We start from the raw sequence: 144179 nt of genomic DNA, 5'->3' as shown, positions 1-144179 counted from the left end.
AATACCAGAGAAAATTATCATCATTATCAATTGCCACTGTTGTTTAGCTTTGGCTATGTGATTAGGGTCATTGTCTTCCTGGAAGGTGAGCCTTTGCCCCAGTGTCTGGTCTTTTGCAGACTGAAGCAGGTTCTAGCATTGTCCTGGATTTGGCTCCATCTGTCTTGCCCTCAGTTTTCCTGTCCCTACTGATGAAATGCATCCCCATACCATGATGCCACCACTACCATTCTTTAATGAAGTGTTGTTCTCATGATGATGTTGGCCCTTCTATTATACCAGCCACATGTAACATTTAGCGATAAGGTCAAAACCAGCTACAATTGCCTCTTGGTTAATTCTCTGCAGCAGGCCTTCCTCACTAGTTACTACAATTCGGAGCCTTCTGTAGTCAGAGTTGCAGAGTATATCCCTGATATATTTTTTGTTTTAAGTTTGTTTAGGTATGTTCTCTAACAAACTCTGCTGTATTCCAGAAGCTGGTATAGAGTGTTTATTCTAAAAGACAGTTTATCAGTACTCAGGCGACCCCTATTCAACTAATCATGGGATGTCTGAAGGCATTTCACAAAGGGGACGAGTACTGCAAGTCTTATCTGTAAATAATTTTGAACACTATGTAGATCTGTATGACTTTATGAAGATCAGTGACATAAAATCCTAAAGAAATGCAATTTAATTCCAGATTGTAACATAAAAATTGAAAAGAATACTTGTTCAAGGCACTGTAAGTTCAAACTTTAGAATATTTATAACTATGACCTGTGTTCCTGAGTCCTCCTTGTCTGGCTTGTGGGTTTTTTGCATTTTCCATAAAATTGTCTGAAGACTTAAACCATGTGTTTCTGACTTTATCCACTGATTCTTTCCACTGTACAGCTCAAAGCCACATGCTCTCAGAACAGACATTGGTTTCCATCAGTTTGCTACAGAAAAGTATTTCCTTTAAAACTAGGGGGAATCTATTTGAGGTTGTCACACAAAATGCCATTTTCAGTATGTCTGTGGTGGCCCAGCTTGAAAAAAGCCCACACATGGCCTGAAACGTTGCAGTATGCACCTAAAAATATTTGCAATAAAGGCATTTTAATTAAAAATACAAGAGGTGCTGTTCCAGCTTGTTTGTACCTGGATGTGCTGATGGAAAGTGGCCATTGGGAAACCTGCACTACAGTACTACAGACTAGAAACAAGGTGTTGTGCTGACTACTATCTTCAAAAACATAATGGCCCAGCAATCCCAACTGATTTTCACATACTATGAATACTGGTCAGTTTTTTTTAATTGGGCAAATTTGATAATTTGCCAACAAACAAATAAGGAAGGAAAGAAGAGCTGCTATTCCTTTTCATTTCCTACTGTTCTGATAATTTGGCCTGTTGGGAACAAAAGGAAGCCATAACCTGTACGGTCCCTCATATACAGTAGTATCCGTACTTTCTGCCTATTATATTACATATATTATGCCCAGTAATGATGAACCCTGACTAAAGGTTTTATACAATTTTACATGGGTTATTATAGTATCAAAGTGTCAATATTTTGAGTACTTTGATGCGGGTTTTAAAGGAACAGTAACACCAAAAAAAGAAAGTGTATAAAAGTAACTAAAATGTAATGTGCTGCTGCCCTGCACTGGTAAAAGTTGTGTGTTTACTTCAGAAAGTCTACTATAATTTATATAAATAAGCTGCTATGTAGCCATGGAGGCAGCCATTCAAAGAAGAAAAGGAACAGGCACATAGCAGATAACACACTATTGTATTCTACAGAGCTTATCTGTTATCTGCAATGTAACCTGTGCCTTTTCTCCTTTTTTCCAGCTTGAATGGCTGCCCCCGTGGCTACACAGCAGCTTATTATATAATTTATAGTAGTGTTAGGGCTCTGGCAAACGGGGAGATTAGTCGCCCGCGGCAAAACTCCCTGTTCGCGGGCGACTAATCTCCCCGAGTTGCCTACCCCTGCCATCCCACCGGCGAACATGTAAGTTGCCGGCGGGATGGCAGACGCGGCGGGGCGATTTCAGGAAATCGGCGAAAAAGACTCACAAGTCTTTTTCGGCGATTTGCGCGAAATCGCGCTGCCGTGTCTGCCATCCTGCCGGCAACTTACATGTTCACCAGTTTTACCAGTGCAGGCAGCTGTAGGCAATATTGTTACTTAAAATGCACTTGTTTATCAGTTTGACTACTTACCCCTCTATACCTCAACCCACCACCCCATTTTTAATCCTTCTCCATGGTACAGGACCACTGAGAGGTGATGCACGAACAGAGCGTAGCGATACTTTTGTTCCTGCTTGGCATCACATCTGAACAGGTGATATATTGGTGCCGGCAAAGCCTTTGAAGCTGGCAATACCACTATACTTACCTTACATTCTCTTGGTCTCTGCACCATCATTTGAGACTTGGTAGTTAAAACCTTAACACGCTTGACACAATACCTGTACAGGTGAGACATGACTGCCTTTAATATCTGTACAGTAGACACCCCTGTAATATTCTCCTTATATTGTCACAATTATACCAATATGTGATTCTACACGCACCCTTACTCACCCTATTGTGGCGTATTTTACTAACCTCGCCACCCAATCCCTCTTCTAGTAGTAGTTACTTTACTGAGTTTCAGCACAAGTGAGTTGCAGTTCAGCACATGTTGACACCGGCTGTATCCTTCTTCCTTACTATTATGTGTCGTTTCTTGGCATAAGCAGGATTAACCCTTTCACTGCCAGCCGTTTTAGTCAAAGTGGAACTTCTACTGCCAGACAGTTTTTGAACATTTTGCACTGTTTCACTTTGGGGGCCTTTCCTCGGGGGGACTTTTAGTTTACCCAGGAAAACGATCTTTTTTTTTTTCAGGACAACCTAAGCTTTCAAAATATGGTAGAATTTTTGTGTAATTCCAATTCTGTAACAAGACATAGGCTTCTAAATGTCTAAAAAAATATATATATATTTTCCATAATATAAACATACACCAGAAACAAAAATTATTTTATCCATGAAAATACAACTTATTTGAAAATCCCATGTCTCCTGAACATGCCAATGCCAATACATACATACATACATATATATATATATATATATATATATATTAGTTTTATGGAGATTCCGCACGTGTATAGGTCAAAAACTCCCAGCAGTACCCTACCAAATTTCCAAAGCACTGCTCCAGAAAGCTGCATACTAAAAAAAAATACATTTTTAGAAAGAACAGATTCTTGGGAATCCAGAATAGGTAGAACTGTCTGTCTACTCAAAGCTACCAAGTTGCAATGCTTTCCTAAAGTTATTGGTTTTTATCAAAATTTGTGAATTTTTTTTTAAAATCTGTTCAAAGCTTCCAGCTCTCCTACAGGTCATAAAGTAACCAGATAAAAATATGTATAGGTTTACCTAAAGGTGGCCATACACGGACCGATTTTTTACTTACAAACGACCGATTCCCGAACGATCCGATGCTATCGTTAAGTTATCGTATAGTTGGTGGTGTACGAACGATCGTCGGCCCACTAAACGAGCCGACATTATCGTCCCCAAAATCGATCGGCCAGGTTTAAAAATTTTGGTCGTTTAACGATAAAATCTGCCAGTTGGTGTGAGTGTCAGACATTTGTCTTTCAACGATTGTTCTCTGCGCATGTCACGATTGCCAGCAGCGGAAGTCAACGACATTCGATCGTACGTATGTTACGATAATGATGCAACGAAATCTTTCCCGAATTATCGTTGCCCGTGGATGGCATATCGTATGGGAACTCGATCGCCATACGATCATTTGTCGATATAATCGTTCATCGCACAACGAGCGAAATCGCCTCGTGTATGGCCACCTTAAGTATGTGGCATGTAGGGGCCCCAATGTGAACATACCCCATATGATCTAACATTTCTGTTATTTCAGCTTCTGCAAAATCAACACATTTACATCATTTTATGTGGGATAAAGCTAGTAAAAACTACACTCACCCCAGAAAGTCATATTTTTGGAAAGTACAATTCCCCCAGAATCTAAAATGGGTACCCGTGTCTTTCTACTCCAAAGTACCAAGCTGCAAAGCCTCCCTAAGTTTGCCGATTTTTATGACATTTCCAAAAATCGCCTCAAAACTTTCAATATGCACCATCTTATTTTCTACAGGTCATTAGGTAGCTATATAAAACTCCCTATATATGAACTCCAGAGATCTACTGAACAGTTTGTACATAGGTTTATCAAACTACATGGCACTTAGTGTGCACAAGGTATTTTGGGGTCTCTAATTTCATGGCTTACCTTTATATAAACACATTGCAGTTTTATGTGGGATAGAAGCTGCAGAAATGTAGGGTGACCCCTGAAAACCATATAGTTTTGTAAAGTACACATTCCAACATAGGTAAAGAGTCCTTTCTACACCATAGTACCAATCAGCAAAGCTTTCCTAAAGTTAGTAGTTTTCATGACTTCTGAAAAACGTGTAAAATTGTTGCAATTTCCCACATTTATCTTACATTTTTTACATACAATGACAATGCCAGACGTCTACTGAACAGTTTGATGCCCTATATGCAAAGATTTCCCAAAGCTTGTGTTGTACAGAGGAACCCAAATGAAAATAGTGCATATGAATTTTCTCGGCTGCCAACTTAGTTTATGCAAAAAAAAAAAGCCCAATGACTGTGTATTATGTGCCGTAACGCCCCCTAACTATACAGAGGCCCCCAGAAAACCATATATTTCTGGAAATAACACATTCTGACAAATCAAAAATGGGTAAAGAGCCCTTTCTACACCAAAGTGCCAATCTGCAAAGCTTTCCTAAAGTTTGTGGTTTCTAGGACATTTCAGAAAATCCTAAAAATGTTGCAATTTGCTGCTTTTATCTCAGAGTTTCTTGCGTACAAAGGCAAACCACCCCAAATAGGAACACCTAAGGTCTACTGAGCAGTTTGATGCCCAATATGCATAGATATACCAAAGTCTGTGGAATGTACAGACCCCAAAATGAAAATAGCGCATATGGATTTCTCGCCTGCCAGCTCAGCTTTTGCACACAGAGCCCTCTAAAAGCTTATGTGCCTTAATACCCCCTAACTATACAGAGACCCCAAGGAATGCATACATTTTTGGAAACTACACATCCTGATGAATTCAAAATAGTTATTTTCTACACCAAAGTTCACATGACAAAACTATGCTAAACACATTAGGAATAGGTGTTTGTGTATACATGCGTGTACATATCTAAAAGTTGTGTGACAGTGTGTGCTTAAGTGTGCAAAATGGAAAAAAAACTGTGCTAAATTGTGTCAATGTGTGTATTAGGGAAATAAAGAGTAGTTACCAGTAGAAGGTCTCAGGGATTGCAGGCATGGTCCTCTCTGCAGAGCCCTTGCAGCACAGGAAGTGCATGGGGGGGGGGGGGGAGGGAGGAGCAGGGGAAGCAGCAGTTGCCGAGGGGGTTAGGGGCACAACTGACTGCACCGGCAACTTGAGAATCACATTAGTACCAATAACATAGATACTTCGTTGTTGGCACATAGCTGCTTTTTTTTTTTTTTTTTTTTTAAAAACCAATGTAGTACATGTTGGCAGGGAAAGGGTTAAGGGATACCATTGCTGAAGCAGTTTAGGATTCAATTCATCTCCTATTGCCTGGCAGATAGTTGATTCTATAGGTCTCTGTGAGCCAGTTCAGCTCTGGAATGCAGAATTAGGTTGAGTGACTTACACTGGACAGAAATGTGGAGCAGTAAAGTGAGCATATCAGCTAGATACAAAAGTACACTATATATGACACTCTTAGCAGAAAGCTTAAATAAAACAACTTATTATTTGAGCTAAACAAGCACTTAGGAACACTTGAAAGCAGATTTATCAAAATTCGAGTTTATGTAGTTTTAGAAGTTTTTCTTCCACAACTAAACTCACAAATGAGCAAAGCATGAATGTTTCCTTATATTATAAAAACTACAACACAAAGTGGACAACAAAATTGAGTTTTTTTTAAATAACTTCCATAATTTGTTATTAATGTTTAGTTAACTTTTTTGTAAAAAAAAAATGTCAGGTTTGATCAGTTGAGTACCATGGAGTCCTATGGAGGCTTAGAATAGTAGAGGAATAGAATAGTCAGCGACACATTTTTAGAGAGTTAATCCCTCATTTTCAGTTTCACCCAGTTTGAAGGGGAAGTTCTCATTGTTTTTGGTTTCATCTAGTTTCAAGGGGAAGTTAATTCCATCATTTTTTTCTTTTTCGCCCAGTTTGAAGTAAACACAATGTTTTCAAAAAGTGAGTGCCCATGGCTACTGGAGCAATTCCTGTTTGTGAAAGATAGAGGATTCACGGAAACTAACGCCCGTTTAAACTTGAATTTTTTAAGTTTTAACAATACTTTTTGGCTCTAAAAATTAAGGATTTTCAAATGTGAACTCCAAATTTTCACACAAACGATTCAAACATTATCGTGATATTTAATAAATACAACAATCAAGTTTAATGTACACCATGTTGAATTTATACAACTTTCAAGGCCAGAAAAAAAAAAAAAAAAAACTTTACCATTTAGGGGCTGATTTACTAAAAGTATGTATAAAGCTTCTTTTGAAATGTAGCTCTCATTAACCTCTCTGCCCACCATCACAGCAGTGGATGCATTCAAGGAGGTGCCTAATTTGCTATGTGAGACTACACCTCAAATATTCATCATCCCATCTACCAGTACCCTTTTTTTTCTTGCAGTGCAGGGTTACACTCAAAGTAAAGTAAGGATGTAAGAGCAAATCAAATTATCACTGAAATGTGTTGGAAGTCAGACCATTAGGACAGAATAGAGTGGTATAGGAACCAAGGAAAAGCATGATCAGGATAACTTTAGGTAGTTCCAGGAAGTAATGAATTAAGTGATGTAATTAAGGGATGTTACACAATTAAATATTTAAAAATATATTTATAAGGATAGCATTAGGTTTAATTGGGGATTAGGCAGTGTTCAGCCTACCTTCCAACATATCCTGCAGGATACAGGGTGTTAAAAAAATGTTTGTGTTTAGATAGCACTTCTAACTCCACTTCTGCAGTCAGTTCTTTGTAATCCACCAAATTATTTCAACTGGCTGCCGTTTAGAATACCCTCAATAGAGGCCTCACATTTGGGCATGTTGTAACCTGAAAATTAAGTTACATTGTGCGATATGAAAATAGCTTTTGCTAGAAAAGGCATCTGCTATAAAGGAAGCAATTCCTGCCTTTAGTGCAAAACACAAAAAAAAAAACAAGATCAAAGACTGAACTATATAAAATTTTAATGAACAGCTTTAACATGACACACAATTGTCTCTGAAAAGACACTGACAAACGGTTTTGTTTTTTTGTCACCCATGGGAAAATCGCCTTTTCTTTGGGCCACAAAGTGCAAAAAAAAAAAAAAAAAATTGTTAACTTATCAAAACACGACTTCTGTATAATTACATGGGGGACAGCGGTTAGTGCGCATGGGAGAGTCCTATCAACCAGTCTGTTGACTACGTCATTTTACATATTAATAGAATTAAAAAAAAAAGTTAAGGAAGGCACAACTTATGTTGATCCTAACAGACATGGTAAATCAGGATTTTTTTTCTGTGCGCTTACAGAAAGAATATTGGGTGTTAAAAGGAGAACTAAACTAGAAAAAAAAAAAAAAGTCTAGAAGTGCCATATTTTATACACAACTTACTGCAACATCCTAAAGATTCAGCATCTCTGTAGCAGTAATGATCCAGACCTTTACAGCTGTTCAAGGAGCACCCCATCTTGGATTCTGATAAAAATGTCTGCAACACTCACATGCTCAGGGTGCTAGGCAGCTGTTGTGAAGCCAAGTTTAGGGAGTTGTTGCAAATGTAATAACCTGATGCTACAGGGCAGATTATTAAATTCTTATGCCAATTGCACTGGTTTCAGAGCGGCCATGTAATGTGAATCAGAACAAATTATTAAATAGCCTTATAGCAGGATATTTAGATTCTATATATACACACACAGTATATTGTGAGTGGGTACCTAAGCTCGGCTGTGTGACATCAGCACAGATCATATGCAAGGAATCAGAAGAAAACACAGGAAGCTATCTTTGGAGGCACAGATCTTTGGAGGCACTGCTAAAGAGCTGTGGTTGCCTTGGGCTTCTACAAAAGCCTAAAACATGGTTAAAAATGTTTCACTCCAAAACTCCCAAGTGTCATACTTAAATCACCTAGTGTATTCAATAAAGAGGCTAAACACATTGCTAGGTTTATAAATCCAGGCCTCTTTCATATGAAGCTCTATACCAAGAGCATCGTTAACATGATTACTGCAATGTTTAAACCATGAGACTGCCTCCTGCAACTTATGGAGAATATAAAACTATTTATTGAACACTGCTCACCAGTATTTACATTGAAGTAAACAATATACAGTAAGGTAACATTCCATTTACTACAAAGTTATTCCCAGGCCTCTTCCACCAAAGGACTGGTGCTAATGAAACTAGCATACAGACAGGTTAGAAGCATTAACATGCACAATGACCGAAGACTACAAAACACTTGCAAAATTTGCATAATACAGAAACTTCCAATAATTTGAAATGTATAAAAAGCCCAGAGAAAGTAATTTTTCATATCAAAGGCTCCTTATGCCATGCCAATGTCATGGGGCCATAACCAAAAGTTTGGCTTATTCTGCAAATACTAAAACAAAAATCTTGAAGGTTCCTGAAGTGGCTGATCACTTAAAAAAAACAAACATGAAAAAAAAAGTTTATTGTGCTTCATCCTCTGGACAAGAATGCCAAGTTAATCTTTCTTCATAAAATGCAATAACGACCTGAGGACACTTTACATTTGCTTCTTTAGCAGGCACCAGATCTGCTTCATCTGAATCTTTCCTATAAAGAAATAATGAAATCAGTTAAGTTACCTTCAGCTTTTACCACATTTGCTTATTTCTGAAAGGGAATTATAAGGGGATAAGTGCATTATCATTGTGCTTGTATATTTTAGAGCCTATAGGTTTGTTATTGCCTGCCCAGGACCTCTAGTGCTCACTGCCTTCTGGTTACCTAGAATGACTCACCAAGATTTTCTCCTATAGTCTTCCTGTATTGTGATAACCCTTAGGGCAATGATACATGTGTTCTCAGAAGGTGGATTAGTCTCAATTGTGACACCAAGGGCAACAATTCTCAGCAAATAAAGTTTGTTCCGAGGCTACAACTATTTACATAACACCAGTGTTGCAACAAAACTAAACTCTGAAGCAGCCTAACAGCTACTGATTACTGGTACAGGTATGGGAATCAGTTATCCAGAAAGCTCCGAATTACAGAAAGCCCGTCTCTCCATTTTAATCAAATAATTCAGGTTTAAAATGTATTTCCTTTTTTCTCTTTAAAATGAACAGTGCTGTGTATTTGATCCCAACTAAAGATATAATTAATCCTTACTGGATGCAAAATAACCCTATTGGGTTTAATTAATGTTTTATTGATTTTTTAGTAGACTTAAGGTATGAAGATCCAAATTACAGAAAAACCCCTTATCCGGAATACCCTTGGTCCCGAGCATTTTGGATAATAGGTCCTATACCTGTACAATCGCCACTGACACCATTAGAAATTAAGCAGAAAAGTCTGCTATAAAAAGGAAACTCCAACCGTCATATAGAGCGTGGCTAAGCAGCATTCCAATACAGTATGGCCCTAGTGCTGCAGAACACATTTATAAACTTGTTGTGATAAATGCTGCTTCCCTTTTAAATACAACTACCAACCAGATCAAAAGATGCCCGATCAATATATCTGGGATGGAATTTTTAGTAAAATCTAGTGGCCACACTGTGTTAGAACAAAAGATTAAGGGTGACTGTTGTGACTTACTCTGGCCAAACTCAAATACAGCTATAATTATGATGAGGTGGAGTCTACAGTGCTGCCCTATGGACAAGATCCTCTGTCTTCATTAAGAAAACATTTTTTTCCCTGCAATCCTATGGTCAACCACTGCTTACTGTCCTCCTATACAATTATAAGGATATTAAGAATGGACATCGAATGCATCAAAATTCAGGATTTGGCAAAAAACTGAAAAGTCTTGCATAACTAAAGGAGAGATACAATCATTTGGGGGGGAGCTAATACCCCATATGCTGGTGCTAATTGCCACAATCTTCTTTGGCTTCTTCCATCCTCTCTTTGTTCTGGCTGTGCATACGCAGGATAATAAAAAGCCAAACATTGAAGCAAAAATCCAGAACAAAGAGGATGAAAGAAGCCTAAGAAGATTGTGGGCAAGGGCCAAAGATCATCACAACAACTTAAATAGTACAGTGCAATGGAAGTACCTGCCTGGAGTATCAGGTAAACTATTGCCCAACATTTTAACTAAGGGTATGGTTCGGATGAAAAACTGGTTTATGAATAGGAGAGGGCCTGAATAGAAAAGAAAGTTACAAAAAGTAACAATAACACAATTTTTTGGGCTACCAGGGCCAGTGACCCCCATTTGAAAGCTACAAATGAGTTTGAAGAAGGCAGCAAATTAATTAAACTGAGAAATAGTGAAGACCATATGAAAAGTAGCTTATAAATTGTTCATTAGATAACGGAAAAAAAATTAAAAAGTGAACCCCCCCTTAAATTACATAGAGTGAGCCTTGTGGTATTGTTAAAGGTGGCCATACACAGGCTGATTCTAGCAGCCAATATTGGCCCCTTAGCTCACCATGCAAGCTGATCTTATCGTGTATGACCACCTTTACTCTTTATGTTGGTACCAGACTATATTTCTTACCATTTCATAAGAAACATTAATTCACCACTGCTGTCTGTAGCTCCAATTATTCTCTCTGGATCCAGACCTCTTGCAAAGCCCCGTGGTTTATCAACCTAGAAAAACCAACAAGATTAGTTCACCTAAAAATTACAATACAACTAGCAATGTGTATTTAGTTAGAAGATGTGTAGAAAAAAAATGTTAATTGTTACTACAAATTGCAATATTATTGAACTCCTAAATTTACAAGTACTAGGTAGAACATTACATTAACATTTATTTATAAAGCGCCAACATATTCCGCAGCGCTGTACAATAAGTGGGTTACATACATTGGACATACAGAGTAACATATAAAACAATCAATAACCGATACAAGAGGTGAAGAGGGCCCTGCCCAAAAGAGCTTACAATCTACAAAATTATAATTTAAAACTACCTCCAGGATATTAGATTTATGACACCTCCACACAAAGATTTTTAGAATGAGGTTATTAAAAAGCAACAAAGTCTAGATATAGTAAGTTCAACTAAGAACTCACATTTTGTGAAGTTGGATTTAGATTTGTAGCCTGAATGCGCAAAGTGTAATCATTTATTACACAGTACATTGAAATATGTTGGAGCTATAAATATACATGATAATTTTAGTACATTTTGTATGATCAATTTCAACATTACAAGCTACTACTGCACAACACAAAAGCACAATTTGTTTCCCACTCCTCAAAGAAAACTACCACGGACCCATGCTTAAAATGCAAACAAACCACTAAAATGTGTATCCATTCACACATGTATCTAAAGCTGGTTATGTCAGCAGACAGTCAAATACAGTGTTACTGTCATTCTGACAAACACAAATTCTAAAATGACACAAGTAGATCTGGCTCAACCCCACCTACATTATGGAAAGCAATTAGTAAACGGTTTCCCCATCTGATGTTTAGTTCAGGAGAATTCAAAAAGGCCTACATTGGTTAAATGCTTATGTTCCTTGGCACAACCCCTCTTGCTAAATGATATGCAAAAAGTACTAACTAAATCAGTGTGGAAAACATTTGGAAACTTTAATGCATAGTTACAAATTTTTCACAAACTTAAAAAACATAAAAACAAAAAGTTAGTTGTGGCATATGCAAACATCTGAACACGCTAGTTAAGTTAGAACTTTGTCCTAAATGGGTTTACAACTGAAATGCACCCAAGAGTGTTTCACTTCTTGTGGAAGAGATTTTACCACTATCCCTTGCAGATCACCTTTAAAGGTTTTCTTGCTCTACCAGGTCTTGCCTTGACTTCCACAGTTCCCCGTAACTGCCATTTCTCTATAACATTACTGTTACTAGAAACAGAACTGGAAATGTTTGCTTGCTTCACAGCTATTTTCTTTGTTTCTAATATTTTAATGTTTGATAAAGTAACTGTGCATTCATTCATTTTTTTTTTGCATGTATAATAATTCTTATAAGCTTCTGCATTGAACTGTAAGTTACATTAGATGCAGTCTACAAATTTCTTCAAAGTGACCAACAATGGCGAATCTTAGCAGTGATCTGCATTACTTAGTGGGTTTTCTAGAATAAATGTTAACTTACAGTTTCCCTTTTTTTCTTTGATTTACTATCTTCAGATTCACTATCTGACACAGATTTTCTTTTGTTGCTGTCTGGTTTTTCTTTTCCTGCTTTCTGAGAATTAAGAAAGGCTTCAATCAACTCTGGACAGTCTAAGTTTTCTTCAGGTTCCCATGTGTTGTCTGAACTGGAAGGAAAACATGTTTATAAGTTCCAAAACCAAAAACAATTCTAGCAGGAGCTAACAGATTACCATCTCTAAATAATTTAAACCTTAGAGGATTTCCCTTAGTGTGAAGTTACATTGCCATGCAAAACACTTTACTCCGGTTTGCAGTGTGTAATGTAGAGTAGCTATTTTCATGCAATTACGGGGTCCCCCGCAAATAAAGGATCTCCTGACATGTGACAAAGTGCCCTATGTTTTATAGCTCTTAAAAACCAAAGTAACCCATTAAAAACATAACTTTTTAAAAAGTTAAAACACAGGTAGATTACATTACTATGACAAGTTCTATTTTGTCCCTCAAGAGCTTAAAAACCCTACAGCGATGTATATACATTTGAAAAAAGGACATTACACTTCTGTGGCCTGCATAAAGTTAAATATAGCTGTCACCTCAGCCATCAAGTGTTGCAGTAATTTAATCAGTGAACAGCCTCTTTGAAATCTTTCAATACCTGCCACACTGGTTTTCCAGTGGTTAATAGTAAGGCTGCAGTGTCCCCTTTATCATTTAAATTTCTTCCCCTCCTGCAACTCACTCGGCCCCCTCCCTTGAGAATTTGCTTTGGCTGTTGGTTTGTGGACATGCTCAGTTGTTCTAAGCTCAGATTACTAAACACGCCCCCCAGTCTAGCAGCCAGTGAAGAGATGGCATTGCTGGTCCCCATAGAAACTCAGCTCTAGCTGCCTGCTTCAATTTTTTTCTCCTGAGCTCAGCTTTACCATTACACTGCTTAAACAAAGCAGAACTTTTTATCAGAGACAGTTCTGCCTTTGTGAGCCTGTATTATTGATGAAATGTATGCTGAATAATGGTCTGTGTGTGTGTAGGCTGTTTGCAGATTTAAATGAATCGGATTATGTATCAGAGGAAAAATGGCCACCGGGTGAAAGTTGCTATTTACTTTAGGAAAATGTGATAGTGCTGGCAAGAGGAGGTGATATATGCAGTACAAATGATGCCATTTGGGTGGGGGAGACGTGCCCAACTGATATACATTGTAGGTAAATGTAGGCTTTACATGTCCTTTAACTTTCAGCTATAAGGGTGGCAATAACACAGGCGAGTGTGCCTACTAACCCTTGCTTGTAGGAACACTCCAGTTACTTACAACATGCAAAGAAAACTTAAAGGAAAAGGAAAGGCTAAGTCACTTGGGGGTGCCAAAATGTTAGGCACCCCCAAGTGACTTTAACTGCTTACCTTTTACCCCGGGCTGGTGCCCCTGTTAGGAGAGAACCGAACCTGCGAGCATCTCCTCTTCCTGGTTCGCACGCTTGCGCAGTAGAGTGAAAAGCTGGACAAAGAAGTCTGCTTTTCACTCTACTGTGCATGCACCGGCCCAGGGATTTTCCCGGCAGAAGGAAAAAGGAAGCGCTCACTGCAGGTACCCAGGGCTGGTGCGGTAAAAGGTAAACGATTAAAGTCACTTGGGGGTGCCTAACATTTTGGCACCTTTGGAAGTAGTAGTCAGCACAACACCTTGTATTTAGTTTGTAACAGTGCAGGTTTCCCAATGGCCACATTCCATCGGCATATCCAGGTACAAACGATCCGGAACAGCACCTCTTACATTTTAAATTAAAATGCCTTTATTGAAAGTTTCAGGGGCAAACAGCAGCAACGTTAACATTTTGGCTTCCCCAAGTGACTTAGCCTTTCCTTCTCCTTTAAAAAACATCTCTAATACTAAAAAATGTTTTCATCAAATTTCTAAATACTGTTCAATATCAATAAAATGCTGTGGTAGAAGTTGAATGTTAACACTACATACTCTGTGAAACCTTTCCATTTGAGATAATATTCAACCTTTCCATTTACTACACGTCTGTCCAGAACTTTTTCTACAACAAATTCTTCAGGCTCTGCTTCCTCCACTTTCTTGCCCTTGCCATTCTGTTTCTTTCCCATGGTCTGTGGAAAAAGAAATATATATTGGTTAAGTATACATATCTATTTTGTAAGAAGGAAACTCAAAAGGTACATTTAAAAAAAAAAAAAAAAAAATTTAGTACATCTTAATAGTTCGACCAATGGCTTAAAGGGCAAATATACCCATCTTTGTTCCATTGTGAAGTGATTCTGCGAAAATCCCACAGCTTCCCAGAGAATGTGCACCACCCGCTACGGAAAGCAGAGGGACTTCAATTTGCAGAATTAATCACCTCCTAATGAAAGGTGATGTCTGTAAATATAAATATATTATTTTATTACAATTTGAAAGTTCAGATACTACTTATTCTACATGTCAAGAATAAGGTATATTTTCCCTTTAACATAGAAAGCATTAGAGCACTAAAGTTAAGGGACACTTAAGAACTTATTTAAAAGGTGAAACCAGATAATTGCTTGACAATAATGTATGTATGTCAAACTAAAGTGCACACGTAATATTGTTTATGCCCTCAAAGAGAGGGATGCTCCCCCCCCCCTCAAAACAATACTGCCTGTCTTACAACATAAGTCCTTCACATATGCTATATAATATACTAGAAATAGAAGCTAGAAATCAGATTGTTACCATGTTAATTTCTAATTGTGGAAGTCCTCCACTCTTCATCTTTACTTCTGACTTCCAAAATACTGCCTGGCTGCTAGGATTATTAGCCCAGCAAAAATAAACAAACCTATAAATCAAAAACAGTTTCTACAAATGAATGTTCACAAGTACAAATGGTGGTTAACACTCACATCTGCTACATCAACAGCAAAGTTACATATTTTAGCATGCAATGCATCTTTAAGGTCTAGCCATTATCAGGTCCTGACAGCATGTAGAAATTTTTAACCACACATCAGTTTATAACTAAAACAATTTTAAAAAGAAGCTGTTTGCCTTCCAAACAGATTTCAGTTCAAGCGTTTTCACATAGTACACCAGAAAAAAACTAAGCTCGAGTGTGTTTGGAAAGTAAACAGCCCCTTTAAGATAAACATGCACAAAATGCATGCTTAATGAATTACATATAGGTCCCATTGCAGTTGCAGCCTTTCTATAAAAGGCATACACTAAGTTGAATAAATTCCTTGTGGCCTAAAGCCAGACAGACTATATCTGGTCTGACTCACTGCAGCTAGCCTGTGGCAGAATAAGTAACTTAAGGGCAAAGACATGCAGGGCAATTAGTTGGTACAATTGAGATTTCTTGCACAAAACAAAAGCAGATATTTTCATTTGGGTTCCCTTTCATTCAAAGTTCCCGTCCCTACAATCAAGGTCAAAACAAATCAGTTGCCCACTAAGATTCCTTGCCCAGCTGCAGCCTGTAAGACAGAGATAAGGAACAGCAGTAGAACGCAGATCTGTTTTGACCTTAATTATACAGCCAGGAAGTAGAATGCAACTTTGTTTTAGATTGTGCCAGTTTACTACAAGAAATCACAAGAATGTTTTTCTTAAATAAGATAGAAGTGCATTTGGCACAAGCCCTATTCACTGGGGTGCACTACCCCTTTAAGAGACATTTAGATATCAGAAACATATGTTACAAGACATGCATTATTAATACAGTAGTTATCAATATAAACCAATAATTGTATATGCAATTAGTACTCTCCATTTCAAACTTTCCTGTTAACATTAGTGTAAAATGGCACTTCAGACTGTTGGTCACATGAGAGAATTTCCAGCCTCCTGCTCCCTGATTACATACAGTACAAGTTCTTAGCACAGTACACACCGTGCCAGCACTGCCCACTGATAGCTGCTATGCTTGATCCTACCTAACCTAATAGAAACACTCCTCTTCTGTAAAGGAACAGCCCCTAATACTGTGAGCACCATTCCAAAGACAATATGCACCACTTTTTCACAGCCTTATCAAAATTATCCCAACACAAACTGTATTATGCTTACAATTAGGTGCTAGCTCCCTGCTATGTAGTAAGTTATAATGTTAAAGCACAAGGGTGCCAATAAGTTAGAAAATTATTTCTTTGGCCAACTATTCTCACAAAAAGTGCCAGACTTTACCCAAGGATTCCTAGCACAAACTTGCACATGTCCAGTTTAATAAAAATTTTCCAATGGTAGTATACCGTGCTTGTGCTAGTCTGTTTACACTAGGAATTCCAGGGAAAAGTGCAGTATTGTGGTATCACTGCTACTTAAAGAGCTCTAGGCTGGCACATTTTTATTCCAGAGATAAAAATAAAAACCTAACCTCTGTCAATTAGGTTTTCTTGAGATTTAATTTCACTGGAAACTATGGGGTATTATCCCAAACCTTAAGAGACTGGTTTTTCATTTGATTATTAGAACAGGTTCAGCACTCAAAAGGCAATTCATTGCTCCAGAAAAAGGACTAATCTAAACACCTCTAAGTGACTACCTGAAGATTCTGGCCTGTTTAGTGCAAAGAAGAATAAAACAATATAAATAATTAACACAGGGAAAAATGAAGTTCAATGAGACATTGGATAAGTGGAAAAACCCCTAATTTTGTAGGCACTTATGAATACTATATGGTGCTGGTGTCACTTCGGGCTAAAAATTAATCCTATCTGTAAAAAGGTCTCCTTTACTGGAGCTCCATGTAGATCCTATCAGTCTTCTGTGCTTCAAATGAAGGGCGGGAGTATCCTAACAGTTGAATTCACAAGCAAAGACATACTTCAGTTCCCTATTGGGTCCGCCTAGCGTAGGTTCCTATCCTACAGTGCAGTGTGCCAAGAGCCAGTGGTTCCCCTGCACATCCAGAGATTTCAGCCTGCAGGAAGTGGAACAGATGGGCGGGACTAGAGGGGTCTGTGTATAATGTTTCAATAAATCAGTCTGAAACAACTATTTTAAAGCACAATCCTTCTATATTTAAAGTATAATTCACTAGTACATTCTTAATTTGTTATGATAAGTCTCCTTTCAGCACACGCCCTTATCACTAAGCCAATCCTATAAACACGGGATACACTGTCCCTTGAAATGAGAAAGCGGTCTGCCGTGAGGCGAAATTCTGCCATACCAGAAACAAAGGCAGGAATTTTCTGCTGTGACTGCCGTGCGAGACTCCATAACCCCCCCGCCCCCCCATACAACATTAGCGTGAAAGCAGCTCTGCGCAACGTGCATCCAGATAAAGTTTTACGCCGCTTCACCTCCCAAGCCGGAAAGCAAAAGCATCCCCCACCCCCTCCAACACGCATGCGTACATGTGAATGAGCCGCAACATGATTGATTAACCGAATGTATTCCGGAGGGAGATGAGGAACACACATTCACGGAAACTAGAGATTAGACTGTCGCAGGGGAAACTGCATGGCACAGTTGGAAACCATTATAACCAGCGGCACCGAGCTTTCCCTATGATTGTCCAGCCCGGGTAGCCATTGCCCTGTATACCCTTTACTTTCCCTACTAACCACCTAGAGGCCACGAACCTTCGCGCCTGCGCACCCCCCGTACCGAACAGCATTAGCTTCATTGTAAAGAAACCCAGTGATACAGAGAAACTCAGGGGGTATCCATCCTAGCACTATGTGAGAGTTACTGTGCGCTGCACCGGGCATGGGAATACTGGCGGAATACCACTAACACTGCTAGCGTCATATAAGTGCTAGGGGGCCGCTCTTCATTCGGCAAGATATATACGTGAAATAGAAAGTTGTGACTTTTTCTGCCGTTGAACTACAGCTCCCAACAAGCCCAGGTAGCGGTGAGCAGCAATTGAAGACAAGGCAGTATGTTTGCAGAACGGCCTCCCCGCCCTTACACAATGCCTCCCACCCATTGGTCTGTGCTGCTACTCTGCAGCAGGCCTCCGCTTCTCTCCCAAACTAGCAGCAATTTTCCCGCCTCCCCAACCCTGCCGGGCCGTGCTTCTCCCATGCTGCTCCTCTCCCTCCTCATGCCCCCGGGTACAACATTCCTCTCTCTCATCCCCGTACCTCACTCTCTTTGGATAACCAGCACCCGGTGACTCCTGCTCCGTCCCCCTCACACCGAGAAACGCTCTCCAAGCCGCGGCTGCCTGCAGCTCCGATGTGCGCAGGAGTGGGAGGGCCCGAGTGACGCGCAGAACAATGGGCCCTACCAACACACTGGCGGGGAATTTACTGGCGCGAACAGTAACTCTTTCAATACCATGGGTCTAAGGGAAGCGGCACCCTGACAAAATAGGACAGCCTGCCTTGAGGGCAGTTAATGTCAATTCCGGTACAATCTACACGGGTGTAGTTGAAGAGCCCATGAAGTCAGGGTCTTAATGATAAAAGAAAACCCGAATTATATATTTAATAGTAGTGAGTCACGTGTTGAAAGGTAGGTCCCAGGCTCCGCCCGCCTCTGTCGCTCCTCGTGTAGGTGTCTGACTGATACATGTCGTTTTGTTTGCAAATAATAAAAAAAAAAAAAAAATGCTTGAAATATGTGGCATTGACACATATTTCACTTCACTAGGCCGCCATTTTCGTGTATTTTACGAAGGCACTCCCCTGTCTGTCCAGTGTATGCGTTTCATCATCTGGACGTTCTAGGTATACACTGGCAGCTGAGCAGTCACATCACCTACACAGAAAATATTTATGCTTACAAGTGCAGGGCAGTCTGCCAAGTGCAATTTCAGGCAAACTTTGCTGTAAATTAGATGCAATTGCGCTAAAAAAAATTCTGTCCATTTAATATGAGAGTGTCAGGAACCTATTCTCTAGATGCAAGTGCACTGCACCTATCCAGGGGTGTTTCTTGCCCCTGAGCCACCTGAGGAGGTTCCTACCATGCCTTTACAGCACGGGAGGGGGTCCAGGCATGCCACATCGCTAGTGTAGAGAGTGCCATGGCAATCTCTGCTATAGTGCAGCAAAATTTCCCTTTTAAAAACCAGAAATTTGGCTCCTAAAGTTGTCAGGAGCGGCTATTTGCCTCCCCTGGTAACTTCGGGGGTGCTGCTGCCTGAGGCGAGTTTTTAAACTCGCTTCACAGTAACTGTGCCCCTGCACCTATCGCCTCAGACGGCAGAGCCTGGCAAGTTACCAGGGGCAGCAAAAGTCACTCCTGGTAACTTAAAGGAGAAGGAAAGGCAAAGTCACTTGGGGGTGCCAAAATGTTGGGCACCCCCAAGTTACTTAAATCGCCTACCTTTTATCCCTGACTGGTGCCACTGTTCGGAGAGAACAGCACCAGCCCGAGGTAGATGCAGCGCTTCCTCCTTACATCTTCGCATGCGCAGTAGAGTGAAAAGCCGAACTTTAACAGAGAAGTCGCTTTTTCACTCTACTGAGCATGCGCCTGTCATGTAGTACTTGCAAAACGAAACCGGAAGGAGGAAACGCTCACTACAGGTACCCTTGGCCGTTGCTCTTTTCTACTAACAGGGCCACCAGCCTGGGGTACAAGGTAAGCGATTAAAGTCACTTGGGGGTGCCTAACATTTTGGCACCCCCAAGTGACTTAGCCTTTCCTTGTCCTTTAAGGAGCTGAATTTCTGTTTTTTAAATCAGAATTTCGGCTGTCCGCACTAGCAATGCAGCCCCCCACTGACGCAACAAAGCTAAGCGCAAGGGGGCGGCATTAACATGGATGCCTGAGGCGGCACAGAGTGCTAAAGGGAACTCTGAAGCTACCACCTGGTCCGTACATGGCAGCACCAGGGTTCCTCTGCATCAATATTACATTTGCGTTCAGTATGGAACAGGAAGGCCTGAGTGGTGCAAAGTGCAACTATACAGAAATGCAAAGAGAGCCCTTTGAAGCAAAGACTTTGCATGCAACTGAGGCCAGAGAATTTTGCGCAATTTATCAAACTCTTCTTGCATAGCGGTCGCTCCAGCAGAATAAAAAGTTCAATGCAAATGTCACCTAGATGACTCTTAACTGAATAAACCATGCAACTTTTCTGTAAAGCAATGGTGTATATAACTAATGCACTTTTTCTTTTAACACTGTTGTTGGCAACAAGCTTGTTCTCCTTTATGTAAACCATTTACATTTTGTGCAATTGCACTGCAGAATTTTGCTGTAAAACCGTGGCAAACCACCAATTAAGCTTCCTAGCAAACTGATGGAAGGCGCCAATAACACCAAATTCATACATTCTGTGTCTGCTAATGTCATTAAAGGACAAGGAAAGCCACAAAATAAGATTTATCCCATCTCACAGGTGCTTTAAAATAATGCAGCAGGTTTTTAATTTTAACGGGAAGTTAAGACAAACAAAAAGACATCACTTTATCAAAAACAGTTTCTGAGGCTTGGTACATGCACACATCTGTTGTTCTAGCCCAATGCATGCGCATAATTAACTAGAAGATTTCCATGGTGCTGATAATGCAGAAAGCCATGTGCAATCCTCAGCACCAATAATGACCTTGGACTGCCAACCACCTTTCATCGTTGGTCCAGTAAGATTAAGGGCCTCTACATTATGGGGGAGATTTACAAAGACCCGAATGCTTGGAACGTTCATGCAAATGCTCCGAGCGTATTCTCGCCGTTTTTTCGCGCTTGCGCGACTTTTTGCGTGTCCGCGTGAAAAATTCGGAAAGGCCCTGCCGCTGTTTGCAATGGTTTGGTATGAAAATTCCGTGATTTTCAGATCGCCAATACGATATTATCGTGACTAATATGATTTTTTCGAAAGCAATTTCGTGATATTTGCGATCTTCAGAAATTTTCATTTCCAATCCGAATTTTTCCCATTCGGGATTCGAACTTGTGTTTTGATAAATCTGCCCCTAAGATTGTGACATAAACAAAGTTAGTGATTGGTGCTAAAGGTGCAGTACAGAATTCACTAAGCAGCATATTAAAAGATGGCAACCCCGCTCCTGGACTGTCTCATTGTATAGTAACATACCACTGAGGCTTTATCTCTATCTGCAGGAAATCATTTTATATTACTACAGTATATTGGAGTTACCCATGTAATATTGCATGTATATCAGACAATTGGACCCTACATTATTTCAAATCTATAGCTCCAAACACTGTTCCCTCTAAGCTGTGCGCGTGTGCGCGCGCACACGACTTTCCGAACCCGCGCACACAAATTAAAATAGCGCGCACAAAAATTAAATTTTTGCCTAAAATGATTTTTGCCTTTGGAAATAACTCAGACGTCTCCTCGGTCTCCCGCCCTCGTTACCCCGGCAACAGGTACTTCTGGCTCCTGTCCGGTGCTGAACGTGCTCCTTGCGCGCACCCCCCCCAGACGTAAGTGTGTGGGCAAGTATGCGCGCAGGTACGCACGGACACTCTACACATTGCACCGGACAGGAGCCAGAAGTACCTGTTGCCGGGGTAACGAGGGCGGGAGACCTGAGAGCATTGCGCTGTGGGAAGTGCTGGATGGCACGTCATGAGGACCAGGTAGGTGTATACAAGTATGTACAGCACAGTTACACTGCCATCCCAGCTAACATGGAGATTCTGCTTTGGTAGTGCTGGCTCAGCAGCAAACAAATCAATGGGGGATTAATAACTTTGGCATCAGGCTTCATTTTTACCAGCCAGGGGGCAACGGTAGTTGGAGATGTGGCATAGGCACACAATGTATAGTGAAGGTCCTTCACTGAAGGAATGCTAGGTGAGGGTAAGGTTGGGGGAAAGACAAAGTCCTGTCCTGATTTCTAAATGTGTAAATCCTTATAGGCAGTTTTCGCACCAGCAGCTCAGTTTTCATAAGGCCGGGCAGGTTTCAATCCTAGACACAACAGACAGGTCCTGGGCAGAGAGAGGTGAGAAAAGGTAAAACTGGGACTAATTGAGAGCTTAAATTGGTCATTCAGGGGCTAAGTTTAAGGGTATTACAGCCAATATACCAGCCAATGCTGGAGCCAGTATTACTTATACCACAGTTAAATACAACAATGTGCCTTGCCCTTCACCCAGGGAAAAAAAAAATCACAACTCTTTCTTCATTAAATTATGACGTAAATCAGTTTTTCATGGACACTCACCCCACTGATCCATTCCAAATTCAATTTGTACTAAGTCCAGCATCAAGAATTATTTTGCCCTAGTAACTACTATTGTAGTACTGTGGTGGGACTTGGTGGTGAGGAATGGTCTGCTTTTGACTGTACAGCAATAGCACAATGTGACTTTGACTTTGGAATTGAACATATCCGATCTCTTTGTTTAAAGTACAAACAATTTCTTCAGGAGGAAAGTGTCATTATTCAACAATACAATGACTTTAAATTCCTTGTTGCAGAAAAAATCAAAAGCAATCTGATAAACAGCTTTCCAGATATGACGAAATTTTCATTTCAGAATGATCAATTTGCAGAATTAGCAAAATTGATGGACATTGGTGCCACATTCTTAGCTTCGAGTGCAGATTGTGAGCTTGGTTTTAGTTTAATGAACAATCTGAAAACGAAGCAAAGGAACCGTTTACAGTTAGAACATTTGGAAATGCTGATGCGTATTAAGAGTAACCTTCAAAATGGAGGCATGATAGATCTTGACAGAATTTATTCAGACTGGATAAATATGAAAGATCACAGAGAAAAACTGTGAAAACTAAATTACTCTTAGTTTCGAAATGCTACCTATAAAATATAATTACACGTTATTAATAGGTATAGCATTTAACAATGAAACTTGTTTGAATAAACAGTGTTATTGATAACTGAAATAACATCGTGTTTTTGTAACTTGATTTAGACAAACTGAAAGACCTGCGCAAAAATGCCCATAACTGAACTCCAACAAACATTCTGTAGCGCACAAAAATTTAATCTTGCTTTAAAATGCGCTCGGATGATATTTTTTGCGCACACAGCCTATAAAAAATTAGAGGGAACGTTGGCTCCAAATATGGGAATTTTAGGCTGGACTACATGTTTATAACAAATATAACACATTCAGTTTATCAGATTTGTTTCTCTGTGTATAACTCAACATTGGCATCTAATTGTTTTAGATTATATTGTACAGTTGAAATCAGCATACTAATGTGTCACTATAATGGAATATTGCTTACTCTAAATATAATTGTATTAAAGTGTCTAATACAGTTTACAGTTGCACATACCCTAAATAGATGTTGTGGTGCGCAGTCTCCTGAAGGCCCGTGAGCGTGATGTGGGCCTCCAAAGGATTTTTATGGCCCCCAGTTTGCTCAGAGGCTCCATAGACTTCACTGCATGACCTCATAATTTTAACAGAATCCAGCCCTCCAACATGCTGTATGAGAAATAATTGGCCCACTACATGCAATAAGTTGGTCAGTTCTGTCTTAGATGTATGGCGATGTCCCAGGTAACTTGCAGAATAGAAAAAAGAGACCGCACTCACTGTGAAAATATTTCCACACAAATCAACACTTTAACATCAAATTATCACGATGCTGGAATTCTGGGAATAAACACACTTGGCACAACACTATAGGGTTGATTCACGATTAACGCACGATTCACTAAAAGGATATTTGCGTTAATTTAGATGCAATGCTTTTTGCGTTATTTAAGTCGCAAAGACTATTTCCGTGCGGTATTTGACACAACGCACGCTAATTAACACAGCGTGCTACTTGTTGCGCACGATAATTAACACATGTGCACTACTTATCGCGCACGCCATATTAGCCATACACACCATTATGTTTTTAAAACTACTTTTTTTGAAAATGACCATTTCCCTACAAACTGGAGGCTGCATCACTCTAGGGCCAACACAGACTTGAATAAATCACACTGCAAATATTGTGTTGCCAAAAGCTCATGAACTGAACTTTTCTATAATTACCGCCTGCCCCAAGTAGGTGTTAATTTTCGCATAGACTAATGCGATATTTAGCGCGTCTAAGGGGCACATTTACTAATCCTTGAATCCGAATCCCGAATGGAAAAAAAACGGATTGGAAATGAAAATTTTGCGATTTTTTTCGTTGCCGTTGTGATTGTTTCTTATTTGTCGCGACTTTTTCACAATTTTTTCGTATTACGCTATAGTAAACGGCAGAAAAACCAAACCGAATTTTTCGCAATGAAAAAGTTGCGGAAAATATACGATAAAGTCGTAGCGCAAAATAAGAAACAATCGCGACGGCGACGAAAAAAATCGCAAAAATACCGATCATTACGAAAAAAACACATTCGGACGCTTTCGGAGGTTCGTGGATTAGTAAATGTGCCCCTAAGTGTTTGTGATTCATGCGTTAGTATTATTTCTGTGCAATGTGGTAAAATTAACACATGCGGTTGCGCGCTATTTAACACACGCGATATGCGACTTAATGCATGCGAATCGCACGTTTTTTTTGCGTCAATTATAGCTCAAAAAAGCATGCGATAAGCGTTATCGCACCTTAGTGAATGCAGGAAAGCTAATTCATAAAGGCATAGGCACTTGTAGATTGTAAGCTCTTTTGGGCAGGGCCCTCTTCACCTCTTGTATCGTTTATTGATTGCTTTATATGTTACTCTGTATGTTCAATGTATGAAACCCACTTATTGTACAGCGCTGCGGAATATGTTGGCGCTTTATAAATAAATGTTAATAATAATAGGCCATAGGGGCACATTCATTAATGTACGATTGAGTCCGAATACAATGCGTTTTTTTTTTTTTCGTTAATTTGCGTGACTTTTTCGTACTTTGCAACAATTTGTGCGACAAAAGCGTATTTGTCGCAATGAGTACGAAAGTTTTGGATTCATTCAAGTTTTGGTGTCGTGACTTTCCTTTATCCAGGTTGAAGCTGCAGAGTGCCATTGAGTGCTATGGGAGGCTTCCAAAAACGATGCACAGAAGTTTCAAAGTCAGAAACTTTTTTGCGCCGTTTATGATCGTTTGGATATGAAAATTCCGTAACTTTCGGATCGGACCATGATATTTTCATACAGGCATGACACAATTTTTCACAAAATTAACACAGAAATCAGAAATTTTCGTACTACGAGACTGTGATAAAGGCCTGTGTGGATCTGATTAGCCATACCTACACCTCACTCAGACCTGCTGAACCACATTTAGTTGAGCAGATTTTGCTTAAGACATTCCATTGCGTCCACACAATCACTATTCCAACTGCTTTGCCCCACGGTGCTCAGGTCAGGGAGCATCTTCCACTGTTTGTCCACCATCATAGAATTAAAAAACATAAATTAACTCTGATAAAAAAAAGAATGGTATATTTATTCCAGAGGTAGCTAAGGACACTGGGCAGCATGCTCTTAAAGGAGAACTAAAGCTTAATTAAACAAGTAGGGCAGAAATGTACATAATGTTTTGGGTTTCTGTACCAGCCCAAGGCAACCACAGCTCTTTAGCAGGGAAGATACTGTATGTGCTTCTAAAGATGCTGTCATTAACCTGAGCTTATTGTCCAATGCACAATATACTTTATATACAAAATATAAATGTTACAATATAAGGCTGATAGTTATTCATACATATATATATATATAATACATGGCAGCTCTAAACCAGTGCAACTAGCACATTTAATAATCAACCCTGTAGCATCAGCTTATATGATAGACAAACCTCCTTTTCTGCTTGATAATTTGCTGGCCAGAGCACACTAAGCATGTGCAGTGTCATATTCAAGATGGGGAGCTCCTGTGCACAACTTTGAAGGCCTGGATCATTACTGTTAGGGCTGTGACAGATGAGGAGATTGGTCGCTGCGCAACAAATGTCCCCGAAATGCCATCCCACCGGCTAGAATGTAAATCGCCAGTGGGATGGCATGTACGGCTATTTGCCATAATTTCCGAAGTTGCCTTGAGAGGAAATTTCGGCACCGCGTATGCCATCTCACTGGTAATTTAAATTCTAGCCGGTGGGATGGCATTTCGGTGAGATTAGTTGCCCGCAACAAGGTAGATTTGTCACACGGCGAATAATCTCCCCGTCTGTCACAGCCCTTAAAGAGATGATGAACCATTAGGCTGGTGCAGTGAGTTCAGTATATAAAATATTGGATAATTAACCATCATTTTTTGGGGTTAGTTCTTCTTTAATCAAAGTCTCATATCAGTAGTGGTAGCTTTTATGACTTTGGAAGCGCCTACAGCCTGGATTTCACTCTGATTGGTTTAACATTTGAGAGCTATCAAGTGATCATTCAGTGATTGCTTTCCTACTGATACCTCCCTGCAGATTTAAGGTGTTTTAATTTGTATTGCTAAAAATGTCTGAATTCTAAAGATGTAAAGAAAATTGTTATAGTATTTCCAGATGGGAACCCAATCCAAAGTGAATGAGCAAGTCCAGTGTGAATTAGCACTAAGGGAAGTCATTTTGTACCCTTTATTGCCTCTGCACTTGTGGCAGGGACAGAAGTAAATGATCCCTATGGGCACATGATTACACAGAACACACACTGCCATTGCAGATAAAGACAGTGGCCGCATCTGCCACGGTATGCAGATCTACCCTACTAGAATATTAAGACTATGATGCCTGATTTAAAATTTCAGAAAACAGACTTATGTTGTTTCAAATGGCACACTGGGTTTCTTTTCCATCTTTGTTTTTGAGCCAATGAAGAAGCGCCCAAATATGGCCAGACAGAAATCAGTCTGTACAACCACATTTGGGTTCTTTTCCAAGCTTTTTCAGTGACATGGTCATAAAGCTTACTAGGTATGAACTTAAAGGCCCTGCAGTTTGCTTGCATGCAATTAGGTGACCCACACCCAAATCAGTTGTGTACTTTGATACAACAGGTGCAGGCCTGGGCTGGCAATTTGTGGATTCAGGAAAATGCCAGAGGGGCTGCAGTAAGATGCCATAGACAGTCACTATTTATTTTGGCCTGTGGGGGGCTGTTCGGGCCTCTGTGTATTTTACATACCGTGGTCTATTTTGAATCTCAGTCTAGACCCAAAGCAGATTAAATGATTAAACATAATATAAAAACATGAAATAAACATGGCTTGATTTGCTTCAGTATCTGAGTAGGTGGAAACAGTGGTAGCCTAGCTGCCAACATAAAGCTTCAGAGTGACATTTTTGGATAAACAGGGAGGGTGCAGCTGTCCTCTCCTTCATAACTGGATGTCGAGATTTTTTTATACCAGCATAGTTTTGAAGGCAATCTCACCTACCTTTTGTGCTGTTACAGAACCCCATTGCCTGGAGCCAATTTCTTAGTATTAGAAATGAACAAAAGTATTCTGAATTTGTTGGACATATCAGCACATGGCAAAAATAAAAGTAAGAGTACATCTATATTTATGGTTATAGCTAACTTCATCCTGTTTATCATGCACATGAAAATGACAGTTAGGGAGGAGTAGTGTAAAATGCAGGTAGTTATTTTGCTGATCGTTCTCACTGATTCAACCCAAGGTTATATGCATTTTGTTTTAGGCTTATTGTCTGTAGCAGTCACATATGTGGATTAGACTGGAGTAGAGTAATGATGGATTGGTGGGGAATCTTCAACCCGCGCACCTGACCTAAATTGTCAGCTCAGTCCCTGGTATCACTAGAATGCAACTTTTTAAAGGGGAGACTAGTCGCCCCATGACAAATCTTCGTTAACGCGGGCAACTAATCTCCCTGCATTGCCATCTCACTGGAAAGAATGTAAATCGTTGGTGGGATGGCATACGTGTCGCTTCGTTTTCCTAAAGTCGCCTGAATATTTCTTGAGGGGTGACTTCGGGAAAACGAATTGACGCATATGCCATCCAACCGTAATGAGGTTAGACTGTCATGGTTGGGGACATGATTATAGATTGTTGGGTGAAGTTTTTTCCCACCAGAGGCCACCCATTTAGATTAGAGGAACGGAACTTTCATTTGAAGCAGCGTAGGTGGTTTTTTCACGATGAGGGCAGTGAGGTTGGGGAATGCCCGTCCGATGTTGTGATGGCCAAACAATCGAATTAGCCTACACGCTCCCTGATATGGCAATCTTGCCAAGCAAGCGAATCTTAACGTATATTGGGTACCTTTAGGTAGGATATCCGAATTACTGAAAGACCCCAGGTCCCGAGCATTCTGGATAACGGGTCCCATACCTGTACTACAATCTACAGTTAGTATTGATGTTGGTATATACTGTTTATGTATGTGAGTGTATAGATAGGTTAGTATGGGTTTATGTGTGTGCTGGGTTTACTTGGAAGGGTTGAACTTGATGTACTTTGGTCTTTATTCAACCTATCTTAACTAAATGTTTTTTTACTAAGAATGCATTTTTTCCCCCGCAATTCTAACGTTATTGCATCTACCAGAATATTTGTTGCAATTGTGTGGGAATTGTGTGGGAATCATTTCGAATGCTTGGAAAATTGGAATTACTGTCACCTTGGGTGGCACTGGTGCCAGTGTTCTCCTGCATCATTAGGCATGCTTACCGGCGTTCAATAAAAATAGACTTGGTCGGCATAATGGTGCTTGGCACAGATACATGCAAGTGCATGGAGCAAGTTACGGCAAGTGCCTTTAATGAATAGTGTCAATGCGTGCAAGGATTGTGTCCATTTCCATGTGAGTGCAGTTGTAAATGAGCCCTTTGAGTTCCTTTTTTTGCAAGCACAAAAATTTGTGCCTATAGACAGTACATGCAGATCTCTGGGGAACAAGATTCAAAGAACATGGGTTATTTTTGGTACTACAATTATATATAGGAATTTGTTGTAAAAATGGCATACAATTATTTTATTTTTATGACTACATCAAATATTTAGGGACATATGGAGCTATATGGCACTACACATGCATTTCTTGGTTGGCCCAAGTAGCTTTAGTAGAGTGCCTGCTGCACCTCCTTAGTTCAGCTTTATTGTTTTTCTCTGTAGAGCACTGTAGGAGGTAATCACTCATCCTGAGAAAAGTATTTGCATAAAGAAAGTCTAGATTTTTCCTTCCTGTCCCACAGCAGTTTAAGCATTTAAATACTCAGCATGGGTTTGTTTGTTCTCAGGAGTGACGATAATTACATTAACCTTTCAGTACACCATACTTAGTATAAGTCTAAGGGCTCTGGTACACGGGGAGATTAGTCGCCCGCGGCAAAACTCCCTGCTCGCGGGCGACTAATCTCCCCGAGTTGCCTTCCCTCTGCCATCCCACCGGCGAACATGTAAGTCGCCGGCGGGATGGCAGACGCGGCGGCGCGATTTCGCGCAAATCGCCGAAAAAGACTCGCGAGTCTTTTTCGGTGATTTCCCGAAATCGCGCCGCCGCGTCTGCCATCCCGCCGGCGACTTACATGTTCGCCGGTGGGATGGCAGAGGGAAGGCAACTCGGGGAGATTAGTCGCCCGCGAGCAGGGAGTTTTGCCGCGGGCGACTAATCTCCCCGTGTACCAGAGCCCTAAGGGCTCTGGCACACGGGGAGATTAGTTGCCCGTGACAAATCTCCCTTGTCACGGGCGACTAATCTCCCCGAACTACCATCCCACCGGCGAAAATGTAAGTCGCCGGTGGGATGGCACACGCTGCACAGGCGATTTGGGCAAATCGCCGAAGTTGCCAAACGAGGCATTTTCGGCTATTTGCCGTAGTCGCCTGCGCAGCATGTGCCATCCCACCGGCAACTTACATTTTCGCAGGTGGGATCGTAGTTTGGGGAGATTAGTCGCCCGTGACAATGGAGATTTGTTGCGGGCGACTAATCTCCCCGTGTGCCAGAGCCCTAAAGGGGGCATTTACTAACTCTCGATTTTTTTCACGATTCATATTTTTTGTTTCCAAAATACGATTTTGACACAGAAAAAAACATGATTTTTTTTTTTTGCAATTTATTATGTAACAAAACCGCAACAAATCCTAAATAACCAAAAATACGTCATCTAAAACCTGTTGAGATCATGTAGAAGTAATTGGCAGATGTCCCTTTTACATCTGGAAGATCTTTCTTTGCTTTATGGTTTTATAGGTTTTCTTAAGTTTTTTTAATGCTATCATTTGTGCAACAATACGAAAAAGTTCCTGTTTTCACATTTTTCTACGTATTTTTTCAGTTCATCCATGTTGATATATGGGCCTTCCCATGTGGCTATATAGGGACCGCCAAAAAACTGCCAACTCAGTCCCTCCAGACTAAGCAAATTGTTGGCCTGTATATTGGGCCAGCTGCAAAGCCTGCCAACCCATATCTGCCCAGATATCAATTGTGCACATTAAAATCCTGTCACATGAGGAACCCATCATTTTGTTAATGGGACCCTTGTCTGTCGGTTCTCCATATGCCCAAAATACAATGAGAAAGCTTGAGAAAGGACCAGGAGGTCTGAAATGTTGCTGTGTCTGTGCCATATGTGAAATAAAGGTGATTTTATGAATAAGAAATGGGAATGCTGCAATTTTGATATATTGGGTCTCCATATGCCCCACTGGATTACTCGATCATTGGCCTCAGAGCCAAAAATTGGAGCAGCCTGATTTGGCCAGCATGTGATTTGCAATAAGGAGTGCTCAACCTGGTTAAATTCTCGGTGAGAGTACCAGGTGCTGAACTGCTAGACCCAAACTGCCTTAGGTCATATACACAGACTATATAGTAAAGAAATCAGCAGCACACTAAATAAGTGATTATCAACGCCACAAAAGTACTTTATATGCAAAGCTGAATGTGTATGGTCACCATAAAGCTGGCTATACAGAGAAAGAGAATAGGATCACCAAACAAGCTTAATCTTCACCCAATTTAGCTACACAGGCGCCATATGATTGAATTACATAGTGGCCCCATGCAAACACACCAGAAGAGGGCTGCAACTATAGCCAATTGTGTTCCTTGCCTGGCAGGATTTTCTAACCTATCCAATATGTGACCAAATCACAGTCAGATATATGTCTTGGCAGCTGTACTTTTAGCCCCACGCACTGGCTAATAAGCTGCTAGTCTGCTTGTGTATGGCCAGCACCGAATACTACACAGAACAAGTTAAAGGTCTTAAAAATGGTTATAATGACATCCAGCTACTTGACCTACAGTTGGACAGTACTGGCTAAATGACAGAGTATAGTCTGATGCATTATTGTATCCATTTTCTATTGTCAAATATACTAACTGAATTTTGTATTGCTTAAAATGTATTTCTAAATAGTGAAAAGTATTCAGAATACCCATGGAAATGAAAGAAAATATCAGAAATAGATATACAGAGCTTTGATGGTAAAATGAAGGAGCTGACATATGGCACATTGCTATACCACTGGGGAGTTAGAATAATTAACAAAATAATATAGTGAAACAAACAAATTATCACTGCAACAAGAGACTTGCTAATGAATGCAATCATGTAAGTTTAGTAACAGGCATATGAAATAAGATAAAAGGTGTAAAGTGAGCCTTAAATGTCACCAGAGTTAACTAACCTTTATATAAAATAAATTCTTGGAGAAATAAAAAACATGGGGAGGAGTCAAAAGTAGATTGCCGGGGGGAAAAGTCTGGGCACCCCTGTTCTTGAGGGAAAAAAACAAAAATTCACCAACCCAGCTCACAGGCTGTGTCAATATATTTTAAGGGCAGCAAGGCTTATAATCGCATATTCTGTAGCATATACTTTAAAGGAGAAGGAAGGAAAGGCTAAGGGGCACATTTACTAACCCACGAATGGTCCGATTGCGTTTTTTTCGTAATGATCGGTATTTTGTGATTTTTTCGGAAATTATTGCGACTTTTTCGTTACCAATACGATTTGCGCGAAAAAACGCGAGTTTTTCGTAGCCTTTCCGAAAGTTGCGCAAAATCTTGCGATTTTTTCGTAGCGTTAAGACTTGCGTGAAAAGTTGCGATTTTTTCGTAGAGTTAAAACTTGCGCGAAACGTCGCGCCTTTTAAGTTTTAACGCTACGAAAAAGCCGCGACTTTTCGCGCAAGTTTTAACGCTACGAAAAAATCACAAGATTTTGCGCAACTTTCGGAATGGCTACGAAAAACTCGCGTTTTTTTGCGCAAGTCGTAATGGCTACGAAAAACTCGCATTTTTTCGCGCAAATCGTATTGGTAACGAAAAAGTTGCGATAATTTCCGAAAAGTCGTAAAGGTGCCGAAAAAATCGCAAAAAATACGAAAAAGTCGCAAAATGTTCGTTTTCCAATCGGAATTTTTCCAATTCGGATTCGAATTTGTGTCTTAGTAAATCAGCCCCATAGTCACTTGGGGTGCTAAAATGTTAGATACCCCCTAGTGACTTTAATCGCTTACCTCGTGCCCCTGTTAGGAGAAAACAGCACCAGCCCGGGTACCTGGAGCGATGCGCTTCCTCCTTCCGGCTTCGTTTCGCTGCGACTAACACAATAGGCGCATGCGCATTAGAGTGAAAAGCCGACTTCTCTGTTAATGTTCGGCTTTTCACTCTACTGCGCATGCGTGTGTGAGCGATACAGGAAGGAGGAAGCGCTCGCTACAGGTACCCCGGGCTGGTGCTGTTCTCTCTGAACAGGGGCACCAGCCTGGGGGAAAAGGTAAGCGATTCAAATCACTTGGGGGTGCCTAACATTTTGGCACCCCCAAGTGACTTTGCCTTTCCTTCTCCTTTAATTTTTTGTTTGTTGGAAGCTTATGACAAAAATTGGCTCCCTTGGCTGCCATGTAAAAACGATCCCCTGCTATTCTTTTCCTTACATGCATGAGGTATTTTCCAGTACAGGTTGGACTAAAAGCCAGGATATGCTTTATTGCCCATTTCATCACTTGTGTATAACAGAAAAAAACCCAGCCACTGCTTTCAAGTTATGTGTGCTCTGTATTTACCAAATCTTTCTCTTATTCTTTTTTATCTAACTCAGTAAAACATTTCAGTTTAAAAATAAATCCAAACACAATCACAATATTTCACTTTTATTATCATGACTTTATTTGTGTCTGAAAACAAAACATCATACATGAAAATAGGGCTCATGTAGAAATATATATATAAATTATTTTGTTAATTGTTTGTTTTACTATCTTGCATTGTATTTTGTACGCATTAAGGTGGCCACACACGTGGCGATTTTCCGATGGTTGCACGAAAGGTCGTTCCAATCGGCCACTAACGTTCAGGGCTGAAACGGCAGATATGGAGGTAGAAACAATAGGATTTCTACCTCCTTCTGCCGATTCAGCTCTGAAGGCAGATTTTGCTCAGGTGCCTTCTATAGCGCCCGATCAAAATCTTTTAACCCGCCGGATCGGCGAGTCGACCGATATCAGCAGCCTCCTGCGATATCGGTCACCTCGCCAACTTGCCATACATGCACTGAATATTGTACGAAACAAGGTTTCGTACAATATTATCAGTGCGTGTATGGCCAGCTTTAGACTTACAGATAAGGAGACATTTGTTATACAGAGGTTTTACTGTGATGTGAAGTTATTTAACCAACTTATTCTCTATCAATAACTGAAGAACTAAGAAAGTTCTTTCCTAATAAAAACAATAGAAAATATTTCCAACACAAACCCTGGTTTCTAAACTCATGTTGACTGCAAGTTTATATTCACCCTTTAAAGGGGTAGTTAATCTGCATGTTAACTGGACAAAAATAAGGGTTGATGTAATGGAGCGTTAGCACACGGGGTTCCTTGTCCCATGAAGGTAATAGCGTTTCCTGTGGGTGACCAAATACCCCAAAATATCTTTGCAATAAAAAGCCTTGAAGTTGCCTGTCCCTTACCAATTAAACCACTTAATGGCAAAAAATTGCAGAAAGTAGGATAATTGCCTGTGTGCCCTCTTACAGGTTTTGGCCAACCTGTGTATTAGGACATAGCCACTGGGCCCTGGGGGGGTAAAAGGGACCTATAGGCACAAATAGTTTAAATATTCTCAGGTGAAAAAACAGACTGTAGCCTAAAGCAATTACACATAAAAGAGATGAGCAAAATTAGTGAAGAGAGGACGTGAGATTAAGAAACCAGGAGCTAGTAAGGGAAATATGTGTTTCTGTGTTGTGAGCTGAGATACTGCAATACCAAATGCAAAAACACGAAGGAAAACGAAAAAATGGAAGGTGTGAACAGAAACATAGTAGTACCTTTTATTTAGGTGCCTATTCTCTAATATTCACATTTATCTGGGCAAATGCCTAAACAATGTAACACCATCCATTTGTAATGGTAATGTGTCTTTACCTGGGTGTGTCATCTATATGTCTTTGTTCTCTTTTGATATGCTGGCTAAAGCAACAAAGGAGCTGCGCACATAATAAACCTGTACCTACTCAAAAAAAGGAAGTCTTGTAACATTGTGTAAATTAGAACTGTAATAATATACCCTGTTCATAAGCAGTGATTATATTAAAGCATTTAACCTCGAGGACATAGTTGGACAACTATCATTTATGGTTTGTATATAAGCAACCTGCTGTATTTGCATTTACAGGACTATGTTTTTTTCTCTCTCTCTCTATATATATAGAGAGAGAGAGAGAATGACTATGCTGGCACATTTTAGATGTTGGGTTTACAGGAGTACATGTACTACACCTATGTCTGCACAGGGTATTCTATATATTCTGCTTGTTTTAGGCCACAAAAGCAAATACATTTATAGTGTTAATTATAGCAGAATCCTTCAAATTCAGATTTGCACAGAAAGGATGTTCTGCACCAATAATGAATTATTACAAGCAAAGAAAGCAATGCCTATTTCCAGTTAATTTCCCCCTCAGTTACACACTTTATTAACCAGTTGAACTATCCAGGTTATCAATTAGCTTTGATAATTCTTTTCAATTGTGATAATTTCCAATTGCCATTAAATATTTTTTATAACGTGACTAATTGCCCTTCTATGGTCAGATGGAAAAAGTGGTGCTGAGAACCTGCTTAGGGCAATGACACACGCTAGTCAATGATACAAAATAGATAATGCTGATAATTACTAATAATTGTCAGTATTCTCAGTATTGTCTATGGCAGGGTATTTTCTGGCATTTAGTAGCCACGATAAGTAGGTGTCTACAAGTAGCTCCACGTGTCATAGCCCTTGACTTGGATATGTATAAAGCTGATGTCCCTTGGTGATATTTATTCACGCACAATAGATCTCTGCTACCGTGGGTGACTAATGTCTCCTAAAGCCTTTCCATCGGCAACAATATGAATCGCTGGTGGTTGAAGTTGTGCAAAGTTGCCTGCAGGAGGAAACTTTGCATGACTTCAGAAAACTGAATGCAAAGGGCTTTCCACCAGCGATTGTATCAAATTGTTGCTGGTGGAAAGGCATTTTGGAGAGATTGGTCTGTAATTCAACAGTGGTTATATAAATGTAGAGTTATACATTTATATAAATACAGTATAAGCAGTCAGAATAAAATGTAACCCGTGTAGTGTCCACCTGGTGTGTCCAGAAGTATAGAGGATCTAGTGAGGATTCTGACTGATTTATATTTGCAATTAGAACAGAGCATAAAAGGTTAGACAAGTAAGCCTATTTAAAGATTTTGCTGTTGGGCCCAATATTCTTTAGGTATTTCCTTACCTGTGTACATACAAGCAGAGGGAGCACAACCTAGCTGTTGCCTATTAATGCTGAGTAAATGTATATCAAAAGCAGTGAAAGAAAGATGTGCAATTATACACAGATGGGAGGCAGAGTAATCCATCTGGTGCTTTGTTCCTTGCACATGGGAGGGATCATAGCACAGCAGTCTCTCTGTATATGCAGATGAGAGACAGCCATCTGGCACCCTAGTATGTAAATATAGTAGCCAATAAATGCAGAACAGCAAGTTCCCTAGTACTGTATATACAGATGGGTGAGAGTACACAATAAACTATTTAGCTTTATGCAGGAATGAGTGTAACTTATTAAGGTTTGCAATCAGCCTAACCTTTTTTTAAACAGGATCCCTAAGGCTACTTTCACACGGGGATGGCTTGCGAATAAACGCAGGCTGAGAGTCCACCCCTACAATTGAAAAATCTTATTGTTGTGCCTGCACCTACCTAGAGCAAATTGCTTCAACCTAGGTGCAGGCACACTAAGTAGAATTCAGAGCAAAACTACATACTGTGCCACACTAAGTAGAATTCAGAGCAAAACTACATACTGTGCCAACTACATACTGTGCCAACGCAATGGCTCCTGGTACAGGCACAGGTATCAGATTTTTCAAGTATTAGGGCAGATTCTCAGCCTGTATTTATATGCCCTCTGTGGCATTATCTGTGATGTACAATTTCTATAACAAAACAATGGGCCTCTAGCTTCTGCAGCTTGGCCCAAGACTCAGGATACTGTCTAAGTAATTTTTGGGAACCCCTTAAGAGCAACTGCTTCATCAAATTTGCTCTATGCATGTAAAGGGAATGACAAACAATATATGGCAAAACCATAATTGAAACATTTTCAATGTTTACAATCAGTGTTCCATAGCTTTATAAAATACCACACAAGCAATTTGTATTGCTGGTAACACTTGCAATTTATGCTCTCTCTGTTGCTAAGTGTGCTTTAGGAACTGTCAGGGAAATTTAGTTACCAGAGACCACTTGTGGTGAACGACAAATTTATTTGACATGAGCTTCATGGATTCCAAGCTCACCAAGAGTCAGAACCCTGAACAAAGAAATAGGGTTTATATGGACTTTTACATAAGAAGTAGTATGGGAGTAAGGAGTTAATGGTGGGAGAGCATAAAGATATCGCTCCAGAAAAACAAAGAACTGCTCTTACAGCCAAACAGGTGGCCCTACCCTCAAGGCCTGGGTGTCCATTCAAGTCGGGGAAAATCCAAATACGGAACAACAAAACATATAGTAGGCAGGCACTCCGGAAAAATCCAACAAGTTGTAGAAAGCAGCAGCCAAAAAGGAATTAGTATAAAAAGGTATAAAGTTTATTTAGACCATATGTAAAAGCACTGGGAAGCCTTACGCGTTTCGTACCATAGGGTACTTAATCATAGGCTGAAAGACACAGAATTTTATTCTGCCTCAATACTTTTTGTGTTGAATCAGAATCACCCAAGATTGCTCTTGATGTCCTCTGCGCCAATTCCAATAGCAGATTTCTGACCAGACTTTCTCACACACTTTTTGCAACATTGTTGCAAAGAGCTGCTCTTCCTTAGACTACTTTAAGTGATGGGAGCAGTAGAGCAGTACCAAAGCAAACTGCACTGATAGAAACAAAAATTCAACTGGACCAAAAAATGTTTAAATATAGCACCAGTTGTGTAAGGGAAGCCCTGTTATGGATGGAAAAGTGCTGACATTTATATCTTTATTTAGTTACACTATTGCAATATTATTTACAGCTGTACTACTACACATTTCATTTAAAGTAGGGATATAGAAATGAACGAAACCGTGTTTTTTAACTGAAACTAAATCCATTACCCAGTAAGTGACCCCATTGTACATCGAATGAAAATACCCACAAAGCCCCCGAATTCCCTCCTCCCCTTCTATTATATCTTTTTTTTTTTTCATTCCGGGTCTTTGTCAGAAGCGCGTATAACGATTCTTAAAACCATTACGATGAAAATGTTACCAGGCTGAGTTCTAATTGCGCTTCCCTAAGCAATGTACGTAACACCCTGCTTAGTTCTCATTGTTACTTTGAAAAACGTCACGTTAATTCCATATTGAATTGGATCGGGTTACGCCAACGGTCTTTGGCCTTAGCTCCTCCCTGCACATGTCCATTGGCGAGTTACGGGTGACGTACTTAGCAGCAGGGGCGTGTTATATCGCCTGCGTCGAAGCTTCTGGAGAAAGCAGAGCTCGTCAGTCGCCATTTAATCCTAGCTGCGGAGCGGGATATCTAGTCACAGCCAAGGCTTGCGCAAATTTATTTATTCGCGTATTTATCTAGTTGCAGCCGTCATGGAGGTAAGATTTCTGTAATTGTATCACCTATTTGAAATGAATCTATGTGGAATAACAGGCATAGTAATATGCAGGTGTTGCAGCTTACGCGGATTGGGGTGCTAATACAATTGTTTCGCATCTGTTTCGGTGCAAATGAATGGTATTTAGATGTATAGAGATAATGTTTCTACTGTGAGCGCTAATGTACTGTGAGAAGCCGAACTGAGCTGCAGTTACTGGGTTGTTGTTCCGACATTACATCGAGGGTGCAGGTAGTTGTATGTAGACCGCAGTGGAAGATCAGCCTCAGAATATGAATATGCGTGCTTGTTGCAGATAATGGCGGCTTCGCGGCCGCCATCTTGTCTTGGCTGCTGCAGTAGTTCTGCTGCGATCTGGGCTCACGTGATGCGCTGGGCGGCCCGGTGCCGGCATTCTGCTCTAGATGCGCACCACATTTTATTGCCGAAGCACGGCGAAAAAATAGTAATAATGTACCTAATGGCTCTCTCATACTCTGCATTGAAGTTAGGCCCTAAAGTGCTGCTTACTGCGTGTGCACAGAAAAAACTTCCATTTTACCGTTTATTCTATATTTATAGAGAGAAAAGGAACAGTTCCGCAAGCTATTTATTGGCGGGCTCAGCTTTGAAACAACCGAGGACAGTCTGCGGAATTACTATGAACAATGGGGGAAGCTTACAGACTGTGTGGTAAGTACTGGGGTGCCCGGCGGTACCCATCTTTAGCCCTTAGCAACAGTTACCCCATACATGCCAGTATTCCGAATCCTTTCCACAAAATACAGAGCCTATTGTGCTACTCCTATAAAGCTACAGAATTGTGGGTTGTAAAATCTTAAAGGGACAGTATTCCCTCCCCCCCCATTAGATTTTGCTGAAGGTACTTTCTGATATTTTATTTACAATTTTTTAAACTAAGCATGGAGATTCAATCTGCCTCCTATTGATTGCCAGATATACCCCTCCCCCTGCATAATGGAGGTTGCTTGCAACAGGGGCACAACAAAGGCCAGGGAAGGGGGTTGCCTACTAGTAATCACAAATTCCCCCTGCCTGTTTTATTTAAGACAGTCTTTGTTTTTATTTGATTTTTTTTTTTACACTTAATATGGAGATTATCAGAGCAAAGGTACCCCTTCCCCCAATGCATAAACAATGCTTGCTTACAGTATAGTCACAAAGAGGCATGGGGGAGGGTTGTATACCTGCAATTCTTTACTTGCAAGGGCTAAATCTGGTGTGGCTTCCATTTCTCTTTTTAGCTCTATGAAAATTTAAACACAAAGTAGGAAGTACATTTGAATAAGCCCTATTAGTTGTGCTCCGTTTTAATAAGGGTATATTCTCCTTTTAATCTGCATGTGGCCCAGTTCCTATATCTAATAAAATGGTCACAAATGAGTTTCTTTAAAATATTTAGCATGCCTTAAGCGTGTGGGTATGCATGAGCTGATTGCTTAATCTATAATATATAGTATCAGCCCTGTTTGAGGCAAGAAGTGGTAGATGCTGCAGTTTTTGATATGACTGAAAAATCAAAGCTGACTGATTTCAGGCCAGATTTTGGTTGGGAGGACTCTTTGGTGCTCATACACTGGCAGATAAGCTACCAATTCGGTCTAAAGGACTAAAATTGGCAAGTTTATGGCCACCTTTTTAAAGTGCGGTTATTATGTAATGCCTATATCTCATGGAAAGATACATGCAATAGTCTTGCAACATTGTTTTTCCCCACTCCAGGTCATGAGAGATCCTGCAAGTAAAAGATCCAGGGGGTTTGGATTTGTAACATTCTCTTCCATGGATGAAGTCGATGCATCTATGGCAGCACGCCCACATACTATCGATGGCAGAGTGGTCGAGCCTAAGCGAGCTGTTGCCAGAGAGGTAATGTGTCTTGTGTGAGAATTATTTTTTTTTTTTATATAACTTTCATTTGAAGCAGAGATAAAATATTAAATGCTTTTTGCAGGAATCTGCCAAACCTGGTGCCCATGTCACTGTTAAGAAATTGTTTGTTGGTGGCATTAAGGAAGACACAGAAGAGCATCACCTTAGAGAGTACTTTGAAGAATATGGCAAAATTGAGAGCATTGAAATCATTACTGACAAACAGTCTGGAAAGAAGAGAGGCTTTGGATTTGTGACATTTGATGATCACGACCCAGTGGATAAAATAGTTTGTAAGTACATTTTGTAGTTACGGGAGTGTTAGGAAAATTTTAAAGCAACATTAACACCACAATGTGTTAAGGTAATTCAAATGTATTGTTGCCATGCACTGCTAAAGGTGGCCATACATGGGCAGATTTTAGCTGCTGATTTGGGTCCTTCAGACCGATTTGGCAGCTCCTCTGCCCGGGCACCCCTGACAGGTCTAACTGGGTGACGTTGGTCTAAAACTGGGCAGGTTTTATGTTCCATCAGATTGGTGACCATATTGGTTCATTGATGTAGTCCTTGGTCCGACAGCGGTGACTGTTCATCGTTGTAATTTGATCATTTGGCCTTAGGGCCAGCAGTTTTATTTACAAAAAACTACAGTAGTGTTTCTGAAGCAAGCACAACTTTTACCAGTGCAGGGCAACAGTACATTATATATTACTTTGTGCTTTTTGGATGTTACTTTTTTTTTTTTTATATGTAAATGTTATTTTGTAATATGCATAATTTAATTTGTAGTGCAAAAGTATCACACGATAAATGGGCATAATGCAGAAGTAAGAAAAGCCTTATCCAAGCAAGAAATGCAAGATGTTCAGAACACCCGAAATAGTAGAGGAGGTAAGAACATAATGTTACTTTTTATAAGCAGAAGTGTTTTTTCCTCTGTTGTGGAATAATCTCTCCCATAGACTTTTAAATGGAATTCACATTTTTAAAAAGGATTTCCTTTTTTTCTCTGAAGTATAACAGTATTTTGTACTTGATCCTAAAATATAATACATCCTTACTGGAGCTAACTCAGTGTTACTGGGTATGAAGATCCAAATTACTAAAAGACCCCTTATATAGAAAACCCCAGTTCTTGTGTATTCTGGATGACTGGTCCAATACCTGTACTGTTGAGAAGACACTAGGTTGCTCCAGGCTTTCTTGTATATTCAGGTGCTTGTTAGCGCATTCTTACGATTGATATATTAATTTTAGGTAACTTTGGATTTGGAGATTCACGAGGTGGTGGAAACTTTGGTTCCGGACCAGGGGGCAACTTCAGAGGATCATCTGGTATGTGGTTAGGTCTGCATGTCTGGGAATATCCAGCATAAGAAGCATTCAAATATTGCCCGTGTTAGCTTTAGATTGCACTACTATAGGGTTATTTGGGGTCAGATATTTATGGACCTTACTCTGAAACTTTCTTTTGCTGCAGGGAAAGTGATAAATTGGCTTTCTTACTTTAGCTGCATCCCTTAGCGAGATCTGCAAAGAATCCTAGCAACTTAGAATGCAGTCGTGAGGTTGCAATTGAGGGTTTATAGTTTTGTTAGCCTTTTTATGATGCAAGTCTAATGCAAATCAAACTTTATAATTTGGAAACCTTTTTGCCTACCACACTTTGTAGTTTTGTAATGGATAGCAATAGAAGCTTATCTGATACAAAATGGAGAAATGTTTTAGTTTTAGTTTATATTTAGTGCCGTGGTTCTTTAAAACAGTTCTAAAATTTATTTGAAAAAACGGTTCACTAACTGTAAGCATTTATCTTGGCAGATGGTTATGGAGGTGGACGTGGGTATGGTGATGGCTATAATGGATATGGTGGTGGTCAAAGCGGTACGTATCTAAAGGAGGCGCATCCTGAATGAAAATAGATCAGTTATATTCTAATAAGTTATCCAACAAAAAAACAATATTCAGTTGTCATACATTAGATCACTTTCTAGAAAGAAGATGGTCTTACATTTCTTCCTGTAACAAGGAAATGACACCTCTGACCATTTGTTTACTGATAAGGGCTTGCATACAAGAATAAATGGGTTTAATGCTATTCATGGCTCTCTACAGGCCTATGCACGTGAAAACCTTGCATAAAACTAGGGTATTTGGTTGGCAAGGAAGTTTATTTTATTGCTGGGTAAACTGTTCTAGACTTGTCTGTACACTGCTACAATCTTAATTTTAATTGTTGGATTTTATTAATTTTTTCTTTTAAAGGTGGCAGCTTTGGAGGTGGACCTGGATATGGAGGAGGGCGAGGAGGATATGGAGGTAGCCCTGGCTATGGCAACCAAGGAGGAGGAGGAGGTGGCGGCTATGGGGGAGGCTATGACAACTATGGTGGAGGTAATTGAACTGGCTAATTGCCACCTCACCCACCCCCCCCTTTTTTTTTTTTTTTTTTTTTTTTTTTTTGTGTGTTCTGACTTATTTCTCTTGTAGGAAACTACGGTGGTGGCGGAAGCTACAATGACTTTGGGAACTATAACCAACAGTCTTCCAGTTATGGACCAATGAAAAGTGGAGGAAACTTTGGTGGAAACAGGAGTATGGGAGGACCATATGGAGGAGGTAAGGATCAGATTGTAGGAGTGGCTAGCATGTATGGCAGGGGTGTCAAACTCAATCATATAAGGGGCAGTATTCAAAAACATAGACTGTCTCCGGCCACACTTTTTAATAAGATACTGTACGGTCAGGCACGGTCACCAGGGGCCACATAAAGCAGCCAGAAGGGCTGTATTTAGCCAGTGCGCCTTGTTTGACACGTGGGGTTATCCACTGGGTTGAGTCCCCTACCAATTGGACCACAGTGTGATGTGGCCCTTGTTTAATGGGGATATCTATTCAGCTTATTTGTCTTGTGGTGGGGGGGGGGGGGGCAATTAGCAGGAAATATTAATGTTTTTAATATTTACGGACTGTAATATACCATGGCATTTGTCATCAACTTGTCTCCCCTTTTGCAGTCAGGCACACCTCTACCCTGTGATTCTGCAGCTTTTTTTGAGTAGTTTATATCTTCCTGTAGAGTTTTTTTGTTTGTTTGTTTTTTTTTTTTTCTTTCCACTTAAAATTAAATAAAATCTTTTTCTTTTATAAGGGAACTATGGTCCCGGTAGTGGTAGTGGTGGTGGAAGTGGCGGTGGCGGATATGGAGGAAGAAATCGCTATTAGATATTTAATAAAAAAAATTTTAATCACTCCTCTGGGGTAAGTAACAAGGAATTGGAAAATGTTTGATTCAAACTATTCAGGCATCTAGCAACAGGATTAAGCTTGAGAGGCTAGAACTGTCTTTGAATTGGCTAGTTGGATAACAGCATAACCTATTTTTTACTTTTTACTTCTATTGAAACAGGCTTCACTGTATAAATAGGAGAGGATGAGAGCCCAGAGGTAACGCAGCTGCAGGTTATCGAGTTAACAATGTTAAGGAGACTTATCTCAGTCATGCATAATACATGCAGTGATATGACAGAAGACACCAGAGCAGATGCAGAGAGCCATTTTGTGAATGAATTGGAATATATTTAAGTACATTACCTTACGATGGAGGAAGGACTGTAAATTATATGCCTTTGAGTCAGATTCATAGGTTTTTAACTGTTTGTTGTAGTGGTTTATTGTAAAGAGTGCAGCAGCATTCCTTTTGATAATGTTAATTTTTTTTAAGTTTGTATAGTTAAGCTGTTGTACACTTTCATTTAATAAAATAATTCAAACGGAAACTGTCTTTCTAGATTTGTGTGTAATGAGGCAAGGAGTAGTAAATGTTTTATGTCAAGTATGTGTTTGCTTTCAGTCTTAAGGAGCAAAGTATAGAGATAACAAAGGGGGTATCTCTGCAAAGAGACACCTGCTTAGATCTTTAGATGCATCTGCTTCTTCAATGGCAAGGAAAGGAATAAACCCCAGCGAGGTACTCTGCCCAGGGACACAGGTCTAGTGCAAAAGAAACCCCTGAAAGCGACTTCTAAGTTCAGACTTTAAAAACTGAGCAAACGTTCTGGATAAAACTTTGTGCTACTCTAGATTAAGGATGGCAACGAAAGCTGAGGGGTAGAACAAATAGTTTTATACTTCTGTAGGTAAGACCTTTTCTTTCTTTCCACGCAAAGATAATAGTATACAGTATAGTATATTCTGTATTTAGTTAACGCCTGAAAAGACTTATTTTAAACTTTAATATTAAAATGCTTACTAAATTGTAGCAATGTATGAACTGGGTTTTCTTTTTCTCTTGCTGGATTTTAGCTTTTGGGCTTGAACATAAGACAAGCAGAAGCTTCAGTTCAACAAATGTGCATGAGGTCGTCTGTCAGCCTTCAGGAAAGACTGCAGGTAATAGAATAAGAAATTCTTGCACACATCATGTACATATATTCATGGTACAGGAGATTCTAGCTATATTAAAGTGTTCATTATTTAAAATTAACCTTTTGTATGATCTGTACAGCAGTAGCCTATGACAGTTAGAATTGGATTTGGCTTTGAATTGTGCATCTTAAAGGTTATTGCTGAGCTACTGTATGCTTCTGTCCACAAACAGTATATGTTATATATTTATATTTTAGATATAGATAATAGCCAAGAAACCTACTTAAGTGTCAAGTCCAAACGGAAACTGTAGGGGGAACAAACGTCTTAGGCTGGAATCCAGACCCCAGTGCTGTGAGGTAGTGCTGGCCACTGCCATGCATAGCATGTGAGGCTTATTTAAGATTACTGTAAATACATGTAATCTAGAGGGGAAATAAAGTTACATGGGGGGAGTGTTATGCATGTTAACTTGTCTTTTTACACATAACTCTGGAAATTTGTTTTTTAAACTATTCATTTTTTTCATCCAACAGTTGAAGCAAGAAATACTGGAATTTTTTTTTTTTTTTTTTTTTTTTTTTTTTGCTGTTACTGCTGCAGGTCAACAGTGTCTTCCTCCAGTTCTTGAAGGAATTTCTTAATATGGAAACCAATTTTACCTTTTTATCTAGCACTACAGGCTGGAACTGTCTAGATTCTAATAAAACTTTTATATATTTCAAAAATGTTTCCTTTTTCATTTACACTTATTTCAGCACTGAACTGTCGCAGAGCGCCAGAGTCTGATAGATACATATCTAATTATATTAAAAAAAAAATAGATAAGCTCTGATTTAGCGTTAACTATTTGCTGGGGTTACCCCCTTAACTGCCAGCATTAAAGATTGTGTACACTATGTAATATACCTGGATGGGAAAGTGGCTTAGTGTGGTACCTGTACTGGTTTTGGAAGGCTTATTTGCTCTACCAACTGGGCAGAAATAAAGTGAAGGCTTGAATAGAAGTATTTTACTTGAGGCTTAAGGAGTAATGATATTAAATGCCTTAACATGCCAATAACTGCTTGTCTATTTGGTCAGACAATACCAAAAAATGTTTTGCCATACTATTATATCTTACTGTTGCTAAAAACTTAAATTTAACATAGCCGGTTAAATGGGTTGATAAAAGACGCACATGTCTATGGTGCTTGACCTTTAATGGCTCTTTACACAAATGTTTCATTCAACATCCCCCTGTGGTGGATCTTTCATGTGTTCCACTGCAGCCCATTGTTTCATATTGCTTGCTGAGATGTATGTTAGCATTAAATATGCGGGTGGAACACAAGATTTTTTTTTTTTTCATGTGAACACAAGGAAATCCCCCCTAACTCTCCCCGCCCCCCCCTTAGTAGCTTAAAGACTTGTGGTGAAACCAAACATGGACGAACCAGAATGGACGATCTCCTTGCTTAAAGGAACAGTAACACCAAAAAATGAAAGTGTATAAAAATAATTAATATATTATATACTATTGCTCTGCCCTGCTAAAAGTTGTGTGTTTTCTTCATAAACACTACTGCAGTTATATAAATACCCTGCTGTGTAGCCATGGGGGCAGCCATTTAAATTGAAAAAAGGAGAAAAGGCACAGGTTACTAAGCAGATAACAGATAAGTAGCATAGATTCCCATTGTATTCTACACAGTTTATCTGGTATCTTATGTAACCTGTGCCTTTTCTCCTTCTTTCAATTTAAATGGCTGCCCCCATGGCTACACAGCAGCTATTTCTATTAACTATAGTAGTCTTTCTGAAGCAAACACGCAACTTCTACCAGTGCAGGGCAACAGTACATTATATTTTAATTATTTTAAAACATTTTTATTTTTTAGTGTTACTGTTCCTTTAAGTGCTAACCTGTTACTGCAACAGTATGTACAGCATCTCCTGACATGCCTAAATGTGATTTACATGCAGTAAGACTTTGGATATGTTGCTTATATTCAGACTGAAATTATCTAATGTGCCTTATCTGGTTTCACTAATAGTCACACGAAATTTACAGGCAGCAGTGCTGTAAATATGAATGAGCCCTTTGTATAGGCCCCTAGTCTAAGGCTTCCATCTGTCCCTGTGTGGCGGGGATCAATCCCGTTTCAGAACTGCAGTCCCTTGGGGATAATGTTACTGTTTGCAATCCCTGGGCTGGCAATGGTGCCCCGCGATTCAGGAAGTCGGAACCTTAATTTTGCATCTGCCCTGTATTTTAGAGCAGCACAGATATTGGGGAGCTTTCTGCCCAATCCCTGCTCGACACTCGGTGTAGAACCGTCCTGTCTCTCTGCCTATCAAGGCAAGGAAGGCAGCTGTGGAATGATGATCTTCCAGTGTTTGATGCACATTTTAAAACCGTAGAAAAGACAGTTTCTATGCTTATTAACATGCTCCAGTTGTGTGAGGCCTATTGAAGGTATGATCAGCAGCTCATATGCTGTAAGGGAAGCCTTTACCTGCAGGAAAAGTGGTTTCTTCTGTCTGCTCTAATCCTGCCTGCCTTATCAGTGCAGCTGCCTAAAGTTCCGTGGAGAATACGTCACATGACAGCACAAAGAAGCAGAAACAGTAGGGTAGTAAGCAGCAGGATAGTGTGTGAGAATTAAACTGCCTCTGTTTTTTATTGCAGTATGGCTTTGTAAATACAAGTGGAGCTCACTTTCTGTGATGTTCTCTATTAACAGTAAGGTCTTTATTGATGACTTGCTACTTCTGCCACAACTCTCAATAGTCAGCTATTGGCTTTGTTCCCAGTAACCTTTCTCTATTTACCCAGTGACCTCTGAATTTCTTGTCACTTCTCCATGTACTTTCTACCTCCCCCATCAGGTGAATCCCAAGCTGACACTGCCCCAACTTGCTATTTATCAGTTTCTCCTGTGTGTTTAGGGGTTTTATTCATTAATATGGCACTTAATTTATTCCACCCCGGGATGTAACTATAGACAAACGGATACATTAAAAAAAAACAAAAATTTTTTTAAAAATTTAAATTGGCACTGTGTTCATCCTGCTATAATTTCTGGGGTATTATACATGGAATTGCCACTGTGTCATCCTGTTATGGGGTATTATACAAGAAATTGCCACTGTGTCATCCTGCTATGGGTTCTGGGGTATTATACAAGAAATTGCCACTGTGTCATCCTGCTATGGGTTCTGGGGTATTATACATGAAATTGTCACTGTCTCATCCTGCTATGGGTTCTGGGGTATTATACATGAAATTGTCACTGTCTCATCCTGCTATGGGTTTTGGGGTATTATACATAAAATTGCCACTATCAACCTGCTATGGGTTTTGGGGTATTATACATGAAATTGCCACTATCAACCTGCTATGGGTTCTGGGGTATTATACATGAAATTGCCACTGTCTCATCCTGCTATGGGTTTTGGGGTATTATACATGAAATTGCCACTATCAACCTGCTATGGGTTTTGGGGTATTATACATAAAATTGCCACTGTCTCATCCTACTATGGGTTTTGGGGTATTATACATGAAATTGCCACTATCAACCTGCTATGGGTTCTGGGGTATTATACATGAAATTGCCACTGTCTCATCCTGCTATGGGTTTTGGGGTATTATACATGAAATTGCCACTATCAACCTGCTATGGGTTCTGGGGTATTATACATGGAATTGCCACTGTCTCATCCTACTATGGGTTTTGGGGTATTATACATGAAATTGCCACCATATTCTTCCTTCTATTAAGTTTTGTGGGCATTATAAATTACATTTGTATGCATCATAACCCTTATGATTCATTATCTTTCACTGTTTTTGATGTGCTTGGGTGGCCAATACTCATTGTCTGTCACTGTATATAATATGCCATACTGTGTATATTATGTAGTGGTACCTGTGTAATGTGCTCCAACACATAGCTACATATGAACTGAGAGCATATCTAAAAAGAAAAAAGCATGGGGCTGACAGGTTATGGAACTGCAAGCTGACTTCAAATATCCTCATATTTTACATCATGAGGAACATTGTTTATAATACATCACTAAGCACCAATTATAACCGGGCCGGTGTTCCTGTTAGCGGAAAACTGCACTGGCTCAGGGTATGTCTGTAGAGTAACGCATCATAATCTTCATGGAGAAGCTGCGCTAGCACTGTGGTTATCTTTACAGTAAATCGTACTGTAGGCGGTAGAGGTGTTTTAGGACACACTGCTGTCTGAATTACACACAGAGAAAGATGTCCTGTGCATCAAGGCACCAACTAGTTAAACACATACCCAGCAGGGATCTGTTACTTATTATAAGCAGTGCTGCCCCCTTTTGCGCCCCCCCCAACGTAATTGTGTGTTCTTCTTAGACAGGGATCCCCAACCTTTCTAACTCGTGAGCCACATTCAAATGGAAAAAGTGTTGGGGAGCAACACAAGCATGGAAAAAGTTCCTGGGGGTGCAAATAAGAGCTATAATTGGCTATTTGGTAGCCCCTATGGGGACTGGCAGCCTACAGGAGGCTCTGTTTGGCTTTACACTGGGTTTTATGCAACCAAAAGTTGCCCCCAAGCCAGAAATTAAAAAATGAGCACCTACTTTGAAGCCACTGGGAGCAACATCCAAGGGGTTGGAGAGCAACATGTTGCTCACGAGCCACTGGTTGGGGATCACTGTTCTTAGATCACATACAGAGTAGTGGGGAGAGGTCCCCATTGCTTCGTATGTTAGCAAAATTTCAGTGTGGCTTGGGCAGCATGCTGCCCTAGTCCCTCACCACAAATCCAGACCTGGTTATAAAGGATACCAATATCTGATGCACTATGCAACATCTAAACAGGCTTACTAATGGCAGTGGTACACAGATTAGTCGCCCTGATAAATCTTCATTGTCTCCCCGCAATGCCATCCCACAGGTTAGAATGTAAATCACCAGTGGGATGGCATACGCGTCACTGCGATGTCCCGAAGTTGCCTTGGGGCGACTAATCTCCCTGTGTACCAAGGGTACAGTAATCTAACTGCACACACAATGTGTTTAATATGGGACCCACACAGTAATTACTGCCCCCCCCCCCACATTTGGTTGGGTCTGAAGAGTGTACTTCATTGGTGTACCTTCAACATGCATTTTAAGTGATGAAAACAACTTGTGTGGTGTGTTTGTAGGCCAAATGAGAGGGCTAGGCATCCCTGTGAATTGTAACAGCCAATACTAGTCTGAACCAGATCTCCTGTCCAAATAGTGACATGGCTGAGAAGGAAAGCCCAAGGTAGCAGCACAGGTGTATAGCCACTATCAGTATCTAACAGTACAATGCCAGTAATATTATTCTCCAGTCATATTTTGCAATGCATAAAACAAGTTTAGTTGTGCATATTTACCATGCTGTAACCCATAGCAACCAACCAGAAATTAAGAGTGTTACAAACTAATGGCTAATGTCTAGTTGCTATGGGTTACTGCACTAGTTCAGCATTCAGCCCAATTGTGCTTTGTTAGCAAGCGCTCATCCAAGTGTCATCCAAAATGTAATGATGCAGTTTTCATATTTTGAGGTGCTACATACTCTGGCAAATCATTTGTGTGTGGGGTATCAGACTATTCAGAAGACCTAAATCCTTACAATTCCAGTTCAGCTAACTCCTTCAGACAAGCTATCACTCCTGTGCTCCTGATTTAGAACTAATTAAACGTAAACATCATATAGAATAATGGAGAACACCTGAGACTGCAGGACTTTGCTGCAAATTAGTATATATATATATATATCAGTCTGCGAATATTCTTTAATAGGCCACTTATTATGATATAAATTATCTGTTGGTTAAGTATTCATTCTGGAGGTATAGTTTCCCTTTAATGAGCAGTAGCAATCATAATATCGTAAATCAGCCCTTTAATAAGATGTTTTCCTTTTCTCATAAAATATTTGAGCCAACTGGAGTCCAGTAAACTGAAGAAGGCCCAGTATTTGGGCTAAAAGAGAAATGTGTATAGGTGGCCATACACTTAAAGATCCGCTCACCTGGTGAGGAAACCAAGCGAGCGGACCTTCTCCCGATATCCCCAACGACTGGAATAGGCGCAGATGGTTTGGGGGCCGTATCAACGGCCCAATGTGGTCCCCGATCCGACTGAATTATTTAACCTGCCCGATCGATATCTGGACGATTTCAGACCAGATATTGGTCGAGCAGGCCAGTCGTTGTTTCCCCTACATGGGCCGACAAGCTGCCGAATCGGTCCAAGGGATCAATATCGGTAGCTACAATCGGCCCGTGTATGGCCAACTTAAGTAATGCTCTCCAAAGAAGGCACAATTTGCTCTTTATACAAGAGATGTAAACTTAACTGACTTCCCTGTTTCTGTACTAATACCAAACAGTCTGAAAATTAATGAGAATTTATTTATCCATTATGAACACCCAACCAACCCTTTTACAAAACAATAAAGGCAGGTATCTGAAAACAGGTATATTGTCTTGCAGCATTAATTCAAATTACATCAGTCTCTATACCAGATATGGTTTGGCTAATAAAACAACGAGAAACAATGTAATGGGCTTGCCTGTATCCTGGAGAAATGACATAAAAATATAGAACCAGCAACTCCAGATTGCTCAATATAATAGTATTACATACATGAACAAATGATTACCCATGATTAGCCACCAGGACCACTTAAAACAACAGGGTATGAAGTAAAAAAAAAGTACAAAAAGCATAATTTAAAGCCTTTAAAAGCCGGTATAGTTATATAAATTAAAAACACACACCACAACAAACGTGAGCCAAAGGAATAGAGAATATGTAAAGCTAGAGTCTGACATGAGACAATGTGCTCCAGTGCAAGAGACTAAATCTAAGGTCACTTTATAAGTCAACAGTCATCTTCATTAAAGGTGGCAACGAAGAAAAATGCTTGCCAGATTTTAATTTATCGAATGCTTTACTATTTCCAATTTTACCAGAAAATTGGCCTAATTTTCATTTTAGAATACCTATAATGTTCTGTGAAAGGTATAAAAGCAGTGTATGTAGGCCTCATGGCTTACACATTAATAATAGCCACGGGAAGGCAATGAAGCTGCATGAATTAGAAATCCTTTAGGCAGTATTTCCATGCAGGTGCTACTGTACGCTCGGTACTGACTGCTAAGTAGTTTAGTGCCGTATTTGAACAGGAAAAGCAGCTATTCCATATGTGCGGAGATAGGGCTATAAGAGATTTAGCAGACAGCTGTCATCCGAGTGTCTGAGCTATTAAACCTATTCTTACTATCATGCTCATAACTTATCATGTCCATTATTTCAGGAAGTCCAGTGTTTATAAACTCAAAATATTAGAATATTTGTCCAACTCTCGCCCAATAACCATATGTTTGTATCATCTATAGGCTTATCTGCTATAATTATTACACGTTCAACAAAGTTAGTTTTCAGAATGGCTCATTTCTTCTTTTCTTTCTGCATATCCTGCTTTTGTCCTGATTTGAATAACCTCCTCGGGACAACCATGATGCTCCCGTCGCTGTTGCAGTGCAGAGCATACAGGCTTGGATTTACAGGCCGTCCCTGTTCGTCTCTTAGTTTGCTAAACACGTCCCGATAAAGGTCATTAAGTTTCTGCTTCATGTGGCTCATAGATTTACTGCACTGTGCCCGTTCTTTCAGCAGCTTTTCCTTGCGTACCTGGAGCTGACACACATCGTCCTCGAGGTTGAGAATGACATCAAGTTTGCGCTTGCGGCAGTTCTGAGCAGCAACTTTATTTTTGCCTCTGCGTCTAATATCTCGTATGACTGTTACCTGGGACTCGGTAAGACAGTGCTTAGTTAGCATGTTATTGAACATCTCCACGGGCATACTGACAATCTCATCGACTGTAAATGGAATTCTTAGGGATTTGGCTCGTCGTTCGTCACGACTGAGGTTGTTATCAATGCCAGTGACACATGGGCTCCTTAACTTGCCCTGTTTTTCAGACAAGCTGTAATGATATTCATGAACTGGTTCTAATTGATTAGGTAACTGATTGTATGTGTGATTATGATGTACATTGTGCATAGTAACATTGTCAGAGTAGTCTGAGTTCTGCTGATAATCCAGGCGACAGAATTTATTCACTTCTGGCCAGCTGCTACCAACAGCTCCTTCCAGGCCATCATACAAAACACTCTCTGAGTCACTGCTGTACCCTGCAGCACCTTCATCTTCACCAAAAGACACTGATGAAGAATCAGAAATACTGACTGATGTTGGGCTATGGCTTGAATTTAATGAAAGTCCAGAGTCAGAATCTGGCTCTTCAAATAACCGAGAAACTTCAATTGGATCAAAGCCTTCTTCGAGGGCTAAAGACATCAGATTTATTTCATCAAACACATTATCATCAATGCCGGAAAGGAGATCATGGGTTGTTAAATTTCTACTGCTGTTGTCAGTAGTTGGCAGAAACTGTGTCAGGTTAGCTGGGTTTAGACTTCCTTCTGAGCTGGAACTTGAATTTAACCGAGGAAACAGTTCTGATCTTTGGGCCAAAGTCTCCTCTCTCCTGGAGGGGAACATAACTTCCTGCAAATTCACATCTTGGCTGAGCGTCTCTCCAAAATCATCAGCATTCTGGGTTAAGGAATTTCTACCACTGCTGGCATCAGAAACAGGCTGTATATCCTCCAGTGTAATCTAATGATGAACAAAAAAAATATCAATAAATGGAATTTTATATTTTACATGTTCAAAAAGCAGTAGATATTCACAAGAAACCAAATAAAGTGGGCATAGGCAATACACTTGTTCCCAAACTGAGGAGTGCTTCCCACAGGGGACGTGAAAGTAAGATTGTGGGGGCTGCATTTATTGGAAACAAATTAACTCATAGATGTGTTACCTGCTACTAACTTCTTGATAAACAGTTAAGAAGCACTCCTGAAGCTCACTTATAATTCAAACTGATGGCGGCTTCCACATCTATGGCCAGGTTACTCCATTGTAATTGTAGAAACAAGATCAATGCAACAATAAGGGAGTGATTTATAAACACCCAAATTAATTTTTTTTCACAATTTGAAATTTCTGCACTAAAACTCTCTAAATTTGAATTATAGTTTCATTCACATATTGCTCAAGCCATACATAGACCGTCGGCAGCTTTTATCAGCCCTTGTATGGCCACCTTAAGTGTGTGTGTTGTAGGCTGGAAGATCAAACTCCGAGGTCAAGCATCAAAAAGGAGAGAAGTTTGGAAACCTCTGCTTTATTGTGATGACACATGTATGTTACATTTCCTTACTTAACTGTATTTAGCTGCTGACTTTGGTTGCACAGCTGAACTGGGGTTTTCCCAATGTCTGGACATTAAGGATGACAGTTACTTACATTTAAATCAGGAAGAAAGAGGAAATCCTGCCATAGCTCTCCCACAGAGTTTCCCTGTGGCATTCGGTTCGGTGGTTGTGTAGCGTTAAGTGCATTCTCATTTGTGCCCTATCAAAGAAAAGATTATTATCATTTGCTATTATCATTTTCCAGGCAATACATACATGCTACTGAAAGTAGGCAAAGTTATAATTTTGTAACCCGTTATTTCAAAGTTACAGACATTCGCCAGGCAAAAGAAATGACTCATCCGTGTTATGTGCCCACCCCGAGAGAAGCAGAAAGGAAGCATGTGAGTCAGCCAGGATACATTTCTGCTCTCCTACACTTATTATCCAGCAGTTCCACACCAGGATCCCTTTCATGTCACTGTGCTACACAACAATGATTAAAAATGTAACAGGCTTGAAAAAAGGAATGCCAGCCGTACATGTAGCATTTTGTCATATTGGTTTACCTTAGCTTGCCCAATGCTGTGGCAGAGTTGCCCATCTTAAAGGCCAGTTAGGTATTCTTTAGCCATTTGCTTTGATAAACCTTTAAAGGAACAGTTTAGTGTAAAAATGAAACCGGGTTTTATTTTTACACTAAACTGTTCCTTTAAGCTCAGCCTGAGGGTCAGTTGAGGAGAATACATATTGGTGGCCATGGATATTTTTGGAAGCAAGGCTGAATGGCTGATAAAGAAGTGCTATATGTATGCGTAACCTTGTCATGGGTTAATTTGGACATTAAATGGAAGGATTAAAGTGAAAATGCTTATTAGGTATATTGTAGTGCTTTGTGGCAAAATGACTGCTCTGCTTTAAAGGGAAGCAATGAGCATGTCGTTGCATTTTTCAAACAGCTTTTATTTCATTATTTGCAAACTTGGCGCATCCAAAACGCAGTTTTGCTGTCCTTGCCTCCATAACTGTCCTGCCCCCATGTGCATATCAAGGGATTGACAGGCATACACTTTCCCTAGTCTGTAAATTAAAGAAAGAGGTTGGCCACTTGGAACAGTTTTCCTGTTTGTGTTGCTCCAAAACTTTTTGATTTTTTATATTTAAATGTGATTATACATTTCATATTAAACTAAAGCAAATATCCTTTGATTTGAGGAACAAAAAACAGATCATGACAATTTCATTACCTCGAGTGTATTTTCTGTCTGAGCCAACAGCTGAATAAATTCTTCAAAAAACAGGGATGGTTCGGTTGTGTTTCTGTCAATCTGTATAATGAAGATAACAGAGAGAACAAAAATAAGAGCTAGCAATCCAACTGACACAGGTACATCAGCTTGGCACCCTTCTGTATCTCAACGCCTTCCCTCCCAGGACAAGTTAGGAATCATAAATCCATTGCATACTACTCACATTCTCATTATCTATTAACCTGCTGCATTTCAAATGGCTACAAGGGGCCATCACATTCAATCACTTGAATGGGAAACAAATAGAAGTGTAGGTATGAGAGCTTTTTGGCCTTTATATATTCATTTTAAAACATAAATCTGCCTCCAAGCCAATCATTTGTTCTACACCTCTGGAGTAAAGGAGCTTTCCAATAAACATTCAGTTATTATAAAGCTATGCATACATGGAATTGCTATCAAAAGCTGTTTCTGTTTTTAAAATTCCTTTCTGTGTTTTCCTTGACCATTTATATATAACTGCAAGGCTGTATCAGTAGTCAGCTCTCCTTCAGCCAAGACTCCGATTCCCACAATGCCTTGCATGTTCTTGTTAATAACAGAACTACAAATAAAGACCAAAAGCATTCAGGGCATTGTGGAAAAAGGAATCACCACATTGTTTCATTGTAGTCTGACAAACTGGGAAGGAAATAGCAAGGGACAGTCAAAAACTGCTTTCACAATTGCATTTTCAAATAACTTGGGAATAACTGAAAATGTTGCCTTAACATATATTGGAAATGTGCTTATGGTATGATGTAAATTATATTTTCTACCATTCTGCAAAGAAAACAAAAATCTTATTTGGGTGGGCATAAGAGCTAACATATAGGCATTATGTCTGTCCCTGACATGCAAGATGGTGTTGCTGAAGAGAAGTACTTAAGGAAAGGGGGTCTTGGTCAAAGGCTTGTACTCACTCACACTCTGCAGTATACAATCACACAGTCTGATATATCTTATCTGCTGTGTAGGCCAAAAACACAGAGCTGATAGAAGTGCCTGTAATTTCCCTTTTATTAGAAATTCTTAAAGAGGTGTTACAGAATTTCACAAGCTTTCCATAAATTTATAGCTCTTATTTGCCTAATTTGGCCAAGTGGTGGGAATTTCTGACGGATCTGAATGTGGCTAACATGCAGGTTAATGTGAGTGCAAGTCACTCTTCAACGTGAGACATGGGGTCAGTGCAATTATTCTCAATATTAATATACATCCCCTACATAAGAAAGCCATCTGTGCTCCTGTTTAGTGCTCTCTTCTGTGACTATATGAGTAAATATACAGCTAGCAGCCCTAAAAGCTTCTGCCACAGACTCCCTTGATGCTATTATCTTGGAGATCCCAAGCATCAACCTCATTTCCCATTATATTCTGCCCCCTGCCCCCAATGGTAGGGGGATGGGCACAGAAAGCCAAACAGCTGCTGATCTAAACACAACTCTGCTGACAGAGGAACCCAAGAGCCGCAGTGAGCTGTAAAATAACTCATAGCTGCCATTCTGTCCACTAACCACCTATATCTCTTATCTAGAAATACGTCAATCTATTCATCCATCCATCCATCACCTTTCTACAATATATCCAGACATATGTTACAGTGCTAAAAGAGAAACATTTCTCTCTAAATATTAACAAGGAAAAGGAAAAAACACACACATGAATTTGTATGTGATCTTGAGAAATTTAAAGGGAAACTAATACTAACTAATAATAAATGGCACTGCTAGCTCCCATACCTCACACATTCTAGGTGCCAGCTAACCTTTCTTCCGCCCCCTCAATGCACATCATGAAACGGCAGCCTTCACTGCCACACTAGGCAGGCACTTCATGTTGTTATAGTAAAAAAGTAGGTTAGAAAGGAGATTGGTTCAGGTGGCATGACCTGACTTATTCTTTGTTGGGAAACATTGTAGCAATATTATGTATTAGTTTGGACTAAATAGGCCACCAATCTTCTCTCCCCCACCGTTACCAGTTTCTAAATGTCAGTAAAGCCCTAGAGAGACAAAAAAACACAGTGGAAGACACCCTTTACCCCCTGCATGTGGCACCAATTACTCCAGCATGTGGCACCCATTACTCCAGCATGTGGCACCCATTACTCCAGCATGTGGCACCCATTACTCCAGCATGTGGCACCCATTACTCCAGCATGTGGCACTCATTACTCCTGCATGTGGCACCCATTACTCCTGCATGTGGCACCCATTACTCCTGCATGTGGCACCCATTACTCCTGCATGTGGCACCCTTACTCCTGCATGTGGCACCCATAACTCCTGCATGTGGCACCCATAACTCCTGCATGTGGCACCCATAACTCCTGCATGTGGCACCCATAACTCCTGCATGTGGCACCCTTACTCCTGCATGTGGCACCCATTACTCCTGCTTGTGGCACCCATTACTTCTGCATGTGGCACCCTTACTCCTGCATGTGGCACCCATTACTCCTGCTTGTGGCACCCATTACTTCTGCATGTGGCACCCTTGCGCCTGCATGTGGCACCCATTACTCCTGCATGTGGCACCCATAACTCCTGCATGTGGCACCCATAACTCCTGCATGTGGCACCCATTACTCCTGCATGTGGCACCCATTACTCCTGCATGTGGCACCCATTACTCCTGCATGTGGCACCCATTACTCCTGCATGTGGCACCCATTACACCTGCATGTAGCACCCTTACTTCTGCATGTGGCACCCATTACTCCTGCATGTGGCACCCATTACTCCTGCATGTGGCACCCATTACTCCTGCATGTGGCACCCATTACTCCTGCATGTGGCACCCATTACTCCTGCATGTGGCACCCTTACTTCTGCATGTGGCACCCTTACTCCTGCATGTGGCACCCTTACTCCTGCATGTGGCACCCTTACTCCTGCATGTGGAACTCTTATTTCTGCAAGTGACACCCTTACTCCTACATGTGGCACTCTTATTTCTGCAAGTGACACCCTTACTTCTGCAAGTGACACCCTTACATCTGCAACTGACACCCTTTACCCCTGCATTACTCCCTTTTCAAAAATGCAATAGTGAAATGTTAAAATTAGTGTTCCAGTTCCATTTTATTATCATCCCACCACATCTCTGGCAAATCCTGGTTCTTACCTCTATTCCCTGGTTATTACTGGCATTTAGATCAATATCAGTGCTGTCCCTTATTGAAATAGGTTCCTCTGTGTTTTCTTGTGTGACATCTTCATTCATTTCAGGTTTCCCAGACTCGCTATGCAGATAATTGTAATCATAGGTGCTTGGACTGCAGCCCAGCTTCTCTTCTTGTTTCTAGTTTGTAATACAACATGATTACATTTCTGTTGCTAAACACAGGCAAATGGCATTTACACACTATATAATGTATTTCATATGTACCATCTGGTCTTCTGAATATGAGTGACTGCAAGAACAGCTAAAATCCCCTCCATAAGGGCCAGCCTGAAATGAGGTGAGCTGGGCACAAGTTGAGGGATGCCAGTACTGGGCGCTGATAGGCATAACCCATTGAGTGCTACTGTAATGTAATGGCCTTTGAGAGCAGCACTAAATGAGTATGAATATATCTAAATTGGGCTTGCAATTTCTTTATTGCTACAACCCTAGGTAATGATGGAACTCTGGCCTCTTGCTTTTGTTTAGAGCTCTTGTGTTACTTTAACAACATATAAACTAAAGTCTTTTTCATTAGCAATAAAAAAACAAAAATAGTCATCTTGCTGTTTTCACCCCCCCCCACTGGGGGTAAACAAGATGGTGCTCCCCCCACAAGTCCTGTAGGGTACAAACAGTATGAAATGGCATATTAGCCAGGTACCCACTGTGCCCCCCAGAAATGGCTGCCTCTTATTTCTTGCCTATTTATCACTTTTTTCTCTAATTGAAGCACTGCTCAATGCATAATTCCTGTCTTAAAATATTAGATACTTATCTGCAATGCAAAACCGGTGATTTAAAATTTTCTGACGTTTTGGACTAAAAAGGTCATTTACAAATGCACAAACAATGCGCTAAGTGCTATTCTGGATGCAGCTATATATACAGGTATGGGATCCGTTATCCAGAAACCCGTTATCCAGAAAGCTCCGAATTACGGAAAGCCTATCTCCCATAGTCTCCATTTTAATCAAATGGTTCAGAATTTTAAAACTGATTTGCTTTTTCTCTATAGTAATAAAACAGTACCTTAATCCTAATTGATCCTAACTAAGATATAATTAATCCTTTTTGATGCAAAGCCATCCTATTAAGTTTAATTTATGTTTTATTGTTTTTTTTAGTAGGCTTAAGTTCTGGAGATCCAAATTATGGAAAGACCCCATATCCGTAGCCTTGGTCCTGAGCATTCTAGATAATGGATCCTATACCTGTATATATACACACATACATACATACAGGTATGGGATCCCTTATCCAGAAACCCATTATCCAGAAAGCTACAAATTACAGGAAGGCCATCTCCAATAGACTCCATTTTAATCAAATTTGTTTAAATTATTTTCTTATTCTCTGTAATAAGAGTCCCTTGTACTTGATCTCAACTAATATAAGTATTTCCCCCCATAGTTTCAGCATAGTTGCATTCACACTCTGAGTTTGCACCCAATGCCTCATAGCAGACTCAGTGGCACTTGTGTTTTGACATAAATTGGGTGCAAGTAACATTTTCAGAGTGGGGACTGAGCCACTTCCAGACACACAGGGGATAGCGAGAAACCTTTGTTGGCTCAGCAGATTTATACTGATAATTCTAATTTTTAAAAATGATTTTTCTCTGTAATAATAAAACACTACCTTGTACCTGATCCAAACAATCCTATTGGGTTTATTTAATGTTTAAAATGTGGCAATATGTTTTTGAATTGTGGGAACAACGAACAAACCCATGCATACTCATGGAGCAAACGCCATCATGTAGATGGTACCTTGGCTGGATTAAATTCCCAAATACTAATCTTATATTAGAAATGTGTCTTGTTAACTTTTAGCTATAGTTTTATTATTGCATAGTACTGACCTAGGGGTCACCCCCACACAGCAGTAAAGTGGTCACCTACCTACATGATTTGGTGCAATGTATTAATAGAGAGACACTGCTGACAATGTCAGCACCCAGCATATGGCACACATGGGGAGTACAAGGCAGGCATGGACTCATACACTGTACATGCCAGTTATGGTGGAAGGACAAAGTACAGAATGAAACAAAACAAAGCTGAGCATAACATTCACTTTGGAGATTTAATAAACATGTAAAGGATGAAACTGCAAAAACTCTTTATGCCTCCAAAGAACTGATGCACTGGCTTCTGTACATGGGGCATTATGTCTTTCCCCGGAAAACTGAAAATCCAGTCAGGATGGATCATTAGCGCATAAATGGACTAAACTGGATTTCCACATGCAAGCTAGCAGAGCCCAAAGTTAAAGCTCACTGCAGATGGATATGCTGCAATTGATAGTTCATTGATAGTTCTATATAAATAATAATACATTCATACAGTATACAGAACCAATGTCTCTGTCTCTACCTTTGATATACCCTATATAGTTAAAGGATCTAATATCTGGAATGCTTGGGCTTTTCTGCATAAGGGATCTTTCTCTAATTTGGATTTCCATACCTTAAGTTACTTTTAATGGTATTTATTAGTTCTTTCTTAGTTGGGATCAAGTACAAGGTACTGTTTTATTACTACAGAGAAAAAGGAAATCATTTTACGAAATTAGAATTATTTGCTTAAATGGACTCTGTGGGAGATGGTCCTCCTGTAATCAGAACTTTCTCTATAACGAATTTCTGGATAATTTATCCCAAACCTGGAAACATTAATAAAGAAATACAGTTTTAGAGAATCAGGTTATTATGTGGCTAGGAAACAAAACTGCTAGAAATAGGGGTAAACTGCTATATTTGGTTAAATCACATCAACCCCCAAATATAATCCTATAAGAAACAAAGGAGTTGGTGGTGTGGGGCGGAACTTTATAAACTGCAATGTGAACCATGTGTTTTGGATATCCTCCACAATACCCATTATTCATTACCTGGGGCCAGAAGATTATACTGAGAATCCACTAAAATACCATCAAAAGTAACTGAATCCCTGCAAAGTAGGTAAGACTTTGGCTCAGCACAGGCCCCACATGATTAAAGACCAGCAGATGTTACATTGCATTGTAAGCCTATTGTTCAGTTAAGAATTCTGTGGCAGCTGCTGCCGTGTCAGAGAGACAGATGTCCGTCTGTCATTAACCAGAGTGCCTTTTTGTCTATTAGTGAAATTGGGGCTAGAAAATTACAAGTATATAAAGCCATAAAACAAAAAGGTATCCAGTTACCCCATCAAACAGTTCAATTTAACATGCAATGTCTCACGGGGTGATTTCAGGAGACATTTACACCCATGATTGTCATTGCTCAGGAGGTGCCCCCTTACTGCCTGCTATGGCATTCCCATGAAAGCGCCAGAGCAACTGCACTTATTCCCTTTGGAAATCTGGACTGCCATGTTCCTAAGTGACAAGCCATTCCAGTTCTATTATGTTCTAGTATGTAACATTATACACAAAATCTGTCTCTGCATAATAGCTTTCTGCAAAGGAATTACAGGGGCAGTTTACATTCAAAATTGCAGCTATAGAATAGTCTATTGTTAGCAAATATTCCACTGGCCTTCATTTTTATTTTATACTCTTTTTTTTAATATTTTTTTATAATTATTTGCCTTCCTCTTGTGCCTCTTTCCAGCATTCAAATGTGTGTCACTGACCCCAGCAGCTAAAAACCTGTTGCTCTGTGAGGCTACAATTTATTGTTATTGTTACTTTTCATTACTTGTCTTTCTATTTATGACCTCTCCCATTCATCTTCCAGTATCTAATCCAAATTATAGTCTGATTACTAGGGTTAATTGGACCCTAGCAACCAGATAGTTTCAGAAATTCCAAACTGGACATTTGCTGAATAATGATGCAATTTTTGACAGAATTTTTCATTGGGTTTTGCTGTGAAAAAACACCTATAAACTCCATTGTATTGAGAAAGTCGCTGCAAATATGCCCATTTTTCGGCAAAGGGGATAGATCTGCCCATCACTATTGGTGAACACAGGCTAAATAACTAAATAAAGACTTGAAACTACTATATTGTTTGCTCGAGAAAAGCATGCACATTCTCCAGAGATAATTATAGCACCCCTAGAAGGTGCATTTACAAAAGTGATGCAGTAGGCTCAAGTCACCAATTTCTTTTATCCACTATGCAAGTGTTTTCTTCAAACATCGTTGTGGTTGCATGGGAAATTGCACCTGCCATAACTGCACCCAGTGGGTCAAAATGAATGCGACTGTGTACAAGTTGTTGATATTTTTAGGGTGGGGTTTGTGTACCTTTTGTAACCATTACTGCCATGTTCATGGTGTGGGTAATAGCTCCAGGGTTCCCCAGCATCAGCAGTTGCAACTGCTCACAATTCATCAGAGCAGACTGGACAGATAGATGCAAGACCACTCAGTGCTATTATACAAATATGTGCAATGTGTGTTCAATTCAGCGTAACCGCATTTACAGTTATAACCGAGGCTTCTGGTATTTTTAAAATTTTATTCAATTTTTTTTTTTATTTAAGTACTACTTTCATTAAAGGTACTTGTGTCAAAATGTGCTCTCTGCACTTCTGTATAGTTGTGCACAGTGGTGCTCAGTCCTTCCTGCCTTCACACCCTGCATCAATAGGTGCAGCAGACTTGCGACTAAAAAAATCGGTCCAGCACAACTGCATTAGGCGCAATGTCCACTTGTGGATGCAATGATACTGGGAAACAATATTGTATTGCATTGTGGGAAAAATAACATGGTGATTGTTCTCAAAACTGCACTCTGCACACACTGTCTGTGGATATAAATGAGCCCTATGGTCTTCCTGCTGTGGCACAGGAGAAGTGTCCTAGTTTTTAAGGCAAAAACTGAAGCTCACAGCACCACAGCCTGAAAGCCCTAGGATTAAAGTGGCATGCACAATGTATCTACACCAACTGAGAAAATGCTAATCTACTCGGTCCACTTTATCTTGTGTGCGCACTGACAGACGCACCATTGGCCCATTAATGCACACACAGGGAAGATTTTGGGGCAAAAATACATTTAAGCAAATCTGCATCAAATTCACCCTGTGTGCATGGTACCGGGCTGATGCTGTGTCTATTAATGTGCAGACAAATGGGGTGGACAAAAGTAGATCACACTATTCTCTGCTGGTATTTATATGCCAGCAAAAAAAATGCTGCGTGTGCCACTGGCCTTATCTGCAACAATCTACAAGGGCTAATATTATAATATATATATATGTATGTTTTTCCATGCGCATTCTCATGGGTACTACTAGAAAGTTCAGAATTATGAAAAGGCCATCCCCCATAGACTCCATTATAAGCATATAATATAAGTATGATCCCAACTGAGATATAATTAATCTTTGAAAGCCAAAAAATCCTATTAGGTTTATATAATGTTTAAATGAGTTTTTAGCTGACTTAAGGTATGGAGATACAGATAACAGAAAGATCCCTTATCTGAAAAATCGTAGGTCCCAAGCATTCTGATTAACAGGCCCCATACCTGTATAGCACATGAATGGAGAAACTTGAATGAATACTGTCATGGGAAAACATGATTTTTTTCAAAATGCATCAGTTAATAGAGCTTATCCAGCAGAATCCTGCATTGAAATCATTTTTTTTTTAAAAACGCAAATATTTTTATATTTAATTTTGAAATTGTACATGGGGCTAGCCATATTCTTCATTTCCCAGGGTGTCACAACCATGTGACCTGTGCTCTGATAAACTTCAGTCACACTTTACTGCTGAGCTGCAAGTTGGAGTGATATCAACCCCCCCACCCCTCAGCAGCCGATCAGCAAAACAAAGGGAAGGGAGCAAGATAGCCACTCCTCCAGTTACATAGGAGTAGGAGAAACAATAGGTGACCTGAAAGCAGTTCTTTTTTTTTTTTTTTTATCATTAAATTTTTTTTTATTGTTTTATAGCAATCAGTTCAATATTTCACATTTTGTACACGAAATTGCATAAAGCAGTTCTAATGTGTAGCACTGGTTGCTTCTGAAAGCTCAGACTCAGGAAAGTGCCTTTTACTACATATAGCATATAGATATAACACATTATATATATATATATATATATATATATATATATATATATAGCATACATATTGGGGAGCAACACAAGCATGAAAAAAAGGTCCTAGGGGGTGCCCAAAAAGGGCTTTGATTGGCTATTTGCTAGCCCAATGTGAACTGGCAGACTACAAGAGGCTCTGTTTGGCAGTACACTTGGTTTTTGCCTCTAAAATGTGCCTCCAAGCCAGAAATTAAAAAATGGGCACCTTATATGAGTCCATTGGGAGCAACATCTAAGGGGTTGGTGAGCAACATGTTGCTTGCGAGCCACTGGTTGGGGTTTACTGACATATAGGGATAATCGGAATGGAAGGAAATCTCACAAACAATATTCAATATAAACCCAGTGAAAAGTCTTGCCAGAACCCTGTTGCAGGAGCCAAGGGAGGACAAACCTCATATTAAAGACTTTGGTTTCAAAAAGAGATGTTGTACAGGGAGGTGCTGACATCCTTTAGACCAGCGGTCCCCAACCTTTTTTACTTTTGAGCAACATTTAAATATAAAAAATGTTGGGGAGCAACACAAGCATGAAAAAAGTTCCTACGGGTGCCCAAAAAGGGCTGTGATTGGTTATGTGGTAGCCCAATGTATACTGGCAGACTAAAGGAACCTCTGTTTGGCAGTACACATTATTTTATGCCTCCAAAATGTGCCTTCAAGTCAGAAACTAAAAAATGGGCACCAGCTTTGAGGCCACTGGGAGCAACATCCAAAGGGTTGGTGACCAACATATTGCTCGTGAGCCGCTGGTTGGGGATCACTGCTTGAAGGCGGCTATACACAGGACGATTCTAGCTGCTGATATTGGTCCCTTGGACTGCTTCATCAGCTTATCTGCCTGTGTATGTGCACGAACAACGGGCCTGCCCGACCGACATCTGGCCTGAAATTGGGCAGGTTTAATTTTTCGTCAGATCGGGGACGGCATCGGCTCGCATCAACGCCTATACCCGCTGTTCTAATTCGATTGTTTGGCTACCACTACCGAACTACCGAATTAGCCCAATGTCGCCCACCCGTAGGTAGGGATTTGGGGAGAAGATCCACTGGCATTAGTGACATAATGGCAATAGTGACAGCTACAAAGGATGCAAAAAAGAGAGGATGAGGGTTTTATTAACTGTCTCATGCATTTTTCTCTAGCTGAGGTTATGAAGTCTCTACACATTATGAAAAGCAGGGCTGAGTTTCTCCATTTCAATTGGGCCCCTTCTTTAGATCCTCTACCATTCCAAGGCTATTGTGATACTAAAATCTACAGTTAGTATTGATGTTGGTATATATAGTTTATGTATGAGAGTGTATAGATTGGTAAGTATAGGTTGTGTGTGCTGGGTTTACTTGGAAGGGTTGAATTTGATGGACACCATTCTGATGACTATAGACCAGCAGTAACCAGGGTGAGACTGCAACTCAACTGCTATTACTTACTCATGTTGACAGCTGCAAGGTTAGTTTGTGACCTCCTCTGCAGCTGTGTTAGTGTTTAACAGATGCAGTAGAGCACGGCCATTATTTATGAATTCAATCGTCAAAATAATATACTTGAATAACACAGAAATGGAATGCTAGAGTTAAGGAGCAGCTAGACAAAGTTTTAAGTCTGGGGATGGCAGTAGATGTGGGGTGTGTAAAACGCATGACTCAGAAAAGGGTAGGTAAAACAAGCAACAACAAGGCAGACAGCACAAAACAGCACAAGTCATTACTCCACAACAAACACAAGATATAGAATCAGGAAGCAAACAGGGACACAAGGTGGCAAAAAAGAAACTTTAAAAGGGAACGTCAGCTTCCAAACCAAAATTTGTTAAAAAGCCGCACACAACACAGAAACCCCTAATATACCTATCATTGTAATCTGTTCCTTTAAAAAGTATTAGTAAATACTATTTTTATATGTTGACATCCAGCTGCGAAACATTTCTTCTCTTTATGCATTATTTGAAATTTTGGTAGGGAAGGAGGGACTAAAACACTGTAACATTTGTAACAACTTCTCTACAGCTTACAGACAGCATGCAGAAATAACATTACACACAATACACTGCACTGCAATGTTTCTTTCCTTATTGACATCACATGTGCAGGGAATTGTGGGATTTAGTGGATGCAGGCTAAAGCCAGACTAAGGACAGTTGACTACTGTTACATTTCTTTTTGAGTCCCAAAGTAGTCAGCTAGATCAGCAGGAGAACAGGAGGCATGCTTAGGTAATTGTTCCAAACCATATTACTGCATCAAAAATAATTCTGAAAAAGCTTTAGTTGTGTTCAGGTGGAGTTGCTTTTTAAAGAGTCTTTTTTAAAAAGTCTTTTTGTTCAGCAGCTGTCCAGTTTCGAATTTCAGCAGCTATCTGGTTGCTAGGGTCCAGTAGTTTGAAAGAGAGGATAGAGGCGTGCCTAAATATAAACTTAAGTAATACAAAGTAACAATAACAATAAAATTGTAGCCTTACAGAAGAATAGTATTTTGGCTGCTGGGGTCAGTGACCCCCATTTGAAAGTTGTAAAAAGTTAGAAGAGGAAAGCTATAACTATAATAAATACTATAATAAATACAAATGAAGACCAATTTTAAACTTGGTAGGAATAGGCCAATCTATTATATACTAAAAGTTATCCTGAAGGAGAGTCATTGGGTGCTGTGATACTGATGCTAGATGCTACAGAGATATGGTGAAAGAGCATTCTGCATAATATATATAACAACACCAATTTATTAATTGCGATGTAATTATGGAGCTCAGTGACATTTCCTACACACTGCCATTTCACAGCACAAATATTTAGTCCAGTACTGTCCAGCTGGAGGCCCCCTGTTGTGTGGCCCCCACCTGTCTGGCTGCTGTGACTGCTTACCTTTGTGTAAGTTTTAAATGGCATCTGCGCCCCTGCATTGTTTACACCTGTAAGTCCATGCATTGTTCATGTCTATAAAACCCTGTATTGTTCACATCTGCTCAAGCAACTCCATTGTGCCTGTAACTGTAAAGCTGGCCATACACGCACTGATGATATTGTATCAAACCTCATTTCGCATGATATTCTGTGCGTGTACAGTGGATCGACGAAAAGGTATTGCAAAGGCCGCAGATACCGGTCATCAAGCTGAACGACCAGGTTAAAAATTTTTGATTGTGTGCAAATAAAAGGTGCCTGCCTTATACTGCCTGTGTGTGCCATACTCTATCTGCCCTTTGCTGCCTTGTGTGCCATACTCTGTCTGCCCTATGCTGCCTTGTGTGCCATACTCTGCCTGCCCTACCCTGCCTCTGTGCCATACTCTGCCTGCCCTATGCTGCCTGTGTGTGCCATACTCTGTCTGCCCTATGCTGCCTTGTGTGCCATACTCTGCCTGCTCTACCCTGCTTATGTGCCATACTCTGCCTGCCCTACCCTGCCTGTGTGTGCCATACTCTGCCTTCCCTACCCTGCCTGTGTGCCATACTCTGCCTGCGCTACCCTGCCTGTGTGTTTTGTACCAATATATGCTTTGTGAATCTGCACACATTATTCGAAGATTTAGTTTGCTACAGCACAGGAATCAGGAATAAAGCTGATTTTACAAACCAAAGCTAATGCATTTCTAATTCACAGACATCCCCATTCAAACTGTGTTCCCTGCACCCCAGTGGATCACATAGATCACAATCAACCTACGCTGTTTTGAAGACTAAGTTTATATATTTTTCTTAGTGATACAGTGACTTTGCAGAAACTTGAAATGTGTTTTTTTTTTTATGGATTGAGACATTCCTCTTTTATACTACTAGCTTTGTTCTCAGACCTGCATTCCTTTTCCACCTGTTGCTGGACTACAAATCCCAGAATAATATAACATACAATAAGGTTGAGGCATGCTGGGAGCTGTAGTCCAGCAACATCAGGGTTGTATTCTTAAAGCAATATTGCACAACAGAACTTGCGCAATAAAAAAAACACACAGATCCAGCAATTGCTGATGGCCTAAATATAGTTCTAACCTGTAAAAAATATATTAAATAAAGTACCCCCTGTTGTAAAATATAAGGATATTAGATGTCACCCAGGAGTTCTGTAACACTTGTTTGGCTATGAGATGGTTAAACTGGGCTAGTAGTGATGTGGGAGCATGTGTTACATGCAACCCTCTTTCTTAGGATGGGCCTTCGCTTAGATGGAAGAAACCTAGACAGGAGCTGAGGGTGTAGTTGAACTACAACCCACTGTAGCTGTGTAGTGCAAGTGCAGGAAATATGGATGCCAGAAAGGTTCTTGCTGGTTAACTATGATACAAGTTTATTGTCCAAGACAAGATGGTAGACAGGGTATCACATACTCACACACAAGCAGAGGTAGATGTTACTTGATAGTACACTCTGAGGAAGAAGAGAGGGTGTACACCGGTTTATCCCACCTCTTGGTAGAGTCTGGGCAGTGTAAATACACCTTTCAGCCAATACCCCTGTGGAGGTAGTCTGGGTAGATACCTGCTCGTTCAGGTTGATAACCTCTAGTATATGAGTCCTCCGGGTGAGTAGGAATCAGGGTTTATTCTATACCTGTCACTATCTCTACTCAGTGGCCCTACACTGAGGCAACATTGCCGGATAGGAGAAATACTCCCAGATCTAATCTCTCCTTTGTTGGGGCTATTAAAACTTCCCTTGCTTAACAGAGCTAACTACTTTCACTTTCCTAAAAAGTGCTATTACAAATCTGCTGTTCTTACTAAAACCTCATTCACGGGGCCCTGTCCCCGACTTTCTCCAGAGAGTATGGTGGTCTCTGGGGTACAATGGCTTCTGGGGCCTATGTTCTGCTCCCAGGCTCAGTGGTGCTGAGAAGCAGAGGCAGCCAAAGAGGAAGTCACACCCTCCTGCTAGACACTATATCAGTCTGCAGGGGGTGTGAACAACCTAACTAGACCAATAAGGGTTAGTTTCATAACTGTAACCTCAGTACATTGGGCTTTGCCCAATAACAGTAAGCTGTGAAGAGGTAGGGTTTAAAGCCATAGGGAGCTTAACCCTATGGGTCCCTACAGTTCCATGACCATATAAAAGCACAAGGCTAAAGGCCGAGTGCTTATATACAGGTCATAGAACTCTGAGGTGACTTCTCATATCCTCATATTTTTAACAGGGGGTACTTTATTTATTATAATACACAGTGTGTCATGTGACAGAAATGTCATCACTAAGCACTGATTTTATCTGATGACATGACTTAGCACCATTTATAAGGATATAATTTACAGGATATTCATGGCTTTTGTGTATTTTAAGGCCTTACACACAGAGCTGTCTATAGGGGATAAAAATAGGAGTAGCTGTCTTTGACCCTGCACATGAGGGGTCTCTGGCCTGATGGTAACTTGGAGTTTATGTATATTTGTATTTATATAGCACTACTTGTACATGCTATGCTTTCATAATACAAATGGCGTTAATCCAAAAATAAAATATACACAATTACACTGTGTTAAAGAGATAATGGTAAGGAGGCACCTGCCCCATAGAGCTTACAATTTAAGTGGAGAGGAGTAGGCTCCTTAAATATGGGGGCCCCACACTGGCTAGATTGCCTCAGGCTCCTCAACTACAAAGGAGTGCCCTGCTTGCACACACCAAACGTACATAATAGGGCAGGGGTGGGCAAACTACGGCCCGCGGGCCACATCCGGCCCCTTGCCCTTTTTAATCCGGCCGCCGACGCCGCCAAGTCTCATCACGCGAGACTTGGTGTCATTGGCGGGCCGGAATTAAAGAGACGAAGGGGGCGTAACGCTGGCCTGGCCCTGCCCGCCCTGGCCCGGGGTAAGTAAATGTGGCCCGTGAGCCAAAAAGTTTGCCCACCCCTGTAATAGGGCATGCTGCTTGATTGCTTTTATAGAAATGCACCACTATCTGCCCAAGGTAAAATCAACTTTATAAATGCAGCCCGCTAGTGACATCTGTAATGGTTCAGATACCAGTGTCCATTTCCGATGTACACTTATTTCTGACCTGGAGGGTGTAATATTGGCCAAGGAGGGGAGGAAGTAAAGGGAGCAAAACAAATTACTTCTCCTAGCACACCCAAAGAAAGTGTTGAGGAAATAGTCACACAATGGTAAAGGGTTTTTTTTCCTTCAAGTGGCTTAACATTTTCAGATCTGACTGAGCAATTTGGCCAACTATGACCATACTACCCAACTGTCTCTCCAAGTATGGCGCCCAGAGGGAATAACCTGTGATCCTATCAGATTACAGCCCCAATTTTAAAACCGAAAATCTTATCTGCTGAGATGAGCATCAGGACATGGTGGTGACTGGAGCTTAAGCTCCTCCTCATTTACTTCAGGCCACAGGCCCAAACAAACAAACAAGTAGACAGGCATCATTACACTATATCTAATGCCCAATCAACTGAATAATTTTCAGTTTCTACCCGGCCTGTGTGATGCTTCCTGATCTGAGGCTGTACTCTGTTAAAGCAAAGAAGAGGAGGAAGAACAATAAGCAAAGCAGATGTCTCCCCAGCATGTGAATTGCATGGATGCAAAAAATTTCTAATGAACGAATGTTTGTATACTAGTTATTAGGATAAGTGCTCTCATCTTGAAACCCTCTCACAATAACAGTCTCACATTTCCTGTTTTAAGAATTGATGCATCTGTGATTGTGCTGCAATAACTGAGAAAGCGAAACCCAAAGTGTCTGCATGCAAACCATGTGGCCTGGTGGCAGTCAGTACCTCGGCCTTCTTATGTTTGGTACCAGAACATGCCTTGTGCATCCAGTAAGAACCTATAGAATATGTGCAGGTAATTACAGCATGAATGTTCTAATTCAAAGGAGAATCCAGACAGGTTAGTTCAGTGTTTCTACTGCTGATTTCTACATTTATAATGTGTGGAAAGCAAAACTGGATAGGGTGTGGTAGGCGATAGACACACTGTGGCCTGGTATTACCCAACAATTATATATTTACATAAGACCACATTTATTTCTATTACAGTTTAAGTATTCAGGTGCAGCAGATAAAAATAAAAACACTGGAAAACATAATAAAATTGTATGGGAAGTAATGCAATTTGCAGCAAAAACACACAACAGCAGGTTGACCAGCTGGGTCTGGGGCTGGTTTACTAAGGAGCTACAGTCTATGTGCCCAGCTAAAAATCCTATGTAATCCTGTGCAACACTAGTGCCTCAGCGGCGAGGATCTGGGCTGTTCATGTAGAGTCGGGTGGACTGGCTAACAATTGGTTAGCAATGGCACCTTACACAGAAGAGGAAATGGATCTTTACAAATTAGCACACATTGCTGCTGGGAGTAAGGAATCTACAACTAGGATTACACAGTTTAACATGTGATTTATGAAAATTGTGAAAATTGCAAATAGGTTATAACTTTGCCCCTCTGTGATAACAATGCCCTCTTAACATAGGCTCTTTTATTCCCTGTGCAGAATGCTAGCTACTCTGACAGGAACAATATGGCATGAGTGGAGCAGAATGATTGGGTGCTGGCTGTATTTACCTCTTTGGTATATTCAGAAGAAGTCGGGGCGGCCCCAGGACCAATGTGCTGCTGGGATGGGCTTGCATGGCACTGGTGCAATGTGCTTCTTGAAGACTGCTGGCTGGGGCCTTCATGATTGTTAGCAGGGGAGTCAGTGGTGCTGCTGCTCTCCTCATTAGAAGCTGCAGTGAGCAACGTTTGGTCAGCACTGAATGAACCTGCCTCAGCATCTCCTGAGCCAGCATGCACCAGCCATGCACTCACTTCAGTCCTTGGGACCCGTGTCCCCCCCAGTGCCCTCACTTGGTCCAGCAACCTCTTAGCAGTGAAGAAGGAGTCCAGGTCTGGGCTTTTAGGGTGCAGGCTGGACCCCTCCCAAGTGTCCCTCAGACTGTGGAAGGGGATCTGGGAATAGGCGGAGCTGCTGCCCTGGATAATCTCCCTAATGGGGGGCAAGTAAAAGTCAAAGTCCACCCTCACACCGACCAAGCTCAAAAGGATTGTGAACTGGAGCAGACCTTCTGTCAAGTACTTCTTCAGATCCTTCATTGTATTCTCCCCTTGTCCAGAGAGAGAAACAGAGGAAACTTCTCAGCCCCCCTGGAAGTGCCCTCTGGTATCGCCCAGTCAACGCCAAGGATCCCTTAGCAGAAAGCAGCCAGTGGCAGTGCGGGGGTTTGTGTGGGGAGAGCGGGCACAGTGGGAGCAGCCGGCGGTGGCAGGTGCCCTTAGCTGGGAAGGAGACAAAAGAGCACGCCGGCTGCTCCGCCGCTCTGCAGTGACACACAAAAGGCATGAGAGCGCAAACACGCACACACAATGCCGGGCATAGCTGCACTTCCCACCAGCAGGGCGGGAGGCTGGGCGGCAGGGGACGGGGAGGAGCCGAGGGAAGGGGAGATGCGGCTCGTAGGCCTGCACATGTACGGCACACTGGCACTGGGGAGTCATTATATGTCAGTAAGGAGCAATCATTAGAGAGAGGGTATGTGTGCAACCGATACACACAGGGTACGGGGGGAACGCTAGCAGAGAGGCGGTACTCATGTCACTTGGAGGCCCCTTCTTATTCAAGGCCAGCTGCCTGGTTATTGCCTGGTTATTGCCTAGCGTGTGGGCAGCAGCGCATGTTAAATAGGGATGGAGCTTCCTATAACTTCCGCGCCCTGAGAATATTTTGTGCGTCCACAGGGATTGTAGGTACACAGAAAGTTTTTAGGGCACATAAAGTACAAATGACAGAGCTGCCAACCCCCCTATTTTTCTGGAGTTACCCGATTTTGCCTTCTCTATTCCAGTCTCCCGTCAACCAGTAGTATTCTCATGATTTTTTGGAAACAACCCCCCCCCCCCCCCCAAATACGAATCAGCACATATAGATTAGGCACCCACTCCATAGGGTCGCAGTTTTGTTACAATGGTCAAGCTTTATTTCACATCCTTAAGGGTGAAGACACACAGAGCTACTAGTGTCTACTACTTTTTCACTAAACTCCAGAAAATAACCTGCCATAGACAATACTGAGAATTGCTTCTGCTAAAACACACATAGAGACAGTTATCAGTAAATGATCAGCATTGTCTCTTTTAGTAGCCGCAGCAAGTAGGTGCTACTAGTAGCTCCATGTGTCTTCACCCTAAGGGCTCTGGCACATGAGGAGATTAGTCCCCGAACTGCCATCCCACCAGCAAAAATGTAAGTCGCCAGTGGGATGGCACACGCTGCGCAGGCGAAGTTGCCTCGCGAGGCATTTTCGGCGATTTACCGAAATCGCCTGAGCAGCGTGTGCCATCCCACCGGCGATGGGATGGCAATTCAGGGAGATTAGTCGCCCGCGAACAGGGAGATTTGTCGCGGGCGACTAATCTCCCCGTGTGCCAGAACCCTAAAGGGTCACGAGACGTCATGAGGGTCATGGGATGTGAAATAAAGCTTGACTGTTTTATTTGTGCCTATTTGGTTCTCCCTTTGTTGCAGGCTCGGGGCGTTGCACCCGGACCACTGATTCAAAATGGTGAGTGACCCGTCGCTTCAGGAATTTTCTGGCCATTTTTTAAGGGAAGGGTTCGGGCGTGGGTACTCCAACCATGAATGTATTTGGTGAGCGCCTATTAATCTATATGTAGTGCTCTAGACTGTTAATAAATCCAAGTATAAAAGCACCTAAATTGCATTTGTTTATGTAAAAATCAGGGATATACCTAATAAATGCACTCAGTGGAGAATCAGTTTGCAAACTGCTTGCATCTAAATTAATTGCCATCAGTGCAACCCTTCTAGCTGATTTTAAAAGTGTCATTGACTTTTTAGCTGATCTGGTAGCGTTAAGGTGGCACTAGGGTTTCTGGGAAAAAATTACCAGCCTTCCTATATTTGTATCATTTTCCCTATTAATAACATTGGCATCAAGCCTCTTTTTATATCAGCCAGACTGGCACATGGGAAGTCGATCCAAATGCTCACATATAAAATCAGATGCAAAAACTAGCAGGTGCACCGAGCACCCACTGTATATTTATAGTCTGAGAGTAAAAAGAAACAAAATGCAAATATGCATGAGGCCTTGATTTATAATTTACAAATGTGCATGTTGAGTTCAGACATGCCAACTCTCCAGTATTTACAGGTGCAGAGGAGATGTCCCCATATAACTTTAGATTCCGATTGGCACATCTGGGAGGTAGGGATGGGAATCCGAGAGAGAAATGGCTTTACTTCCAGTCAGTAGAATAACTAGAAGCTGTATAAGCCTGAATGTTAGGGCAATGGAATACTGAGCATTTTGCAGTTGCATGATTTCCAGCTTTACAATGGGGTAGCAAAATACTCCCAACTGGCCTTCCATAGAGTTTCATTGTAATTGCCCAGTGGTACGATTGCAAGTCAGACAATTTCCAAACAAAAAATTCCTTGACCCACGACTGCACCAAAAGGGTCAAGGAGATTACAATGAACATCTATGGAAGGGACTATTTTACAGCTCGCCTCCAAGATAAAGAATGTATGTGCTGCACAGTGCTCCCAGCCATACCTGTGCCATTGCCTTACAGCAGGGGACCCCAACCCTTCTTTCTCGTGAGCCACAGTCAAATGTAAAAAGACTTGGGGAGCAACACAAGCATCATAAAAGTTCATAGAGGTGCCAAATAAGGGCTAAGATTGGCTATTAGGCAGCCTCTATGCACACTATCAGCTTACAGGAGGCTTTATTCTGTAGTAAATCTTGTTTTTATTCAACCAAAACTTGCCCCCAAGTCAGGAATTCAAAAATAACTACCTGCTTTTGGGGGCACTGAGAGCAACATCCAAGGGGTTGGTAAACAACATGTTGCTCACGAGCCACTGGTTGGGGATCACTGACTTACAGGATCTGCAGTGTATTGCTCTATTTGGTGCTGTTTGAACAGATATGCTAAAATAAATGTTTGGCAATATGATTAAGAAATAGAGAGAAGATCAAGTCTGTTTAGTTTGACTCATTCAGGGAAACCTTTTCATACCACAGTGACTGGCACACCTTAAAAAGCATTTTATTGTGTTGGCTATTGCAAATTCTAGCAGGGTTGTTCACCTTTAAGTTAACCTTTAGTATGACAAAGGCATTAATATTCTAAGATAATTTGCAAATGTTTTTCATTTTTGTGATTTTCAGTTGGTCAGCAGCTCTCCAGTTTGGAATTGCAGCACCTATCTGGTTAATAGTATCTTGTTTACTCTAGCAACACGGCAATGGTTTAAATGAGAAAATAGAATATGAAAAGAGAGGGACTGAATAGAAACATAAGGAAAAAATAATAAAACTGTAAGCTCACAGAGCAATAGATTTTTGGCTGCCAGGGTCAGTTTGAAAACTGAAAAAACATAGAAGAGGAAGGCAAATAATACAAAAACTATACAAAATAAATTATAAAGACACATTGCAAAGATGGTAGGAATAGGACATTCTACAACTTACTAAAAGTTAACATAAAATTGAACCACCTCTTTAACTCTTTTACTGCCAAGCACGTATGGCATACGTGCTGGCAGTAAAAGGGCTTAAACGCCAACGACGTGTCTCATACGTCGTTGGCGTTTAAGCGCTGCCCTCTGCAGCGGCGGCATGTGCCGCCGCTGCAGAGGGCTTCTAACAATGACAGCCCCCCTGGGCAATGTGCCAGGGGGGCTGTCATCAGGGTCCTGCGAACCGATCGCTCGCAGGACCCTCCAGGAAGCAGCAGATGCGATCGCATCGCATCTGCTGCTTCCTGCTTCCTCCCTCTCCCCCAGCGCCGGCCCAAATGACGAAGGAGGCGATCGGTCTTCAGGAACAGGTAAGGACTTTTTTTTTTTATTGCATTTACACACTTTTACACACTTATACACACATTTACATACATTTATACACACTTACATACATTTACACACACTTACAGCACACATTTTAGCATTTTTTTATTTTATTTTATTTTATTTTTTTTTTCATTTTTCACACTTTTATACACTTATTTACACTCATATACACACTTACACACTATCACACAACTTTTACACATGTACACACATGTATACACAAACACTTTGGGTTTTTTTTGTTTTGCTTTTTTTTTTTTTTTTTTTTCATATTACCACTTTGTTTTTATTTTCTTTTACCTAAAAACTGTTTATTTTGACAGCGTAACTATTGGATCAGATATTCTGGCCACTAATTACACTGTCATGTAACTTATTTTGTTGTTTCACTGATTTGCACAATTTTTGTGGTTTTATCACATTTTATCCCTATATAAGTGTTCCTGATCTGTTTTTAGCGTAGCTTTGCCAGGTGTAACTTTGGTGTACAAAAATAACTTTACCTATTTTGAATTCATCAGAATGTGTACTTTCCAAAAATATATGGTTTTCTGGGGGTCACTGTATAGTTAGGGGGGGGTTACTGCACATAATACACTGACGGGGCTCTGTGTGCAAAAGCTGAGCTGGCAGGCGAGAAATCCTTATGCGCTATTTTCCTTTAGGGTTCAGTACATACCGCAGACTTTGGTATATCTATGCATATTGGGCATCAAACTGTTCAGTAGGCCTCTGGTGTTCCTATTTGGGGTGACTTGCCTTTGTACGCAAGAAATTGTGTGAGATAAATGCGGCAAATTGCAACATTTTTAGGCGATTTTCTGAAATCTCATAAAAACCGATAACTTTAGGAAAGCTTTGCGGCTTGGTACTTTGGTGTAGAAAGGACTCTTTACCCTTGTTGGATTTGTCAGAATGTGTACTTTCCAAAAATATATGGTTTTGAGGGGGTCTCTGTATAGTTAGGGGAAGTTTTGGCACATAATACACTGACAGGGGGCTCTGTGTGCAAAAGCTGAGCTGGCAGGCGAGAAATCCTTATGCGCTATTTTCATTTAGGGTTCAGTACATACTGCAGACTTTGGTATATCTATGCATATTGGGCATCAAACTGTTCAGTAGGCCTCTGGTGTTCCTATTTGGGGTGACTTGCCTTTGTACGCAAGAAATTGTGTGAGATAAATACGACAAATTGCAACATTTTTAGGCAATTTTCTGAAATGTCATAAAAACCAATAACTTTAGGAAAGCTCTGTAGATTGGTACTTTGGTGTAGAAAGGACTCTTTACCCTTGTTGGATTTGTCAGAATGTGTACTTTCCAAAAATATATGGTTTTGTGGGGGATCTGTATAGTTAGGGGAAGTTTTGGCACATAATACACTGACAGGGGGCTCTGTGTGCAAAAGCTGAGCTGGCAGGCGAGAAATCCTTATGCGCTATTTTCATTTAGGGTTCAGTACATACCGCAGACTTTGGTATATCTATGCATATTGGGCATCAAACTGTTCAGTAGGCCTCTGGTGTTCCTATTGGGGGTGATTTGCCTTTGTACGCAAGAAATTGTGTGAGATAAATGTGACAAATTGCAACATTTTTAGGCAATTTTCTGAAATGTCATAAAAACCAATAACTTTAGGAAAGCTCTGCAGATTGGTACTTTGGTGTAGAAAGGACTCTTTACCCTTGTTGGATTTGTCAGAATGTGTACTTTCCAAAAATATATGGTTTTGTGGGGGATCTGTATAGTTAGGGGAAGTTTTGGCACATAATACACTGACAGGGGGCTCTGTGTGCAAAAGCTGAGCTGGCAGGCGAGAAATCCTTATGCGCTATTTTCATTTAGGGTTCAGTACATACCGCAGACTTTGGTATATCTATGCATATTGGGCATCAAACTGTTCAGTAGGCCTCTGGTGTTCCTATTTGGGGTGACTTGCCTTTGTACGCAAGAAATTGTGTGAGATAAATGCGGCAAATTGCAACATTTTTAGGCGATTTTCTGAAATGTCATAAAAACCGATAACTTTAGTAAAGCTTTGCGGCTTGGTACTTTGGTGTAGAAAGGACTCTTTACCTTTGTTGGATTTGTCAGAATGTGTACTTTCCAAAAATATATGGTTTTGTGGGGGTCTCTGTATAGTTAGGGGAAGTTTTGGCACATAATACACTGACAGGGGGCTCTGTGTGCAAAAGCTGAGCTGGCAGGCGAGAAATCCTTATGCGCTATTTTCATTTAGGGTTCAGTACATACTGCAGACTTTGGTATATCTATGCATATTGGGCATCAAACTGTTCAGTAGGCCTCTGGTGTTCCTAATTGGGTTGACTTGCCTTTGTACGCAAGAAATTGTGTGAGATAAATGCGACAAATTGCAACATTTTTAGGCGATTTTCTGAAATGTCATAAAAACCAATAACTTTAGGAAAGCTCTGCAGATTGGTACTTTGGTGTAGAAAGGACTCTTTACCCTTGTTGGATTTGTCAGAATGTGTACTTTCCAAAAATATATGGTTTTGTGGGGGTCACTGTATGGTTAGGGGAAGTTTTGGCACATAATACACTGACAGGGGGCTCTGTGTGCAAAAGCTGAGCTGGCAGGCGAGAAATCCTTATGCGCTATTTTCATTTTGGGTTCAGTACATACCGCAGACTTTGGTATATCTATGCATATTGGGCATCAAACTGTTCAGTAGACCTCCGGTGTTCCTTTTTGGGGTGATTTGTCTTTATCTGATCTTTATCAAGAAATTGTGAGAGATAAATGCGGCAAATTGCAACATTTTTATGCGATTTTCGAAAATGTCATATAAATCTGCAAACTTAGGAAAGCTTTACAGCTTGGTACTTTGTAGCAATAAGAAATATTTACCCATTATAGATTCGGGGGGATGTGTATTTTCCAAAAATATATGGCTTTCTGGGGTGAATGTACTTTTTTTGTAGCATTATCCCACATAAAGGATGTAAATGTGTTGATTTTGCAGGAGCTGAAATGATAGATCATATGGGGGTATGTTCCCATTGGGGCCCCTACATGCCACATACTTAGGTAAACCTATACATATTGGGCATCAAACTGTTCAGTGGACCCCTGGCGTTCAAATTCAGGGTGTTTTATCTTGGTACCTAATGCTATGTGGGAGATAAGATGCTTCAAAATGGAAGCTTTGAGGGGATTTTTGGAAATGTCATCAAAATTGCTAACTTTAGAAAAGCTGTGCGGCTTGGTACTTTGGAGTAGAAAGACATGGGTACCCATTTTAGATTCGGGGGAATGTGTACTTTCCAAAAATATATGGCTTTCTGGGGTGAGCGTACTTTTTTGTAGCTTTATCTCACATATAATGATGTAAATGTGTTGATTTTGCAGGAGCTGAAATGACAGAAATGACAGTATATATGGGGGTATGTTCACATTCGGGCCCCTACATGCCACATACTTGGGTAAACCTATACATATTGGGCATCAAACTGTTCAGTGGACCCCTGGTGTTCAAATTCAGGGTGTTTTATCTTGGTACCTAATGCTATGTGGGAGATAAGATGCTGCAAAGTGGAAGCTTTGAGGGGATTTTTGGAAATGTCATCAAAATTGCTAACTTTAGAAAAGCTGTGCGGCTTGGTACTTTGGAGTAGAAAGACATGGGTACCCATTTTAGATTCGGGGGAATGTGTACTTTCCAAAAATATATGACTTTCTGGGGTGAGCGTACTTTTTTGTAGCTTTATCCCACATATAATGATGTAAATGTGTTGATTTTGCAGGAGCTGAAATGACAGAAATGACAGTATATATGGGGGTATGTTCACATTGGGGCCCCTACATGCCACATACTTAGGTAAACCTATACATATTGGGCATCAAACTGTTCAGTGGACCCCTGGCGTTCAAATTCAGGGTGTTTTATCTTGGTACCTAATGCTATGTGGGAGATAAGATGCTTCAAAATGGAAGCTTTGAGGGGATTTTTGGAAATGTCATCAAAATTGCTAACTTTAGAAAAGCTGTGCGGCTTGGTACTTTGGAGTAGAAAGACATGGGTACCCATTTTAGATTCGGGGGAATGTGTACTTTCCAAAAATATATGGCTTTCTGGGGTGAGCGTACTTTTTTGTAGCTTTATCTCACATATAATGATGTAAATGTGTTGATTTTGCAGGAGCTGAAATGACAGAAATGACAGTATATATGGGGGTATGTTCACATTCGGGCCCCTACATGCCACATACTTGGGTAAACCTATACATATTGGGCATCAAACTGTTCAGTGGACCCCTGGTGTTCAAATTCAGGGTGTTTTATCTTGGTACCTAATGCTATGTGGGAGATAAGATGCTTCAAAGTGGAAGCTTTGAGGGGATTTTTGGAAATGTCATCAAAATTGCTAACTTTAGAAAAGCTGTGCGGCTTGGTACTTTGGAGTAGAAAGACATGGGTACCCATTTTAGATTCGGGGGAATGTGTACTTTCCAAAAATATATGACTTTCTGGGGTGAGCGTACTTTTTTGTAGCTTTATCCCACATATAATAATGTAAATGTGTTGATTTTGCAGGAGCTGAAATGACAGAAATGACAGTTCATATGGGGGTATGTTCACATTGGGGCCCCTACATGCCACATACTTAGGTAAACCTATACATATTGGGCATCAAACTGTTTAGTGGACCCCTGGCGTTCAAATTCAGGGTGTTTTATCTTGGTACCTAATGCTATGTGGGAGATAAGATGCTTCAAAGTGGAAGCTTTGAGGGGATTTTTGGAAATGTCATCAAAATTGCTAACTTTAGAAAAGCTGTGCGGCTTGGTACTTTGGAGTAGAAAGACATAGGTACCCATTTTAGATTCGGGGGAATGTGTACTTTCCAAAAATATATGACTTTCTGGGGTGAGCATACTTTTTACTAGCTTTATCCCACATATAATGATGTAAATGTGTTGATTTTGCAGAAGCTGAAATGACAGAAATGACAGTATATATGGGGGTATGTTCACATTCGGGCCCCTACATGCCACATACTTGGGTAAACCTATACATATTGGGCATCAAACTGTTCAGTGGACCCCTGGTGTTCAAATTCAGGGTGTTTTATCTTGGTACCTAATGCTATGTGGGAGATAAGATGCTTCAAATTGGAAGCTTTGAGGGGATTTTTGGAAATGTCATCAAAATTGCTAACTTTAGAAAAGCTGTGCGGCTTGGTACTTTGGAGTAGAAAGACATGGGTACCCATTTTAGATTCGGGGGAATGTGTACTTTCCAAAAATATATGACTTTCTGGGGTGAGCGTACTTTTTTGTAGCTTTATCCCACATATAATAATGTAAATGTGTTGATTTTGCAGGAGCTGAAATGACAGAAATGACAGTTCATATGGGGGTATGTTCACATTGGGGCCCCTACATGCCACATACTTAGGTAAACCTATACATATTGGGCATCAAACTGTTCAGTGGACCCCTGGCGTTCAAATTCAGGGTGTTTTATCTTGGTACCTAATGCTATGTGGGAGATAAGATGCTTCAAAGTGGAAGCTTTGAGGGGATTTTTGGAAATGTCATCAAAATTGCTAACTTTAGAAAAGCTGTGCGGCTTGGTACTTTGGAGTAGAAAGACATGGGTACCCATTTTAGATTCGGGGGAATGTGTACTTTCCAAAAATATATGACTTTCTGGGGTGAGCGTACTTTTTACTAGCTTCATCCCACATATAATGATGTAAATGTGTTGATTTTGCAGAAGCTGAAATGACAGAAATGACAGTTCATATGGGGTATGTTCACATTGGGGCCCCTACATGCCACATACTTAGGTAAACCTATACATATTGGGCATCAAACTGTTCAGTGGACCCCAGGCATTCATATTTAGGGTGTTTTATTTGGTTACTTTATGACCTGTAGGAGATAAGATACTATAGACTAGAAGCTTTGAAGCGATTTTTAAAAAAAATCACAAATTTTGATAAAAACCAATAACTTTAGGAAAGCATTGCGACTTGATAGTTTGGAGTAGACAGACAGTTGTGCCTATTCTGTATTCCCCAGAATCTGTTCTTTCCAAAAATGTACAATTTTCTGCGATAAACCTTCTGTTAGTGGAATTTTGGCCTTGAAATCCAAAGTATGCAGTTTTTTTGGAGCAGTGCTTTGGGAATTTGGTAGTGTACTGCTGGGAGTTTTTGACCTATACAAGTGAGAAATCTCCATAAAACTATATATATTTGGTATTGGCACGTTCAGGAGACATGGGACTTTCCAAATCAGTTGTATATTCGTGCATAAAATAATTTTTGTTTCTAGTATGTGTGATTATATTATGGAAAATTTGATTTTTTTTGCATTTTTAGACATTTAGAAGCCTATATCTTGTTACAGAATTGGAATTACACAAAAATTCTACCATATTTTGAAAGCTTAGGTTGTTCTGAAAAAAACGATATATTGTTTTCCTTGGTAAACTAAAAGTCCCCCCGAGGAAAGGCCCCTAAAGTGAAACAGTGCAAAATGTTCAAAAACTGTCTGGCAATACAAGTTCCGCTTTGACCAAAATGGCTGGCAGTAAAAGGGTTAAAGGACAAAGACTGTAATTCCCTGGGGGGAATTTGCCAATCTGTTAGGTACCCTCCCCCTCCAGCTTGGTGTCTGTTCCTAATAACAAAGTGCCACCATCTTCTCTCTCTTTACCTTACCAGTGGTACCTTTAGCTGTCCAGGACCAAATGCAGTCAAGTAAAAATAATTGTGAATGCACGTGGTCCTGTACAGCCAAGTTCTTCCAAGGTAGTAGTTAATTCTACTGCCAGTACAAAGATTAATAGACCAGTAATGTGAGAAAGTGAAATTTGTTATTTTTTACACTTAAAAGCTTGTTCCTGTAGATCTACCACCTACAAATAAATCATTTCTTGACAAAAAATGTCCTGTTTTATATGAGAAAAGTTTTTATTTCAGTGTGCTGTAGAGAGCCACAACGTGAATTTGATCTCTGTTTATTCTCATGTGTAAGAACTAAATATATTAGGGCTCATTTGCAATTGCAACCGCAGTTGCAGGCGTACAAATATGGATGCAGTATGTCCGGGACTATATAGGGGCATAATAAGATTTTTAAACAGGCCTAACCGCATGTCCATAGTACAGGTATAGGATCCATTATCCGGAAACACATTATCCAAAAAGTTCAGAATTACGGAAAGGCCATCTCCCATAGACTCCATTTTAAACAAATAATTCTAATTTTTAGAAAGTATTTCCTTTTTCTTTGTAATAATAAAACAGTGCCTTGTACTTGATCCAAACTAAGATATAATTCATCCTTATTGGATGGAAAACAATCCTATTGGGTTTATTTAATATTTAAATTATTTTTTAGTAAATTTGAAGCATGGAGATCCAAACTATGGAAAGATCCCTTATCTAGAAGACCCCAGGTCCCAAGCATTCTGGATAACAAATCCCATACCTGTATTTGGATATCTGTTGCTGACTACTTTGTGTGCTCTCTCATAAGCATGCTTCTGTACACGCCATACATTTTGCATACACGGATACTCGCTTGCTAAACACATTTCTCATTTTACTTCCCATATCTAAGAGGTCTAAAGACCTTGGCCACCATCCAGTTTCAGAGTTTATAACACCCACAAAGTATCTTGGACATAAATGTTGCACACAGCAGCATTCTACTTTGCCCATTTCAAAATAAACATCTTCCTTGTAGATTCCGCTTTCTTGCCCTTTCTTCATAAAAATTAATATCACCACCATCTGGTGCCTAATGGACGCCTTCTAAGTCCACACTAAATAAGTAATTAGAGCTTGTTTCCTTTTTTTAGGAAAAAGGTATCCCTTCTACTACCTCATCACTGTTAAGATGTGAGAATACACTTCATCTTTCATTTATGTCTAATGTCCAATATTTTTATTATCACTCATCCAGCCACCAACACCATTTCTAAAGTCCCTCTGTTGGTTTCCTATTACAGGTGGCCATACACAGTGCAATGTGCTCATTTGGCGACCTCGCCAAACAAGTGGATGGTCTCCTGATATGTCCACCTATGGTGGGTGATCTTGTGTAATTCAATCTTTTGGCCCGATGCAGTCCCCAATCTGACAGGAAAATGAAACCTACCCGATCAATATCTGGCCAGATTTTAGGCCAGATATCACTCGGGTAGGCCCGTCAGACGTGCCCATACATGGGCAGATAAGCTGCCAAACTGGTCAGAAGGACCAGAATCGGCAGCAGAAATCTGCCTGTATATGGCCGCTTTAAGTGACTCATAAAACAATAATGACTAATGATGCCTTGGAATTTCATACCTATATTCCTCATCTTCTCTTCAAATAATACCATGTATCTTCTAAATCTATTCCTTTCACACATAATACTTCCCAACTGCTTTGTGTCTATGTAATTCCCTACAGACAAAACTCTATAGTGATTTTTTTTTTTAAAAAAAAAGCTTTCTTTAAAAGCACTTTCCAAAGAAAGCATCTAGTTGCACTCATGGGATATACACCAACCCCCACATGCCTTGCCTTATTGGTTGGCTCTCGTCTTCCTAGATTGGAGATGTGCTTTGAGTTCTGGGGATTGATTTGCTTTAGTATTCATGTGAACCACTTTGCATTGATTGTCCTTTTGCTTTCCATGTCTTATTGGTGTGGCTTGAAGTTTCCCATTAAAGGGATAGGGCCATCAAAATAAAACGTTTCCTTTGGGGGGGGGGAATATGGTGTACTTTACATCTTAGACTTATGGCACACTCGAGCACATGCTGGAAAGCACCCCAATTTACCCTTAGTAATCCAAATGACTTGAATAAGAAATTACTCACAGCACATTTTCAAGCCACAAAATGCTCACGTCAGCAGAAGAAAGCAAGGGTTGATTCTTTTTTAACCAGCCAAACACTGCCTGCTAAAATGTGCCCCTGTTTCTGTAAGGCAAAAAAATGATATGCATAATTCTGGTTTGCATTGAGGAGATTGTATTCTGGTACTCTTCTGAGTCTTTTATTGCTTTCAGGGAGAAAAGCAGTTTATTTGTGACTATAGTATTTCCCATGCTTTCCAGCTGAAGTAGTTACAGGTAGTGATGAGCGAATCTGTCCCGTTTTGCTTTGCTGTAAAATTTGCAAAACAATCAGAAAAATCATGAATCAGCGGAAAATCTGCAAAATGTTTTTGTCACCCGACTCTTTTTTTGTTTCCCATTTCTTTTTTTTTTTTCGTGACCTCACCCAATTTGATGTGTAAGTTTCTCGCAAACAATTTACCAATGGCGAAATGCAGAAAGTCGCTGCGAATCCATGCCTGGCGAAAAAAATTGATCATCACAGGTGATCATGGGTGTTTTGACCACTGCTGTTCTCCGTGAAAACAGTTTAGTAGTTGAAACCCAATGTGCACCATAGCCCTTAAGCTAATGGCAAATCTATGCACATACACGTATACATTTTTACATCAAAATCCCCTCTGTGTGTGCATTGACAGGCTGATCATGGATCCTGTGCACACATACAGGTGTGGAAGGCAGTGGATTGGCTTTTCTATATCTAGATATACAGTCATATGAAAAAGTTTGTGTAAAAAGAAAAACTCTAAAACAACAGAGAAGCAATTGCAATGTTTTAATGTTTACCAGTTCATGTTTATGGATTTTTGTAAGGTTTTTATGGCACCAGAAAGTACATAGTAAAATAAATTGTAGGTAGCAACCTGAGCCTATAATATATCATCATCTGTAATGTACCACTAGTGGTTTTGCATAGCACTGCACGTGTAAGGGAAATGTTATGCCAGTGTCTATTTAATTCCTTACAGACATAAACATTCATGAGTCTACAAGGTCAAACTGGAGCTTGATTTTGAATGGTGCTAAAAGCAATGCATGGGATTAAATATGAGTTCCTAAAAATGTTACAAAAGTTACGACTGAAAAGTGTGCAAACATGAAAATAAATCCTGTGTAGTTCTCCAGGGTTGAGATTAAAATGCCTAAAAAGAAAGAAAATGGAAAGTTCTCTATAATTTCTTAAAAATGTTGTTTCAAATTGGAGTATAAAATGTATCTTTCAGTGTTTGCAGAGTGCTGAGGGTAGATGCATAAATGTCAGTATTCATGTTTGCTTCTATCACGACTTTTTACAACATTGCATTTTTTCCCCAAAAAAATTCAATCTCAGTCCACCTCCAATGCAAGGTTTTGGCACAATGTAGTTCTGGTGTCTCTGGTGGTGTGAATCCTGTTGTGGTGTTCATCTTGAAGGGTGAGGCGGTTGTTCTGGAAGTGGTGGGAGTGGTCATTGCAGGGTTTTGTGCTTTCTATTGTTCTTTTTGATGGATGCTTCAGCCTCAGGTGCCTCTGTCTTTCCAGTTAGGTAAGGTACTTGCTTACTGTGTTTTTATTATTATATTACTGTATATTATTATCTATTCTTCCTTCCTTCTTTTTCTAGTATTCATTCTCTATTTTTTTTTTCTATCCATCAGCTGTCTTCTCTTGCCAGGACATTGCTCTAATAAGAAGCAGAGGAAGCTTCCAGTGTTTTTACTGTTATTAGACTCTGGATCCACGGAAATGTTGACAGGTCTGCAAGAAGAAGCACAGACTTTTGAAGCCTGCTGTTTGATGATTGTTTAAGCCCTAAGAGATCCAATGAACAGGTGAGTGACCAAGCCCACCAAGACCTTTGCTCAAGTCCTGGTCAGTGGATGCTTTGTACACTTCAATTTCAGGCTTTTTCATCTCTTTGGAACAAAATATGACTAGTTAGAAACTGTTCCATGTAGATTCTTACTTTCAAGACTTTTGTTGGTCATACCCAAATCATTCAGGGTACGAAAACTCTCACACTGAGAATTTTTTTGATGGCAAATCATTGCTACTTATGGCCTGTTTAAGAGGTACTAAACCCTGGTGCACAGCACTGCTCAACCAAACTTTACGCAGCTGCTGCTGGACTACAAATCGCAGAATAATGTAACATATAATAAGGTTGTGGCATATAATAAGGCTGTAGTCCAGCAACATCAGGGTTGTATCCTTAAAGCAATATTGCGCAATAAAACTTTTCCTAAACATTTCTCCAAATCTCCAGGGCCAGCAGTTGCATTAAAATGCAAAAAGTCCTCCAATAAGAATCCCAGCTGATCTGTGTAAACCTGACTCCCTGTTCTTTGTTCCTACAATTGGAGTTGGGAGCTTTAAGGTGGCCACACACGTGGCGATTTGCGATCTTTCTCAAAAGATCGTTCAATCAGCCACTAACCGTTCAGGGCTGAAACGGCAGATAAGGAGGTAGAAATAATAGGATTTCTGCCTCCTTCTGCCGATTCAGCCCGGAAGGCAGATTTTGCTCAGGCACCTTTTATGGCGCCCGATCAAAATCTTTTAACCTGATCGACCGATATCAGCAGCTTCCTGTGATATCGGTCGCCTTGCCAACTTGCCATACACGCACCGAATATCGTACGAAATGAGATTTCGTACAATATTATCGGTGCGTCTATTGCCAGGTTTAGGGCTCTGGCACACGGGGAGATTAGTCGCCCGCGACAAAACTCCCTGTTCGCAGGCGACTAATCTCCCCGAGTTGCCATCACCTGCCATCCCACCGGTCGCCGGTGGGATGGCACACGCGGTGGTGCGATTTCGGGAAATCGCCGAAGTTGTCTCGCGAGGCTTTTTCGGCGATTTCCCGAAATCGCGCCGCCAGAGCCCTTAACCACAATTTCCCTGCACTGAACAAATCTGTCCTTTATCCCCATGTCTCACATAATGAAGGAAAAAAGTTACATAATTATCTCTATATGTAAGATAACAGCAAGATGCCTGACACAGTGCTGGGAATTAGTGTTCTCATTGGTCTCTTCTCCTGCACTTATAATGAGGTTTTTAGTCAGCAGAATGTTCACTGGTAAATTTTCTTGCATCTATAATTATGTTTTTCAACAACTTCCATTGCAATACTAGGGGGCGCAGTGGGACAGTGTTATGATTGGGTTTACAACCCATTTAACGCTTGTTAATTCACAGTTTTCGTTATAGCTGGGTGAATAGTAAAGATGTAGAGAAGGTAGAAATCTTGAATAACTAGTAAGCACCAAATCTTGCTAAAATGCTGCCAGAAAATGATAGAGATGAGGTCATTTATATTACAAAATGTGTTGGAAATACAGCTCTCTGGAGCATTTTGTTAGGAAAATGATTACTAATAGTAAAAGTACTAATTTAAATACTAATATTTAAATCTGTGTTAATTTTAGATATTTATGTGGCTAATCATTTTGTCTCATTTGGATTAGTCCACCTGCAGAAAAAGCTGACAGACAGACAGACAGATTATGAATTAGTTTTATTCATATACCATGCTTGCTAAACATCTCTATCAGTCATTTATTGGAATGTGTTGGACACTTGATATGTTTTATTCTTAATCATCATGCTATTTTTTATTTCTCCTTATTTTATGGGTAATAAATACTGGGAGTAATTAGCGATGAGGAAATGGGATGGAGAACTGTTATGGAACAACTGGGGATGGAACGTTAATAAACAAGGAATATAGTGTGCTGTGTTCAGTAATAATTTATGGTTTTGTGCAACCCATATAACATAGTGGCTCTACATTGGTAGGTTGTGTGCAAGTTGCAGCCCAACCAAGGGCACATATCAGTCAATTACTGGACAAAGTTCTATCTTTTACTCCAACACTTCTTCCTGTTACAGTTAAAGGGGCTGTAAACCCAGTCATAACACTGTCCCCCTGCGCCCCTAGATTTGCTGTAGAAGTTGTCAAAAAATGTAATTATAGATGAAAAAAAATCACCAATGAGCATTCTACTAACTAAAAACCTCATACGTGCAAGAGAAGAGAACAATGGGATTACTGATTCCCAGCATCATTTCAGCCATCTTGCTGTTATCTTACTTATAGAGATAATGGTGTCACTTTTTTCTTCATTATATGACACTGGAATCAGACATAGGGATAAAGGAGAGACTTGTTCAGTGCTGGGAAACTGTGCTTAAAGCTCCCAACTCCAATTGCAAGAACAAAGCAGCTAAGTAAAGTTTGGTAGAGTTGTGCAGTGCACCAGGGTTTAGTTCCCCTTTAAAGCTGCATTATTTTCATTATTTTGTCATGTGATCTCTGAGGGAGCACACAGACCATCACAAAATGGTGGCTTAATTTAAAACATGTAAAAGAGCAATGTTTACTGATTTATATTCCAGTTTGGTAAGATTCTTTAATTGGTCACTTTACTATTTGTTTGTTAAGTATTCATTCTGAAGGTACAATTTTCCTTTAAGTTTCACCTCATTCAAAGTCTAGAGGCAACCTGACACTGCTAAACAAACAGAAGGAACACATGACTATAGAGGTCATATTTCAAAATGGAAGGCAGGATGCAAAGTGTAAAAAACGAGTGCAGTCTGCCATTTTTAATGCACTTTGATCTTCAGTATGATGCAGGTGCTGCTCCAGATGTCTGCATGATGATTGTGGTCAATGGTTACACAGCAGCACTCTGTGGGCACATGGACAGATCATTTTAAAAGGTAGAGTAGGAGGCATAACAGTGGCATACAGAAATGGCAAACTGCTTGGGCCTCCTTTATTAACAGCCAGCTGTGTTTTTCTTGCCAGTAAGCTATGTGTTTTAAACAAGAATAAAATGTGCTGCTAATAAACTGGTTCAAGTTAACTGGGTCAAGTATAAAAATAATTTAGAAAAGCTTATTGTTTAAAGGGGATGTAAACCCTGCTGCACTGCACTGCTCAACCAAACTTTTACTACGGATCCCAGAATAATGTAACATATGATGAAGGTTTTCAGTTAGGCATCTTGCTGTTATCTTACACATAGATAGAATTATTTTTTTCCTTCATTATATGACGCTGGAATCAAACACAGCGATAAAGGACAGACTTCTTCAGTGCTGGGAGACTGTGAAATCTTCCAACTACAATAGCAGGAACAAAGAACAGGGAGCCAGATTTAAGGTGGCCATACACGCACCGATAATATCGTACGAAACCTCGTTTCGTACGATATTCGGTGCGTGTATGGTATGTCGGCGAGTCGACCGATATCGCAGGAAGCTGCTGATATCGGCCGACTCGCCGATCGGACCAGTTGGAAAATTTTGATCAGGCGCCATAGAAGGCGCCTGATCAAAATCTCCCTTCAGAGCTGAATCGGCAGAAGGAGGTAGAAATCCTATTGTTTCTATCTCCTTACCTGCCGATTCAGCCCTGAATGGTGTGTGGCACATCTGACGATGTTTCGTGCGAACGATGGTCGCGCGAAACATCGTCAGATCGCCACGTGTATGGCCAGCTTTACACAGATCAGCTGGGATTTTCATTGGAGGATTTTTCGCATTTTCAAACAGTTGCTGGCTGTGGAGATTTTGGGAAAAGTTTTGGAAAATGTTGTTGTCCAATATTGATTTAAGAATACAACCCTGATGTTGCTGGACTACAACTCTTAGAATGCCTCTACCTTCATCATATTTTGAAGGCATCCATTCATGCAACTCTAACAAAGTTAGAAGAGTTTTGAAGAGTTGCCAAGTAACCCCACAGCATTCACACCTCTGTGAGTTTCAGGTGTCACCTCTCTGAAGAGTTACAAAGTGCCATTGTGATTGGATTGATGGAAGAGTACATATGATGAGGAATTCCCGTACCAGTCAGCTGAACTAAAGAAGCTGCTCGGATGAGTAGTGAAACGTCTTCAATGATTACCTAACAAGTCCAGTTGCTTTAAATTTATTTATACTAGATATACCATGACCTGGATGAATGAAAATCTTCATAGTCATATTGCCTTAATAAAGCTGGCCATACACGTGGCGATCTAACGATGTTTGTCGCACGAAACATCGTCAGATCCGCCACACACAGTCAGGGCTGAAACAGCAGATAAGGAGGTAGAAACAATAGGATTTCTACCTCCTTCTGCCGATTCAGCCCTGACGGCAGATTTTGGTCAGGCGCCTTCTATGGCGCCCGATCAAAATTTTCTAACCTAGCCGATCGGCGAGTCGTCCGATATCAGCAGCTTCCTGCGATATCGGTCGACTCGCCGACATGCCATACATGCACCGAATATCGTACGAAACGAGGTTTTGTACAATAGTATCGGTGCGTGTATGGCCAGCTTAACAGTGTCCACAAAATGGCATCTGCCTATTTGCTATGATTTTGTAATTCCAGGACTGAAGGAAACAAGATTTCTATTACTTATATAGTGTAAGTGAAGTTTATTTTGCTTAACAAACACAATAGAAAAGAATTTTGAATTATTTCTTAGGGTGCAAGGTCCCCTTATATTGGTGCATATTCATCCCCTTTAACACTACAAAATCAGGAAATGGATATTATATGGAGAATTTAATTTGCCTTTCTACTTTGCAATGGTGATTTATCTGGATAGGACACAGAAATATCATTGGACAAAATGTTATTTTCTATTTATCTTTTACTAAATGTCTTCAAATCCAAATTGTGTGTTCAACTCATTGTTCGATCTAAGCTGTGCACACATGCACGCGCACATAAGTTTTGAAACCAGCGCACACAATAAGAATTTTATATGAAAGCACATAATTTTGTACTGCACACATGATTTTAAAAAAGTGAACACAAAAGAATTATTTTTACACACACAACGAAGAAGAAATTAGAGGGAACATTATTTAAATGTAGTGTTTTCCCGTTATCTTGGTACTAAAAGAGTGAAAATCATAGCAATGCTCAGTAATTGTGCATCTCTGCTGGGATACCACTGAGAGGAGCTGTACTGCTGTCATTATTCACATGTACTTACAGACATGTATGCCACTGAATGCTATGAGTAAACAAACACCTGAGGGTCTATTCATTATTATCAGCATGGTCAATATTTGAATAAGCAAATAAAGTAAATTATTAGGGGTTGGCTGTTTACGTAGGTGAAAAGGAGCCCAGAGCTTAGTTTTCATGGATATGTAGAACATATGTAACAATACTCATACTAAAATACTCACTCATTGTTGTAATTATCATCACATGACATTATCATTAATAATACAGACTGGCTTCCTTATTAATAAAGAATGTTTTGGAAATCAACATTTATTCCTACATAGTAATTTGAAAATGACATTATTTTGTTTATGCAAATGACCTAATCAAATGATTTATATATTAAATATAAATAATGATTATAGAATAATCATATCCACCCCTTCCAAACATACTCATGCTATATGGGATTGCACCGGAAATTGCACTTTGCTCACTGCCCTTGCAGTCGTAGTTGTGACTGGCCCCTAGTGTGTTTTCCACTGAAGTGCATGAAAACCAGTTAATTGGAGAGTGGAGATTAGAATTTAATTTCACACTGAGAGGGCAACTGTGATCAGAAATGCTTCTGTGCCTTAGGATTGGGTTACAAAGGAAGATTAAACTCTACTACATATCGATGTATAGAAGAAGGTTTTAGGGCAGGGATCCCCAACCTTTTATACCCGTGAGCCACATTCAATTGAAAAAAGTGTTGGGGAGCAACACAAGCATGACAAAAGATTCTTGGGGGTGCCAATAAGAGCTATGATTGGCTACTTAATAGCCCCTATGTGGACTGGCAGCCTACAGAAGGCTCTGTTTGGCATTATGCTTGTTTTTTTTGCAACCAAAACTTGCCTCCTAACCAAAAATTAAAAAATAAGCACCTGCTTTGGGGCCACTGGGAGCAACATCCAAGGGGTTGGGGAGCAACATGTTGCTCACGAACCACTGGTTGGGGATCACTGTTTTAGGGCATAATAGTAAATATACTATTTACTTTGCAGAAAACGGTAATACATATTTTTCACCAGCTATAAGTAGCAATTTATTATCTCCCAGTGTGACCTAAGTTTAAAGAGGTTGTTCCTTGCATGCAGTTAAATACAGAGCAAGCAATAAGAGGAAATTTAGGATGAATTCTTCTGTGCTGGAGCTTGAACCTATGGTTGACATTGTGGTGTAATTTCTTTTATATTTTTCTGTATATTGTTAATGTTTGAAATACAGTCCTAACCAACTGTTTGACATCAAAGTGGAGCTTGAATCAAAAAAGTCTAAAATGATCTGCCTAAGGGATACATGTAGTCTACTTGTCTGACTTTTAAGGAAGCCTGCTTCTGTTGCTGTGAAGGGCCCAATGTCTGTTGTATTTAGGAAGCCAACCATAGCAAACAAAAAAATACCTTGCAAGTGAATCTCTGTCTAGTAAAATATTCTTCAACTGTTTACATGTAGGGTACAATTTTATGACATATAACATATTTGATGGTCAGATTATTAAATGGATAATGTACAGTAACATCTATGGGGGTCTTGAGCATATTGACAGCTGCAAAACAAGACTTCCAGTTGGATAGCTCTACTGTAGGGCAATGGCCAAATAGCAATTTTCTGGTATCCAGGAAAGTTACTGTAAAACTATTTCAATGATAATCATTGTGATATGTGAGTCACAAATTGATAAAACTGATAAAAAAATACCAACTGAGCAGACCATGATCTCCTGAATGATACACAAAAGCAAAAATATTTTATTTACATAGATCCTTTTGTTATGTACTAATAAGTCAAAATTACACTAGTTTTGTTGGCTAATAATAATTGGGTGCATGTTACAGATAAGTATACCTTGCCGGTTGCAAATAAGTGCTTATTAGGCTACATGATGGCAAATATTTCTACATACTCATGTGTATAGCACAGTGTAAAGGTAGCAGTGTAAGCACACTTTAAATAAGGACATGGTAGGTTGGTAAAGAAGTTTGGGGCAGAATCAGACTGTTTTAGTTCAAGCCCCACTTGAAAGTCATGACAAAGGGACTTCTCTTGACCATTCGCTTTCAACCATCCCTCTGAACCCCATTGTTACATACCTTAATGAAACACCTGGAGCCAGAAATGGGTAAATTGACCACAGCATTTATTCACATTTTATCAAATAAAACCCCCAGGCAAAATTTCAAAGCCAGAATTCCATAACAGATCCCTACTATCCACTGCCGTTCTTATTGAAGACTTGAGATCAGCACTATGTTATTATATCCACCACTGAGTATTAGGCTGCCTCTACCTACAGAGAGGATGGACCCAAACTCTGCTACCAGCAGGAGCTGCATAACCAACCATGAGAGAAGTTCAGCAGCCCTTCTGCAGGTCCTGAATCTGCAGTGGCTCGATGATAGGAAATCCAAGCAGGCTGTCACCTAGCACAAGCAGTAGTAGCGTCTATATCTACCAACCCACTGTGCAGAACCTCCTTTCTCCCTCTTCTAAAATTTCCTGTGCAGTACTCTGCTGCTGTGACAAATAAAACTTAAAATACCTTATCATATATCCACTGTTTTGATCCAGAGGAAGGAAAAAAACCTCAACCTGAAGCCTCTGCCAATTATGCCTCAAGAGGGAAAAATTATTTTCTAACCCCAATGGTGATCGGAAACATTTGCTGGATCAAGGGTTTGATATTCATTTAAGATGAATGATACCATACAGACATTTATACTGTACAATATTACCGAAACCACAATATAACGGTGCATACAGGAAAACATCCAAATTCAGTTGCTAATAGATAATATGAGAACTTAAGAAGAAGTTAATTAAGAAAAGAAACTCCTCACATTTCACAAAATACGTAAAAAAGAAGGGAGGATGGATGGGATGTTTCTACCTGCTCAGAAGATAGGAAGTGAACTGCTTCTCTCGTGACATCACATCCCTCTCTGTCTCCATCCCCCAGCCCGGCTTTTCCCCACCTTGATTCATTGCTTCTCATCCAATCACAGCTACATATTATTCTGCCAATCTTTAAACATAAACCAGTGTAATCTGGCTGCTGGTCATTCGAATCCCTTGTCATGCAGCCCCTGCGCTTATAGCTCCAGGGCTTTCCTATCCTTTGGTCAGAGCCCCCATTATCTTAAGAGATGGGTACAAATATATGAAAATATTGGTACATTATTCATTTAGTTATAGTTTTCATATTTAGGGCAACTTTATTAGACTAATGCAATTACAGTTATTAATTGTCTTTCCATGGTTTACAAATGTAATGAATAAATTGACTCCCTGATTAAATGGTCATAAAAGACACCTAAGAAGCACAGCTCATGTTCCGGATATGTGGTTTTACCTCACCCTTTCTCAAGTATGGAGAAAGGTTCACTGTATTAGGGAAAAGTTGAATGTATTACTGCATTAGGGTGAAAGTGAAGGGTTCCCTGTATTAGAGTGGAAAGGTTTACTGCATTAATTGCACGAGTATTACTAAATGGACAGCACTGTTGAAGTATTATTTGGAATCAAGGGTGTAGCTGACTTATCATTATAGTTAAGAGGGAAGAGCTTGCTATCACTCTACTTACCTTGTGGCCTCAGGGTTAATGGAATATGCAGGTGGCATTTCCAGTGCAATGCAGATCTATACACAGCTCTTAGATACCCCCTGCCATCCCACCGGCGAACATGTAAGTCGCCGGCGGGATGGCAGACGCGGCGGGGCGATTTTCGGAAATCGCAGAAAAAGACTGATTTGCGCGAAATCGCGCCGCTTCGTCTGCCATCCCGCCGGCGACTTACATGTTCGCCGGTGGGATGGCAGGGGTAGGCAACTCGGGGAGATTAGTCGCCCGCGAACAGGGAGTTTTATCGCGGGCGACTAATCTCCCCCGTGTGCCAGAGCCCTAATAGTAACTATTCAAGTGCAGCTTCTGGGAAAGAGGAGGTAAAAAGGGTGGAATATCCTTCTGCTGTCAGTTCCTCTGGTGGAGTTTAGCGAGCTGGCCTTTAGTTTGATCTCTGTGTTAAATTTGTCAACATAAAGGGCACACTGCATTTCCATTTTCCATCCTTGTATGCAGTGCAAGCAAAACATATGTGTGCAGCTGTTAGGGCCTGCTGGATTCTCAGTATTGACATAGCATATGGCACAAAAGCCTCCTCAGAGACTTCTTTTACTTCTTCTGTGGCACTGACTCTCTGCCCATTACTTGTCTAGAAACTCTTCTTTGAAAGGCTCTCATTTCAAATCAAACTTAATTTGAATAAAGGTTTTTAATTACATGCAGGTATGGGACCTATTATCCAGAATGCTTGGGACCTAGGTTTTTCTGGATAAGGGGTCTTTGGTAATTTGGATCTTATATTATGACTTGTACCTTAAGTACAAGGTACTGTTTTATTATTACAGAGAAAGAGGAAACAGTGCTGGAATAACCTGCAAACATAGCAATAAGGGCTAAGAATGTATATTATGAGTAAACTGTCCAAAAGCATACATTATTTATATAAAGGAAGCAAAATAAAGTAACATAAGCAAATTTTGCAGTTGTCCTAGTTTCTAGTCCCTCTGTGCTACTTGTCTGCTATGGTCAATCATCCCAGCAATAAGATTGCTTTTCATCTAGATTTTTTATGATCAGTACAGGCATTTTGCAACAGGAGGTGGGAGGAACGCAGCAGCTCTATGGAAGTTTGCATGCAAGTACCTCTTAATGAATGGCAACAATTCAGGCAACAACTAAATGTTGTAAATAAGGCCTACAGTGCAACAGACTCCACAAGTTTTATGGGCTTATTTATCAATTTTCAAATTTGTGAATTTGAGTTTGTGTTTCTAAATCAAATAAACATGCATATCAAATGCTCGCTTATTTATAAATGTGGTAAACTCGTGGGATTTGAAAAACTCAAATGCTTTGAATTTTTGAGTTTATATAGCTGAATAAAACTTGAAAACTCGAATATCTTGAATTGATAATATGGCTTGACTTTGCCTAGGACAACTCCCATTAACTTCTATAGAAACTCGCAAGCTTTTTACATGTATTTTCAGGTATTTTGCACTTAGTAAATACCAGACATTCGAGTTTTTCAACCATGACTTGAATTGTGCGAGTTTTAGAAATACAAATCTCAAATCATGAAAAAAAAAACCACTGAAAATTTGGTATAATTCATTTAGATGCATGAATAAAGGTGGCTGTACACTGTAGGATCCACTCATTTGGCGCACAGAACCCTTGCAGGTTGTTAGTGGTGTACTGAAGGTGAAGAAAATGCAACTGGTAAATGGGAAACAGTGCAGACATAGCACAGAGTTAATATCAAGAAATAATTTAGGCAAATACATTTGTTATAGCAGCTGCTGTGGAGTACAATGAATACATGTAGCCGCCTTCTCTTCCTCCCACATAGTTAGCTGCAGACACTATAAATCAAATGAATTTAATTAAACTACAGCATCTAGCCATAAGGTACTTTATTTATTCATTCCTACTTATTTTTCATATAAGGATGTATGCTATTTGCATTCTTTATTTAGGTGATAGCATTCCTTTACAGTAACCAAAGCAAAAGCCATGCATTTTGCCAGAAAAATTGTCCAACGCTGCAATTAGAAATGTTAGGCCCCATACAACTAAATTATTACATCCCCCCAGGTCCTTTATTAGTGTTTACTGGGCCCAGAATTTGTTGTGCCTGGGAGAAGAAAGCAGCTGAGATGCCTCATCCCCCCTACATTGGCCATGTCTCTAGGTTTAGGATCCCTAATCCAAAAAAACAGATATCCAAAGAGCGAGGTGCCAAAATTTAGGTACCACGCAGTGAAAACTGCCCTGGCCCAGGGTTCTTCTCAGTGAGCACCACGGAGGAATCCTCTTTTTCCACTTTGTCTTTTTTTGGTATCCTGGGGCTGACACATGCGCAATAAAGTAAAATGGCTGGCTTTTTTGTTAAAGTTCAGCTTTTCATTTTACTGTGAATGCACTCCCGTGCAAAGAAAGAAGAGGCAGGAAAAAGATCGCTCTGTGGTGCCCATTGAGAAAAGCCCTGGGAGGAATCAGGTAAGTAAATACAATCACTGTGGAGTGCCTAATTATTGGTACCCCTTCAGTGATTTCAACTTTTTCTTTAAAAAAAATATGACTAATTTTTTTGCAATAATAAAGCAGCACCTTGTACTTGACGGTAAATGAGTAATGATGAGCAGGTCAGGAAAACCTTAACCTGCACCTGACCCTAACCCACAAAACCTTTACCTGCACCCGTACCCGCATCTTTCTGCTCTGTATGCTAAAAAAAATTCTTATATGGAAAATCCCAGGTCCCAAGTATTCTGCATAACCGAACAAGAAAAATGACCCACAATGTTATCACTGAAAATTATATCCCATTTAAAGTCACTCAACAACAAAGCTCTACCTCCCGTCAGGTTATAGAGTGACAAAGTGAATATACTGTATATAAAGGGTATAATTACAGAACAAAGCGAAAGTATTAATTTCATAATAGTAAAGTCACAGTCTGCTTTTATAAACTGTCCCCTGCAACGCTATATACAGCAAGTGCTCCCAAACTGTGGGGTTAGCCCCCTAGTAGGGCTGCAGGCAGTGCAAAGGGGGTGGCCTTAACCTAAATTAGGGTAAAATATGAGTGTAGATGTTAATTTAGTGTCTTGGATATCCCTGAAACTGTTAAAGAGTGCAATGTCTCAGCCATTTTTTTATACACCTCTGACTATGTTATGCAGTGAAGTGTTGGAGAACAAACGGATCAGAACCCATAAGGTCTAAAGCTACTTATATTAAGGGAACTTTCAAAAATGATATTTGTCTCACAACCTGTGCATAATATAGTTTTCAGAGCAATAACATAGAAAGAACATTATCGGCACCATTTATTGCGTATGCAATTAAAAACAAGTAAACCGGTTATTCAAACCTTTTTTTTCTGCGGTCTGCATTGTGATCTAACCTTATCACTGATATGCCCCACACCAAAGGGCATTTTTGGTATAATGATATCATGCACAGGAAAGAAAGCCAAATTACATGCCCACAAAGTTAAGAACGCACTGAGCAAAGATCTATTGCGGGCAACAAACCACTCCTAAAAGGCTTTCCACTGGCTACAAAAGGAGTCTCTGGTGGAAAGCCCTTCATGTTGCTTCTTTTTCAGAAGTTGTGCGAAGTTGACTGCAGAAGGAAGGGCTTTCCACTAGTGACTAGTGACACTAGAGACCACTATTGTTGCCGGTGGAAAGCCTTTTCAAAGTGGTTTGTCGCTCGCAACAGCAGAGATCTATTGCGGGTAAATAAACTGCTCCGTGGGTTTTTTACCCTTATTATTACATTACATTACATTAACATTTATTTATAAAGCGCCAACATATTCCGCAGCGCTGTACAATAAGTGGGTTACATACATTGGACATACAGAGTAACATATAAAGCAATCAGTAACCGATACAAGAGGTGAAGAGGACCCTGCCCAAAAGAGCTTACAATCTACAAGGAGAAAGGGTTGAGACACAAGGTGTGGGAATGGGCATGACCCTTATGTCCCAGAATTCCAATGTAATTGTGTTCTCTGCAAAATGTGTGTACTTTCACATTATGTTACAAAGCTAGTGGCAAAAGAAGAAGAACTGGTTTAAACTACTCAACTTACTTGGCACCTGTTTGACAGAATAGGGTAGCCCTTCAGGTATTAGACTATTTCGCACACATTATGGGCTTTCAGCAGTAACTGATCTTCCCAGTACTTGAAAGAATGGTAGATTTTTGTTACACAACAGCCAAAATATCATCTCAAATAATGAAGTGTTTTACAAAAAAAAACATGGTTAATAGATAAACTTGAAGTGTTTTGAGATCCTGGTAGAAACTACCAGAGGTGGGACTAAGGAGGGAATCTGATGGCATATGGCATCATGTGGCAAAACCCTCCCACAGGCTAGGGTTAAAAAGGTCCCTCAGGATTCCGCATATCTTATGCTTTTTATCACAGCAGGCGGTTCATTTGTAGCATTGGGTGATTCTTATATTAATTCTATGTCTATAACTTTCCAGTAAATGCTGCCCATGCACACAAAGTCTTTATAAAATGTACCACTTATGTTTTCTATATAATTGGGTTGGCAAGGATGGCAGGTTGCCATTCATTACATTGATTCACCAGCCGAGGGTGCCAGAATGGTGAGCAGGCTTTACAGTTTTATAATGAAGCCTACTTGTTTTGAATGAAATCATTGAGCAGTAGTGGGCGATAAACCATACAGGGCCAAAACGGATTATGCATAATGACACAAAAATTAAAACTGATCATATTACAAATACTAAAAACACAAAATAAGAAATTAACATGTGAACAGGACTACAGGCTAGGCAATGTACTTATTCACCTCAGTATGTAAAGCATCCCCATCCAATAAAAGCAGAGCCATAATATGTAACCATAGCCATCTTAGCTAAAAGGCTATGTAACGCATTCCTGTAAATCGTGCTGTGGGGAGATATAAGGTTATGGGGCAGGCTTATCAAAGCTCTTTATGGATCAATAAATTATATTAAATAAGTAATGATTATAGGTTTTATCAATAGTAATAATCAATCAGATTGAAAGGCCTTGGAATCCTGCTAGAAACATTTAGGGGCTAATTTATTATGCTGTGTAAAATGAAATTCGCAGAAAAAACAGTGTAAAAAGCTGTATAAAATAAATGGAGAAGTTTGGGGTCTTAATGCCAGATTTTAGTTCTGGTAGAAGAAAAAAACGCATAAAAATTTAAGCCGATTTTATGCCGTGTTTTATGCAGTAAAGCCTGCCCACGTGTTGCAAATGTTGTCACTATTTTTTACACCGCATAGGCGCCATTGGATCAGGGACTGTATCAATGAGTCAATGCAGTTCCCAGTCTGATGGAAAAATCAAACCTGCCCAATCCAGATCTGGCCAATTTCAGGCCAGTTGTTGGTCAGGAAGGCCCATCGGTGGTGACCATACATGGCAGATAAGCTGCCAAGTCGGTCTAAAGGACCGATATCCAAGTTGTAAAGATTGCAGCACTCCCTTTTAAAAAAAACTGCCTTTATTTCACATATGTCCTTTCTCAAAAAATCAGCCCATGTATGGCCACCTTTAGTTGCGATCAAATACAAGGTACTGTTTTATTATCACAGAGAAAAGGGGAATTGTTTTTCAAAATCAGAATTATTTGCTTATAATGGAGACTCTGGGAGGTGACCCGTATTTCAGAAGTTTCTGGATAATAGATTTTTGTATAACGGATCCCATAACTGTATATATATATTATTGGCATAAATTTTTTAGGTTTAACATATTTTGTAATCTACAATATTACTTTTGAGAACATTAGTAATGTGAGCTCAGTGGAGTGCTGGAGCAGGTTGACTGTGGGCAATGTAGAACAAGATGCACCTTGTCCCCCCTGGTAAAGACCCCTGTTGACCCTGTTCCGGCTCACCATCAATTTGACCCCATTAAGTATCCCGCTGTGAAAACCAACCAGAGAAATGCCACTCATGAGATAGCCCTAAAGGTCAAAACAATGGAGAGTGCCAATATATTTAGTAATTCTCTCCCACAAAAAGTAAATCACCATATTTGTAGCCTGGGCTACTAAGGTTTTATACTGTGCATGACCAAGGTGATTCAGGGGATACAAATCAAACAAAGTGATTGAGTGCTCCAATAGAAAGTACCCTGGTTAGAGGCCACAAGTTCAGTGACATATCTCAATGGGGATACCAAACACAGGCCCGAACTGGTAATCTAAGTTGACAGTCACTGTTTAGTGGGCTTGTGGGAGCTGTTTGGGCCTCTGTGTGTTGGGTCCTATTTTAAATCCTAGTCCAGACCTGGCCCAACATGTCACCCAGTGTTATAATTTCACTTGGTACATTCCAGGACACTTTAACAAATATAAATCTGTATTTAAGCTTGCTCTCAGCTATTTGTGTTTACTTAAAGGGCACAGTTGCAGTAGTTTAAGGAACTAGCTACACCTTGCTTTTAGCAATCAGGGTGCTCTCCCAGCATTCTTTAATTAGAAGCTACTACAGTACAACTATTATTCATTATTATACACTCAATTCCAGAAACAGGGGAGTGTGTTGTATTCATTTCTGTATTTGTTTTGCCATAATAGCGTTAACCAGGATCACAGAAGCTGTAGTTTGCAAGTAGCTGGAGAAGAAGAATCACTGGAATACCTTACGGGCAAAATGCTGTTCATTAGCAGTTGCCTTAAATGACATCTTATTTAAAGGAACAGTAACACCAAAATATAAAAGTGTTTTAAAGTAATTAAAATATAATGTACTGTTGTAAAACTGGTGTGTTTGCTTCAGAAATACTACTATAGATTATATAAATAAACTGCTGTGTAGCCATGGGGGCAGCCATTTAAGGGCTCTGGCACACGGGGAGATTAGTCGCCCGCGACAAATCTCCCTGTTCGCGGGCGACTAATCTCCCCGAGTTGCCATCCCACCGGCGACAATGTAAGTCGCCGGTGGGATGGCACACGCAGCGGCACGATTTCGGCAAATCGCCGAAAATGCCTCGCGAGGCGACTTACATTGTCGCCGGTGGGATGGTAATTCGGGGAGATTAGTCGCCCGCGAACAGGGAGATTTGTCGCGGGCGACTAATCTCCCCGTGTGCCAGAGCCCTAAGATGGAAAAAAGGAGAAAAGGCACAGGTTATATAGCAGATAACAGAATATAATGGGATTTAATCTGTTATCTGCTAAGTATCTGCTAAGTAACCTGTGCCTTTTCTCCTTTGAATGGCTGCTCCCATGGCTAAGCAGCAGCTTTGTTTATATAAACTATAGGTGTATTTCTTGGGAAACACACCAGTTGTACCAGTGCATATGGTAATTATTTTTATACACTTTCATTTTTTGATGGTACTGTTATTTAAGGATGTACACGGCCACAATTTGTTACTATTACGACTGTTACCATCAGTTAAAATGTAATAAATAAGTCATGAACTACATTATCATTAGCCAGCCTCTGTTCAAATCAGAGGGCCACTTTTTATAACCCTTATAAATTTTTTTTCTTATTACCCAAATATGGATGAAAAATAAAGCGGGATAGCAATAAAAGGAATAGAGAAAAAAATAAACAAGGAATGTAGAGGATGAAGGAATTGGCATCAAATCAGTGCTAACCAATTGAGAGTAGGACATCAATCAGTACAGATGTTATTTGGTCTTACAGAGAAAGTACAGGAAACAGCAAGGGGATGGAATTTACTGATTGCAAGAACATATCTGTAGCTATGTGGGCTGTGCCATTTGTTTTATACTACTGTATACAAAATACCTACACAATGGGGCACATTTACTTATCCACGAACACTCCGAGCGTTCGTTCGATTGGTCCAATCGTATTTTCCGTGACTTTTTCATACCTTGCGCAACTTTTTCAGCGCTTTCGCGATTTTTTAGTATTTTTAGCACAAAAAAAATCGGATCGGTTTTGCCGCTGTTTACATTCGTTCGGTACGAACATTTCGTGACTTTCGGATTGCCAATACGATATTATCGTGACTAATACGATTTTTTCGTAAGCATTTTCGTGATATTTGCGATCTTCGGAATTTTTCCCATTCGGGATTTGAACTCTTGTTTTGATAAATCTGCCCCAATGAGTGAAGACACAGTGGAAACATTTTCATTTGATGAAACTGTGTAATGCAGTGCTATCCAACTTATTACATGTAGTGGGCTGATTCATTTTCATACAGTCAGATCAAGGGCCAGATTAAATTAAAATGGTTATGTCAATTAATGAAGTCTATGGAGCTCTAGAGCAAACTGGAGGCCATAAAAAAAATAATTTTAAAGAGACATATCTGGTCTGTGGGCCTCCAACTGGACAGCCCTGGTGTAATGTATTTGCTTGGTTTTATTTTAAGGGAAAAGTATCATTCCAAAATGAACACTTTGAACACTTATGAACAATTTTAGTTCAGTGTTTACTTTGGCTGCTTTTAATATTTAGATTTCATATGTACAGTCTCTGTGCTAATATTTGTCTGGATGATGTTGAGCAGAAGCACTCTTACTGCTAGTGGACCTGCCTATTCCCAGAGAAAGTGGACTCTGGATTGCTAGGCACCCACATTGCAATAAATCAATGGACATTCATAATGTATCATTTGGAAATAAAACGTAAATAACAAAATTGTTATAGCAAGCATTTGGAAAAATTAAAAAGTTTAACAAGCTTTGGCTGAGCTTTCTTTTCTTCTTTTTCTTTTCTTTAATATATTTTTTTCTTCAAACTCTGTTCAACTATGGGCAAATTGTACAGCCCACAGTGTGAACCATATCACATTAAGAGAGCTCAATGTAACTTTCTCTACGTTATTGGAAATTATGTGGCTTACTTTTTATTGCCAGCCTCTGCTGGTCAGTTTCCCTGATAAGTACAACTTTTGTTTGGAATTATGCTATAATGGCAATGGCAACATAGAAAATATAGTAGATTTGCAAACTGTAAAAATGTAACCTTATACAGATCATAGCCATAATATTCCAAAGGAACACAAAAACAAACAGAAACACTTTGATGTAGGCAACCCGTTCCCATCTGGTCCATGAGTGTTCTCCAGCATCCTTTATTATTACCCACCACTATGTCTAGTTTCTTATCAGTATTGTTTAGCTGATTTGCTTGCTATAACCCAAACTCTGGCTTACACCTATTACAATACCTTCTTATTCTTCCAAAGAACCAAGCCACCATCATTTCTACATTATTTTATGTCACTTCTTAAAGGAGAAGTGGTTTAATAACCTTAGGCCACCAGAGGCCTCTCTCCCTCAAACCACATGACAGTAGATCCCCAATTGTCCCAAAAATCTCCAATAGATCCCCAATTGTTTGCCATAGCTGTTAATAAAAAGAACAGTAGTGCAGTGAGGTTGGCAGCTGCCATCTTGTTTCACTTAATACATATTGTTTTCAACCATGGCCCACCAGGAAAATGCATAGTATCAGTCAGCACTACTTTGCCTTCAACCGTGCATGTTGTGGTGTGGTTGGAGCAGGAAAGGGAGGCATCTGGACCTAACCGAGGGTTGTAAAAACACTTTTTTCTTTTCAATAATTTTTATTGATTTTCATATTAAACAGGGTGGACAATGTTTTATGTGTAAAATATATTGAAATGCAATGTCGTTAGGGAAGTAACCAAGAAAGAAAATTTCAAGGAGGGGTCGAGTATAAAGTATAATAAGGGTGGAGGAAATCAACTGAAACAAATTACAGTTTACAAAGATTTGATTATTTAACTTGTTACCTGCGTGGATGATACCATTGGTCCTATGATGCTGATAAATACTAAAGCGATTGGCGGCCATGGAGGGGAGCGACATGGGCATATCCATTCATTTACCATGGAGTTTAGAAAAGCATATATATTCCCATATTATGTTTATCATTTAATATGCTTGTCAGTCTTTCATTGATCATTACCCATTTCATCTTATCTTTAAAGTGAGAAATGGGTATAGACATAGGGGCACATTTATCAAACTACGACAGGTCCGAAATACAAAAAATTTGTATTTGTTCGTACTCTGAGTATTCTCTGCGACTTTTTCGTACTTTGCGACAAAATTTGTGCGACAAAATCGTATTGTCGCGCAGAGTACAAAAGTTTCAGATTCATTCAAGCTTCGGTATCGTGACTTTCCTTGGGCCAGGTTGGAGCTGCAGAAAGCCATTGAGTCCTATGGGAGGCTTCCAAAATCATGCACTGAAGGATCAAAGTCAGAAAGGTTTTCCCGCCGTTTACGATCGTTTGGATATGAAAATTTTGTGACTTTTGGATCTCCATTACGATATTATTGTGACTAATACGATTTTTTCGTAAGCATTTTCGTGATAATTGCGATCAGAAATTATCGTATCTAATCCGAATTTTACCCATTTCGGGATTCGAACTCGTACTTTGATTAATGTGCCCCATAGATTTCAAAAATCTAGCAATCGTGACCTTAGCAGCTAAGACAAAAAAAGTTATTAATTTTCTAGCAGATCTGTTAATATTTGATCATTTTTTATTTAATAAAGCTATTTGTATATCCTTTCTCAAGTTTATTTGTGTCACTGAATAGATTGCATTATATACAACATTCTTGTCGCTGAACCTTTGGCCAAGACCACCAAATATGTAGCAAGGTTCCAGGTTGACTGAATTTCCTGAAGCATTCTTCACTATATTGATTATTTATTTTGTGTAAACGTTATGGAACAATATACCAACACTTAGGGGCTGATTTACTTACCCACGAACGGGTCGAATGGAGTCCGATTGCGTTTTTTTCGTAATGATCGGTATTTTGCGATTTTTTCGTATGTTTTGCGATTTTTTCGGATTCTTTACGAATTTTTCGTTACCAATACGATTTTTGCGTAAAAACGCGAGTTTTCGTATCCATTACGAAAGTTGCGTAAAAAGTTGCGCATTTTTCGTAGCGTTAAAACTTACGCGAAAAGTTGCGCATTTTTCGCGTAAGTTTTAACGCTACGAAAAATGCGCAACTTTTTACGCAACTTTCGTAATGGATACGAAAAACTCGCGTTTTTACGCAAAAATCGTATTGGTAATGAAAAATTCGTAAAGAATCCGAAAAAAACGCAAAACATACGAAAAAGTCGCAGAATGTTCGTTTTCAAGTCGGAACTTTTCCAATTCGGGTCGGATTCGTGGGTTAGTAAATCAGCCCCTTAAGGAACCTTATAGGAAGTTTCCATAAGAGAGGTTTTTCTGGAACAGTGTGTGGTGGATTCACAAATTTGGTTTTGTCTGTTATGTTAGTATTGAGATCTTTGTTCCATGCCATAGTGTAAGATAAGGGAGTTTTATTACCTGTTTGAAGAAGCTGTTTGTGTAAAATATATAGTACTCCCTTTGCGAAAGGATATTTAATGCAAATTGACTCAAAATAAGTTAGAGTGTTGGAAAAGGTTTTTCTATTTATAAGTGTAAACAATAAAACCACTTGTAATTATCTTTAACCTTGTTAGGAATCTGTTCCTTACTATGTATGGTGTGTAGAACTATTACTATATTGTGCTGACCTGATCTGAGGATGTTCAGTGTGCCACTAATTTCTTCACTCATACCTGTTTGCGACTAGGACCATTCCCTACAGCTTATCCCTTCAGTCCTTATTATACCTATTTGAGGCACTTGATAGACAATAGACTGTACACAATGCATGGTCCAATTGAAAAATTGCCCAGTCTAACTGCCTGCTCTCAGTCTCTGTCTAATTCTTGCAAACAAGTTCATAAAACTATTGCTGTAGACAAGATCAATACAGGCACACTTTCTTACAGTCACTGAACATACTGAACTATTACCCTGTAGTATAAGCAACTCTTTTTCACAACATTCTTCTGCACTGCTATAATACAGGGGATGCCAATTTTGTTACCCCTCCCACATCTACTCAGCCCATTCTCATTTAATATGTTACACCTACCTCTTCAAAGTGCTGTATAACAACCACTGAAGTAAATATGATTCTGCTGACTTGTAGATTGTAGGTAATGGAAACTTCAATAAACAGGATATTCTAAAACAAACATAACCTATAGGAAGGCAAACAGTCTGTAGGAAACAAAATACAACATGTGTCACTGCTATATGAAATTCTCAGTGTGCCAGCAAAAGGAGAAAATCTGCTATTTGTCTTTCCCATTTAATATCAGGGCTCTAAAGGAAGTATTAAGCTGTTTAAGTATAAAAGCAGTGCTATTGCCTTATCACATTGATGCAGTATTCATATAAATACTTATGGGACCAATTCTGCAGAATTCATGTTGAATATTGCTAACTGTTACCACAAAGTAATATTGAAATATTGTTATCCCACAGTAATGCTAAAATATTATTCGCTGCTGACTGCTCCTCCTGTGAGTGATTGCAGAGGTTTTCTGTAAAGCTTGTCTTGAGTGATCACTCCCTCACGGATTGTTTTTTCACTACAACATGCAATATCCCCTTTCATACTGAGCTACATCCTTCTCTCACTCTACAGCCACAATGACATTTTTACCAACAAAAATTCCTAGAGTTTCTTGCACATACAATGTCACCTATCATCAAAACACAAAAAGATTCTCTGCACTCACCCATACCAATATAGTGAGGACATTAAGATTAGGCCAAGACTGGGATTCAAAATAGGATCTGGCCTTTCAACTACAGACAGACAGTCACCCACTAAATACTATCTATGGCATCTTACAGCAGCCCCTCTGGCATTTCCCAGGATCTACAAATTGCCAGTCTGGGTCTGGTTAACATATTTTTGGGGTTATGTAATAAAAAGCAGTAACCCGTAACAACCAATCAGCAGGTAGCAGTTACTGTTTCAAAGCAAACATATTTTTGGTTGCTATTGGTTACTGCTCCTAGGCAATATAGGGGTTTGTGCATAAAATGTGCATAAAATACATGTCAGCCAAGATACAAAACAGCTGCTGGGTCTCTTGCCTGATTTGTTGTGCTCTTTATTCAGAAACCTTTAACCAATACATGTTCCTAACATGCAAATAAGGTTCAGTAAAAAAATGTGTATAGAGCAGTGGTTCTCAACCTGTGGGTCGGGACCCCTTTGGGGGTCGAACAAACCTTTCCCAGGGGTCGCCTAAGACCAATGGAAAACACATATTTCTGATGGTCTTAGGAATAATTAGGAATAATTTTATGGTTGGGGTCACCACAACCTGAGAAACTGTATTAAAGGGTCGCGGCATTAGGAAGGTTGAGAACCACTAGTATAGAGTGTTACACCCACACATGTCCCATGACTAGTTTTCAGTATGGCCTACTTTATGTGGGAATGAAAGATTACAGTTTAAACTGACCTTAGAAAGCTACTATTTGTTTCATGGTATATTATCAAGATCACCTAAAAAAAGTATACAAAGTTCAGCAACCAGATGGCATTTTTCCTGAAAAAATAATTGAACTAATGGTGAACATCAGATGAAGTTTCAGATGTTTTGCTGCCTGGATTAAATCCTGTGTTATTCTACACAGGCACCTGCCTGATAACCTCTTATTCATTATTTGTATTGGGCTACTTCGATCATTTGGCCCTAGGGCCAAACTCTCAAATGAAAAAGGCGGGCATAGGCACCATTGGATCGGGGACCGTATCAACAAGCTAATGCAGGCCCCGATCTGATGGAAAAATTAAACCTGCCCGATCGACATCTGGCCAATTACAAGCCAGATGTCAGTCAGGGAGGCCCGTCGGTGGTGCCCATACACAGGCAGATAAGCTGTTGAATTGATCTAAAGTTCCAATATCAGCAGCTGAAATTGGCCCCAGTATGGCCACCTTTACTCTTGGCTTTACATAGATTATTCATTATTTACATCAGTCCCTGCCCCAGTGGAGCTTACAATCTAAGTTCCCTTTCTCATTCACATACACTGTTTGTTTTTGGAATAAGGGAGACAATTGAGTATCTAGGTGAAAACATGAAATCAGAGGCCGAGTAGTGCCCTGGTTACCTAGTAGAAAAATAACACAATCAGTTTAAGAGAATCATTAAAATGCAACTCCCTAAAACTGAAATGTGGGACTCTGCATACCTCAAAATGTTTTTACACTAAAAAAAAAGTCATTTTAAGCAACTCTGCATTATGTTAAATGGTTTTAGTTATATAAAATAGTAATTTATATTTAATCCAGTATTTGGCTTTCCCATGCTATGCTCTATACTGCTGGTTCTGACACTTGAAACAATGTAGCAGAAAGTTGAGACCTATATGGGTCTTTGTTGGCAGATCTGTGCCCAACCCATACCTGCTGAATTGAATTAGATCACTATTTTTTCCCCTTGGCTGGTCCTTATTTTTAGAAACAAAAAAAAAAATGCAGTCCTAGAGAACTTTCTATAGCAATGCCCCACCATCTTACCTGTCCCTTCCAGGTATCCCTCTCAGACTTGCACAAGCGCAGTGGAGTACAATTATTTGTACAGCACTGTGCACACACAAGCCTTATTCTTTACAAGAGATGTCTAGGAGAGAAGTAAGGTATCTACATAGACTTAAGTACCCCAGGACAGTGCATTTTTTTCTCAAATAGCAGGGAAAAAACTTTTCTCGTATTTTACTACTCTCACTTATTTTTTACAGATTTTCTAAAGTTTGCGTATAAGGGTTCTAAACCAGATGCATTAAACTGTTCAGGGTAAAATTAGGGAAAAGTGAAACAAATTCATTTTAACAGAAAGTTACAAAATAAATCAATTGAAAGTCAGGTATTTGTTATACTATCTGAAAATAACCTACCCCTAATATTGCAGCAGGGTGTTGACATCTTTGTTTATCATATTACAGTAGCAGCAGCAGCAGTGCTTCCTAGCGTGTTCCACTTATTTGCTCTTTACAAGAAAGTGAGAGCTTGTAAGTTTGCTCTGTATAAATAAAGAGACTTCTTAGCTTTCCAGGTGAGTAGACCGACTGTAGAGCAGCAAGTGGAGCAGTGCAATATCTAAAAGAAGTCAGTCTGGATTCTTATCCATCATTGTTGGGGCGGGGGGGCTAAGGATAACCCAGTCCCAATCACACACATATACAGAATAACAAATTCACATTTAGCTGCCACATAATGCTTAGAATTAAAGTTGATCTTCATGCTGCATTTGCTTATTGGCTTAGTCCATTACGGGGCTCTACAGGGCAAGGACCTCTATCCTTTCATCTCTTTGATTTTTAACTTATTGCAACTGTACCTGGTATTTATTACTATACTTTGTATTTATCTATTATTATTTTAATAACCCTCTGCTGCATTAATCTATTCTAGTGTACAGCGCTGTGTACATATGTAGCGCTTTATCAATAAAGATATACATACATACATACCTGTGCCACTGCTACTGGACTACAAGCCAACTAAAAGTAACTCCATAATTGCTGGGGTTCCATTGAGAAAACAGCCTAAATAATGCAGAACACAAAATAATGCATAGTATTCCAAAGATGGAGAGTTCACTTATTTTGACAATGCAACATGAGTGCTAGTAGAGAATTGTTACACAGTAAATTCCATGGGGCAACTGACATAAGCAAAGCTTTTTGTATTTGCATGCTGCCTCAGAAGTCTTAAATGACTCCTAGGGGCTGATTTACTAAGACACGATTTTGAATCCGAATTGGAAAAATTCCGATTGGAAACGAACATTTTGCGACTTTTTCGTATTTTTTGCGATTTTTTCGGTGTCTTTACTATTTCTGCGTAAAAACGCGAGTTTTTCGGCGTCTTTACGATTTTTGTGTAAAAACGCGAGTTTTTCGTAGCCATTACAAAAGTTGCGCAAAGTCGCGATTTTTTCGTAGCGTTAACACTTGCGCGCAAAGTCGCGCCTTTTTCGTAGCGTTAAAACTTAAAAAGCGCGACGGTTCGCCCAAGTTTTAACGCTACGAAAAAATCGCGACTTTGCGCAACTTTCGTAATGGCTACGAAAAACTCGCGTTTTTACGCAAAAATCGTAAAGACGCCGAAAAACTCGCGTTTTTACTCAAAAATCGTAAAGACGCCGAAAAAAATCGCAAAATTACCGATCATTACGAAAAAAACGCAATCGGACGCATTCGGCCCGTTCGTGGGTTAGTAAATGTGCCCCTTAATGTGGCAATAGTCAGCTCTCCTCTAGTCAAGACTGTTTCCCATTGTGCCTTATGTTCTGTGATTAAGAACAAGAATTACAGAAATGTGCAAGGCACTGTGGGAAATCGAATCTTGGTTGGAGGGAAGCTAAATACACTTGCAACGGTGCATGTAGTCAGAATCAACTATGTATTTGCAATTGTATTAGCAGTTATATTCACAAACAGCTTTGCACTTCCGGTTCTGACTTCTGACAACTGGAAATTTCACCTGGTAACCAGACCTGGAGAACTGACTTCTACTTTAGAACAGAAAGAAATAAACAAATACTGCAATAGCAGTCACATATACAAATAACCTTTTCTAAGCCACTGAACATTTTTTATGAATGTACAGTATACTAAAAAGTTGCTTAGAATTACATTTTCCTTCATTATGAAGATTGAATTTTCAGGTTTACATCCCCCTTATCCAGAATGCTTGGGACCCATGGTATACCAGATAAGGGGTCTTCCTACTAAAAAATAATTTAAACATTAAATAAACCAAATAGGAATGTTTTGCCTCTAATAAAGATTCATGCAACTTTGTTGGGATCAAAGACAAGGTAATGTTTTATTATTACAGAGATAAAGGAAAATAATTTTGAAAACCTAAATTATTTGATTAAAATGAACTCTATGTGAGATGGCCTTTGTGTACTTTGGAAGTTTTTGGATAGGGGGTTTTCTGGATAACTGATCCTACATCTGTACCAGTTAGTGTATAGTAGAAGGTCCACTTTTCACTACAGTAGAAGATGCCATAATGCCCATCCTATGAAATTTTTATGCATGTGAATATAGTAGTTTTCCATATTACTGATAATGTGGAAGGCAAAAGGCCAGCATTAGCAGCTCTACACACCCCTTCAATAGCTGTGTGTGTATAGTGTGTACAGTTTATAGGAAGAACCCATAAATCTCTATACTCCTCCCTGCCACAAGATGAAAGTTACAATGAGGCACAAGAAGAACTGCAATAAAGGAATGGACTGCATGCAATTTATTTCCATGGCTCGTTCCCGTCCTTTCCCACTTTACAATAGTGTACAATTAAAAAACTCTGCTAGGGTAATTACTGTCTGTGGGCAAAACACTATGAAAGAGACAAAATTACATTTGTCCAACCTATGGTCCCCCACGTAATGTTAAACAATGACTACTAACACCCCCAGTCTGTGGGATATTGACTGCTACAGCTGGAACAGAGCAAGCTGTAAGGGTTAGTCATGAATGTAAATGCTGGCAACAGGAATAGCAGCAGATCTTGCAAAACTGCAAATCCCTAGATATGAGGGTTGTAGTTTCCCAAGGGCTGGTGTGGAGCCCTGCCAGGGGCAGAAGCCAGTCGTTGGCATATAAAGGCAAGCTTTGCTAGCGAACTAAATATCCTGAGCCAGGAAGTAGTGGGTGTCATGTTCGTGTTGCTGAACCCCAAGCACCATGCTAGCATAGAGCTCCAAGAATGTACGTGAGCACAACCCTCTCACACGCCCTGCATCCTTGCTAAGGCTCCCTGCCCCCTGCATGTTCTACCTACAAGCCCCCTGCATGTTCTACCCTCAAGCCCCCTGCATGTTCTACCTACAAGCCCCCTGCATGTTCTACCCACAAGCCCCCTGCATGTTCTACCCATAAGCCCCCTGCATGTTCTACCCCCAAGCCCCCTGCATGTTCTACCCCCAAGCCCCCTGCATGTTCTACCCCCAAGCCCCCTGCATGTTCTACCCCCAAGCCCCCTGCATGCTCTACCCCCAAGCCCCCTGCATGTTCTACCCCCAAGCCCCCTGCATGTTCTACCCACAAGCCCCCTGCATGTTCTACCCACAAGCCCCCTGCATGTTCTACCCCAAGCCCCCTGCATGTTCTACCCCCAAGCCCCCTGCATGTTCTACCCCCAAGCCCCCTGCATGTTCTACCCACAAGCCCCCTGCATGCTCTACCCACAAGCCCCCTGCATGTTCTACCCCCAAGCCCCCTGCATGTTCTACCCCCAAGCCCCCTGCATGTTCTACCCACAAGCCCCCTGCATGTTCTACCCCCAAGCCCCCTGCATGTTCTATTCACAAGCCCCCTGCATGTTCTACCCCCCAAGCCCCCTGCATGTTCTACCCCCCAAGCCCCCTGCATGTTCTACCCCCAAGCCCCCTGCACGTTGTTCCCACAAGCCCCCTGCATGCTCTACCCCCCAAGCCCCCTGCATGTTCTACCCCCCAAGCCCCCTGCATGTTCTACCCCCAAGCCCCCTGCATGTTCTACCCCAAGCCCCCTGCATGTTGTTCCCACAAGCCCCCTGCATGTTCTACCCACAAGCCTTCTGCATGTTCTACCCCCAAGCCCCCTGCATGTTCTACCCACAAGCCCCCTGCATGTTCTACCCCCAAGCCCCCTGCATGTTCTACCCACAAGCCCCCTGCATGTTCTACCCACAAGCCCCCTGCATGTTCTACCCCCAAGCCCCCTGCATGTTCTACCCCCAAGCCCCCTGCATGTTCTACCCCCAAGCCCCCTGCATGTTCTACCCACAAGCCCCCTGCATGTTGTTCCCACAAGCCCCCTGCATGTTCTACCCACAAACTAAACGGCCGCTAAGCAATATGTCGCACACACATTTGGAGTGCCCATGTAGCATGACACGTTAAGGAATGTACAGTGTAAAGTCCATATACTGAGCAGCAGCCTCTGGGGGTTACATACAGCAGCTGTTAGCCGAATGCCAAGCTTATTAACACTCCCCGCTCCACAATAACTCGCCCATTACTTATTAAGGGTCTAATCTCAGGCGGGCACTCGGTAGGTGAGGGGTTAAGGGGGCGTGTCCCGTGCCTGCCACAGGCTGCCGGATTCCCAGGCTGCACAGGCGGGTATAGGAACCCCTTACACTGAGCCGCCTCCCCTTCCCTCACTGTTGGGAACCCGCTATAGGCCCACGTCGTTATCTGTCACATTCCTATGTTTGCATAAGCTAACAGGCCGGCAGCAATGGAGGCGCTACAGGAGTAGGAGGCGACATGGATTGTGCTGACTTTCCCAGCGCAGCTCTTTGGCGCGGAACAAGCAAACCGTGACCTCCGACCCCGGCCGCCGGCAGCCAATAAGAGCGCGGCTCGTTTCCAAACCCAAAATTTCCACGTCGGCAAAAGTCAAGATGGAAGGGAAGAGGGACGCTGGGGTGACGGAGCGGTACCGCCGGCTAGCTGGCCGGGCAGTAGGAAGACGCGGGCTGTCGGAGCGGCTGTCGCTGCGATTTGGCTCTGATGGTTCTGCTGCACCGACTCGTGCTGGGCGCGCGCAACCCCGGGGAACGTCCGCGCGAGCTGCAGCTGCTTCTGACAGCGACTTGTTGCACCGCCGCAACAGCTGCTCAGGTACATGCAGCGCTACACGCCGGCCGGGCTTTCATTCCCCCCCCCCCCCCCCCCCCCCAGCGGCCCCGGCAGCGTGTGCCTTGCGGAACGGAATGCAGCAGTGCGGCTCCTGTTTGGGATGCAAGGCAGGACTGTGCCTGTAGGTTCCCCCGGCTGCACACACGGGCATGTCACAGCTGCAGCCCTCCAGCTGGGGGGGGAGACAGAAGCGGCTGGGGGGCCGCAGGTCTGGCACCCTATGGTGTGGCTCTGCGGGACTCAGGCTGTGATATTAATGGGGCCATGCACTTCTCTTTGAAATCTCTCTTACAGGTATGAAACGTAGTCAGTATCCGTGTGTGGGCTATACTAGGCACCTGGCTAGGAGCTTGGGCACAGCATCTTCATCCAGGGTGAGCTATCGGGCTTCTTGGCTACTGTGTTCCTTCTGGATCCTGCCTGGCAGCCCCTCCACTGCACTTCATTCACAGCAGCAGGTTTTTCCCTTTCAGTTTGGCAGGAGCAGCCTGTCATGTTGGCCAAAAATCTGCCTTCTCATTTCTTGTTTCATTGCACCCTTCTGTGCTGGGTTTTGTGTGTGTGATACTGTGTGTGTCGGTGTGTATGACTGTGTGTGCGTGTGCGAGACACTGTTGGTGTGTGTGTCGGTGTGTATGACTGTGTGTGTGCGAGACACTGTTGGTGTGTATGACCGTGTGTGTGTCACAGTGTGTATGACAGTGTGTGTGTGTGTGACACTGTGTCGGTGTTTGACAGTGTGTCAGTGTGTGTCACTGTGTCGGTGTGTATGACTGTGTGTGTGTGACACTGTCGGTGTGTATGACTGTGTGTGACACTGTGTCGGTGTGTATGACTGTGTGTGTGACACTGTCGGTGTGTATGACAGTGTGTCAGTGTGTGTGTGTGACACTGTGTGTCGGTGTGTATGACCATGTGTGTGTCAGTGTGTGTGTGTCGTGTGTGTGTGTGTGTGTGACTGCTAAAAATGTCACAAAGAATAAAATGCTACATGATGGCAAACATCAGCTGCCTGTCACCTTTAAACCCGAACACCTTCCAGCACTTTGCTTACTAGTCTTTTAAATCAAAGTTCTGTGACACTTAGACTCTGAATATGATAGCAGTCAGTGCACTACAGAACTTTGTTTTGGGAGTCTGCAGCTTCTCCTGTGAGTGAAGGGGTTAAATGTGCGTTCCGGAGCTGCTCAGGTGGACACGTCACTGCTCACCAAAGGAGCTACATGTAGAGCAGGGGGAAGGGAAGCCTGCTCTCTCCGCTCTCTGCCCACCCTACATTTCCAATACAGCCTTATATTGCATAGTTTTGCCTTTATTTACATTGATATATCAATATGCACACCTTCATAGATGTGCCAAGCTAATATCCACATATTGGTGCTAGGGAGAGGGGTTGGTGAGTTACAATTTGTGTTAAAAATCCACACTTGTCATTCTCAATGTTTGTTCTTTTTTTATATCTTATTACACACTCTACTGTGTACCTTGGCTCCCTAAAAACCAATATGTACGTGTACTGCAAAGGTACAGTGTTTGCTGGGCTTGTACATTCTCTAGCTGTGTAACCTGTAACATATGGTAGCAGTAACTCACTCGCTCTTCCTAGATTCCCCGACAGGCTTACACATTAGTGAACTTGTACGTGTCATTTTCACAACTGGGCTTGCTGTGTTAGGGCTGTACTTTCATCAGTTTAGTTAACTAGGGAAGGAATAACGTTTGGCTAATGTTTAGCTATTAATGGAGGGAGAAGGTTTGAATGACTTTTGTTCTCTTTTACAGGTTTTCACTTTTAATTATGTGAATGAATTTCCAAAAATGCAATTAAATGTGTACACCAATAAATTCTGTAGAATAATGTGAAATCGGAAGTACAATAATATATGAATAATGTGTATTTGGCATGTTGTTCTTGGGTCACTGTAAAAATATTAGGCCAGCTGGTGTGTACCCTAGATTTGCCTTTTACATATAGAGCATTATATATATATATATACCATCTGCTGGAAACTGCAAGCAACCCTTACAGTGTGGCTTCGAGCAGTCTATTTTACATTTTCAATAAACTTTCCTGAATTGGGCTGGATATTCCTTAGCATGGATGCCATCCGTAATCATGGGGGTCCCATACTACTATGTTTGCAGTACCCTCCCCCTAGGGGGCCCCCAATTAATAACCTGGGTGGTGGGCCTGGCCTACAAGTAAAATTGTTCCCGGTATACTTGGTTACATCTATGGTTCACGGTTTCCAGTTTGCATCTATGCCAAACCCCACCTACTTCTTCACAAGCCCCTCCCCTTCTAATAGTATGCTGTTTTTAAAAAACACTGCAAATAGCTTTCTATTTTTGTGATTTTTTTTTTTTTTTTTTTGTGGTTTGCATTTTTGTCTGTTTTCTTGGCATGTATCTGTCTTCTGTAGGGATGCACTGAACCCAGTTTTTCGGATTTGGCCGAATACTGAACCGAATCTGAGTTAGCATACGCCGTTTCGGATTTGGAAGGGATACATTTTCCACTTCCGTGTTTATGCAGCGACATTTAGGATTCTGATTTGGTTTTGCCAGCTGAATCAGAACCCTGCCGAAAAAGGCTAAATCGTGGCCCAATACAGAACCGAATCCTGGATTCAGTGCATCCCCTAGTCATCCCCTTAGTCACTTTTTTTTTTTTTACTGCTCTTGCACCCTCTATTCCCTATGGTAAGTGTATAATAAACTATGTTGTTTGACTGTGCAGATAAAATTATACCTGCCTAACTTTTGCTGCATTTAGTGGGTCAGTAGTAGATGTTACAGATTCTATAATTGTGCTTGGATATCATTTATATACAACTCATTAAAGGGAGTCATGATTTTTATGGTATAATTTTTATTACTATATTACACTGTTCACATTGCAAATAATTTGATTCTATTTAAAATTTTATTTTTAAACCACTAATGATTTTTTTTTTTTTTAAAGTTTTAATATTGGTGTGTAGGCCGCCATCTCTGCGCATTGTGCCTGATTTTGAGTTTTCAGAAGGAGCCAGCGCTACACAACAGGGAGCTGTTACTTTTTTACCTCCCCGCTGATCAGCTGCCGAGGGAAAGGGAGGGGGGATGATATTACTCCAACTTGCAGTGCAGCAGTAAAGTGTGACAGTTTATCGGAGCACAAGTCACATGACTGAGGGTACTTGGGAAACTAAAAATATGTCTAGCCCAATGTCCAATTTCAAAATTAAAAAAAAAAAAAATATTGCTGTGACAGAATCCTTTATAATGCAACAATGCATTTTGCTCACTAACCTACTTAGGCTAAAGTTAAGCTTCTCCAGCTGGATTGGAGCAGTTTCTTATCTACTGTGTTTAAAAGACCACCTCACTTTAATTTGTTGGCATATGTTGTAAAATGTGCAGACAAGCAGAATCTTCTAAATAGCCTTTACTCTGGCCCACCCAACTTTTTTTCTTTTACTAGTTAGGCCATCCATTGATGCTTAAAGGAGGTCTTGAAAAGCGAATTAAATGAATTAATGTAGATTCCACCTACAAATCTATATATATTTTTTTATTTTTTAAGCATTCATGCCTGCCAAGCATTTTGCCCAACTCAGGCAGTGTCAAAGGCAGAGAGCCGGCTAGTCTAGTCGTTGCGTTATTTATGTGTCTCCCCCTGCCCTCAATGATGACATTACAACTCGGGGCAAGTGCAATCTGGGGCACCGATTCTTGCATGGCCTAAAATAAGAGACAAAGCTTAGAACTACTCTGAATAAGTTTACATTTATTGCATCTATATTCTTGGGTATTTGGGGGGCAGATATATATATATATATATATATATATATATAATCTATCCAAAAAAGACCAGCAACACAGAGTTATGTTCCAAAAACAATCAATTGTGGATTGAAAACGCATGAACAGCCAACGTTACGTTTCGGTCCACATCGGGACCTTTCTCAAGGCAACCATGCTAACCAACCCCATGTTCTATTTATCCATAGTGAACCAGCAAATAGGAAGTGACATCAGTGCACCCATGCCATAAAGTGACTATTGCAGTAAAGCATGTAACCAATGCTGCAAAGTGATCCGTGCCATAGATTATCATTAGATAATTAGTGCTTACATAAAGTGTCTATTGCACACATGCCATAAAGTGACTATTGCAGTAAAGCATGTAGCTAGTGCTGCAAAGTGATCCGTGCCATAAATTGTCATTAAAACATTACATGCCATAAAGTGACCACTGCAGTAAAATGTGCAGCGAATGCTATAAAGTGATCAGTGCCATAAATTATCATTAAAATATTCCAAGTGCAAATCTGGTGCTATTTAAATTAATACCCCTTTAAAACAATCATTAAAGTACAGTGAAGTGATTCGGCAAAGCAATCATTAAAAATCCGTGAAACCGTACAATACATCATGTTAAAAATATACACATTACAGTGTCATGATTTTATAGTGTGTACACAAAAAAGTGAATAAATACAATTAAACATATATCAATATAAGATTAAAAACATCATAACATTGTATGTACGCTGCGCCAATCAATTCAAACCAAACACTATCCTAATTAGTGGGGGCCCCAATCTAATTCAAGATCTGCCTATTATAACATTCACATGCATATGCACATATCAGTTCCACAGCAAGATATACCAACTTGAGGATCCCATTTACCTATATCATATAATAAATTGTAATAGCAATACCAGCACAATCCCAATGTGAAATTGGACAGAAGAACTCACAGAAAACAGTTCAGCGATAAGGAACTATTTAAGCCCCTAGGAGCCACGCAATCCAGTTCATATGTCCAAAATGCTTCTCTTTGGAGTAAAATACGATCAATGTCGCCACCCCTTTGCACACCTGAAATACAATCAATAGGCATGCATTTAAACGATGAAGCTGGATGCTTAGCATGCAGCCAGTGTTGTGCCACAGGTTGTTTGGATATATCCTGTTTTCCCTCCTTCTTTGCAGGTTTAGGGTCCAGAGCAGCCCTGATAGTAGCACGATGCATATTAATCCTTTCCTTTAACTGTCTACAAGTCTTGCCACAATAGATCAGCCCACATGGACACTTGATAATATATACCACATTACGTGTGGTGCATGTGAGCCTGTGTCTAATGGAGTATGATTTCCCAGTATGCGGGTGATGAAAGGAGTCCCCTACTATTAAGGTATTACACATTACACAGTTGCCGCATCTGAACACACCCATCTTGCCCATATTTGTTCGTGTGATATAATTGCTTACCGGATCCGCAGAGGATAATAGCTCCTTTAAATTCTTGTTCCTTTTATATCCGAACCGGACCCTTTTCGATTAATCGCTGTCAATTCAGCATCAGTGCTGGTTCACTATGGATAAATAGAACATGGGGTTGGTTAGCATGGTTGCCTTGAGAAAGGTCCCGATGGGGACCGAAACGTAACGTTGTCTGTTCATGCGTTTTTAATACACAATTGATTGATTTTGGAACATAACTCGGTGTTGCTGGTCTTTTTTGGATATTTAAATCATTTACCTTGCACCCGAGCTAAGAGCTGAAGCAGAGTGCCACCTTGGGTTCGCTGCTATATATATATATATATATATATATATATATATAATTTTATAGTGTATGTATGCTTTTCAAGTGATAGGCCTTCTGTTAAACAGCAGTGCTTTAAAGTATGCATCGAAGGAAAAAAAAAATCCACTTGTAGAGTTTTTTTTGCTGTGCAAAATTATATATCTATATATAATTATATTATATATTTTATATTATATATCTATATCTTCAAAAAACAGTGCAATAGGGAATACATGACTTGCTTCCCTTTCAGGTGAATTGAAGACTGGGACTGTACAGGGGAAAAAAATTAGAACTGGAAGGAATTTTTAAAATTGAGTAAATGATTCCATAAGCTGAGCTTTTTTAGTCTTCTGGCATTTATAATAGACAGGCCTTTAATGCGATGTTTGCTTTTAATTAAGGGCAATATTTAAAGGAGAACTGCCGTTATAACTAATATACACTGCAGTGGATGCTTAGTAATTATTTTTCACATCTAAATTATATTATTTCTGTTGAGAGAATTGGTTTGTCAGTATGCTAACTTTTTTTTTTGTACTGCAAGCGACTGAACTATGCTCATTGTAGTGCACTGTAAATTGCTGACACATGCTGGAATCGGCCAATGAGAGCAAGTAAAATCTGTCCTTGACCCTCAACATAGTTGCTTTGGTTGAAACCTGAACAAATGTTGGTTCTAAGAAATTAAAAGAAAAAAAAATTCTGAGTAGCTGCAACAGGAAAAAATGGTTTCCGCACTTCCTCAACCTAACCTTTATCCTTCTGCAAATACTTGGCCAATACTCTTGGGCTTGTTTATCAATTTATTTTTTGTTTGTGAATTAGAGTTTCTTTTACTATGTTGAATAAACTCTCTTATCAAATGCTAACTTATTCATTAAAAAGGAAAACTTGTTTGAATAAAAACCTGGAATACCTTGAACTGGAAAAATTTGTTTGAAAATATGGCTAGGCTTTGCCTTGGAGAACTCCCATTAACTTCTATATAAACTCTCAAGCTTTTAGATGGTGAATTTTTACATTTGCGTTTCAGGTTTTTTTTGTACTTAATAAATACCAGACATTCAAGTTTTTTTTTTTTTTTTTTTTAAACATAACTCAAATTTTTTTTAGTGGGGGAAAAAAAAACAAAAAACAATGAAAAAACTTGAATGTTGATAAATCTTGCCTTCTGTTTTATTGCATTATATTCAGCAGGTGAAATCTGCCAGCGACTCATCATCCATTGTGTTGGTTGCAGGTACAAAAAAATGTTAGGTTGAGGAATTCAAATATTTAATAGCAAAACAACCATAGAGAAAATAGACTATTGGTGAAACATATATTAGACATCCATTACAGTTTGGTGTTAATACTAGTGATAGTTCCCCTTCATACAACAGCAAGTTTAATTTATACTCAGTTATGCACTTGTTCTTTATGTAATAGCTCCCAACATGTCTGTATAGGTACAACCCTGACATATCATGCTGACCTTTTTTTTCTACAGAAGCAGTGTCCCTAAAGGGAGGGTAATGTAATAAAAGGTGCAAAGTATGCCCAGCTTTTACCTGTAGCATTCAAGTATTAGCTTTTCCTTCTCCTTTAAAAAGCAAAGTCACTTGGGGGTGCCAAAATGTTAGGCGCCCCCAAGTGACTTTAATAGCTTACCTTGTGCCCCTGTTAGGAGAAAACCGCACCAGCCCAGGGTACCTGCAGTGAGCGCTTTCTTCTGCAGTAAATACCCTGGGCTTTTCACTGTGATGCGTATGTGCAGCGCACCAACATGGAAGAAGGAAGTGCTCGCTGCTACCGCAGGCTGGTGCGGTTCTCTCTTAACGGGCACCAGCCTGGGGTACAAGGTAAGCGATTAAAGTCACTTGGGGGAACCCCCAAGTGACTTAGGCTTTCCTTCTCCTTTAAAGGGACCAGTAAATGCTACTTTCTGAGTGGTTGCTGTAGGCAAAAAGACCTGTAGCAAAGATTGAATTTTTAATTTTATTACCCTTCTCTTACTCTTTCAGAACCGTGCAGCTTCTTAAACTGAATACATCCAATTATAGTTTTAAATAAGGCAGGTGGAGGCAGGGCATAAGCGCTAGAGCTGCTGTACTCTGTTGTAGTGTGTCAGAAACCTTATTATCCTCTAGGAAGTGTTATCTTATAGTAAATATAATAAAAAAGGAACCTTTTTTAAATTACAAAATTTGAAAATGTAATTCTATTATTCATTGTTAAAATAAGAGACAGTTGAGTGAACATCCCCTTTAAGGATCTCCACTGCTCCCACAGTATGTCTGAGGTGTAAACAATGTGGGTGCTTACAATCTGAGCCTAAGTGTGAACAATGCAGGGGGTGAACAATACAGGCACTAAAAGGTGTGAACAACACAGGGGATACCATGTATAAACAATACAGGGGTTTACAGCCTGAATCTGAGGTGTGAACAATGGAGGGGGCCAGTTACTCTTACAAAGGTAAGCAGTCACAGCAGCCAGACAGGTGCGGGCCCACACAGAGGGGCAGCCAGACAGGTGCGGGCCCACACAGAGGGGCAGCCAGACAGGTGCGGGCCCACACAGAGGGGGATTGGATGCGGCCCATGGGCCACCAGTCGGACGGCACAGTTTTAGAATATAGTTCCCATTACATAGATGTGCTAATGTTTATAGTGGACCACTAACAAAGGTCCAAGCAGTGCTTTTCAGCTTGTATAGTGACTAGTCTGGCTTGCCCTGCTGCTGTGCTTTATAGTACCAAATCCAGCCACACAAGAAAAATGCTTTCTTAACAAATGAAAATCAATCTTAAGGATTGAATATCTTAAGGAATTGTTGCTATGTCAACACACACACAATAATAGGCATTGTTTCATTTAAGAAAATATAGCATTGTATCTGCTCTTTCAGCCCTCTGGGTAGTTAAAGGACAAGGAAAGGCAGAGTCACTTGGGGGTGCCAAAATGTTAGGCACCCCCAAGTAGCTTTAATCGCTTACTTTGTACACCGGGCTGTTGCCCCTGTTAGGAGAAAACAGCACCAGCCCGGGGCACCTGTAGTGAGCGCTTCCTCCTTCCTGCTTTATTTTCTAAGGACTAAACGACGCGCGCATGCGCAGTAGAGTGAAAAGCCGACTTCTCTGTTCAAGTTCGGCTCTCTCACTCTACTGTTCATGTGCACGCACTGAAGCAGGAAGAAGGAAGCGCATCGGTCCAGGTACCCCAGGCTGGTGCTGTTCTCTCCAAACAGGGGCACCAGCCCGGGGTAAAAGGTAGGCTATTGAAGTCACTTGGGGGGTGCCTAACATTTTGGCACCCCCAAGTGACTTTGCCTTTCCTTCTTTAAATATGTAGTGATTTAACTGATATGATTAGCAGTAAATAATACAGAATAGCTTATTTTTCGTATCACGGAAGTAAGGGAGCCGGTCAATGTTTGTTTTCTCCACAAGGCTTTATTATGGGGCCAGTCTACCTCTAAGGAAATTAATGCACTGATACAGGGATGAACAGCATGGGTGTTTAGCATTGCAGTGCAACAGATATGGGGGTATGTAGGATTACTCACTTTGTGGGTTTGTTGATACCTGGGGGTGCCTAACAATACTTCTGGTTCCCCTACGTAAGGTTCCTGTGTGTAACCAAAACATTGGATTAATAATGCAAATTTGTTTTGCATTATATATGTCTAGTATGATCTGATTTTTTTAAGCATGTCCTAAAAGAAAGCCTAGTTCACTAAATGAAACAAATTATTATACTTTTTCATGTATTTATTGAAAAAATCCAATATTAAGCAGATTGTGTACAAAGGAAATTCAAGACCACTGTTACCCCACCCAGAAGTGGTCGACCATCAAAGATAACTCCAACTGCAAGGTGTCTAATAGTCCGAGAGGTTACAAAGGAACCCCGGGTAACTTCTAAGCAACTGAAGGCCTTTCTCACATTGGCAAGTGTTTATATTTATGTGTCCACCATCACGAGAACACTGAACAGCAATGGTGTATGGCAGGGTAGCAAGAAGAAAGCTACAGCTCTCCTCCAAAATTATTGCTGATAGTTTACAGTTTGCTAAAGATCATGTGGACAAAACAGAAGGATACTGATAGAATGTTTTTGTGGATGGATGAAACCAAAATAGAGCCTTTTGACTTAAATGAGGAGTGTTACATTTGGAGAAAGAAAAACACTACATTCCAGTATAAGGAACTTATCCCATCTGTGAAACGTGGTGGGAGTGTTCTGGTTTGGGCCTGTTTTGTTGCATCTGGTCCTGGATGGCTTGCCATCATTGATGGAACAATGAATTCTGAACTATACCAGAGATTTCTAAAGGAAAATGACAAGACATTTGTCCATGAACTGAATCTCAATAGTGTAATGCTATGGCACTATTAAGTTCAGAAATTGCAGTAATATGTCAAGGAAATAAACACCCATACATTATGGTTTATAAAACACATGCTACTTTACTAAACAAAATGGCTACAGACAAACAATCCTAAGCAATATACACAATGCTACAGTACTGTAGTGAATATAACCGTTATAACACTTAATACTTGCTTCTTTTAGGGCTGTGGCACATGGGGAGATTAGTTATTTCTTGGGTCCTCTGAACCAATCAAACATCGCAACCTAAGCAAGCTAACTTCACCTGTACAGGGGAACCAATCAGAACCAACTGATGATCCCTCTCATATTTCTGTATAATGATCTAGACACCCCAAGTAGATAATGGGAGTAAGATCTTTGTGGTGCAGGGTCTGTGGTGTATTGTTGGGTGTGAACCAATGCTAAGCCCACGGCCCATTGTTTTGTGCTTACTGTAAACACATAACTGTCTACAATGTCTGCTGTCTATTGTTTTTCAAATTAAAGCCTGTTGGCTACTGTATTAAATGGAAATATCAGTATTCTATGCAGGTGTACACATCTGAAAAGCCTACATTATAGTTACATATCACAACTACAAATAGTGGGTCATGCAGCAAGACAACAATCCTAAACACACCAGTCATTCTACCAAAGAATGGTTAAAAAAGAATAAAGTGAATGTTCTGGAATGGCCAAGTCCAAAGTCCTGACCTTAATCCAACTGAAATGTAGTGGAAAGACCTAAAGTGAGTGGTTCATGTGAGGAAATCCACCAACATCAAAGAGCTGAAGCTTTTCTGTATGGAGGAATGGGTTAAAATGTTGATGTGCAGCAACACAAATGTTTAGTGCCAGTTATTCCTGCACAAGGGGGTCACACCACATACTAAGAGTGCGAGTCACTTACTTTTGTATGTATAACGTATAATGTACAGGGTGGGCCATTTATATGGATACACCTTAATAAAATGGAAATGGTTGGTGATATTAACTTCCTGTTTGTGGCACATTAGTATATGTAAGGGGGGAAACTTTTCAAGATGGGTGGTGACCATGGTGGCCATTTTGAAGTAGGCCATTTTGGATCCAACTTTTGTTTTTTCAATAGGAAGAGGGTCATGTGACACATCAAACTTATTGGGAATTTCACAAGAAAAACAATGATGTGCTTGTTTTTAACGTAACTTTATTCTTTCATGAGTTATTTACAAGTTTCTGAGCACTTATAAAATGTGTTCAATGTGCTGCCCATTGTGTTGGATTGTCAATGCAACCCTCTTCTCCCACTCTTCACACACTGCAGCAAGTAGCAACATAGCAACACCGCAGAGAAATGCTAGCACAGGCTTCCAGTATCCATAGTTTCAGGTGCTGCGCATCTTGTATTCTCACAGCATAGATATTTGCCTTCAGATGACCCCAAAGATAAAAGTCTAAGGGGGTCAGATCGGGAGACCTTGGGGGTCATTCAACTGGCCCACGACGACCAATCCACTTTCCAGGAAACTGTTCATCTAGGAATGCTCGGACCTGACGCCCATAATGTGGTGGTGCACCACCTTGCTGGGAAAACTCAGGGAACGTGCCAGCTTCAGTGCATAAAGAGGGAAACACATCATCATGTAGCAATTTCACATATCCAGTGGCCTTGAGGTTTCCATTGATGAAGAATGGCCCCACTATCTTTGTACCCCATATACCACACCATACCATCAATTTTTTTCTTCCAACAGTCTTGGAGGAATCTATCCAATGTGGTTTAGTGTCAGACCAATAGCTGTGGTTTTGTTTGTTAACTTCACCCTTTATCTTTGGGGTCATCTGAAGGCAATTGTCTATGCTGTGAAGATACAAGATGCGCAGGACCTGAAACTATGGATATTGGAAGCCTGTGCTAGCATTTCTCCTGCGGTGTTGCTATCAGTGTGTGAAGAGTGGGAGAAGAGGGTTGCATTGACAATCCAACACAATGGGCAGCACATTGAACACATTTTATAAGTGGTCAGAAACTTGTAAATAACTCATGAAAGAATAAAGTTACGTTAAAAACAAGCACACCATTGTTTTTCTTGTGAAATTCTCAATAAGTTTGATGTGTCACATGACCCTCTTCCTATTGAAAAAACAAAAGTTGGATACAAAATGGCCTACTTCAAAATGGCCACCATGGTCACCACCCATCTTGAAAAGTTTCCCCCCTCACAAATACTAATGTGCCACAAACAGGAAGTTAATATCACCAACCATTCCCATTTTATTAAGGTGTATCCATATAAATGGCCCACCCTGTATAATATTCAAAGTTTAGTGAGTTGTGACAATTTATATCACTTTCAAGTTATTATCAACTGTTGATAATGACTAAGCACCATTTACAAAAATGTATTTTACAAGACCTTCAGGGTTCATATGTATTGTATAGGAAATAATGTACCCATGTACCCCCATTGTAAAATACACTAAGGTGTTCCATGATCATAATGAGGTTTGATAAAGATGGTTTGAGGTTGTAATGTCTTTCCCTTTCTTTTTCTTTTTATATATTAGTTGAGTTGATTAACTCTAACACATGGTGTCTGTGGAGTTATTATTTTGTCCCCATAACTATGCTTTTGCCACAAACTATTAGGAACATTTTCTTTAAAATGCAGTAGAAGTTTTATCTAGTATTTTCTTTTATGTACAGCTTGTAAGACCTTCTATGCACCTAAAGGCAAAATATTATAATTGCTGTGTAAATTCCTTATGTCACATTAAACTCTTTTACAATATATACCTTTTAAAAATAGTTATTAGTTTCAAATACAAAGCATTCATATTACACATCTGCAAATCTAGTGCCTGCCACTTTGCATGCATTGAGTGCTAAACACAATGTGAGTATTTGAACCTCCTTGTTGAACATTTCCCTTTGAATAAATGGGCAACTGAAACTAAACAACTATACATCAAATCAACTGAGAAGGGCAGAAGAACTTGCAATATGTACAACTTTGGGGAGGACCTGACACCAGTAGTTTTATAAAAGGGGAACTCTGGCTTCCAAACCAAAATTTACTAAAGAGCCCCACACAACACAGAAGTTTCTAATATACCTATCACTGTAATTGGTTCCTTCAAAAAGTATGAACAAATCTAATTTTGATATGCTGAAATCCAGCTGCAAAACAGTTAGTCTTTTTCTACATCATTTGAAATCCTGGCAGGGGAGGAGGGACTAAAACATTGATCTTACAAATTGTATTTTCTCCACAGTTTAAAGCATGAGTCCCCAACCTTTTTTACTCGTAAGCCACAATCAAATGTAAAAAGGCTTGGAGAGCAACACAAGAATCATCATAAAAGTTAATGGAGGTGCCAAATAAGGGCTAAGATTGGCTATTAGGCAGCCTCTATTCACACTATCAGCTTACAGGGGGCTTTATTTGGTAGTAAATCTTGTTTTTCAGCAGGAGAACAGGGGGCCAGGCTTAGCTACCTAATCCAAACCATATCGTTACATTAAAAATCATGAAAAGGCTGCATATATTTTACAGGAATACGGTCATGGGAAACACATCATTTAATAGAGCTTCTCCAGCAGAATCCTGCATTGAAATCGGTTTTTAAAAAAGACAGATTTTTTTATAATTAATTTTAAAAATTTCATATGGGGCTAGCCATATTCTTGATTTCCCAGGGTGCTACAGCCATGTGACCTGTGCTCTGATAAACTTCAGTCACACTTTAATTCTGAGCTGCAAGTATGAGTGATATCCCCCACTCCCTTTTCTCCCAGCAGCCAATCAGCAGAACAATGGGAAGGGAGCAAGATAGCAGCTCCCAGTAGATATCAGAATAGCACTCAATAGTAAGAAATTTAAGTCCGGCTTGGAACTCCTCCAGTTATATGCGAGTAGGAGAAACAATAGGTTACCTGAAAGCAGTTCTAATGTGTAGCACTGGCTCCTTCTAAAAAGCTCAGGCACAATACACTGACATGGCGCCTACACACCAATATTACAAATAAAAAAAATACATTTGTTGGTTTAATAACAAAATTAAAAAAAAAAACAGTAGAGTGAATTATTTGCTATGTAAACAGTGTAATTTAGAAATAAAAAGTATACCATAAAAATCATGACAGTATCCATTAAGGCTGATGCCACACGAGGCGTAGGGCTGATATTTTCGGCAAGCGGAAAAACGCTTGGCGAAAATTCAGCCCTACACCTGCTACTTGTGCCTGCACCCAAATGAATGAGATACGCTTGGGTGCAGGCACATGTAGCCGATATACGCATGAAAACGCGAGAAAATGCAAAGTTTTGCGTTTTCATGCATATATCGGCTACATGTGCCTGCACCCAAGCGTATCTCATTAATTCGCCTCGTGTGGCATCAGCCTTAATGACCTGGAGGTGGGCATTAAAAGTTCTGTTTCTATTTTTGCTGATTATACTAAATTGTGTAATACTATAAGTTCCATGCAGGATGCTGCCATTTTGCAGAGCGATTTGGCAAAATTGGAAAACTGGGCAGCAAAATGGAAAATAAGGTTCAGTGTTGAAAAGTGCAAAGTTATGCACTTTGGTAGAAATAATAAATGGTAGTGTGTTGGGGGTATCCATAATTAGGGAGAATCTAGGGATTTTTGTAAATAACAAGTTGTCTAATTCCAGGCAGTGTCATTCTGTGGCTACTAAAGCAAATAAAGTGCTGTCTTGTATAAAAAAGGACATTGACTCAAGGGAAGAAAACATAATTTTGCCTCTTTATAGGTCCCTGGTAAGGCCTCACCTTATATGCAGTGCAGTTTTGGGCTCCAGTCCATACAAAGGATATTAATGAGTTGCAGTGATGTGCAACTAAACTGGTAAATGGGATGGGAATTTAAACTATGAGGTTAGACTGTCGAGGTTGGGGTTGTTTTCTCCGGAAAAAAGGCGCTTGTGAGGGGACATGATTACTCTGTACAAGTACATTAGAGGGGATTATAGGCAGATAGGGGGTGTTCTTTTTTTCACATAAAAACAACCAGTGCACCAGAGGCCCCCCCTTTAGATTAGAGGAACGGAACTTTCATTTGAAGCAGTGTAGGTGGTTTTTATAGTGAGGTTGTGGAATGCCCTTCCAATGCCCTGTCAATGCCTTTTAAGAGGGGCTTGGAGGATTTCTGGAATAAGCATAATATTTGAAACTATTATAATACTGAAATCTACAATAGTATTGATCTTGGTATACAGTGAGGAACATAAGTTATTGAACACCCTGCGATTTTGCAAGTTCTCCCACCTAGAAATCATGGAGGGGTCTGAAATTCGCATTGTAGGTGCATTCCCACTGTGAGAGACAGCATCGAAAAAAATACAGGAAATCACATTGTATGATTTTTAAAGAATGTTTTTGTATTGCACTGTTGCACATAAGTATTTGAACACCTGGCAATCAGCAAGAATTCTGGCTCTCAAAGACCTGTTAACTCTTCCTTTAAAAAGTCCACCTCTACTCCACTCATTAATCTACATTAGTAGCACCTGTCTGAGCTCTTTAAAGACACCTGTCCACCCCACAGTCAGTCAGACTCCAACTACTACCATAGGCAAGACAAAAGAGCTGTCAAAAGACACCAGAGACAAAATTGTGGACCTCCACAAGGCTGGAAAGGGCTACGGGGCAATTGCCAAGCAGCTTAGTGAAAATAGATCAACTGTTGGAGCATTTGTTAGAAAATGGAAGAGGCTAAAGACGACTGTCAGTCTCCCTAGGACTGAGCCTCCATGGAAGATCTCACCTCGTGGGGTATCACTGATGATAAGAAAGGTGAGGAATCAGCCCAGAACTACAAGGGAGGAGCTGGTCAATGGCATGAAGAGAGCTGGGACCACAGTTTCAAAGGTCACTGTTGGTAGATCTACGCCGTCATGGTTTCAAATCATGCATTGCACGGAAAGTTCCCCTGCTCGAGTCATCACATGTCCAGGCCCGGTTGAAGTTTGCCAGTGACCATCTGGATGATCCAGAGGAGGCATGGGAGAACGTCATGTGGCCAGATGAGACCAAAGTAGAACTTTTTGGTCTAAACTTAACTCGCCGTTTTTGGAGGAAAAATAAGGATGAGTTGCATCCCAAGAACACCATCACTACTGTGAAGCATGGGGTGGTAACATCATGCTTTGGGGGTGCTTTTCTGTGAAGGGGACAGGACGACTGCACTGTATTAAGGAAAGGATGAATGGGGCCATGTATTGTGAGATTTTGAGCATTGAGGATGGGTCGTGGCTGGGCCTTCCAACATGACAATGACACAAAGCACACAGCCAGGATAACCAAGGAGTGGCTCCGTAAGAGGCATATCAAGGTTCTGGAGTGGCCTAGCCAGTTTCCAGACCTAAATCCAATAGAAAATCTTTGGAGGGAGCTGGAACTTCATGTTGCTCAGTGACAGCCCTGAAACCTGACAGATCTAGAGGAGAACTGTGTGGAGGAGTGGGCCAAAATCCCTGTTGCAGTTTGAACAAACCTGGTCAAGAACTACAGGAATTACTACTGTAATTGCAAACAAAGGCTTCTGTACCAAGTATTAACACTGATTTTCTCAGGTGTTCAAATACTTATGTGCTGCAGTGCAATACATATACATTCTTTAAAAATCATACAACATTTTTTTTTTTTTAAATGCTGTTTCTCACAGTGGGAATGCACCTACAATGTGAATTTCAGACCCCTCCATGATTTCTAAGTGGGAGAACTTATAATCGCAGGGTGTTCAAATAATTATGTTCCTCACTGTATATAGTTTATGTATGTGAGTGTATAGATTGGTTGGTATGGGTCTATGTGTGTGTTGGGGTTAGCTTGGAAGTGTTGAACTTGATGGACTTTGGCCTTTTTTCAACCCAACTTAACTATGTAACTGTGTTTTAGGTATACTGCCCTTTAATATGGAGAATAGCTTTTGAACTGGAGCCCTAATTACCTGTTTTAAACTAAACATAGGTGCATAATGTCAAATCAATCAATCTTAATACAGTTCTTAAATCCCCCTCCCAACACCTATGATTAGGGGAGTTTGTTCTGGTTGCTTTCTGACATCATTAAGACTGCAGCAGAAAGCTGTTTCCAAATATATTCAGGTGTTCCAGACATTTATGAATTGGATCAATAAATGCATTTTAAATAATTAAAACAAGTACACTATGTAATACAGGGATGTTTGTCTATAAATGTGTCTCTCAATTTAGGCCAGCTGTATGATTTACTGTGTACAGGAGCTCTATACATCAAGTTCCATCCTTAGTCTGTAAGGCAGTCCACCCAGTGATATTATGCATGAGCTTGTTTTAAACACCCAGTTCTACACACTGGGAATTGGTGAGCACCATGACAGGTAAGTACCCAGAAAGTAAGGAGGGGATCAGAGGACATGAACCTATTTCCATAGGGCTTCAATGAGCTTTTCTGCAGTGCTTCAGTTGGCCTTTACATGGTCACAAATGTGACTGCAAATGAAGCGCCCAGTTCTAGAATATTATCAACATGTGAATACACAGGTTCCAACAATGGCATTGCACATGTAGTGAATAGTTATAACCAAACTACAGTATGCACAGAGCTGCCAATATCATCTGCAGCTTTCATCCTTTCCACCAGTTGGCAATGTATCTTTCTATAGTCTTGTTTCCCTTTGTTGTGGAGAAAATACTGCTAATAGATTCAGTGCCATCCCTTTGTTTATATTTCTTTCTGCATGCCACAAAAATGACAGTAAAAAACACACTGTAATAAAAAAAGAAAAGCAGGCAGCTGGCCTTTGACTACAGTTAATACATAACTTCAAGAATATGTGGTCCATATTTGTTTTCCCCAGTGTGTAAAAGCCTTTGATGAAGTCAGTAGGCCATATTTTGTTAATCATTATCTGTTTTTTAGTTCTTAATGGATTCCATGCTGTCCTTGTAAAACTTTGCCAGGTTGTTTCAAGTAAGCAACCAAACAGCAGTACAGTTAAAAAAGTATGTTTGCATGCCAGAACCCAAAGGTACATTGAGATCAGAAGCCTATGAATCTTACAGCTTGAGAGCAGATAGTATTTACCAGTGGGCCCATATTGTCTTTGGTATCATTTGATCCTTCTTAAGTACTTGCCAAGCCTAAGCCCTCAAGCCCTTAGGCCACAACACTGCTTTGTAGACATGAACACACAAACACACTCATAAAAATATACATCATTTTATGTATAAATATGTGTACATTATGGATATTTCACAATTTATCATATTGTAAATGATATACAGTATCATAAAATTATATGCATAATTGCATACATAATATCCTTATAATATGCAAGAACCTTGAATATGCTATAAATTAATGTTCATCAGTTATAGGTGCTTAGTGCTGTAACTTCTGTCACATGACTCAATGAAACTTGTCTATTATAATAATGTACCTCCTGTTAGACCCACTAACATGGATGCAGGAATGCTGTCTCATTAAATTATAAACTGTGCATTCTGACAACACATTATTCATATGGTAAATAATATACCTGTTATTGAAAAATATAAGCATAATAGAATATAAGCATAATAATAGTCACCTCGGAGTTCCATGGCATGTATATAAGCTCTCGACTTTCAGCCTTGTGCCTTTATATGGTCATGGAACTCCTCAGTGATTTACAATATCCTTATATTTTACAATAGGGGGCACATTATTTACCATATAAATAACATGTTTATAATTAGACTACACTGGTGTGAGTGGGTCTAAGTGACCAGTGGAAGACTGCATGTGCCGTTTTCTACTTCATCTTCCTGTATATTTTAGGCTACAGGATTGTCCATCACCAGTCTACGATTTATACTGAGAAAATATTATCTTGTTTATATCGACCAAAATATCATTGACCATATTATTGAATAAAAAAGTGGGAAAGTTAAGTCTGAAAACTGGTTGCACTGGTTTCTTGTCTCTTACATGTTATATCCAGTATGCTGGTAACCGCCCCTTCCACGTTATATCTCTCATTTAATTTTAAACGACTTGCTGGTTCTTGATTTCCTTGACCTATGTCTCTATTAAAGGGATGATTCACCTTTAGGTTAACTTTTAATATGTTATAGAATGGCCTATTCTTAGCAACTTTCCAATTGGTCTTCATTTTTTATTTGTTTTACAGACTTTGAACTATTTGCCTTTCGTTTTGGACACTTTCTAGCTTTCAAATGGGGGTCACTGACCTCAGCAGCCAAATAACTATTGCTCTGTGAGGCTACAATTTTGTTGTTATTGTGACTCTTTATTAGTTATTTGTCTATGTAGGCCCTCCTCTATTCATATTCCTGTCTCATTTTAAAACCACTGCCAGGTTGCTAGGTTAAACTGGATCCTAGCAACCAGATAGCTCCTGAAATTCCAAACTGGAGAGTTGCTAAACAAAATGCTAAATAGTTCAAAAACTGCAAATAATAATAATAATTATTTATAATAATTATTTTATTATTATAATAATAATTAATAATAATAATTATTTTCTCAGAATAGCATTTCCTATATCATACTAAAAGTTAATATAAAGGTGAACAACCCCTTTTAGACAAAAGCCAAGAGGGCGCACCAACCTGCAATAATGATGTTCCATTTTGCTTTGCCACAAAAAATTTGTGCAACTGCAGAAAAATTCACGAAACGGTGAAATTTGGCCAAAAGCATTGGAGTCAGTGGGCATCTCTTATTGAACCAAATGCAATGGAGTCAATGGGCATTTCTTCTCCTTGGTTTTTCTTTTACCAGATAGATTGCAATCAGTTGTCTTTCACATGCCAAATACATTCAGTTAATGGGCATTTTTTTCTCACGCCAGATGCATTGGAATCAGTTGGATTTTTTCCTCTTGGTTTTTTTTCCTGTGCCAATGTTTTCCGCCTCTGATACGCATGGCTCTAGCACAGATTTGTGAAAATGTTTATCACTTGCAAAAATGTGAATTTCACTGCAAATCTGTATCAGGCAAAAAAAAGGAATTTCAGGTAGCAGGCAGATTGATAAACAAAGCAGAGAGCTGACATCAAGATAGAATTGCTGACTTTTTTCATATATATTTTCACATAAATAGACAGTTTATGGGTTTCATCACACAGATATGAGTCAGCTTGAATCTGTATATGAAATTCCATATAATGAGTCAGCTGCTGGGACTGAGAAATCTATGTGCTGGTATAGCTACAGTATGTTAAGGGCCAGTCAAGGAGAACGATATGTGCAACTGACACGGTACAATTATTAACATTGCAAACATCAGCATAAACAATATACAATTGCTTCAGAGCGGGATTCCAGCCAATCGCATTGAAGAGTCAGGAACCTGAGAAATTAGCATTTATAGAACTGCCACTCTGTAACTAAAGTGACAGGACCAGAGATTATTTGATTGGTGTCATGTAAAGTTGAACAAGAATAAATGTTCAATTATTCTCTATTTTCTATATGGTGCCGATGTGTTTATGATGTGCGTTACAGAGATTGTACATCATTTACCTCAGTCCCTGTCCCAGTGGAGCTTAAAGTCTAAGGTCCCTATCCCATTCACACACACCATGGGCAATCTTATCAGGCAACTTTACCTGCCTGTATTTTTTGTAAGGTTTGGGAGGAAAGCAGTGTACCCGGAGGATACCCATGTGGTTTTGTTGCGCCATATTACAGACAGACTATGGTCCCCAGGTAATAGATCCTATAAATGTGCAAATCAGGAATTGTGACTTCTCTATCATTCAGAGCCTTAATATTGATCATTTGCATCTGAAATAAACAGACACCCTCCAGAGTTCAGCCCAGATGGAGTTTGTTGAGATTCCAAACAAATTTACCTTGCTGCAGCTTCGCCGATTCCTTCTTTAAAGCTAGTACAGTAAATAAACTACAGTATATTTCGGATTTGGTATATTAAATGGCTTAGTTTCAGGTTATGCCATGTAAATACAGTATGTCTTTTAAAACAACACTGTTAAAGGGAGATTCTGTCAAAATACTATAGTTACTAAGGCACGATCTTGATGAAACATTTTTCTCTGTCTCTTTCCTGCAAGAAAAAAATCTGTGTGGCCCAACAGGTATGGGATCTATTATAAATACAGTTGGGACTGGTTGGGGCCTAAGTTTTTTCAGAATACGGGACCATTCTAGAATTTTGAGCCCAAGGCTATTAAGAGATAGCTGCTGAAACTTTAAACTGGAGAGCTGAACAAAAATGTAAATAATTAAAAAACTACAAATAATAGAAAATGAAGACCAATTGCAAACTCAGAATATTACTCTCTAGTCTACATAATACTGAATGTTAGCCCAAAGGTGAACAACCTCTTTAAGAATGGAAAAGATAGTGGTATAAGTGCATGAATGAACACTGCATGTGCAGTGCTGGGAGGGGAAACATCATGTGGAACCCCAACACCACTGCAACCATTTTGTACTGTACACATTGGGCAGAGATTGCTCATGCACAAGAGGAAGGTTCGATTAGATAAAGGCAAAGCAGCTCCCATCTTGTTTCTAGGTCAGGGATCCCCAACCTTTCTTATTTGTGAGTCACAGTCAAATGTAAAAAGACTTGGGGAGCAACACAAGCATCATAAAAGTTCATGGAGGTGCCAAATAAGGGCTAAGATTGGCTATTAGGCAGCCTCTATGCACACTATCAGCTTACAGGGGGCTTTATTTGGTAGGAAATCTTGTTTTTATTCAACCAGAACTTGCCCCCAAGTCAGGAATTCAAAAATAACTCCCTGGTTTGGGGGCACTGGGAGCAACATCCAAGGGGTTGGTGAGCAACATGTTGTTCACGAGCCACTGGTTGGGGATCACTGTTCTAGGTGAGTCACACATTTCACTGATTAAACCAAAATGCGTCATGCTGCTTTTACAGTTATCAACAAACTCAGTCAGGCTTCCTAATTAACATCTCCTTGCAACTTCTGCAACATCTGCAACTTCCACACATCTTGCCTACTGCAGATTTGTCACTATATAATTGTAGTGATGTTCACACATCAATGTCAATGGAGACATATGTCTGCTTTACTTTGGCATTCTTTGTTGGTAAATCCATGCTACTGATAAAGTTGTGCAGAAATAAAGGTTAGCTTGGCAATGATACGCATAATACACATCAACAAATGCAGTCACATTAACGCTGAATGGTGCCATTTTTGCACTTAACCCCAAGTGAGGTTCAGGTCCTAATCACCATCATTGTGTAATGTCATCCTTACACTGTGGAGTGCCAGAAGGTTGTGGCTACATAGTCTAGGCCAGAAGCTCAGAGAATATTATCTGTGTGTCATAAACAACCAAGGTCCCTTTATCAGTGATGGTAAATGATTTGTTTTAATGTACAGTTTTTTTCTCATAGTGTGCTTCTGTAACTGCTCTGTCCATCAACCTTAAATGAACCATGCAGCAAGGGCACGACAGTGGAGAGAAACCTTTCCAGATATCATTCAGCATTACAGTGCACAAAGTACAGGTATGTGATCTGTTATCTGAAAACCCATTATCCAAAAAGCTCCAAATTATGGGAAGGCCATCTCCTATACACTCCATTTTAATAAAATAATTCAAATTTTTAAAAATAATTTCCTATAATCAACAGTTCTTGATCCTAACTAACATATAATTTTTAATCATGAAAAATATTTTTCCAATACAGGTATAGGACCCGTTATCCAGAATGCTCGGGACCAAGGGTATTCCAGATAAGGGGTCTTTCCGTAATTTGGATCTTCATACCTTAAGTCTACTAAAAAAATAATAAAACATTAATTAAACCCAATAGGCTTGTTTTGCCTCCAATAAGGGGTAATTATATCTTAGTTGGGATCAATTACAAGGTACTGTTTTATTATTACAGAGAAAATGGAAATCAGTTTTAGTATTTTGAATTATTTAATTAAAATGGAGTCTATAGGAGACGGGTTTTCTGTAATTCGGAGCTTTCTGGATATTGGGTTTCCGGATAAGGGATCTCATACCTGTATTAAAAATATAAAGCCCAGACAAACATTTTGACAATTCATAGCTCTTATGTTAGTTATGGCTAATTATTGAAGAAGCCTCCCATCCCCCACCCTCCAGAATCTCTAGTTGTCTGGTCTGCATGACAGAGCAGAGTGAAAGCTGATTTGCTGTGGCATGTCATGAGGACACACCCCTTAACAGCAAACATGTGCAAAGGGAAAGTAAAGGAATGGAGCTGGGCTGGGTGCTGATGATGCTGCATTTATACATATAACAGTAAAGCATGCTATTCTTTATATCTTTTTAAGCAGATAAGCAGATTTCCATTCATGATAGTCCCCCTTTAAACATTAAATAAACCCAATTGGATTGTTTTGCCTCCAAAAGGATTAAATGATTTCCTTGAGAGGCAACTTCAGGCGGCTTCAGGAAAACGAAGCGCCGTGTCTGCCATTCCACTGGTGATTTACATTTTTGCCGGTGAGATGGCATTGTCACCCGCAGTAATGAAGATTTGTAAGTATGGATTTGGATTTGTCGATATTTGTGGATATTATACATATGCTGCTGGGTGCCACTGGGCACAGAAAGGCTTGGCTTTAAGGGCAAGACCCCACAAAGCGGCTTACTCGCTCGCAATAGATCGCTGGTGAGTAACCATTCCGAAAAGGGTTTCCACTGGTAACTATAGAAGTCGCCGGTGGAAAGCCCTTTGCAGCGCTTTGGTTTCCTCCTTCAGGCAACTTTTTGCGACTTCAGAAACCGAAGTGATGCAAAAGGCTGTTGTTGCTGGTGGAAACCCTTTAAGGAGCGGTTACTCGCCTACGATCTATCGCAGGTGAGTAAGTCGCTTTGTGGGGTCTTGCCCTAACCCTTTTTACCCTGTCTTCCTTTTTTCTAAGGAAAAATGTGACACATCCGTTTTACAGTATGTAAAGCACTGTATGTACCCATGCTGTATGTACCCATAGAGCTCATTAGCAGCAAATGTCCTTGGCAAAAGCACAAAGTGTATCTGACAATATGCACAGTCTGTTATATTTATTTTTCTTGTGCACTAGTTTCTTCTTGCACTTCTTATCCCAGCCTTCACAAGGTTTTCAGTTCAGACAAAGGATATAGGGAAATTCACTCTCTATTCAAGAGCCTTTATAATTTAGCCTCTGAATTGTATATGCTGCTTTCAGCAAGCTACCTTAGGCCTTTCCCTTTTCTCACTAGCTTACAAAACACATGCTTGTACAGTTATGGGAACTGTTTACTAGAATATGAGGTGCCTGGGATTTTCTAGTTAGAAAGTCTTTGTTATTTGGAACCCTAAATTCTACAGAAAAACAAACAAAGAAAATGCTGAGGTTATTCAATGTACAATGTATTGTTATACAATTAGATTATTGTTTATTTAGAGAAAGTATGAGAACAGGAATGTACCAGAAATGTGATGATTCAAACATACATACTGGGTAAAGACATTGCTAGTTTTTGAATTTGGATAACAGGTCCCAGGCCCAGAATGGGATTCAAAATAGGCCCTGGCACTTCAAGTACACAGAGGCCCAGACAGCCCCCCACCAGCCCAATAAATAGTGACTGTCTATGGCATCTAACATAGTTACATAGTTACATAGTTACATAGTTACATAGGGTTGAAAAAAGACCAGTGTCCATCAAGTTCAACCCATCCAAGTAAACCCAGCACACCTAACCCACACCTACCAATCTATACACTCACATACATAAACTATAAATACAACCACTAGTACTAACTGTAGATATTAGTATCACAATAGCCTTGGATATTCTGATTGTTCAAGAACTCATCTAGGCCCCTCTTAAAGGCATTAACAGAATCTGCCATTACCACATCTCTAAGAAGGGCATTCCCCAACCTCACTGCCCTCACCGTGAAAAACCACCTACGCTGCTTCAAATGGAAGCTCCGTTCCTCTAATCTAAAGGGGTGACCTCTGGTGCGTTGATTGTTTTTATGGGAAAAAAGAACATCCCCCATCTGCCTATAATCCCCTCTAATGTACTTGTACAGAGTAATCATGTCCCCTCACAAGCGCCTCTTTTCCAGAGAAAACAACCTCAACCTCGACAGTCTCACCTCATAGTTTAAATCTTCCATCCCCTTTACCAGTTCCGTTGCACGTCTCTGCACTCTCTCCAGCTCATTAATATCCTTCTTAAGGACTGGAGCCCAAAACTGCACTGCATACTCAAGGTGAGGCCTTACCAGGGACCTATAAAGGGGCAAAATTATGTTCTCATCCCTTGAGTCAATGCCCTTTTTTAAACAAGACAGCCAGAGATGGCAGGGGCCCACCAGAAAACCCTGGACCATGGGCCCACTCTGAAAACTTGACTTCCTCCTCTCCTCCCTCAAACTCTCTATTATCCTAGTCTCTTTTGTCTACATACTGTACTCTATTCTTCCATCTATCAAACTTCCTTGTATCATACGGAAATAGGGAATGACCATGAAATAGGCTAAATAGTCAGAAGCAAGAGGGCCCACCGACACCTGGGCCCACCGGGAGTTTTCCTGGTATCCTGGTGGGCCAGTCCGACACTGAAGACAGCACTTTATTTGCTTTAGTAGCCACAGAATGACACTGCCTGGAATTACCATTCAGTAGATAGTTCGCGTTTATATTATTCCTACCAAAATGCATAACATTGAACCTCATTTTCCAGTTTGCTGCCCAGTTTTCTAATTTTGTCAAATCGCTCTGCAAAGCGGCAGCATCCTGCATGGAACTTATAGTTTTGCACAATTTTGTGTCATCAGCAAAAATAGAAACAGTACTCTCTATGCCCACCTCCAGGTCATTAATAAACAAGTTAAAAAGCAAAGGCCCAAGGACTGACCCCTGCGGTACCCCACTAACCACACTGGTCCAATTAGAAAATGTTCCATTTACCACCACTCTTTGTACTCTATCCTTCAGCCAGTTCTCTATCCAATTACAAATATTATGTTCTAGGCCAATATTCCTTAATTTGATCATTAACCTTCTCTGAGGTACTGTATCAAACGCTTTAGCAAAGTCCAAGTAGATGACATCACCTGCCATTCCAGCATCAAGGTTCCTACTCACCTCCTCATAAAAGGCGACTAAATTAGTCTGGCAAGATCTGTTACGCATAAAACCATGCTGGCACAAACTAATAGTATTGTGAACTGCAATGTATTCAAGTACCCTATCCCTTATTACCCCTTCCAAAATTTTTCCTACTACTAATGTCAGACTAACAGGCCTATAGTTTTCAGGCTGAGAACGGGATCCCTTTTTAAATAACGGCACCACATTAGCAATCCGCACAGCACCACAGCAGCCCCTCTGGCATTTGCTACAACCCACAGATTGCCAGCCTAGGCCGGACAGGTCCAATTTGTGTACTATGATGCAGAGGTAGATGGGTAACTGTAGACCTGGAAGTAAGTGCATATTCAAGAAACAGAAGGTATTTTTGTGTAATAGTAGTGAATACAATAGCTGCTCAGTTTTACTGAGAAATGTGAGAGAAATCGGTATTTAGCCTGCTGGAAACAGTAATCATCATTGAGCAATGTCAAGCATGCTGATTAACTCTTGTCTCATCCGATCAATACAGTGCCCCCTCCAGCAATAAAAAAAATGTGCCTGAGTGCTACATAAAAAATAACCAATGTAGCTTAATATGACTCAGAAATTGCCCAATATATTCATTCAAATGGTTAATGCACCCAGATAACTGGCAGATTCCAAAAGTTTGTTACAAAAGCGGTGACTTTTGTAGCCTTGAGCTCTGAATATTCAGATAGAATATGTAGATGCCAGCTCCCCCTGCAGGAAAAAAAAACCCTTAATTGCTCGGGTGCAGAAATGCTAGTTCTTTGGCTCATATTGTGGGACAAGAAATCTATCTATATATATATATATAGGGAACAGCAAACCCTTAACAAAAAATCAATGCATGCAAGCTGAAAGGGATATAGCACAACCAGCCTGATGCATCAAAGGGGGTGCTGATAATTATTGTGTGCGATCCATATATAGTGCGGTTGGATGAGCTGGCAGGCCATATCATGGATATTATAAAGCACTAATAACAAATACACTTAACCCCACATGGATCATCACAAACACATAAGTGCAACTCCAAATCTAAATATATATGAGCAAATATAATATAAAAGTGCCCCAATCAAGATACATTAGATAAGAAATATCCAAATAAATATCAATGTAATCTTAAATAGTGAATAAGAAATATATATATATATATATATATATATATATATATATATATATATATATACTGGCAGTTGCATTAGATGCTCAAAAGGTTTATTTGTACAGCTTCAAAAAAAGCTCAAAAATCTTTTGGTTGAGCAAATGCATAATGTAAATTATTATTATTATTAACATTTATTTATAAAGCGCCAACATATTCCGCAGCGCTGTACAATAAGTGGGTTTCATACATTGGACAATGTAAATTACCGTATTTTTCGGACCATAAGACGCACCGGACCATAAGACGCACCAGTTTTTAGAGAAGGGAAATGAAGAAAAAAAGATTCTGAAACAAATAATGTCCTAAAATATTTTATGTGCATTAAAAGCGAACCTGTACCAGCAGCACCCAACATATTGCCCCCCACCTGTACCAGCAGCATCCAACATATTGCCCCCCACCTGTACCAGCAGCACCCAACATATTGCCCCCCATCTGTACCAGCAGCATCCAACATATTGCCCCCCACCTGTACCAGCAGCATCCAACATATTGCCCCCCACCTGTACCAGCAGCACCCAACATATTGCCCCCCACCTGTACCAGCAGCACCCAACATATTGCCCCCCACCTGTACCAGCAGCATCCAACATATTGCCCCCATCTGTACCAGCATATAGCCTACAGATATACTTTAAGAAAATGTTTTTACTTGCCCGTGTGGTCTCCGTGCAGGGCCCTCCTCTATTCACCGGCGCTTAGCTGTGGCGCTGTGCGCATGCACAATGACGCACATGCGTATGGGTATGCGCGTAATTGTGCATGCTCACAGCGCCACAGCTAAGCGCCGGTGAATAGAGGAGGGCCCTGCACGGAGACCACACGGGCAAGTAAAAACATTTTTTTAAAGTATATTCGGACCATAAGACGCAGGGACTTTTTCCCCCCACTTCTGGGGGAAAAAAAGTGCGTCTTATGGTCCGAAAAATACGGTAGATAATGTAGTTACTGAATAAAGTGGAAGTAATAAATTGTTACTATCCATTATCCAGACAGCTGGGCAATGTAGAAATTTTTTTTGTAAATAGTGTGAAAAAATAGTGTAATATGTATCAAAGTTGGATTGGAATGAAACAAAAAATATAAAAATTAATAAACAAGACATAATCGAAATAATTATGAAAAACATAACTTTTTTAAATAAGAGAAAAATCATCAAAAATATCACACTGTGCCAGATTTACTACTTACATTGAGCTACGATCTTATTAAGGTTTGACTATGTACAGGCATGGGATACATTACATGGAAACCTGTTACACAGGAAGTTCCAAATTCATTGAAGGCCATCTTCCATATTCATTATAAGCAAATAATTCCATTATTTTTTATGATTTCCTTTTTTCCTGTAATAATAAAACAGTCCCTTGTACTTGTTGGTAACTTACCTGCGTGAATCCATATTGGTGACAAAACAATCCTATTGGGTTTATTTATTGGTTCGATTACTTTAGCAGATCTCTTATCCGGACAACCCCTGGGTCCCAAATATTCTAAATAATAGAGCCTATACATACATGTAGGGGCCCATTCATTAAAGCACAATTTTTTTTTGAGAAAAAAAACGTATTTTTTGTAATTTAACGATATTTATATCATTAAAATTGCACAATTTTTTCGTGGTTTTCATTAACTTCCATGAAAAAGTCATATTTTTCACAAAGACTACGACCATTTCATTCATTTGGTATCGTGACTATCTTTTGGCCAGGTTGGAGCTGCAGAGTGCCATTGAGCCCTATGGGAGACTTTCCTTGGGCCAGGTTGGAGCTGCAGAGTGCCATTGAGTCCTATGGGAGACTTTCCTTGGGCCGGGTT

At 40.2% G+C, this 144179-nt stretch overlaps 3 protein-coding genes, 1 long non-coding RNA gene and 1 other non-coding gene across 13 annotated transcripts; 3 read left to right on the top strand and 2 right to left on the bottom strand.

Annotated features, from left to right (window-relative positions):
• Positions 1-7288: 7288 nt before the first annotated feature.
• On the bottom strand, positions 7289-18813 carry cbx3 (chromobox 3). 6 transcript variants are annotated; one of them, XM_012964145.2, is made up of 6 exons: positions 18485-18813; positions 15123-15228; positions 14376-14515; positions 12396-12561; positions 10816-10910; positions 7289-8912 (listed from the first exon to the last, which is right to left on the bottom strand). In XM_012964145.2, exons 2-6 carry the CDS (start codon positions 15159-15161, stop codon positions 8786-8788), a joined length of 567 nt encoding a protein of 188 aa, XP_012819599.1. In that variant the 5' UTR covers positions 15162-15228; positions 18485-18813; the 3' UTR covers positions 7289-8785.
• A 19145-nt stretch (positions 18814-37958) lies between these two features.
• Positions 37959-45272, top strand: hnrnpa2b1 (heterogeneous nuclear ribonucleoprotein A2/B1). Of its 3 annotated transcripts, XR_004223096.1 has the most exons (12): positions 37959-38281; positions 38863-38973; positions 40024-40170; positions 40256-40466; positions 40966-41067; positions 41434-41511; positions 41998-42060; positions 42442-42570; positions 42667-42795; positions 43328-43437; positions 44482-44568; positions 45081-45272. XR_004223096.1 is itself a non-coding variant. In NM_001016926.3 (11 exon segments), coding segments are annotated over 10 exon segments (984 nt in total). In that variant the 5' UTR covers positions 38158-38275; the 3' UTR covers positions 43402-43437; positions 43586-43955.
• A 5675-nt stretch (positions 45273-50947) lies between these two features.
• Positions 50948-72749, bottom strand: nfe2l3 (nuclear factor, erythroid 2 like 3). 2 transcript variants are annotated; one of them, XM_002933386.5, is made up of 5 exons: positions 71842-72749; positions 58245-58421; positions 55074-55154; positions 53939-54046; positions 50948-53245 (listed from the first exon to the last, which is right to left on the bottom strand). In XM_002933386.5, the coding sequence occupies exons 1-5, from the start codon at positions 72370-72372 to the stop codon at positions 52010-52012; spliced, it is 2133 nt and encodes a 710-aa protein (XP_002933432.2). In that variant the 5' UTR covers positions 72373-72749; the 3' UTR covers positions 50948-52009. The 2 variants fall into 2 exon arrangements, with proteins under 2 accessions (XP_002933432.2, XP_004915457.2); XM_004915400.4 differs by lacking the exon at positions 58245-58421.
• Positions 72719-90952, top strand: LOC116411490. Its single transcript, XR_004223133.1, has 3 exons — positions 72719-72808; positions 86662-86835; positions 90789-90952. It is a non-coding gene; the product is annotated as an uncharacterized LOC116411490 (long non-coding RNA).
• Positions 90953-116183: 25231 nt separating this feature from the next.
• On the top strand, positions 116184-116269 carry mir148a (microRNA mir-148a). The gene has a single exon (NR_049649.1). It is a non-coding gene; the product is annotated as a microRNA mir-148a (primary transcript).
• Positions 116270-144179: the final 27910 nt, after the last annotated feature.

Source organism: Xenopus tropicalis, chromosome 6 (assembly GCF_000004195.4).
Source record: "Xenopus tropicalis strain Nigerian chromosome 6, UCB_Xtro_10.0, whole genome shotgun sequence".
Classification (NCBI taxonomy): Eukaryota; Metazoa; Chordata; class Amphibia; order Anura; family Pipidae; genus Xenopus; species Xenopus tropicalis.
This window is presented reverse-complemented; position numbering and strand designations above follow the sequence as displayed.

Excerpts from the sequence above, each read along its gene's own strand:
- cbx3 (XM_018094501.2), bottom strand. The coding sequence starts at position 17,612 with ATGGAGTCTCGCACGGCAGTCACAGCAGAAAATTCCTGCCTTTGTTTC. Across the intron at positions 15,229-17,562 it reads AATTCCTGCCTTTGTTTCTG|GTTTGTTTATTTTTGCTGGG; the intron begins GTATGGCAGAAT and ends TTTGATTTATAG. Across the intron at positions 14,516-15,122 it reads CACAATTAGAAATTAACATG|ACCATGGGAAAGAAACAGAA; the intron begins GTAACAATCTGA and ends CTTTTTCCACAG.
- nfe2l3 (XM_002933386.5), bottom strand. The coding sequence starts at position 72,372 with ATGAAGGATCTGAAGAAGTACTTGACAGAAGGTCTGCTCCAGTTCACA. Across the intron at positions 58,422-71,841 it reads CTTCTGAATATACCAAAGAG|AAACAAGAAGAGAAGCTGGG; the intron begins GTAAATACAGCC and ends ATTACAAACTAG. Across the intron at positions 55,155-58,244 it reads GTAATAACCAGGGAATAGAG|ATTGACAGAAACACAACCGA; the intron begins GTAAGAACCAGG and ends TTCATTATACAG.